Consider the following 144,179-nt stretch of genomic DNA (forward strand, 5'->3'; position numbering starts at 1 on the left):
CCGCCCTGGTGACTAAAGCACTAGATCTGGAGCCCCCTTACCCCCCAACCCCCCGCCCCGGTCCCTTCACTCAGGGCCTTTGCATTTATCTCTTCTGGCCGTGGCCAGGCTGCCACAGGTCTGTGCATGCAGCAGGTGCTGGGCCTGCCGCCTAGCCTGGGCCGGAGCTGCGACATCGCTGGCAGCCGATGAAACGGACACGAGCAGAGCAGGAGAGCCGACTGCCTGGTGCCTGTGTACTTACCCAACAGATACTTTTGAACTTCCGTCCTGTGCAGACATGGTGCAAAGTTCCCCTGGAGCGGTCAGGCATCCTCTACGCCGGAACTGGCTTGATCCTCCCCTTCGCAGTGATCCTGTTCCCCTCTGCACCTGCCGAACTTGCTCACCTTTCACCCTTTTCCCTATGGACCTGGGGTCTCATGAGTTTAACTTACTTGGATTCAATCTCGGTTCTTCCTAATAAACATCTGTGTCTGTCAGCTATAGCTGTGTATCAAAGTGCACCAAAACTTAGTGTTTTAAAGCAACACTCATTTTGTCACCGTGATTCTGTGGACGGGGAACTTGAGCAGGGCCAGGCCCTGCCGCATGGTGTCACCTGGCAGCTCTTGTAACACTGTCGAATGGCTGCCACAGTCCCTAAAACAAACACAAGCATGCTAACCCTGGCTGGGCTCTGTACCTGCACCAGCCGTCCTCTGTGTTTGGGGAAAGAAAAAAAAATGCTTAAGGAAATGCAAAGATATTGTCCATTCTACGATGAGGAGACTAAGGCTGGTCCAAAACATTTCCTTTCTTTAAGAAAGAAAAGAAAACGGTATTTTAGGTAGCCTCTAGATTGGACCACTAAGCTAGTCCCTTCTCTTGACCCTGTCCCCACCACACCCACCTGCTGCCTGGAGTTCTCATTCAGGCTGGGTCTTTGTAAAACCAAAGCATCAGCACAGATGTGGGTGCCACAACACAGAACCCAGTGTCAAAGGCTGCACAGCCCTCCCGGCTCAGCCCTGGCCCAGCAGGTTGTTTCAGGAGATGCCTGGAGCTCAGACAGGAGGTTCCTGTGTCGCTGGGGCTGCGAGGCGCAGCTCCGAGTTAGCCCTTCTCTGCTCGCTGTAGCCTGGCCTGCTCGCGGCCACAGTCCGGGTGTTGGTGGGATGATGCATGAGACAGTGCACAAAGCCCCTGGCGCCATCGCTGCACCTGGTAGGTGTTGGGGGCAGTCCCGCCTGCAGACAGCTGGCGTGTCCACTCACTGTATCCACCAGCGCGGAGCAAGGAACGAGGCCCAGGAGGCTGTCCCCACCCGGCACTGCCCCCTGCGAGGGCTGCTCCTCCTCCTGCCCGGGAGGCTGTGCAGCCAGGGGTCGGCCCTGTATGTACATCCCGGCCAAGTCCTCCCACAGGTGGGGGGTCGGCTGCAATGCGTTGTCCCATGTGATGTGTAGAAGCGACCCACGTGCCACACGGTGTGCCGTTCACTGCGGGGAGGCTCGAGGTAAACCTGTTTTACTTCTTTTTCACTTCGCGCTGCCTTGACCGAGCCAGGAGCCAGCTGTTCACGCGAACGAGCCTTCTGGACCAGACCCGGCCCCAGAGCCGAGCATCGGCTCCCGGGGAACCCAGCGCCCCGCCGCGGGCACGTGGCGCGCCGAGGGTGGTGCGGCGCTGGAGCTCCCCGCAGGCGTCCGCGGGCGGGAGGCGCCGGAGGAAGCCGCTGCCGACCGCCCTGCCGCTTCCCGGTGCCATTTCGCTACGTCGCTGGCTCCTAAAGCCTCAGAACAGATGCATCAGGACCCGCCCTTGGACGGCGCGGTGGGCGCTCCCAGCTGCCCGGGAGGGCCCGGCGTCCGCCCCCGCGACGGCTGAGCCTGAGCCCCGGCGACCCGAGGCTGCAGCCCGGGCTCTGTCTTCTGCAGTTTAGTCGCCAGCGTGACTGGCCGCTCCTCCCCGCGCGGCCTGGTCGGGGTGCTGGTGGGAAGCTGATTGGGGTGCTGGTCGGGTGTTGGTCGGGGTGCTGGTCGGGGTGCTTATCGGGGGGCTGGTCGGGGTGCTGGTCTGGGGGCTGGTTGGGGTGCTGGTCGGGTGTTGGTCGGGGTGCTGGTCGGGTGTTGGTCGGGGTGCTGGTCGGGGTGCTGGTCGGGGGGCTGGTCGGGGTGCTTATCGGGGGGCTGGTCGGGGTGCTGATCGGGGTGCTGGTCGGGTGTTGTTCGGGGTGCTGGTCGGGGTGCTGGTCGGGGTGCTGGTCGGGGTGCTTATCGGGGGGCTGGTCGGGTGTTGGTCGGGGTGCTGATCGGGGTGCTGGTCTGGGGGTTGGTCGGGGTGCTGGTCGGGGTGCTGGTCGGGTGTTGGTCGGGGTGCTGATCGGGGTGCTGGTCGGGTGTTGTTCGGGGTGCTGGTCGGGGTGCTGGTCGGGGGGCTGGTCGGGTGTTGGTCGGGGTGCTGATCGGGGTGCTGGTCGGGGTGCTGGTCGGGGTGCGTGCAGGAGCAGCCAGTCCCTGCGTTGCTGTCTCTCTCCCACGCTCCCTCAGAACCTATGGGAAATGCCCTCCCGTGAGGATAAAAAGTCAAAAGCTTTACAGTGAAGCGGTTTAGTGAACAATAATGATCCCCTCGGCCTCCCCGCTGCCCTCGGGCCGGCCCCAGAGGCGCCCGCCAGCGCCCCGCCGCTCCTGGTTTTCCGGGAGCCTGTCTCGGGCTGCTCGGACCCGGTGCCCGCGAGGTGCCGATCCGCCCCGCGCGTCCCTGCTGGCGCCCTGCTCCCAACCGCGCTCTTCCTTAGAACTTCAAACGGCTTCTTCCTCGCTGTACGAAGTCAGTATTTTAGAAACTGGTTTAAATAAAAATAAAAAGTTATTTTAAACCACTTCCATCAAACCTGAGCGAGGCCGCCTCCTGCCCTCAGCCCAGCCTGGGCGGGGCGGGCGGCGGGAGGACGGGCGGACGCTCCCAGCTGCCGGCGACCCTCCCCGGCGGCCGGCGGGCCCTGCTGCGCGGGAGTCAGACAGACCCGGCTCTCCCGGGTTCCTTGCGGGGCGGGGCGGGGAGTGGAGCTGGGAGCGGGGCGGGGCGGGGGGGCGGGGCGGGGCGGGGAGTGGAGCTGGGGGCGGGGCGGGGCGGGGGGGCGGGGCGGGGCGGGGAGTGGAGCTGGGGGCGGGGCGCGGGGGGCGGGGCGGGGCGGGGAGTGGAGCGGGGGGCGGGGCGGGGCGGGGCGGGGAGTGGAGCTGGGGGCGGGGCGCGGGGGGCGGGGCGGGGAGTGGAGCTGGGGGCGGGGGGGCGGGGCGGGGAGTGGAGCTGGGGGCGGGGCGCGGGGGGCGGGGCGGGGCGGGGCGGGGAGTGGAGCTGGGGGCGGGGCGGGGAGGGGCGGGGAGTGGAGCTGGGGGCGGGGAGGGGCGCGGGGGGGCGGGGCGGGGGGGGCGTGGAGCGGCGCCGGGGGGCAGGGAGGGGCGGGGCGGGGCGTGGAGCGGGGGCCGGGGCGGGGCGTGGAGCGGGGGGGGGGGGGGGGAGGGCGCGGAGGGGCGGGGCGGGGCGTGGAGCGGGGGCCGGGGCGGGGCGTGGAGCGGGGGGGGGGGGGGGGGGCGCGGAGGGGGGGGGCGGGGGCGCGGCGGGACGGGACAGGGCGCATTGCTCAGGGAGAGGCAGGCATCCCTTCCTCCCTGACGCCGAGGCAGGGGAGCGGCGGGCGGACGACCTCGGCGGTGCCCTCCAGCCTCCGTGCAGTCACCCACCGCTTTCCAAATAGCACCCGAGGGCACCGACCTCAGCCTGTGCCAACATGAGTTTCATGCTGCAATCATCCTCCCAAAAAGCATGATGCATTTTTTGGAACTGTTACAGTTTTGTAACAAGGGGAGTAAAAAGCGATTTTTCTGGAAAGTCATAATTTCATTCAGCTCATGCCCATTTCAGAGCTCAACTCGTTTCCCATGTCAGAATTCTTTGCAGGGGTTGTGAGAGACCCCCCTCCCGCCCCCCAGTGAAAATTCGGGTGCTTCAGTTCTCAGAAAAGTACACACTTCCAACTGCCATCACAGTATCACTGAAGAGCTAAAGGGGCAGTTTTAAACGCTCCGGCCTGGCCTCGTCCCCGCTGGCCTAGCTCCGCCCTCGCTGACCTGGCCCTGCCCCCGCTGGCCTAGCTCCGCCCTCTCTGACCTGGCTCCGCCCCCGCTGGCCTAGCTCCGCCCTCGCTGACCTGGCCCTGCCCCCGCTGGCCTAGCTCCGCCCTCGCTGACCTGGCTCTGCCCCCGCTGGCCTAGCTCCGCCCTCGCTGACCTGGCCCTGCCCCCGCTGGCCTAGCTCCGCCCTCGCTGACCAGGCCCCGTCCCCGCTGGCCTGGCCCCGCCCTCTCTGACCTGGCCCCGCCCCCGCTGGCCTAGCTCCGCCCTCGCTGACCTGGCCCCGCCCCCGCTGGCCTAGCTCCGCCCTCGCTGACCAGGCCCCGTCCCCGCTGGCCTGGCCCCGCCCTCGCTGACCTGGCCCTGCCCCCGCTGGCCTAGCTCCGCCCTCGCTGACCTGGCCCTGCCCCCGCTGGCCTAGCTCCGCCCTCGCTGACCTGGCCCTGCCCCCGCTGGCCTAGCTCCGCCCTCGCTGACCTGGCCCTGCCCCCGCTGGCCTAGCTCCGCCCTCGCTGACCTGGCCCTGCCCCCGCTGGCCTAGCTCCGCCCTCGCTGACCTGGCCCTGCCCCCGCTGGCCTAGCTCCGCCCTCTCTGACCTGGCCCTGCCCCCGCTGGCCTGGCCCCGCCCTCTCTGATCTGGCCCTGCCCCCGCTGGCCTAGCTCCGCCCTCTCTGACCTGGCCCTGCCCCCGCTGGCCTAGCTCCGCCCTCGCTGACCTGGCCCTGCCCCCGCTGGCCTAGCTCCGCCCTCGCTGACCTGGCCCTGCCCCCGCTGGCCTCGCTCCGCCCTCGCTGACCTGGCCCTGCCCCCGCTGGCCTAGCTCCGCCCTCTCTGACCTGGCCCTGCCCCCGCTGGCCTAGCTCCGCCCTCGCTGACCAGGCCCTGCCCCCGCTGGCCTGGCCCCGCCCCTGTTGGCCTAACTCCGCCCTCGATAGCCTGGCTCCGCCTTCGCTGCCTCGGTCAGAGACCGGGCTCCTGCTTCCCCCAAGGCCATACTGTTGATCCGCAAATGGTGGCCAAGTTCTCATCGCAGCTTTGCTCAGAGTTACTTTGAGTTATAACCTGTTCCTTAAACTTTGGAAATTGACCCTATTCTCAATAGTATTGACTCTTTCCCAGCGTAGTTTGAGGATCAAGGTATTCAGTAAAAATTCTAAGAACCACTTCCAGCTTTGCATTGGTCTATTCCTATGATGCTTGGTGAAATGCACATACCTGTTAACCCCTCAAGAACTCTGTTTTTTCCTCACCTGAGGGTATGTTTATTGATTGATTGATTGATGGAGAGAGAGAGAGAGAAATCTAAGTATGTACCCTGACTGGAAATCAACCCGCAGCTTTTGTTGTTGTTGTTAATCCTCACCTGAGGGTATTTTTCCATTGATTTTTAGAGAGTGGTACAGAGGGGGAGAGACAGAGAGAGAGAGACATTGAGTGAGAGAGACAAATTGATTGGTTGCCTCCTGCATGTGAAAGGCGCGCAGCCCGCCTCTCCGGGCGGTGCGGGAGGAGGAGTCTGGCTGCTGGGCTCTGGGATCCCTCCGCGGCCGCTGGCCTCCCCGGAGCGGGTCCGAGTGTCCGGGCCGGCTGCGTGGTGGCCGGCGGCGGGCCGTGGGGTGGGGCCGGGCGGCGACCGACCGCGGGGGAGGTCATGGGAGCGGAAGGCCTCACCGCCTGGCTCTTCCCTCCCTTCCCCCGTGGTCGGCTCCCTGCTTGCCTGCGCTGGGGCCGGGGGTCCATGCGGCCCTTGGGGCCCGGTCGGGGGGACCGGGGCCTGCGTGGGCCAGCCGCCGGGCCCCATGGGGGGGGGCATTGGCTCCCCGGCCCACGGCGGGAGCCCGGCATGGGCAGCCGCCCGTCCGCTGCCCCCCGGACCGGGCCCAGTGCAGCAGCGGCGGCAGCGGAGTGGGGCGCGTGCCCTAGCTCGGGGAGGCCGCCATGCTGCAGTGCACCGGCCCCATGGCCAGGCCTGCTCCGAGCGGATGCCGCTCCTCCAGAGCTGGGCCGCTCCACCGGCCGCACCCCGTTTGCTGGGCCTGTGCCGCCCAGACGCGCTGGAGTCCCAGTCTGCCCACAGGCCAGCTGCGGGGGCTGTGCGGGGGGCCATCCTGCCTTGTGGCGAGTTCGAGCGGCAGCGGCAGGAGCCGGGCAGGGACTGCGCCCTCCATCTTGCCTTGGGTCCTCCATCTTGGGACAGAGCCATGCGCGCCCTCCATCTTGCCTTGGGTCCTCCATCTTGGGACGGTGCCATGTGCTTCCTCACGGGAAGAAGCCGCTGCTAGCCACACCCAGGATTTCTCTGGACTAACCAATAATAATCAAGGGAAGTGCACGCCATCACTATGACCACATCCTGTACCGACTCGCGCCTGGCCAGTCGGCGGGACCCACAGTCCCCTCTCCTGCCCTCACTCCACCCCCCTTTAAAACCCCCTGTCCCATCAGGCCTCGCTCTCTCTCTCGGCCACTGGAGCTTACCGTTGCATCGGTGAGTGTGGCAGGGGAGCCAAACCTAGGTTTGAAATAAATGACTCTTTGCTTTTGCATCGGACTGACTGGCTCCCTGGGGGTCTTGGGAACTTTGAAATCTGGGCACAACACATGCGCCCTGATTGGGGCGGGGTGGGGGCCTGCAACGGAGGCATTGAACCCGGGACCCTTCACTCGGAGGGCCCACGCCCTGTCCACTGAGGGAAGCTGGGCAGGGAGGACACTCCACCTAACAGCCACCCTGCAGGGCGAGACTCATATTACAGGTGACATGCTAACTACATTCACGCCCGCCTCTGTCAGTAAATACTGACAATCTGCTCCCAGAGAGGCCGTTGGTTTCCACTGAGCCGGTAAGAGGTTGTCACAGCTAAGTGGGGTTTGCTGCAACATCGTTGGCTGTACCCAGGTCAGCATCAGGCACAGCTACCCTGTGCAGGCAGCTGCTAAGTAGAAATGCTAATAGCACCAACTTTTGTCTATTCATTTGATTTTCTGACCTTTTAAATTTTTTAATACATATGAACGGAATAAATGTATTCTCACTTAAGTGAAATCCAAATCAATACAGACTAAACAAAGTTCACCTTAACATCTCCCTTTGTCTTGCCCCACTAATCACTGTTATGAGTTTAATAGGGAGCCTTCAAGAGCTTTCCCGTCTGTGCACTGACAAGTACATGTATGTAACATAAATATGCACTCTAGCTGAGTATGACACACTGTGCAAGTTACTACACATCTGAATCGCCCTCCACGCACAGCTCTGCAGAATGTTCATACTCACACTTGTACAGTGCACGTGTTTTCCTACAAGTTGATGTCTAGGCATAAAATTTCTGGGTCAAGAGACACCATTAAGTTGATGTCTAATAAGGCTGTAACAATTTACACTCACACCCACAATGTACCCTGGCCCCACATCCTTACACATTGCTATCAACCTTTTAAGCTTTCGTGCTGTATGAAAAATTACTGTGGGTCATTAATTGTAATAATACTGATTGGTGCCTACTGTGTGTCAGGTGATGTTCCGTTACTACAGAAACTTACTGTAATGAGAGAGAGGGTCCTGCCTTCATGGGGTGTCATGCTAGTCAGGGAAAGATGAGACACAGATAAATAATCCTATATAATAAAGAGCTAATATGCTAATTAGACCTGACAGCAGAACAACCTTCTGGAATGACCAGTGGGTGGGGGGTGGGGCCGGGAGGCAGCCGGGGCCACCACCTCTGCGGGGTGATCGAGGGGGCGGGGTCCACCTGGAGACGGTGGTGGCAGCCGGGGCTCCTGGGGCCGAGCCCCTGGCACAAATTTCATGCATTGGGCCTCTAGTAAAAATATAATATCTGGTAAGGAGGTGGCGAGAAGGAATTGGATGGGGATGATGGATGAACTCAATGCAAAGAGCATGGGGAGGGTCACAATCATTCCAAGTTTGGAGCTCAGTGAAAGCCAATGAGCTACGAGAGCCTGATGGGTAAGTACAGGCTGTGGTGGCAGGGACCCAGGGCTCCCTGTAGACATGTCGAGTTGGAGAGGCCTGTTAGACATGGGGAGTGAGGGTGGGGGAACAGGGGTAGGCACCTGGATTGCACACAGATGACACTCAAAGCCATGCATGCATTTGGAAGACCACTTTGGAGTGAGGGAGCCTGAGGCGGGCCACGCCCTAGACGAGGCCTCGGGGAGCTTTGCGCATGGACCGGAGTGGTTTTTGTCCTAATGTGTGTTTCACTTGGTTGTGCGGTATTCACATTTTTATATATTGCTAGAGTCAACTCACTATTTTATTTACTATTTCACATCTAAATCACAAAAGATTGGGTTATAATTTTCTTTTTTATAATGTCCTTACCAGGTTTCAATATGATGTACAAACTGATCCCACAAAATGGTTTGGCTGGGAAGTGGTTCCCTTTCTCTGTCCCCTTAAAGAGTTTGTGTAGGACTGTTTTTATTGCTCTTAAAATGGAAAAGTCACCAGTAAAGGTAAATGGGACTAGTATTTTCTTTATAGGAAGGTTTATTATTATTATTATTATTGTTTTAAACATATTTTTATTGATTTCAGAGAGTAAAGGAGAGAGAGATAGAAACATCAATGATGAGAGAGAATCATTGATCAGCTGCCTCCTGCACGCCCCCTACTTGGGATCAAGCCTGCAACCCGGGCTTGTGCCCTTGACCAGAATCGAACCTGGGGCCCTTCATTCTGCAGGCCAACACTCTATCCACTGAGCCAAACTGGCAAGGGCGGGGGCGGTTTATTATTTTTAACAGATTTATGGAGGTATAATTGATATGCAATAAATTACATATATTTAAATGTTCAGTTTTATGTTTTGACATGGGTATAACAAATGAAACATCACCACAAGCGAGTATATTTTACCCCCAAAAGTTTTCTCATGACCCTTTGAATCCCTCCTTCCTGCAGTTCCCACCCACTACAAATCCACATAACCATTATGTGTATTGCATTTGTTTTGGTGAAGTGTCTGTTGAAATCTTTTGCCCATTTGTTATAGAGTTGTTTATTTCCTTATTATTGAGCTTTGAGAGTTCTTTATATATTCTGGATACAAGTACTTTTCCTGATAGACTTGCACATATTTCCTCCTAGTCTGTGGTTTGTGTGTTCATTCTTTGAGCAGTGTCTTTCTAAGAACAGAAGTTCTTAATTTTGATATAGTCCTGTTTATCAATATATTTATCATTAGAATTCTGGAAATTATATTGCTTTAAATATTTGAGGTCATATTATTAGATGAAAACAATGTTTTAGTATTTTTATCTTCCTGGTGAATTGACCATTTTATCATTAGGAAATGAAAGCGTAATGTTTATGCCCGGCCGGTGTGGCTCAGTGGTTGAGCATTGACCGATGAACCAGGAGGTCACAGTTCGATTCCTGGTCAGGGCACATGCCCGGGTTGTGGGCTTGATGCAGGAGGCAGCTGGTCAATGATTCTCTCTCATCATTGATGTTTCTATCTCTCACCCTCTCCTTCTCTCTCTGAATCAATAAAAAAATATATATTTTTAAAAAGAAAGTAAAATATTTATGATTCATAATACTTTTTGCCTCTAAGTTTCTCTGTTATTTTTTTCAGGACAGAAGTGGTTGTGAGAGGCCGGCTCTTCCTTTTCACCTCAGTTAGGCCAAATAAATGCCTCATCCTGAGAGTTCTTTTTTTTTTAATGCTTTTTTAAAAGTTTTTTTCAGCATTTTAATTATTTTCAGCAGGATAGTAGGTCTGCTTTTTTTTTGCTGGTTCTTTGTTTTTTGATGTTTGTTAACCTGCCTTTTGATTTGTAACAAATTCTCTATGGTTTTGTTTGGATTTTCTTTGTAGACCATTAGTTTCAGGCGTTCCTTAGTCCTTCCCAGCTTTTATGTCTGTAATTGTCTTGTTTCATCATGCTACTAGAGCCTGATGTTAACTAGAAGGACTAATATTGGGAAATCTTGTTTTGTCCCCAACTTTAACTCAAACGCTTCTAGGAATTTTACTATTAAGAATAATTTCTGGCCCTAACTGGTTTGGCTCAGTGGGTAGAGCGTCGGCCTGTGGACTGAAGGGTCCCAGGTTCAATTCTGGTCAAGGGCACGTACCTTGGTTGTGGGCGCATCCCCGGGGGGGTGTGCAGGAGGCAGCTGATCGATGCTTCTCTCTCATCAATGTTTCTAACTCTTTATCCCTCTCCCTTCCTCTTTGTAAAAAAAAAAAAGATCAATAAACTATATTTTTTTTTAAAAAGAATTTCTGGCCCAGCTGATGTGCTCAGTGGTTGAGCATTGACCTATGAACCAAGAGGTTTACTGGTTGATTCCAGGTCAGGGCACATGCCCTGGCTGCAGGCTCAATCCCCAGTAGGGGGCATGTAGGAGGCAACTGGTCGATTCTCTCATCATTGATGTTTCTATCTCTCACTCCCTCTCCCTTCTTCTCTCTCTAAAATAAAAATTAAAAAAAAAAGTAATTTCTGTAGATTTTTACTAGATACCTTTAGCTGTTTCAAGGAAGTTCCTATCCATTTCTACCTTGCTGAAAGGCATTTTTCTTTAATATTGTTGAATTTGTTTTACTAGTATTAATGTCAAATATTCAAATAAAAGATCTCAGCTAATATTTTTAATATTTCAATATTATTTGAATTGAATGCGTTTTGTGCATCCATTGAGGAGATACCATGTTTTCTTCCTAGAATAAAGGAATAATTAATAGAATAAATTGTGTGGTGAGTTACTAGTAGTTACTGATTTTTAAAAATGTTTTTATTTCAAAGAGAGAGACATTGATGTGAGAGAGTAACATTGATACGTTGCTTCCCATACTCACTGAGACCCAGGATGGAACCCAAAAGCTGGGCACATGACTGACCAGGAATCAACTGGTGGTGACCTTTTGGTGCACAGGTCAATGCTCACCCACCAGCCACACCAGCCAGGGCTAGTTACTGATTTTTCTCATGTTAATTTACCATTGCATTCCCATGATACATCCCATTTGGACATCTTGTATTCTCTTTTTATAAATTGCTGCACCCAATTCGCTGACATTTTAAAGGAATTTAGTGCCTGTGTGTGAGTGGAATAACCCTGCAATTTTCTTTTTCCTGTTATCCTTGTCTCAGTTTGTAGCCATTGTATACAGACTTCAGACATGAGACACACGTCTCCCTCTTTTTCAGTGCTCTAGAAGAGTTTATATGATTGGAATTATTTCTTGAAAATTTAGTGGAAGTAACTTTCAAAACCATTAACTTTGTGTTATATGTTAGAGAAATTTTTTCAATACAGATTGTTTTCCATTTCATTTTGTTTCAGTCTTTAATCCACTTTATTTTTCCAGTAAATTCATTTATCAAATTCATTAGCATGTATTTATTCAGGTATTCAGCTAATGTCTTTTGAGCTGTCGCCACACTTACATATTCTTAATTTTAAAAATTGTACTTTATTCCCTCCTTCTTAGTCAGTGCCCCCAAAGTTAGATTATCTTGACCAAAGAATCTATTTTTTGCCAAATTATTTTGTTTACCTTTTTTCTACTTATCAAAGGTTTATTCTGTAACTATTGATCTACCTTTAAAATGGAGTTTGTATTTTAGAATTTTGTCACTTTGGTATTCAAATATAAACATTTAAGGTTAAACATTTCTCCTTAGGTATTTTGCTATATCCCATGATTTTTGACACATTTTACTTTTATCGTTTAGTTGTAATTCTTTAAAAAATTCCATTATAATTTATATATATATATTTCAGAGAGGGAGAGAGCTAGATAGAAACATCAATGATGAGAGAGAACCATCGATTGGCTGCCTCCTGCACGTTCCCTACTGGGGGGGAGGGGGGAATTGAGCCCGCAACCTGGGCACGTGCCCTTGGCCAGAATCAAACCTGGGACTCTTTAGTCCGCAGGCCGATGCTCTATCCACTGAACAAAACTGGCTAGGGCCCATTATAATTCCTTTAACCCATGAATTACCAAGAGATGTGTTTTAAAATTTCTAAACATAATGGAATTTTTCATCTAACTTTTGTTATTGTCTTTTAATTGTTGTGGTGGTTTTTCTCAGTGGATAGAGCATCAGCCCACAATACACAGGGTCCCAGGCTTGATTCCAAGGGCATGTACCTCATTTGCAGGCTCAATCCCGGCCCTGGCTGGGGCTCGAACAAGAGGCAGCCAATCATCGACGTGTCTCATGTCCATTTCTCTCGCTCACTCCTACTCCCCTCCCTCCCACTCTCTAAAAATCAATGGGAGAAAAATATATCTCACTCTTCTTGTGAGAATAAAAACAGAATGCATAAATTGTAACCATTTTCACCTTTGACTAGTTTTGCCTGTTCTACAGTTTTTATCAGCTGATTCATGTTGTGAGTTTTTACTTGGCTTCTTCCACTCAGCATTGAGATCCGTCCACACTGCTGAGAGCCCATTCCAGTTCCTGCAAAGTAGTCGTCTACTGCATAAATGTGTCACAATTTGTTTAGCCATTGCCTGTTGGGGGATACTTGGGTTGTTTCCAGTGTCTGGCTGCTGTTAATGGCTATAAATAATTTTTCACAAGTTTTTCTGTTGAATGTTTTAGTTTCTCCTAGGTAAAATGGAAATGTAAACTAAACTCAACGAACTCAGCCATATGAAAGGCATTCTTCCAAGGGTCCAAAATAGCCACAGTAGTCTGTTGTTTAGAACATTTAAAATACCCAAGGGAGTGAAAACAGAACTGTTTGCTAAAAGCTACCATTTACCATTCTAAGTCGGGAACCCCATGCTAATGCCTCACAGGCAGTTTTACTTGACCTTCACAACCCAAGGTCACACCACATACTATTTCCATTGTCTAGTGAGTAAACAGGGTAACAGTTCAGGAATTTGCTCGGTCAATAGGATAAACAGTACTAATACTTGAAGTGTATGTATGTGAGTTAGGTCTTTCTATACTCATAGCTTGCACCCTTAAACATGGCTCTACACTGTTAACATAAGAGGGGAGCAGACAGGAACTCCCAGGAGAGGCCCTCCAACCCAGGTTTGAGGTTAAAGAGGCGAGCAGAGGTTGAGGACTCGACTTGTAAAAATGCAGGAAACTAAGGGCTGACAACTAAGAGACTGAAAAAAACTAAAAAGCAGTTTTAAAAACTCAAAAGAAAAGTGATAGATCCTCCCTTCCCCCAATTGGTGGGCGGAGTATGACGTAACCTGCAGCCCAGAAATACCTGAGTGACTAACCAGGTACCTTATATGGACTATACATTGGACCACCAATCCACACCTGCCAAATACCCTAAGCCTTGTCCTATATGGGCCATGCAGTAAGCCACCAATCAGCGTGCGCCGAGTACACTAAGCCCCCACCCCTTCCCATTCCGCCCCTCAAAAGGCGTGCCCACCCCTGCACGTGCTGCTGTCCTCCCCTTGCCAGACAGCCCGGCAGGTCCTTCTCCTCTGATAAAGCCTGTAGTCCTGGTTTTCGGCCTCTGTCTGATTTTTCAAAAAGAAGTATTGGGTCATATTCAGAGGCAAAAAGACTAAAGCAACTTAATAAGCACACTTACCCAACTACACAATCAGAAAACGACTGTACCAAATGCAGCCGAGTTGCTGAGAGTTAGCGTTATATCCAGGTGAATATTATTATTAAAAGCAGGGAGGGGTACATAATGCTTAGCAAACACTGGTTGTACAATTTTTATGTGTAAGTTGAAAATGTGGAATTCAAGTGAGACATTAGGCAGCAACATCAAGTCCGTGAGACTTCTTCCTCCAAAACAGTTCAATAGATTTATGTTAAAGACAACGTGTGTATTGAAAGTAGCAATTTTATTTGAGTTAAAATTATTTACAAAAAACCCAAAGACATACTTCATGAAACTGGTACAAACTATTTTTTTCCTGCCGTTGGCTTTTGCTCCAAAGATCACAGCTGAGAAATACTGTATAAAATAAGATTGGATTCAGAAAAGTACTCTACTGTTCTAATTTCCAACTGGTAGTATTTACAGAGATATTTACAATGGAAAAAAAGGTTACTTTAAAACTTTAATTTGTAAGTCAGCCTCAAGTACCCTAAAATGCAGAGTTCTCTGAGGGTTAAACACACAAATGCGCTGCAGCTGGTGAGGTGATGTCTCCCTCACCCCCCACCAAAATCTGCATCTATCAGTGCTTGACAACTAGTTATTATTTAAATAACAAAACAAAAAACTGTTAAACACCGAGGTAAATCAATTCTCAAATGATTACCAGTGTAACAGAAAAATGTAGTTCGCCCTGATTGTTCTCATCCCAATGTTTTGTATTTCTTACCACCTGCCAGTCAGCTTTTACCAAAAATCTGTTCCTTTTCCTAAATCAATGATTCATAAATATCAATGTATTTTAAAATAATTAAACAAAATATATCTAATTCCATTTTCTGGGTATCATTTCCTGATATGCCTTTACAATAGTTTGCTAAGCTAGCTTCTGTACTCAGGGCAAGTACAACCTGTCTTTCCCAAGTTACACTGGCATACTATGCTCTCCAAAGGTGATGGGTGGGGTCGGGGGAGGTAGGAGGGAGAAAACAATTTGCCCGGAACCAGTTACTTCCTTATAGATTTCCCAACAATCTGCATTATCAAAAATAGGAAGACATTAGAAGGCAGCCACTGCATTAAAAACATTACAGCTGGCACTGATACAAGAGCCCCGATTTGTCACTTTATACAAGGAAATAACAAAGTCTAAATGAGTAAATATTAGACTTTTAGCTATTTTCCCCAGTACACACCAAACTAATATTTTTATGGCTTCAAGTTTTACAAATCCAATGAAGAAACATGATATGATTACCTGAAAGGTATTTAAAAATATGAATGAAATAGATCTCTAAAAGCCTGAATTCAGGCCTGATCAATTAAAGAAAAAATGTATAACCGGTGGTCTGAACAATAATACAAGAAAAATTTGCAGTGTTGTGAAATTAAATGTGTGTTTTGTGTGTTCCATGACTGTTTTCCAAACAACACACTGCTCTGTGAAGTAAGAATCTAAATGGAAAAAAGGGTCTTTTCTACACCAGCAATTTAAGGCTTTGCGTTTATGCATTTGATCCTGTCACTCTATAGAAGAATATACACGTTATCTGGAAACATGAATTCCACATTGGTGTTTTAGCTTCTTATATTTACTGTACTGAGCATTAGAAAATATATTTAGAGAGTCCTCCCTCAAACCTTAATGTTTCAGGAGCCTCCCCAAACATGAAGCGTAAACTGCCCTGGGTTGTCAATTTTGCTTCAGCCTTTAACAGGGCGCATCATCTTAGATAACAGTCCCTTCAACTGTTAACTTGTTTTCTTGCGTCTATAGTTATGACTCACTATAGTATCATAATGAACATGGTCACGGTCTGAAAAGTGAAAAATAGTTTGACAACCTAAATCAAATCAAGAATAAAAAGTATGCTATTCATCCCTTGTGTCTTTGGATTCCATCTAATTTTAAATATAGACAGTAGTTCAGGGAACAACAAGAAAAATTTCACAAAATTATTAAAAGCTTTATTTACGATTGGAATCATTCAACAAAAAAAGCAAAAGCAAATGAGCCTGAAAAAGGAACTACGCTGTTGTCTAGAATGTCCTCAGAACATTCGATGCCTCAGTAGCTAAGCTGCCTCTGCACCTGGCTGGCATGACAACAGTGGCTCAACATACACAGCAGTTGCACTAACAGCAGCACAAATTTCCCCCTAAATCTTGCCCAGAGTGAAGCAAGAGAACGAGGGGAGAGTATAAACTCTGCCAAAGTAAGTGTACTTAAATACTGCATGGAATTAACAGCCTGAACCTTTTCCCTCATTTTTGATAGTTGCAGATTGATGTAGTAACTGTCATTTAGCAAATGCAGAATGCATGACGAAGAAATCAGGAGGCCTTAGAAATCCAAACGTGAATGATACTGATGAATGTTCTTGGTATTCTTCAAGGACGTCTTTCGTGACTTCTCTAAGACCAGCTCCAGCATGGCCGAGCACCCGCAGCAGAGGTAAGCAGCTAGCAATGTTCCAAGTACTCAATCACTCTAGAGATAGACTTCTGGCCTGTGGTTCCAACAGCACACTGAAGGGGGGGCGGTGGGATGGGGAGAGAGGAAGCAATAGTTAATAGTTCACAAATTTGAGAAGTATTAGATTAAAGCATAAATTCTTTAGCTTTACTAACCTGAACACTGTGAATCAAAACACACTGAGACTACATTATGGCTTTGATAATATAGTTATCAATATATTTGGCCATTATAACAATTATCTTCAATAGAGCACACTTATTAAAAGAAGATCCCTTTTGCCCTGGTTGGGTTGCCCAGTTGGTTGGAGCATTGTCCCATATACCAAAAGGTTTGATTCCAGTCAGGGCACACACCCAGGATGCGGGCCTGACCCCAGTCGGGGGCCTGCAGGAGGCAGACCCTCCATCTTTCTCATCTCATCGATGTTTCTCTCTCCCTATCCCTCTCCTAAATCAATAAAAACAGCAAAAAATAATAAAGAAGATCCAGTTTTCTTTCCATTCACTATGGCCACAGAATTTTTAGTTCTACTGTCATTAATGTATCATATACATATATTTAAAACCACAAAAGCTGCACTGGAAGCTACTTACAGTAAGATTCATGAAGTTCAGGAATTTTTTGAGCATCTCTGTCATTATTGAAAAGTCCCCTTCAGGCAGATACTCCCGCACAGTGGTCACATTGATCTGAGGAAACAGCAGAGAAACACTGGTCAGCCCTGGTCAGTGTGGCTCAATTGGTTGAGCATCATCCCACGCACTGTAACACTGCCAGTTCGATCCCAGTCAAGGTGCGTATGGAGGCAACTGATTAGTTTCTCTCTCACATCAATGTTTCTCTCTCCCCCACCCCCACTCTCTGAAATCAGTAAAAACATATTAAAACCTATATATACTAGCATATATGTATGTGTGTGTGTATGTACGTCAGGTGGTAGAAAACACGAGCTTGCACCTTGCACTGTGTTGATGGTTATGGGGCACACTGTGTTCCAAACCTTTACAGTTCAAGGGTCCTTGAACTCCTTGGTTAATATGCCATTTCCTCTCTTTCCTCGCTCAACAGTGCTTGCATGTGTGTGTTCCCATTCCCTATCCCATCCTAGCCACAGAAAGAAAGGAAAAAGGCAAAGCTGGCAAAGGCTACAAAAGAACTTTATGTGCGCATATTTACTTTCGTAACTGCACAGAAAAATGCTTAAAACAACTGAACGTGCTGCTGATTGTGCTTGCTTGTGTGTGTGTTGAGGGGGTGGGGAGAGTGCCAGGAGAGGAGGAAGGAGTGCAGATTTAAAATGTTCCACTTCATGAACACCGACAATAAATAGGGTGGTGAAGGCTTGGGGCGGGAGACAGGGGCAGCCTAGAAGAGATCAATGGGGAGAAAGAGGGGACATATGTAATACTTTTAACAATAAAGATTAAAAAACAATGTTACACTTCAGAATGTACTCAGAGCTGCTTATGGAATAAAAATAAGATCAAAGAAAATTCCTCGCTCTAGCTGGTTTGGCTCAGTGGATAGAGCATCAGCCTGCGGATCGAAGGGTCCCAGGTTTGATTCTGGTCAAGGGCACATGCCAGAGTTGTGGGATCGATCCCCAGTGTGGGGCATGCAGGAAGCAGCCAATCAATGATTTTCTCTCATCATTTATGTTTCTATCTATCTACCCCTCTCCCTTCCGCTCTGAAATCAATAATAATAATATATTAAAAAGAAAAAAAAATTCCTCATGTTCCACAGCTGAATTCAACTAATTATGTAGGCTAAGAATTAAGTAGATCTTCCAAAAAGGCAACTAGCATTAATCTATGCAAAGGAGCATGTCAGAAGCCAGGGAAGATTAAGGCATCTCCTCCCTTTATTGTTAGCAAGAGAGAGTCCAACTACTTATAAACCAATCTGTTAGGGAACATGTACGACCTGCTTTACAAACTGTTGTCTTTCACCTTTGGCGCTCTGGGCAGCACCACGGTGGCTGCATGAACAAGCGCCTCAGGAAAGGCAGCAAAAAAACGAGCCGAGAAGGAAGTGCCCAATCTACTCCCTAAGACGGGCCAGTGTGGCCGGACAGCACCAGTTCTGGTCAATGTAAGAGATACTGGGAAACACTAGTCACGAGAACTCAAGGAACCAAAAACTGCATCTGATGTCTCAAGGGCCGTGGTTTTGAAGGAAGCCTAGCTGATCTGCAGGAGGACGAAGTTGCATTTAGAAAATCCGAGCGAATTACTGAAGATGTTCTGGGCAAAAACTGCCTAACTTCCATGGCGTGCATCTGACCCAAGACAAAATGGGCTCCATGGTCAAAAAAACATGGCAGACCATGATTGAAGCTCATGTTGAAGTCAACATGCCGATGGTTGTTAGCTTGTCTATTCTGTGGTTTTACTAAAAGTGCAACCACCAGATTCAGAAGACCTCTTAGGCTCAGCATCAGCGGGTCCGCCAAACCCAGAAGGTGATGGAAATCATGACCCGAGAGATGCAGACAAATGACTTGAAAGAAGTGGTCAGTAAACTGATTCCAGACCCCATTGGAAAACACACGGAAAAGGCTTGCCAAGCGATTCACCCGCTCCACGATGTCTTTGTTAGAAAAGTCAAATGCTGGAGAAGCCCACCTTTGAAGTGGGACAACTCATGGAGATTCATGGTGAAGGTCTCAGTTCTAGAAAAGCTACAGGTGCTAAAGGTGAACAAGCTGATGGATTTGAGTCCCCAGTCCAAGAACCTGTTTAAAATTCAGACTTTTAAGGACTACAAATAAAACATTTTATTTGTGGGGAAAAAACTGTTCTATTTCAATATGTCTTTGAAATGCTTTAGATGTTCGTAAAGAACAAAAGGAAATGCTCTTCTTAAATGGTTCACCTGTAACAAAAACACACAAAAGACACGCTGTCCTGAGGATGGGGATGGGAGGGGGGGGGAGGCCAGTGCAGGGCAGGAGCGCTTCTGGTTTGAGTTTTGTGATGGGACAAGGAAGGAGAACTACAGTTACTTTCTTTTAGGAAATGTGTCACCAGTCCCCTCTCCCTTTTTTAAAATTCTTCCGTCCAGGTACTTTTGAAATTATTAAGCAGCAAAATAATGGCACTAAAACAGTTTCAGAAAAGATCTAAAATAATGTTGCTAAAACAGCTGTATGCTAAGGTATGCATATCAATTGCCGTATTCTCTGTGAACCTCCCACCAAAAGCCACCATAGGTCCCCAGCACTAAGCTAAAGCACTTGAGATTTTACAAAACATAAAATATACTGAAGTTGAAAGCATAAGGGTTGGGGCTACAGTAAAGCTGGATTTAAAAATGTCTCCAACCCATTTCTAGGCCAGAGGCATGACAGCAAAGCAGTGGGAAGAGCCAGGCAGCAGTTACAGAAAGGAAAGGTGTGAGCAGCAAGGCCTCTCTGGGAAACTTACAAAGTACCCAAGGGTATGACGTCTGGGGTCTTGTCGCAGTAAAGAGAGTCATCATTCCTTACATGATGTGAGCCAAGGAAGATTGGTAAGAGGAGTTATGTGATCAAATATGCTCTTAAGGAAGTGAGCTATGGTGGCAGTGTGCAAGATTTCAGGCACGGAGAGTCCAGAGAGCAGCAGGACACTGACCACTGCGTGCGCTGGGTGTCTGGTGGGCAATGGACAGTGACACCAAGTCTCCTGGGCTTCCTCTGCATGAGGCCCTTCATAAACCAGCATCTACTATTTGCAACTACCTGCCTTCTTGTCTCTCTCCCACCTACACATGGGGCAGCCAACCAATTTCCTTCACATCTGAGCTAGCTTTTTCGGTTAATCATAATGATCCCCTAGGCAACATCTGTCTCTATGAATTCATAAAATTCCCCATAATGCAGACACTCTTTAGAGATGAGAGAGAAAACAAATAGGAAAGATGTTTCAAGATAAACCACACAGGGTAATAAGTTAATGTCAAGAACCATTATTTAAGAAAGAACATGACTAAAACTAGGGTGTTTTAATAGAACAGCCTAAAATTTACAGAGTATGTTCCCCTGCTTTTTTGAGATCCGCCTCCCCTTTGTTGGAAGGGCTGAGCTGAAGAGTCACAGAAAGGGAATAAAGATCTGGCAGGGTCTCCAGAGCCATGATGAGCCATTTGCTCTTGATCCTAAAAGCAGATGTGCCAGTAAGGGCCATGAATGACGGCGTGGGCTGGTGTGCTTTAGATCAGGGCTGGGCTGCAATATAAACATGGAGCGACAGACAAGAAAGATTCAGAAAAATACACAGGACTTAAGACACATGGCCATGGTGGGGGTGGGGGATGGAAGGCAATACAGAAAGCTCGATAGCAAAGATGACAAAGTGACGCCAAAACCGGTTTGGCTCAGTGGATAGAGCGTCGGCCTGCGGACTGAGGGGTCCCAGGTTCGATTCCGGTCAAGGGCATGTACCTGGGTTGCGGGCACATCCCCAGTGGGAGATGTGCTGGAGGCAGCTGATCGATGTTTCTCTCTCATCGATGTTTCTAACTCTCTATCTCTCTCCCTTCCTCTCTGTAAAAAATCAATAAAATATATTAAAAAAAAAAAAAAAAAAAAAAGATGACAAAGTGTCTGTGGGTGGACAGACCCACAGCATGAATGCCTCTCCTAATTAAGCCCTTCACACGATCACTGACAGTCTAACCTTCCCGTCTCAGAAAAGAGACGCTAACCTTCCCACTACACCACAGACCTCTGCTCTTTCTTGGCTCCTGATCACCCTTTCATTTGAAAACTGGGCTCTTCTGCTGGTCCCTATCCTTAAAAAAAACCAAACAAAAACAAACAAACAGCCCGGCTGGTGTGGCTCGGTGACTGGTCACGGCACATGCCCAGGTTGTGGCATCCCCAGTAGGAGGCGTGCAGGAGGCAGCTGATCAAAGATTCGCTCTCATCATTGATGTCTCTCTCTCTCTCCCTTTCCCTTCCTCTCTGAAATCAATAAAAATATATTTAAAAAACAACAACCTCCATGTGTCCTCCATCTAAAAGCAGACTGTCCCAAAGGCCAGAACCACCCACTTCTGTGCTCTCTCAGCACAGAACTGTCTGGACATTCATACTTCTTATAGTTAGATTACAATGATCTAAATCTCACACAGTAGCCCCATTTACCTGGCCAATGAGTAGTTCAAACAAAAGCATGTGGGCCAATATTGGCCAAGATGAGGGGAAGTCTACTTGGTGTAGTGGGTGTGAAGGGGTTCTAGAGGGGAAAAAAGCATTGCTCTTAAAAGAAGAAATATACAGGAAGAGGCCACCTTTACCTGCTCGGTACAGCTAGAGTCGGCACAGGGCCATGAGGGGAGCTGGCAAAAGAACGACAACATACAGAGGACAGTAGAGTCTAAAGACAGAAATTAGCCAAGTCCTTGGTATCACTGAGGCCAGGCTCTTCCACCTTGAGCCAGCTAAACACGGGTTTTATATTACGCTCTCTTTGACTTCAACCAGTTATGTGAATCGATTCACCATCCATTAGTCAAGAATGTTCTCATTTATCAATGTACTATTACTTGGAATCTACCTTTAAAAATTCATCAAATATTCAAAATAGTCACAGGAATGTAAAGTACAGAATAGGGCCCTAGCCAGTTTGGCTCAGTGGATAAAGCCTCATCGGCCTGTGACTGAAGCATCCCAGGTTCAATTCCGGTCAAGGGCACGTATCCCCGACCCCAGTCAGGTTGCATGTAGGAGGCAACCAATCAATGTATCTCTCTCACATAGATGTTTCTCCTTCTCTGTCTCTCCCCCTCCCTTCTACTCTCTCTCTTTCTCTCTCTCAAAAAAAAAGGAAAAATATCCTCGCATGAGGATTAACTAAAAATAAAAAATAAAGTATAGAAGAGGGAATGCGGTCAATAATATTGAATAACTCTGTACAGTGGCAGCTAGCCACTGGAAATATTAGAACACTGAGTCAAGTACATGATCATTTAACCATGCTCTGCACCTGAACCAATCTATATATATAAAAGCCTAAGCAACTGAACGACCAGTAGACCAGTCACTATGACATGCACTGACCACCAGGGGACAGATGCTCAATGCACAGGATCGGGCTCCCTCCTGTCTGAATTGGGCCTGCGGGAATCAGGCTGAAACTGGCTATCCGACATCCCCTGAGGGGGTCCTGGATTTCGAGACCCCATCAGTGCACAAATCCGTGCATTGGGCCCCTGGTACAATATAATTGCAAAATAACATTTTTTAAAAGTTCACCACATATTTGAAAGTTTTAACATGGGGGGGAAAATAGAGTAACATATAAGTTAATTAAATAATGGTATGAAGCTGCCACAATGGAATCTTTTCAATACACATAAAACAGTGAACTCTTACTTACGGGACTCTCCTGGCAGAGACAACCAAGAAGCAGTGCTGTGTACGAGGCCACAATGCAATCTTCCATGTGTTTGCCAGCATGCTGAAGGGCTACGAATAAACAAAACACTGTAACAGTATATCAAAAAATAAAACCCCACGAATCCAACAACTCTGTTAGTTATCTTTTCTTCAAAACTATTAAACATTGATAAATGATGCTAGAAAAATGGGATATCCACAATTAACAAAAAATAGTAACTCAAATGGAAGATAATATAAGAGCTAAAGCCATAAAACTCTTAAAAGAAAACAGACTAGTCCTGACCAATATGGGCCAGTGGTTGCAGTGTCGTCCAATACACTGAAAGGTCACAGGTTCGATTCCTGGTTAGGGCACATACCCAGTTTGAGGATTCCATCCTCGGACAGGGTGCATACAGGAGGCAACCAATAGCTGTCTCTCTCTCTCCCTAAAAATCAATTAAAAACATATCTTCAGGTAAGGATTAAACTCAAACAAACAAAAACCACAGACTAAATCTTTGTGACATTAGGTTAGGAAATGGTTTCTTCAACACTAAAACCACAAATGATAAAATAAAAAAATAGGTACTTTTGTATTTCAAGTTACCATATACCATCAAGAAAGTGAAAAGACAACCCTCAGAATATATCTGCAGGGTCAGGTATCCAGAATAAATAAAGAATGTGTGCAGCAAAAAGACAAACTGATTTAAAACATGGGCATTTGGCCCTAGCCGGTTTGGCTCAGTGGATAGAGCATCAGCCTGCGGAATGAAAAGTCCCAGGTTTTCCGGTCAAGGGCACATGTCTGAGTTGCAGGCTCAATCCCCAGTGGGGAGGCAATCCCCAGTGGGGAGGGGTGGGGGGGGGGCGACAACGACTTATGCAGGAGGCAGCCAATTAATGATTCTCTCTCATCATTGATGTTTCTCTCTCCTTCCCTTCCCTTCCTCTCTGAAATCAATAAAAATGTATTTAAAACAAAACAAAAAAACAAGAACACAGGCATTTGGATAGATATTTCCCCAAAGATATGTAAATAACCATTAAGCATGTGAAAAGATGCTCAATACCATTTCTTAACTAGGGAAGTGCAAATCAAGTGACATACACCTTCACTCCCACTCGAATTGCTAAAATAAGAGACACATAACTCTAAGAAACTGAAACCCTTACATGCTGCTGGTAGGAAATTAAAATGGTGCAGTCACTTTGGAAAACCATTTGGCAGTTCCTTAAAATGTTAAACATAGAATTAACAAATAATCTAGCAATTCCACACTTGGGTACATACCCCCAAAAATTGAAAATATATATGTTCACACAAAAACTTGTACATGAATGTTAGTAGCAGCATTATTTGTAACAACCAAAGATAGACACAAACCCAACTGTCCATCAACTGACAACTAGATAGACAGAACCTGGCTGGAGATCCTGGATAGAACTTGGCTGGAGAACCTGGAGAAAACCTCGCTATGCTGATCAACTGAATGCTCTCTCCATGTCATTCCTTCTTCGCCGACTCCGACCACACCTTTGGGAACCCCTGGACCTGCTGGGGTTGGACCCCATCAAATGGCGCCCGAACAGGTACCCCTTAGGTAAGCCCCCCCCACACTCGGGATGGATAGGACTCCACCGTAGGAAAAGAGTGGACAGTCTTCGCCAACTCCGTCCACACCTTTGGGAACCCCTGGAACAGGATTCCCCTAGGTAAGCCCCCCCATTGAGAACCCCACACTCGGGACGGATAGGACTCCACCAGGGTGCTGCAAACCCCCCTATAGAGGATAAGCAGGGTAAGAAGGTGGATAGTACAGAACTTAGACTGAGATGATGTGCCATACTGAGTCCAAAGAAAGAAGACTCTGTATTGATCTTTTAACACATATGCTTGCTAGCAGAGGAGTTAAGGTTACTCCCAGTCAGACAGAACGTTTTATACAAGAAGTATGTCCATGCTTTTCTGAGGAAGGAAAGGTCAATGTAAAGGCATGGGAGGAGGTAGGACCAAGGAGCCTTATCCTTAACCCCACTGCAGCCTTTCCACCCCGGGAAAGTGCAGGATTGGCAAGCTCTCCCTGGGGTGATAGATCAGGACTCAGGTAATAGCGGAAAGCGCCAATCCTATTCTTAAAGTGGATACAAGAGAGCATTTGGGGTTTTTCTTTTTAATGCCTGTTTTGGATTGAGTAAATGCATTTTACTTAGTTTTAACACATCAAAGTTAGCCCTTGACACAAAAAGAAAAACTGACAATTGCATCAATATAAACCTTTTCTATAAAAACAAAAAAGGAAGAGAAGAATGTTATATGTTAAATATTTTTAAAAAATACAATGCAGAGGGTTGTACAGCAGCCAAAAGGCATCGGGCCTCCTGTACAATATAGCCTCTGCCGACTCAGTCTGGTAGGAGGGTGCACAAACCAGACAGGCATTTTACCAGATCTGGTGATGATGTGGGAAAGAGGTTGTGTTTTGTATCTTTCCAGAAGAAGCAGCCTCTGCCTCCCTCCTGGGGACCGTCACCCCTGGGAGGCCGAGTTAGCACACCTGACCAGTGCCCATCTGCAGCAGAAGTGCAGCCCTGAGTTGGAACCACCTGTCCATTGGGAAAATCACATGTACCTCCTTTTTGTCTGTCCATATGTCCCAGCTTTGCCCCATATCTCCTTTCCTTTTCCTTTTTTTTTTTTTTTTTAAATCTGACTACTTGTTTGCTGGTTCTTTGGCCTTTCTCCTTCTCTCCTGAACACAGCCTTTTCTAGAATGTCCCTACCCTACTGTTCCAGGAAGGGCACCTCCCTTTTCTGCCGTGACTGGGGGTGTCTGGTATATGCCCCATATGTGGCATTGTCTTGTGCCAAGAGCCTGACATCCTGGGCTGAGAAAGCCCTGTCCTGGACTACATGCTGACAGGCCGTTCCTCCCTTGTCCTGTACTGGCCCCTCTTGCCCTTTTGTCAAGAGGGACCCTCTTCTTACAGTCCATTTGCAGGCGAGGAGAGCCCAAGGCAGGTGCTGGGCGTGGAGGCCACGGGGGCAAAGGCTACCAAGGAGACAGAACTGAACCTCTTGCAGGGGGGCGCTGCCCCTCCCTCATTCACACACATCACATCACTCTGCTTGGCCCTGGAGGATGGCTGGTTAGCCAGAGACAGGTAAGATTCCTCAGGGAAGGAACAACCTAAGACAGGCACAGTCGGAGAGGGGCCATCAGGAGACAACTTGGGGGTCAACAGGGGTGGGGCACAGACCCTCACCCCCCAACTTTGCAGAGGCCTGAACCCTCACCCCTTCTGAGGGAGGTCTCCTGCCCCCATGGCTGCTTCACTTCCCACGCCCAGCTCAGATTGGGACCCAGGTAAAGACAGAGACTGGCTGACAGCAGCTGCCCTCTCACTAAAACAGGACTTGTTTCCCATTTCTACCTTGGACCACAGGGAAAGGGGCAGCTGAAGGAAAGGGCTGTGTCAGGATGCTGCCTTCTTACCGTTCTTCTCCCTCTTTTTTCTAAACACTTCCATGCTTTGTAGTTCTTTTGCTTTCTCTTCTTTTTCTCTCTACTACCCTCCATCTCCGCCTCATCCTCCTCCTCCTCCCCAGTATCTTCCATATCGGCTGACCCAGAGGGCACAGCTGACTCCTCCCCGGACGCCCACACCACCATCAAGCGCAGCCCTGATGGACCCTTTGATCCAGCCGTTCAACACGCTGACACTTCGGGAAGCCCATCACCAATGACGCCGCCTGCTAGGCAGATCAACAAGTACAACCAAACCCCTGACTTGAGGACAGCTGAAATCCCTTGAGTGAAGAACCCAGCAACCTTCTACAGGAACAAGGCTCCTTGTGTACTCCATCCACTATGTTTATAGGTATGCTCGCTATCATTGCTTGTCAGTCTTCTTCCGAGTCTTAAACAACCCAATCCGAGAGGTGGCCGCTGATTTACACGCGCTATCATTTAAAAAATAAAAAAGGGGGAATTTGCCGGAAGCCGGTCCATCCTTGCTGCTTTGACACAGTAGCTGCAGGGAAGAAACATCTGCACAGCATATGTTTCAAGGGACCTGGCATATATGGCATACTGTTCTTAATATGTTTGCTCCCCTTCTTGGCGCTATGTGTTTTAATCAAGGTCACCTCTCCGAGAAAGGTTGTTTCCCCAAGTAGGGATTTTTCCATTAAGTTAGGAAGGGAATAAAACCCCTTAACTAAGTGCCAGGTGGGTAGTTAATCACTTTAACTAGAACAATCACACTTAAGCTACATAATCTTTACGCCCTGGAATGGAGATAAGAAACGCCCCAACCTTTGGAATAGAAATTGATAGGATTAAAATCAACTGGTATAAATACAGATGTAACAAGTCAATAACACACAGAACCTGGCTGGAGATCCTGTATAGAACTTGGCTGGAGAACCTGGAGAGAACCTCGCTATGCTGATCAACTGAACGTTCTCTCCGTGTCATTCCTTCTTCGCCGACTCCGTCCATACCTTTGGGAACCCCTGGACCTGCTGGGGCTGGACCCCAGCAATAAATGTGTATAAATATTCTAATAAAATGCAATTCTCTATTTATTTTTACAAAAAGTTAATAAAACTAAAGAATATTCAGAGAAAAAAAAACCTGACAACTAGATAAACAAAATGTGGTATATACATACAATGAAATATTATTTGTCTATAAAAATGAATTAGGGCCCTAGCAGGTTTGGCTCAGTGAATGCAGTGTCAGCCGGGGGACTGAAAGGTCTCAGGTTCAATTCCGGTCAAGGGCACATATCTAGGTTGCAGGCTCAATTGCTGGCCCTGGTCAAGGTGCATGTGGGAGAGGCAACCAATCGCTGTCTCTCTCTCACATCAATTTTCTCTCTCTCTGTCCTTCCCATCCCTTCCACTCTCTCTAAAAATCAATGGAAAAATATGCTCAGGTGAGGGATGAATGAATGAATACAAAAATAAAAATGAATTAAGTACTGGCACATGCAATGACATGGATGACCACTAAAACATGCTAAGTGGAAGAAACCAGTAACAAAGGGCCATATTGTATGATTCCATTCATATGAAATGTCCAGAATAGGCAAATCCAGAGACAAAAACAGATTAATAATTTCCAGTGGCTATGGAGTGGAGAGTAAGGGGTAATTGCTGTTTGTAAGTATGGGATTTCTTGGCGGGGGTGGGGAGGTGATGAAAATGTTCTGAAGTTAGACCATGATGATGCCTACACAACCTTGTGAATATATTGAAAGCTAACCAATTGTTTACTTTAAAAGGTTGAATTTACCTTGTTATGGGGCTAACTTATATCCCCCTCCCTATTTATATGTTGACCTCGGGATATGACTGCACTTGGAAATAGGGTGTTTAGTTTAAACGTAGCTAATTTAAATGAGGTCATTAGGGTGGGCCCATCTAATATGACTACTGTCCACATAAGGAGAAATAAGAACAAAGCATACACAGAGGGAAGATCAGAAAGACATAGGGAGACATTGATCATCTAAAAACCAGAAAAGAGGGGCCTCAGAAGGCACCTTGATCTTGGGCTTCAGCCTTCAGAACTGTGAGGAAATAAATCCTGTTGTTTAAGCCACCGAGTTTATGTTACTTTGTTATGGCAGCCCTCACAAGCAAGTATTTATCCCAAATAAATCAATTATTTAAAAAGACTGCCAAGTGCCTATCTGGTTTGGCTCAGTGGACAGTGTCGGTCTGCGGACTGAAGGGTCCCGGGTTCAATTCCGGTCAAGGGCACATGCCCGGGCTATGGGCTCGATCCCCAATCAATGATTCTCTTTCATCTCTGATGTTTCTATCTCCATCTCCCTTCCTCTCTGAAATCAATAAAAAAATATTAAAAAAAAAAAGAAATAAATAAAAAGACTGCTAAGCAATAAAAAATGTTATGCCAAAGGAAACATCAAAATTAGTAAATGAGAAAATAAAACAGATTTCTTACAATATCAGAACTAACAACATTAGATTTGGAGAGCATGGGCACAAGAGAGAGAGTAGACTCAGAACCAAACACTGCTGGTGCTTGCTTCCTAGCTGGGTGAAGATGAACATATTACTTAAATTTTGTAACTTGAGTGACATGAAATAACAAGTGGCTATTTTGCAGAATTTGCATGAATCACGTATCACAGTTCCTGACAACATTAGATAATGTTTGATTAGTGAAGCCATTACCTTCAGTATATTCCTTACTGTGTTTGCCACCAACTACGTATACCATTTGAGAATGATAACTGTAATTTATGACAACAGACCTCAGTACCTAAAGGGAGAATGATAAAAGAATCTCAAAGTTTCAAAACTAAAAACTTTTAGGGGCCACATTGTTCAGCTGCTTCTCTTTACAGAGAAGTAAGGCTGGCCCCGGAAGGAAAGGCAACTTTCCTCACTGCCAGCGTGCCAACCAACTCCTGTGAGCACTGAGACAGCAAAGCTGTGTGCACTGAACCAGAGAGGCCACGAAGTAGATTAAATAAAAGATCATGACAACACATGAATTAAAAGTATGTTCTGGAGAAAAAATAAGCCATCATTGAATTTTCCATGTGAATACACTCAAAATAAATGTACCTTTATTGAGGTCAAGTTCTTCCTCTTCCTCCTCCTTCTTATGTCTCTCTTCTGCACCATCGGTCTTTTCTGTTGATACCCATTGTATTTCTCCACTTGTTTCTTGCCACTCTCCACTCTTATCATGTTGAGTGGTGGGAGTATCTTTGATCAATTCATCTGTTTTACTTTCTGCCAACTGGGCTGCTCGCTCTCTCTCAAGGAATAGCTGACAAAAATTATTTTTGAAGAGATTAAAAAAGAGACCACCAACCGACATGTATGTAGCCAAATATAAAGTTCTATTTGTTTTTTAACATCACTAATCCTGAGAAGCAAGTTGTATGATAAAAAGGTTAAGTATCAATAAAAGCCTTTGTTTGGTTATCCTTGCTCTACATCTTATGAAGGCCAAACTGAAAGTATAAATGATGTTGGTATTCAATCAAGTGTCTACTAATGATGCAGGCAGGCATTCTGTTTGTAAGAATGAAAATCTCAGTACTTCCTTTAATTTGGATAATACTGACAAAAAAATTAAAGTAAAAATGCTATAACTTGAATAATTAAAACAAAACAGTCCTAGCCGGTTTGGCTCAGTGGATAGAGAGTCAGCCTATGAACTGGAAGGGTCCCAGGTTCAATTCTGGTCAAGGGCACATGCCCAGATGGTGGGCTCCATCCCCAGTAGGGGGCATGCAGGAGGCAGCTGATCAATGATTCTCATCATTGATGTTTCTCTCTCTTCCTCCCTCCGTCCCTCTTCCTTCCTCTCTGAACTCAATAAAAATGTTTAAAAAACAATATAAAACAAAACCCCAAGCAGAATGGATGAATTAACTGAAAAGAAGAACACTAAATAAAACTACATAATACTAGGTAAAAGCACCATGGCTTCTTTAAAAGAATACAAAAACCAGTAAAAAGTAAAACGTTTCAGAGAAAAGCTCAGAGCTGGAACTCAACTAATCATATTAAAAATGAAATGCAATTGTCAATGGGAGTGCACAGTGAAAACTCTAAGTCAAAAAGAGAATAATACCCTGAACCTCCTTGCCCTCACTTACTTGATCTTCCCTGTGTGGGTACAGTGCTGAACATGCAGAGAGCACTGAACATACTGGCATGATTTGGGAAAAACCCAAAGTTACTAAAGACAACTACCTGATAATCAAATGCCAAGTAGACCTCAGAGATTTGCTTAGTGTACAAAGAGTGGTCTATAAAATTTAATGCCTTAAAAAATAAAATTCAGGTTTTATATAAAGCAGCATTTCTTAAAACTGGTTCAAGGATCCCTAAGGCCCTTTCAGGGAGTCCATGAGGTCAATGACATTAAGAGGTCAAGTGACTTCTCTCATTCTCTCTGAGTATACAGTAGAGTTTTACAGAATGCACAGGTCCTGTACTTATATTGCTGCTCTAGTGCCTAATGGGATGGGTGCCCATGTTTCACAATTTTCTTAGTTTTGATTTCTAAATCAGTAAGTTTGGAAAGATAGAGCACATATAAACAAAATATCTTTAATTTTTAAGAGTATAAAGATCAAAATGTTTGAGATGAGAATGATGGGCTCCTAACTGCAATTCAGGAAAAGATCAAGTTGTTGTGGATTACTTTTGAGGACACAGTTCAAACATTATTAGTTTCAGATAGGCCAAAAGAATTAACAGGTTAGCAAAGCCTTCAGAAACAAGAAAAGGATGGTTTATTATCACTTCTGCATATATGCAAACTATCATTTAAGGAAATGACAAAGGCAGCTAGGAATTTATGAGACTGGAAAAAAATTAAAATTGTAATGTCCACCGTGGTCAAGAAACGAGAACTCATACAGATTTTTTGGGGGGAGATATAAATGGAAGGGAGAGGGAGTGTGTGTTTTGAGTGGGGTGAGTTGGAGATATCAATTTTAAATATTCATATTTTAACACAATTCCTACACCAGGAAATCACTCCACAGACATGCTCGGAAGAGCATGACCCGATATTTAGGTACATACAGTCCTGGGGCAGATCAGGAAGTACTGGAGGACTGACACTGGATGAGGTGGGGCTGAAGGCTGATTCCTAATTTGTGATTAATAATCTATTTTTGACTCATAAACAAATATGCCTTGCTTATGCTTTTCACTGACAATCCTTAAGGAGTGCTGACAACTGCTGAAGACAGTCAGCAGAGTAAGAGTCAGTGAGGGTATTCATTCTGACACAGTGGACCTCTCACTGAACTGGTGAGAATGAGAGAGAAGTGGGAGGGTGGAGAGGAAAAGGAAAGGAGGGGAGGGGAGACAAGACAGAGAGAAGTGCAACTGATAAGGAAATTGGACAGATGCAACCGACTGAAGGTGTTTAAGTTGTTGCTTACCTGCACTAAAGCCTGAACGGCATGAACTTGTCCAGCTATCCTTAAACTATCATCTCCTTCTCCACTGCAGAAGGAAGAATCGAAAGAACACGACGTTTCCATGTTGACAAGACAGTGCCGATTCCGAGCACTATATTCTACTAAATTTATCAGTAGACCTAGGCCCTACAAAAATCAAAACATGCATATTACCACAGGTGAGAATTAAAAGCAAATGAACACAATATACGTAACTTTTCCTGGTAACTAGAAACCTAATCCGTGTCCTACCATCTACGAAATAGTTAAAAACTAATATGTAAGATAATGGTCTTCCCCAAAAATGATTTCACCACTTTAAAAAAAAAAAAATCCTCACCTGAGGATGTTTTTCCATTTATTTTAAAGTTGAAGGGAGGGAGAGAGAAACATGGATATGAGAGACACATGGACTGTTTGCCTCACACACACGCCCCAACTGGGGCTGAAGATTAAACCTGCAACCCAGGTAAGTGCACTTGACCAGGAATCGAACCCCCGAGCCTTTGGTGTGGGGGCAGACACTCTAACCACTGACCCACATCGGCCAGGGCTGATTTCACTTTTTAAAAATCTCCACTTTTAATTCTTATATTTATTATTTGTACATAGGGCCCTTCACAGCTCTTTTGTACAGTAAGATCATGTTTATAAGGAATCTATTGAAACCCGCAATATCTATATACATATAAAAGCCTAAGCAACTGGTCACTATGATGCACACTGACCACCAGGAGGCAGACGCTCACCGCAGGAGCTGCGCCCTGTGGTCAGCGTGCTCTCGCCTCTGTGGCAGTGCTACTGAGTGGCAGCAGCAGGCCCAGTGGTGCTGGATGAACAGGAGCGGTGCCCGGGCTTGGGCTCCTCCCCAGCTGCCTGCCACTTCCTGCAGTGCTACATCCCCCGAGAGGTCCCAGATGGCAAGGGTGCAGGCCAGGCTGAGGGATCCCACTGGTGCACGAATCCGTGCATTGAGCCCCTAGTATCAAATAATTGGTTCTAACTACAAAACTAAGATGAAGTTTTCATTATCAACCAAGCACATAATCAACCAACTACTCATTTCTGAAATAGTTGCTTCGACTCACCAGCACTCTAATATCAAATCTCTGCTCCTGAGGTAGGTACTTTGGAACCTGAAGCACACAGTTCATCGCTGTGCCGATCAAGCCATCTTGTTCTCCTGTTTTGGTGCTGCCCCACTCTAAAACAGAAAACAGAGTGTGAAAGTGTTACTGGTTCTTCTTTATGATACCAAGAACCAATATACATTAACAAGGATATTAAGTTAGAAATGTATAGCTATTTCTTTTTTGAAACACATTAACTGTAATATTCCCAAGCCAAGATTCCAGGCTGGTTCTAAAATGATCAACTCCTAAAAGCAGTTAAATTTACTAGTATATATGAATAAGTGAATTACATGATGGCAATTTTAAAAAAATCACTATATCAAGAAAAGAAGAAACAAGGGAGTAACTTATTTTTACATGTAAATAAACAACCTTTTAGTGAGAATCTATGTAACACACGTTACTCACCATTGTCGTTAGTTAAATTGAGCAGCACCCCAATAATGGCCCGCATGCAGTCTTCCACTGCTTTGCCCACATGGTTAGTGACATTCTGCTGAGGCAGAGGCTTGGTATCAGGCAAGCATATACTGTTCTCAGCACGGTTATACTGCTGAATCAATTCTTCACAATGTTGCAATGCTCTTGAGAGAAAACAAAATGTAGACTATTATTCTAAACAAAAATAGTTAAATTAAAAACTTCTTACTTGGGCCTTAATGTTTCAAAATCTGTCATACATGCTGCCATATTAACTTACTTTTCTATTCCCTAAGTTAACTATTCAATTATGTACCAAGTATGTCTGGTATCACAATAGCTGCTACATTTGATTTATTTTGGGAAAATTTGATAATTTAAATTTTTCTAGGCAAAGTTAAATCATAAACTATACAGAATTTTTTATCTCTATTACTTAACAGTTGTCCCCCATTTTACCATTCTAACACAAATGACTACAACCCTTCTCTAAACAAGCTAAAGTTTTAAGAGTTAACACTAGACACTTCTGAATTTCACTTAGATGTTTTTTTAATGCATGCTCTTAGGTAGAGAATATTATTTATATTAATACTGCACAATAAAATGACCTTATATAGATGGGTATTAACTAATAAATATTAGAGCAAATGACAGGTCATTTAATTGATGTGTCTCCTGACAGAATCAAGGTATCAGCTGTAGCCAAGGATTCTCAAGATGCTACCCAAAACAACAAGTGCATGTAATGCTTACGAAGGTATAATATTTTGAGTGCTCTCTTTAAATCACCAAGTACATTAAAAAAAAGTCTATGATGAGAGATGATGTAAGCTGCCAGCTGATATTCCATGCATCATATATCACACAAAACCCTTGAAGAAAACTACTGTATCTGTTCCCCCACAGCTGCCCTTTGGGTAGGAAGGTGTTCCTCACGCCTCATCTAAAATAATGTCTTATGTGGATGTTTAGGGATGTTCGCCAGAACTGCTATCCAGTGGTTCTCAACGTTCTGGCCCTTTAAATACAGTTCCTCATGTTGTGACCCAACCATAAAATTATTTTCGTTGCTACTTCTTAACTGTAATGTTGCTACTGTTATGAATCGTAATGTAAATATCTGATATGCAGGATGGTGTTAGGCGACCCCTGTGAAAGGGTCGTTGACCACCAAAGGGGTCGTGACCCACAGGTTGAGAACCACTGTGCTATGCTGTTACTGTTCACTCAACTGCCTTAAGTAGTACTGAGCTAAATCACAGTTTAAACTGAGAGTTGGGTGGAGCAAAGTAGGGTAAATTATTTAATCTTTCAATATGTTATCCCTACATTTATCAGGGTTTTACAGAAGAGTTTAAAAAGCCAGATGAATGATCTTTCACAAATATCCAACTCTGACCTCTACCTCTACTTCTAAGACATTTGACACAAAGTTCCTAATTACAACAAAAGAGCTAAAACCTGTCCTTGTCAGGAGTCATGAAACATACAAGAGACATTTTAAAAATAACAGATTTAACTTGGAAGAAGACTCCCTTGTAAGGGAGGGTATAACAGAGTAAAAAAAACTAGAAGACATGCCTTAATGGTATGAAGTGTGATACAAAATTTACAAAATACAAGAGAGATGGAGAAGAAATTTACAGATTAAGAAAATGGATTAGAAACTAGACACTACGAGAAATTTGAGAATACTGGAAATTAAGTATTGACTGGACATATAATACTAGGCAGTTAATAATTTATAGGGTCTGAAAATAATGTGGCTGTATTTTAAAGAGTCCTTTTGTATATATTTAAAGTATTTATGAATGAAATGATAAATTTGTACTTTGCTTCAAGATAATCTAAGGGAGAATGAGAGGGTTACACATGGAAACAAGACTGGCCAGGACTGATGATGACTCAATCTGAATGATATGTACATCAAGGTTTATTATACTATTTTGTCTCCTTTTGTCAAGTATGAAATTCTCCCGAATAAGAGGTTAAAAACAGATAAACTTGAGTCAGGTAGTAAATGGGCCTTTGATACTATACTAAGGACTTTGAATATACATGCAAAACCAGTAAGGAACCACAGAGATTTGCAGTTTGGGATTATTTTTACAAAGCAGATTATATATATATATATATATATATATATATATATATATATATATATATATATATATTTAAATATATTTTTATTGATTTCAGAGAGGATGGGAGAGGGAGAGGGAGATAGAAACATCAATGATAAGAGAGAATCATTGATCAGTAGCCTCCTGCACACCTCCTACTAGGGATCAACCCTGCAACCCAGGAAGGTGCCCTTGACTGGAATCGAACCCAAGACCCTTCAATCCGCAGGCTGATGCTCTGTCCACTGAACTAAACCAGCCAGGGCCAAAGCAGAGATCTGAGGATGTTAACCCCCTGTGGTGTTGTATTAGACAGGCTAGGATATCAAGAGTTAGGACAGAGAGCAGGAAGAGGCTGCTGCACTGGGGTGATAGAATTAGACTAATGCAGTGATGGCAAACCTTTTGAGCTCGGCGTGTCAGCATTTTGAAAAACCCTAACTTAACTCTGGTGTTGTGTCACATATAGAAATTTTTTGATATTTGCAACCATAGTAAAACAAAGACTTATATTTTAGATATTTATTTTATATATTTAAATGCCACTTAACAAAGAAAAATCAACCAAAAAAATGAGTTTGCGTGTCAGAAGTGGCATAGGTTCGCCATCACTGGCCTAATGTCATGAATTCGGGCTGAGAGTGTGTGGAATGGGGGAAGGAGCTACATACAGATCTGGGGGGAAGGTAAAAACAAAAGGGAAGAGGAGGGATAGTGATGTTTATTCATAATAAAAATAAGGCTAAGCCGTAACCGGTTTGGCTCAGTGGATAGAGTGTTGGCCTGCAGACTGAAAGGTCCCGGGTTCGATTCTGGTCAGGGGCATGTGCCTTGGTTGTGGGCACATCCCCAGTGGGAGGTGTGCAGGAGGCGGCTGATCGATGTTTCTCTCTCGTCGATGGTTCTAGCTCTCTATTTCTCTCCCTTCCTCTCTGTAAAAAATCAATGGAATATGTTTAAAAAAAAAAATAAGACTAATATTTAGTGTTTACTATATGCCAAGCATTGTTCTAGGCTTTATGCATCTATATTAACTTTTTAAAAATTAATATTATTGTTGAAAGTATTACAGATACCCCCTTTTTTCCTCTATTGACTCCCCTTCTTCCTCTCCTCTATATTAACTCTTTTAATATATATTGATCATAATATATATGAAATACAAGAGACATTTAAAAATCATTTTTAAAATTTAGAAATATATTTTATACATATTAATATACATTTTAAATGTTATAATTTAACATACATCGTGTATGTTATTTTTTTATTATAACAACAACCTCAAGTAGATACAATTATTAGCTCCCCTCTGAAGAACTTGTAGTAAGTAAAAAGCTGGGATCCACATTCCAGTCACTCTGGCTCCAGAATCTGCACTCCTAACTTTTACTATACTGTACTGCTTCTGGTACACAGAATTTGACAGACAAAGTGTTTTATGGACGAAGATGATACAACAGTATTTTCTTTAAGTAAATCTAAATGCTTTAAATAAAAAGTATGATATTTCAGAAAAACTTACTTAGCTGATGAAACAATGAGTTGTGAATCTTTATATGCTATCAAGTAGCTTTGATTCTCTGGATTATGCACTGTTACCTAAAAGGAAAAAATCTGAAATGATTGTGGCCATCCATAACTTCAGTCATTCACACACAACACACTTACAACTAGTGCTCTAACAGACAAAGATGAGAAAATTCAGCCCTTGTCATGTAAGGGAATAACAACCTACACGTTCCTGCTTTAAATAATAAAACTATCACTTTATCACAAAATTAAAACATTACTGTTACACTGCTTGCTCATAATTAATGTGTTCTGTGCTATGCATTCACTGTAATGAATTACCAAGCACGTTGAATGTCAGAAAAGAGCAGTCTCTAACTTATACACAAACTAACCAAGTTCTTAAATGGATTCATTTAGAATAAAAGCAAAATATACAGGAGTGGACAAAAGTAGGATTATAGTTGTGAGTACACAAAATAGTTTATTCTTATATTATTATTTATTAGTTGTATTATTTCCATACAAACTGTAAACCTAGTTTTGCCCATCTCTGTATATATGTTTATCAAATGTACTTGAAGTACTCTAGAACAGAGAAGGAACAATTTCAACTATGCCAAAATTTTTTTTAAAGATTTTATTTATTGACTAGAGGCCCAGTGCACAGATTTATGCACCAGTGGGGTCCCTCGGCCTGGCCTGTGGGGATCAGTGGACCTCCGTGCTGCCGCAGCCCAGCCTTACCTGCCAGCTCATTGGGCTCCAGCCCACTGTCCACCTCGATCCCGCACATCACAAAGTAGTGCGTGAAGTGGCAGGTGGCCAGGGAGGAGCCTGAGCCCAGGCTGGGCACTGTGCCACCCCTGCTCATCCCGTACTCGTTGCATGCCTCTACTGCCACAGCTCGGGCGTGCAGGGGGAGTGTCTGTGGGAGAGGCTCGCGCCGCTGCAACTGCGCTCGCCAGCAGTGAGCACAGGAGTTTGGTGCCCATCAGTCAGCGGAGCGGCGCTCCCACTGTGGGAGTACACTGATCACCAGGGGGCAACTCCTGCATTGAGCGTCTGCCCCCCTGGTGGTCAGTGCATGTCATAGCAACCATTGTTTAGGCTTTTATATATATAGATGGGGGGGGGGAGAAACATTGATTTGTTATTCCACTTATTTATGCACTCATTGGTCATTCTTGTATGTGCCTTGACCAGAGATCAAACCTAAAACCTTCGTGTATCAGGATGGTGCTCCAACAACTGAACTATCTGGTCAGGGTCAAAAAGTTTTAACTACACTAGATTATTTATTTCCCCACATATGGTTCAAAAAGCACCTGGCTACTCCAATCTGATTAATACACAATCTATGCATCCTAAACTTCACTGGCAGCATAATATCTCTGAACTGGGTTAAGTTATTCATTAAAGGCAAAGAACAAATATACTTATTATGGCACACAGTTCAATAGTACCATTTTTCAACACCAAATATTAAGAAAATCCTTATTAATTAAAACAAACAAACACCTGACTGCTTTTTACTATCATTTTCCCTAAACAAGTTAACATAAAGGATGTCCCAAAACAATGTGTACACACTAATAGCTGATAGTTCAACTTTGAAAATGAAATGCATTTTAACAAACACTGCCTTTATAATTATTCAAAGTGTGTGAATACAGTTTTTTGGACACCCTATATGTAAGTAGAATTCCACATTAAGGAAAGAACAATAACATTTGGCAATATAAACAAAACTGACATGCAAGGTTTTGTATGGAGCAGCAATATACATATTCTTAAAGACTAAACTGATCATTTAACTTGTTCATTAACATTGGTTGCTCAAAGAATGCATCACAATTACAATTTGGACTTTTTAAAAAGTGAAACTCTAGAGACACATAATATATATTACTTGGCAGTCTCATACAGTCACAATTAAGATCAAATAATTTTATCCCAACAGTTGTCTATACTTACACTTTCTAGAACTCGTAAACATCTCTCTGCTCCCCATAATGAGGCTACTAGTTTCTCTTCATCCTCATCTCTACTGAGATGATCCACACATTCTTTCACTAGGAAAAAAGACATGGATGTGTACCAATTAGCACATCTCAGCACCTCAGTACCTGCCCCCTTGACGAACATTAAAAGCCAACTGTGCACATGCTGTGGATATGCTGGAACCTCTCTGACATTAATTATTCTAAGTTTTATACTATGAGATGTTGAAATGTATGAGACTCTAATTTACTGTAATTATTTCCTTTCCATTACTTCCCAATTACTTTCCATTACTTTGAAAGCATTAATGGCATTTCCTATGAGATTTACAAAATCTACTAAAAGAACAGATCTTTTCAAGTGATTAAAATTATTTTCGAAATATGTAAATATTTTTTCATGCTTTTAAATATATAAAAATGCTACGTGTGTATGTATCATACCTTTATCTACAATATGATCCAGACCACCCAAAAGCCGGAGTTCTTCTTTAAACCAGTCTCCTGCTCGTTTAGAAGTAAGGGATAGTAACGTCTCCATAGCTAAATGCCCAGTCTAAAAATCAGAAGTACCATTAATGAATCTTTACTCTTAACAATGATTCTGTGGCAACACTTTCAGAGGTTTCCTTTAGAAAAGTTCACTGCATGCCACCAGCCCATAAAGTTCACTGTATTCTTCTTCTTTTTTAAAAATTTTTTATTGATGGGAGAAAGAGAAAGGGAGGAGAGAAAGAAACATCTATCCTTTATCTCCCACATGCAACAGACCAGGGACCAAACCACAACTTGGCCGTGTGCCCTGACAGGGAATGGAACCAGGGTCCTTTCAATGTATGGACGATGCTCGACCACTGAGTCAGATTGGCCAGGGCCATAGTATTAGTGCTTTTATAAGTAAAACTGAAGTGATTTTAATTTTTATCTAAATAGTCTATCAGTTGAAGAAATGGTTATAATCATTGGTTTCCTTTCATGGAAGTATAGTCTCATTTATCAGTTTAATGAAATAGATACTGGGGTTATTTCCAAGGTATAGATGCTCAACAGTGGGAGTGTTGAATTAAAGGGTGCCTGTACTTTAACTGCCAATCAATATATGTCAGGTTAATTTACCACAAAGGCTAAAACAAGTAACACTCTAGGACAGTGATGGCGAACCTATGACACACGTGTCAGAGGTGACACGCGAACTCATTTTTTTGGTTGATTTTTGTTAAATGGCATTTAAATATATAAAATAAATATCAAAAATATAAGTTTTTGTTTTACTATGGTTGCAAATATCGAAAAATTTCTATATGTGACACGGCACCAGAGTTAAGTTAGGGTTTTTCAAAATGCTGACACGCCGAGCTCAAAAGGTTCACCATCACTGATGTAGGAGCAAAGTGTGGGCTTGTCAGTTGTTCTGAATCCTCAAAAGCTTATCACTTTAAATTTTTTTCCTGAGGGTAAAAAACTGTATCTTATTGCTTTGGTTTATATTGTTCTAATTACAGTAAACGTCAGCATCTTTTCTCCTGTCAGTTCTTTCCTTATTTACCTGCTCGGTTGCTTATCTTTTGCTTACTGCTATATATATTTTCTTATTTATTAGTGTTTCAGATTTACCAGACTTAAACTTTATACTGCAGGGTTAGCAGCTTGGATACATATTGTGTGGCTACATGACAAAACTATATATGGGACCACCACTAAAGGAAGCACAGAACAGCAAGTCATATTTACAACAAGACAAGTTTTTCTTTATCTTTATTTGCCTTTAATTATTATTTTTCTTTTCTATTATATTTCATTCTAAAAGCATATAGTTATCCCCCCACCAAAGAGCAGTCTGATTCTTGTTGCAATAGGAACTTCAGCATAACAAAAGAAATGGTTTAATTAGCAAAGCTAGAAAGATCTGGTTTTCTTCCCAAACCTTCCTTCCTTTGTAATTTGCAAGTTTACAGTAAATCCTCCTGACCAATTTGGAACCGAATATAAATTGGGTATTTAAAAATGCAAAAAACACATCTTACCATCAAATCTCAGTATTACAGATTTAGAAGAGATCTAGAACATTTTAATCTAATTTCTAACAAAGCTAATGTCAAGGTGAAAATATAGAACTGAATTCAATGCTACAAAAACAGACCCATTCCCCCCCCCCCCCCCCCCAGTCTAAGTCCTTGAAAGAATAATTTAATGAGATTGGTTCCGGTATATTAGGCTCATGAGTCACATAGTGAATCTGGAGCCTAATGAGACTTTCTTTTTTAGGAAGAAAGGGGACAGTAATTTGATGTTAATATGGCAAAAGCTGGTAAGTTTTTATGCTAAAAAGGGACTTTATCATTTACTTCTATTGGCATAAAAAGGATTGTGGATATTTTAAGCTATTTTCAATATATTATATGCTAGCATTTTAACACAGCCTACACAATCCAAACATTTACTTGAAAACTGAAATAGTCCCCATAAGTTAAAGCACAGCCAAATCATTAATCAGAATATTATATTCAGCTACTGTTAGCTCTGTTATTTAAATTATACCTGAAAACACTATAATATTAATATTTTAAATTATCTTTCCAGGGCACATCAGGAGTGGCAGTATATGTTGAGGAAGAAATTAAGCAATTAATAAAACAAAACTTATGCATAGGGGGACAGTCAATGTACAAACAACGTCTACTTAAGATTTAAAACGAACAGATATTAAGAGAGAAACAAAGACATTCTAAAATTAGCAGCTCTGTTCAGATTTTAATCATGTGAGTAAACTACTTAACACAATATAAAAAAATTATTATGCTGGTATTTACTACCCTAATAAATTCAACAAACCATGGAGGAAATTCAATAAACAAGTTTATCATGTTATTTAATACCAAATACCTGGAAAGAATTTAATATTGAACAATATGGGAGCTATAACAAACACATAAAGGTATGCAGCAAATAAAAATTATAAGCTCAAATTTATTCTTTATATAATTAAAAGTTTGTATATATTATAAAATATGAAAAAATAAATAAAAATTACGAATACATTTTACAAGTTGTATAAAAATAGTTTGGAGAGGTAGAGGGATTGTTTATCCACTACTGAGCATAAAACAATTTTTTGTCTAACTTTAATACATGAAAGTACTATTTAGTAGTACATGTCAATTTTGTATCCTGCCTTTTAATGTTAATTTGCTTTCCCTTCTCAACCCCACTTTATTCAAATTCCATACTCTACTTTCACCAAATAGAGCAATATCCCTAAGTCACAGCTGGCTAGCTCAACAATTTTTGAGGCCATTGCTGCAGTCTTCAGTTTAGTAAACAGTTGGAAAAAAACACTGTCTATGTAGATTTGATGTTGGAAATGCCTGAAAGCCAAGTTACATATAAACAAATAACTTTATTTTTTCAAAATGACAAGGCAAATCATTTTCTACTGACCTGGTAATCTGGAGGAGTATTATTGATTATACAAGTGAAAAAGACAGATTTAAAAAAAAGAACTGGAATTAACCAAAAAGAACAGTCATTTTAAACTTGGAGAATCGTGTTGAGCATAAGGGTAGCAGTTAATGGGACACCCTGACACACTCTAGAACGAGTGAATGCTCATTGAAAATGACCTTGCAGCCCTAGCCCGTTTGGCTCAGCGTCGGCCTGGGGACCAAAGGGTCCTGGGTTTGATTCCAGTCAAGGGCACGTACCTTGGCTGCAAGCTCCGGGACTCCCCGGCACAGGCCCTAGTGAGGGCTTGTGTAGGAGGCAACCAAGCGATGTGTTTCTCTTACATTGATGTTTCTCTTTCATCATTCCCTCTCTCTTCACTCTCCCTAAAAATCAATGAAAAAATATCCTCGGGTGAGAATTAACAACAAAAAATAATAATAAAAAAAATAAAGGAAAACATTAAAAAAAGAAAAGAAAAAAGAAAGTGACCTTGCAAAAGTCTCTTAATTCTTATTGCCAAAACCCAAAGAGAATAAGAATTCAAATTCCTAATAGCTTAAAAGTAACTTCTTTATTTTTATTTATTTTTTTTAATTAAATCTTTATTGTTCAGAGAAGTAACTTCTACATTAAAAAAAATAAAATCAAGAGAAAAGAATGAATGTGCTGGGGGGCAGGAGTGGGCGGGGAGAGGTCAATGGGGAAAAAAGGAGACAACATATGTAAAACTTTTAACAATAAAGAATTTTTAAAAAGAGAGAGAAAAGAATTAGGCAAAATGCAATAAAAATTTTACCGGCCAAAAAAACTAAATATAGATGGGATAGCTTAGGAATTTCAGGCAGGGAACAGAATTATGCTCAGAACTAAACCTTCGGAAACTCTGCTGTCTTATAAACCAGGAGGCTAAATGATTTGTCCAAAGTCACACACTTGCTGTGACTAAAAACTTTCTGGAAGTAATTTTCATTTTATAATGAAAAGAAGGAAGGAACCCACCGTTATATTTTCTAGATCAAGATGCTTGTTGTGTACAGTTTCACACAGCCTTCGAATCTTTTCCTTGATTTTGTTCATGTCTTTTTCATTCAGTAGCTTAGCTGAAGAAGCATCTTGTTCCAGTTCTAGAAGTCGAATCATTAGGTCTAGACTAGCTCTATCAAGATCCATGTTCAAACGATCTCTACTCAATATGTACATGAGGGCAGCTGTACAAAGGGACAGATTCTTCAATGGACAAAAAATAAAAAAAATTATGTAATCAATTAGTGGCAATTTCAGGAAATAAGACTATTTTGACATTTATTCACATGGTGGAAATCTTGAAAATGTTTTACTCATTGAAAACCCCACCCCTTAAAATATTCTATAGAAATGTAAATTAAATAAAGTACTGTTGCATGAAGTTGTGCTTTCTGAAGACCTCCCTATATGAATGCTCCAAAACAAGAATAAGTGAAAATACATATTTCTTTGGCTATTCCATGTTCAATAAGAAGTTTACAGTACATTTTTTTCAGCTCTATGTAATACTATTTTACAGTACACTTCACTATCATTCTTTAAGATTAAGTAGATAAAGTCAAATTTCAAGAAACAAATTTCAATAAATAAAATCAATAATCTGTGCCCAGTGGCTCAGTGGTTGAGCATAAACCCATGAACCAAAGAGGTCACCAGTTCAATTCCCGTCAGGGCACATGCCTGGGGTTTTGAGCTCAATCCTCAGTTGGGGGCCTGTAGGAGGAAGTAATCGATGTTTCTCTCTCATCAGTGTTTCTATTTACTTCTCACCCTTCCCCTCTCTCTAAAAGTCAATAAAAACATTTCTTAAAGTCAATGTGTTTTAAAATCTGTACCAGAAACTTAGCTATGTTTTTCTGTAAAATAAACACAACCGCATTTGTGTCAATATATAAAACTAAAATGCCCAAATAAACACATTTAGACTCAATTTCTTTAAAATAAACCAATTAGGTCTGGCTGAACCAAGTATTTAAAAATAAAATTATGTGTTCTCAAAATCATTCAAATCAGGTAGCTGGCACACTTCGCTTATAATAGGTACTAAAACCTATAAGTAATGAAAGGGATATAGTTTAGGTCAGCATTATTTCAACATATAAGATATAATGTATTACACTTATTTCAATGCATAGAAGCACAATTAACTATGTAAACATTTAAACTTTAAATCCCCCAAAGTAAAGAGATTTCAGACTAAGTGACTAATTAAATGCTTACACAGAAAATTAATTTTGGAAATTAGGATGACACAGTATAGGCTTTGGGAGTCCAATGCCCCCAAGAACACATATTAATGGCTTGGTCCTCTTATCTATATCTATATCTATATCTATATCTAAAACCTTAATATGCAAATAGATCAAATGGCAGAACAACCGGCTGCTATGACATGCACTGACCACGAGGCGGCGCGCGCGGAGCATGGCAGGCATTGGCCGCGGCAGGATGGTGGAGCAGGTGAGCAGGGGCGCCAGACCAAAGCAGGGCGCCGGTCGCTGTCATCAGAGTGAGCCTCTGGTGGTTACTGAAAATTCTTTGCTCCTGTGCATCAGGGTCCCACCTGGCGCTTGCACCTGCTGCTGGCGCTGGCCCCGCTTGCATCAGCGGTGGCCCCACTTGCTCCAGCTGCCGGCACCACTGGCACTGGCGTCAGCAGGTGCAAGCGGTGGCTGTCGGCCCTGATCGCCCCTGAGGACTTCTCCATCTCCCCTACTCCTGAGGGGGGATTGGGGCAGCAGTCACTGCTTGTACCGGCTGCTGGCGCCAGCCCCAATAGCTCTGCGCTGTCAGTGGGTGTGAGCGGGGTCGGCGCTGTCAGTGTGTGGGAGCAGTGGTGGCAGGAGCCGGGCTGCTGGCAGACAGGGGACCAGGGACTGCGGCGGGAGGGGCCAGGCGGGGGTGCAGAGAATGGGCCGAGACCCGCCCCAGTGCCCACTGCAACCTAGAGGCCCACAGTTCCTTTCAAGGTGCACAAATTCGTGCACAGGGCCCCTAGTAACTGCATAATAAAACAAATTAACAGTCTCTTCTCTTCTCCCTCATTCTAAATCTGCTACAACTTGGTAATGAAGTTTTCCTCACAGAGGGATAAGTACAATGCTTTCAGTTTCGGAAGACTCAGAGTATCTCCCCTATTCTGCATTTAAAACATAATTTCCCTGAACAAAAAATATAATAAAGTCATCTCAAAATACCACTATAATAATTAGCAATGACTATTTTTTAACTTCAAAAATGTTAAACCTGACTTTTATCACATATTTTTAAGAGGAAACGTCAAAGTCAAAATGAAAATGAGAAATTCTTTTTCACAATGAGCTATGTTCCAATTCAGCATCCAGACAAAATGCTCTTTAAAAAAGTTCAAATCCTTTTTTGTCATGCTACTGATATCAAAGATTAGTAAAAGATTTTTTTTCTAGTACTTTCTGGTTAGAGGAAATCAATGCTTATAGAATTAAATACAGTGGAACCTTGGTTTTCAAACTTAATTCGTACCAGAAGGCTGTTTGAAAAGAGATTTGTTTGAAAACCAAATCATTTTTTTATTAGAAATAATGTAAATTGCCGAAACCGGTTTGGCTCAGTGGATAGAGCGTAGGCCTGCGGACTGAAAGGTCCCAGGTTCGATTCCGGTTTAAAAAAAAAAAAAAAGAAATAATGTAAATTGAATTAATCCATTCCAGACCCCCAAATGATTCCCTGCTTTAACCTTTCTTATATACAGTGCATGTCTAATGTACTGTTTAATTTATAAACACATCTTTTTTTTTAATCCTCAGACCTGAGGATAATTTTCCATTGATTTTTAGAGAGAGTGGAAGAGAGAGGGAAAGACAGAAAGAAATATCGGTGTGAGAGAAGCACATCAATTGGTTTCCTCCTGTACAAGCCCCAGCAGTACTTGCTCTTGACCGGAATCGAACCTGGGACCCTTCAGTCTGCACTGAGCAAAACTGGCTAGGGCAACACTTCTTTTCTTAAATTTATCGAACCACCTTAAATGAATCACTTTTAGCATTTGGTCCAGGGATGTCTTTCAGGTTTGCATGAATCTTTGCTTGTTTATATATCACTGCCAAAATGGTTATCACTGGCTAACTGCTTTACATTTATCTAAATCAACAAGTTTTTTTACTTAAATTGTCTGTGATCATTGTTTCTTTTGCACCTTTAGTAATATCAGGAATCTTGATGGTCTCTTTATGTTTTAAAATTGTGCTGATCACTGGTTTGATTTTGCCAGCAACAAAAGTGTCTCTTTGTTGCCTGAGAGACGCTTTTTGTCACGCTGCAGTAGCAGCCTGAAAGGATTATCAGGTGGAAAACCAAAGTTTGGTTGACAACTGAGACATTTTTTCTGTAAACAACTTGGCGGAGAACTGAATTGTTTGACATGGGGTATCCAGTATGCTATAACTGAATAATGTTATGTTTTTGTTAATCCTCACGTGAGGATATTTTCCCCCATTAATTCTTAGAGAGAGTGGAAGGGGGGCGGGGGGGGGGGGGGGGGAGGGAGGGAGGGAGGGAGGGAGAGAGAGAGAGAGAGAGAGAGAGAGAGAGAGAGAGAAACATCAATGTGAGAGAGACATCCATTGGTAGCCTCCCACATGAATCTGGGGCTCAGGATGCAACCAAGGTACATGCCCTTGACCAGAATCGAGTCTGCGACCTTCCAGTGTTGGTGGGCCAACACTCTACCCACTGAGAAAAGCAGGCGAGGGCCTGAATAATGTGTAAACAATATAAACTGAGCAGAAGAAAAAATGTCCTGAGAAAATAATCTTAAATGATTAAGCAGAAACTTCTAGCATGAAGCTCTATATTTAGCAAATAAAACTCAATCCACATATAGGAAATACTTATATCTGAATATACATAAAGATATTTGTCAATAACCAAACAGACTAGAATTTTTAAATAATGCTTCTCAAACCCAGAAACTTAAAAATACCTGATGGTGCTGGGAATCATCCAAGGTTTTAAAGACCATTGCTACCATTCCGTGTGCTCTCAGGTGCATTCGAAAACTGGGCATGGCGCATTTAGTAGCCAAGCTAATAACACTAGAAGAAAACAGACTAGTTAGGGAGATAAAAACAGCTAGTGCATTAGTGTTTTGTTCGTACAGTACCAAAACAAGGGCATGGGGTAGGATGTCAAAGCTTTGCCTGTACAGATCACAATATAAAAAGCATGAGCAAACCAGATTATTAAAAATTTACTAATATATATGTGATTAGGTATGTTATATTAAACGATATAAATAACAAATGATCATCTTTAGTTTATTTCTTATAGTGCTTACTACCATGAAAAGCAAAAAGTCTCAGTTCCTCTTCATAATGCCTCTAATACATGTATTTTATATTTGATTGAATATATTCTGATTGACTGAATAATTCAATCAAATCAAGATATTCAATCCTATATAATAAAAGTGTAGTACATAAATTGTCCCCTCGACCAGGAGTTGTCCAAGAGTTTGACCAGGGGGCAGGGCTGGCCGGGGGAAGGGAGGGAGGCCCCAGTGGTGGCAGGCGGCTGGGGGAAGGAAGGGAATATCTGGCTGGTGGCTGGCAGCCAACAGCGGCTAGGGACCCTACCAGCGCACAAATTTTGTGCACTGGGCCTCTAGTCTATACTAATAAAAGGGTAGTATGCTAATTAGACTGGATAGACCAGATGTCTCCTGGACATCCTTCCTGACAAAGCTGGGATCTGGGTGAAGCCGCTCAGGGTCCTGGGCACCTGGCCCGGGCGAAGCCACCCGGAGGTCCCAGCGCTGCAGCCCCTTCCACAGAGGTGGCGGGAGAGGAGGCTGCGCGGTCCTGCCCCTTCCGCAGAGGCAGCCACAGAGGCAGCAGCACTGACCTGGTCCCACGCCTCTGCAGAGGTGGGGGGTACAGGGAGCAGCACGATCCCAGAGCCTCCACAGAGGCTGGATGGGGTGTGGCCATGGTGCCTCAACCTCCCACACCCCCTCCCCCAGACGGCCTGGCCCCAGATTGCCCTCCCCAACCAGTGGGCAGGACCAGCGCTAAGAAGCAGCGAGCCCGGTTTCTGGTTGAGCCACACTCTCCGCCATCCCCGCCCGTGCTCAGCCAGAAGCCAGGCTCACAGCTGGTGAGCACAGTGGAGGTGGCATGAGCCTCTCCCGCCTCCGCAGCAGGTGGGCAGTAAGGAGCAAGGGGTCCTGGACTGCGAGAGCCCCAGACTGCGAGAGGGATGTCTGAGTTCCAACTGAGGCCCGATCCCTGGGGGGTCCTGGACTGTGAGGGCACAGGCCGGGCTAAACGCCCCCCACCCTGCACGAATTTCATGCACCAGGCCTCTAGTCTGTCTATATAAAAGCCTAAGTGACCATCGCAACCCAATGGACAACCAAACAGGCTGCATGGGGCGACCAGGCTGGCAGGGGGGTTAGTGAGAGGCGACCAAACGACTCAGCAGCAGGCTGCGTGGGGCAACCAGGCCAGCGGGGGGGTGGGGGGGGGTGAGGGAGGAGGGGAAGTGAGTGGCGATCAGGCCAGCAGGCAGAGGCGGTTAGGGGTGATCAGGCTGGCAAGGGGGGCAGTTAGGGGCGATTAGGCAGGCAGGCAGGTGAGCGGTTAGGAGCCATTGGTCCAGGACTGTGAGAGGGATGTCCGATTGCCGGTTGCCAAACTGACAGTTGGACATCCCCTGAGGGGTCCCGGATTGGAGAGGGTGCAGGCTGGGCTGAGGGCCCCCCCAACCATGCATGAATTTCGTGCACCGGGCGTCTAGTATATATAAAAAAGCTGAAGTGACTGCTCCGGTCGCTATGACACGCACTGACCACCAGGGGCAGACACAACGCAGGAGCTGTCCCCTGGTGGTCAATGTGCTCACACAGCGGGAGCGCCACTCAGCTGACTGATAGGTGCCAGACACAGGGCTCATTGTTGGCAAGCGCAGCTGCGGTGGCACGTGCCTCTCGCGCCTCCACGGCAGTGCTACCAAGAGGTGGCAGGTGCAGCAGGAGCGGTGTGGCGCTTGGCCCAGGTTCAGGGCTCCGCCCTGGCTGCCTGCCACTTCTCGTAATACTACATCCCCCGAGGGGTCCTGGGTTGTGAGAGGGCGCAGGCGAGGTTGAGGGACCCCCACCGGTGCATGAATCCATACGCTGGGCCTCTAGTATAATATGTAGAAGATTATCCAAATTAAAACATGCTTAATTTATCAAATTTACTACTTGCATGTTTAAAATATTGGTCTGTAGAAGAACCCAGGGATTCCTTAGCATAACACTTCTTTCAAGAATCTGGAAACTGAAGCCTAGATTATGCTAAAAGGATATAAACATCCAACTTTCCTTCCTCCATAGAATAAAATCCCTTATAAGAAATCAATCACATTTTAACATATTATAACTGACTATTAACTATATCCATGGTAACAAAATCACAAATGTTTAGCTCTATCCATTTGAAAAACTTTAATGAGCTATATAGCACGCATATAATTATCAAATGTAAAAATAAGAGCTTACCTAAGGCAACGTGTGTTTAGAGGCTGAGTGCTCTTTAAGCCACTTAACAAATACTCAATGTCATCAGTGAACTCTTGATTTTCACCAAATTCCACCACATCATTGAAGTGCTTCACGTGTTGAACAACAGTATATAACTGCCAAGAAAGTAAGTCCATCTCTTTTAAAACTATGAACTGGTATATGTAGTTAAATCTATAGGCTTGCTGTACTGTACTTCAAAGTGTATAAAATAATTTATTACATGGCCACTGAAAGTTGCTTTTAAAACACTGGTAGCACTAGGACCAGATAAGTTTGTGACTCAAAGCTGTAGCTATCAGTGCACTGTATTTGTTCAAGACACTGAAATGCTCAATGTTAAACACAACAACTATCCATGCATAGAAAAACTATATGACTGCTTACTTCTTTGTCTTCTTTTCTGCATTTTAGTGCGGTAACTATATCTTGGTAGGGCTGAGTAGGTATTGTCACAGTTTTTATCACTTTGGGTGGTGGTGCAGGAGCCTTAAAAACTCCATCATCTTTTTGATTTGTTTCCTTTGAAGACAGCCTCACCTATTAAAAAGGGTATTAAGTTAGTTATTCTAAAAAAATATATACATACAAATAGTAACATGTCCTCTACCTAGCAAATTTAGTTTAAGAAAAAAAAGATGGGTGATAAGGGACATGAAAGGTCATAAGGTACATTTAAAAATCCCATTTACGCCCTGACCTGTTTGGCTCAGTGGATAGAGCGTCGGCCTGCGGACTCAAGGGTCCTGGGTTCGATTCCGGTCAAGGGCATGTACCTTGGTTGCAGGCACATACCCAGTGGGGAGTGTGCAGGAGGCAGCTCATCAATGTTTCTCTCTCATCGATGTTTCTAACTCTCTATCCCTCTCCCTTCCTCTCTGTAAAAAACCAATAAAATATATTTTTAAAAAAATTCCATTTACTTCTAGGTAAAATTAATATATGTTTTACTTAGAAAAGAACCACTCAGGAATTCCTGCTGTTCTTCCTTAAACTTACATTTCACACAATCTGCTATTTGTCTCTAGGACTATTAGAAGGAATAAAGAACCAAAATTCCATATATAAATAGCATTGATAAGAAGCTAGGGATGGAACAGAAAAACTACAACAGATAAAAGAATTTTTAAAGTACAGAAAGCTGTACTTTAGGGTAAAATAGCCAAAATAAGAGCACAGCATATAATTACTAATATGTACAATGATGATTTTATACTAGTAAAAGAAGTTTAATGTGTTCAACTTAAGAAGAGAGGGAACTAATTATGTATATAATAAGAGCCTAAGCGGCCGTTAAGGCAGAACAACCAGTCGCTATGATGCGCACTAACCACCAGGGGGCAGATGCTCAGTGCAGGAGCTGCCCCCTGGTGGTCAGTGTGCTCCTACAGGGAGAGCGTCGTTCAGCCAGAAGCCGGGCTCATGGCTGGCGAGCGCAGCTGCCATGGCAGGAGCCTCTCCCGACTCCGTGGCAGCAGGGACTCCGTGGCAGCAGGAGCAGCGGGCTGGAGATGAGTGTGAACAGTGTGGCGCCCAGCTCTGATTTGGGCTCCTCCCTGGCCGCCTGCCACTGGCACACTATTACATCCCCGAGAGGTCCCGGACTGCAAGAGGGCTCAAGGCCAGGCTGAGGAACTGCCCCCCCGCCTCGCCAGTGCACAAATTTCGTGCACTGGGCCTCTAGTACATATTTTAGAAAGATCTCTATGGCTAATTTTTGTTGTTACAAAGAACTCATTCCTTAAAAACAAAAAAGAACTCACTAATTCAGTGGTTCTCAACCTTCTGGCCCTTTAATACAGTTCCTCATGTTGTGACCCAACCATAAAATTATTTTTGTTGCTACTTCATAACTGTACTGTTGCTACTGTTATGAATCGTAATGTAAATATCTGATATGCAGGATGGTCTTAGGCGACCCCTGTGAAAGGGTCGCTCGACCGCCAAAGGGGTTGCGACCCACAGGTTGAGAACCACTGCACTAATTGATAGCTCCAGATGACTGAGGAGTTACCATTATCTAGAACAGCCATGCCTCACCTGAGCATCTCTAACATCCTGATGCCCCCCCTGTGACATATAATTCTTATTATTCAAAAAGTGAACTCCTATTCTCATGGAGAAAGCCTAAAAGGCTATTAACTTGGTCAAAACAAGCTTCCAAAGAACATAGCATCCACGAAAGAGAAAAATAAAAGAACGAAAGGATAGTTGAAGTACTGAGGAAGATATCACAAAGAAATTGTTAAAATAATAATAATATGAAGTGATATGAAAAAAATAGCAAGTTTCAAAACATATAATAGAGAACTGAAATACATAAATATGTCACAATATATATTTATATACTGTATATGAGGCCCCTAGAACCATAAGAAATGTGAAAAATTCACTGTTAATAACTCATTCTCGAATTGCCCCCCTTAAAAATCAAATTGCCCCTCTGTTGGGAATCACTGATCTAGAAATATTGTTTTTCAAATGCGTTCTGAATTGAATTACTGGAATGCAGGAAAAAGTTCTCTAAAAAGTGAATTAACCACTCAAAGCCACTTTATCATCTATGTAGGATGTAATTTATAACACAAGTCTAAATACAAACTTCAAATACAGACTAATTTGCCCTTTAAAACTGAACACTATCCTATCTTATCCAATAAAAGCCTAATATGCAAATTGTCCCCTTGACTGAAAGTTTGACCAGGAGTTTGACCGCTTCCTATGATGTATGCTGACCACCAGGGGGCAGCACAAAACATGGCAGGCATAGGCAACATGGCAGTGGTAGTGGGTAGCAGTGGAGGCACTGCCAGCCCTGATGGGCCTCGATGAGAGCAGGACTGTGGCAGGATGGTGGAGCAGGTAAGTGGGCGGAGCCAGGCCAATTGCCCTACTGATCACCCCGCAGACAGTGACCAGTGGCGACAGGGCCGCTGCCCAGCTCCCAGGCGCTGAGGGAGCAGGGCAGGGGCCCAATGACTCAGGCAGAGGGGGGCGCGCAGGGGCCGGGGGGCCCAGGTACTGCCCAGTGCCCAGAGGTCAGCTGGGACCTGCCCTTCCACACCCGACACTCGCGCTTTGATCACCGGCCAGGCCTAGGGACCATACCCGTGCACGAATTTCGTGCACTAGGCCTCTAGTAATTCCAGAAAATGTGGGTCAGGAGTAAAAAAAAATTTTAAGGCTTTTTATTTATAACCTAGTACAGTGATGGCGAACCTATGACACGTGTGTCAGAGGTGACACGTGAACTCATTTTTTTGGTTGATTTTTCTTTGTTAAATGGCATTTAAATATATAAAATAAATATCTAAAATGTAAGTCTTTGTTTTACTATGGTTGCAAATATCAAAAAATTTCTATATGTGACACGGCACCAGAGTTAAGTTAGGGTTTTTCAAAATGCTGACACGCTGAGCTCAAAAGGTTTGCCATCACTGACTTAGTAGGACCAGAATTTCTGTAATCCCATCCACAATCCTCACTTTTCCAATGAATTAAACCAAGTTTTTATTAGGAAGCCACTAAATTTTAGTTAAGAAGTCCAAAATAAACTGGTAAAGAGGAAAGTCAGAGACATCCAAATTATGAATAAAGATAGCAAAACAAACATGAAACTAAAAAGTACAGTTCACTTACTGTAACACTCTGAGGTTTTACTACTGGTGGCCCAGGTAGTTCTTCGGAGTCTGGATGGTTCCAATGTCTGGCATTATACACAGCTTTTGTAGGAGACTACAGAAATGAGAAAAAGGTCAACTGTTTCCATATTTTGCATCCTTATGAAATTGTCTCATTTCATAAAATAAAAATCATACTAAGTAATTTAAATGCATAAACATATACCCTAAACCAGTGGTCGGCAAACTCATTAGTCAACAGAGCCAAATATCAACAAACGATTGAAATTTCTTTTGAGAGCCAAATTTTTTAAACTTAAACTATATAGGTAGGTACATTGTTATTAATTTAATTAGGGTGCTCCTAAGCTGGCCTTTGCTAAAAACGTCCTCAATCTGATTGAGGTACATTCGCTGAGGTCGACCCCTTCCAACTCTCCCATCGACACTCGTCTTGTATACTTGTTTTGTCTATCTCCTTTCGTTCATCCTCTCTATATGTCCAAACCATCTCAACATACCTTTCTCAATCCTCAATACTACTTCTTCTTTCACTCCACAATGTTCCCTATATGTGTGCGCCCACACGTGGTATTTTGTGGAAGAGCCACACTCAAGGGGCCAAAGAGCCGCATGTGGCTCGCGAGCCACGGTTTGCTGACCACTGCCCTAGACAGAGCAGATAAACAGTATCTAGCTCATATTCCCACTATGTAGCCATGTCCATGGCAGACACAGAGTCACTGGGACATTCTCTATGAAATTGATAATCAGTGCTCTAGTCTAGAGGACAACTATTAACAACCAGGAGAAGAAAGTAAACCTCTTGCCAGGCCTGTACTAACTTACTAATCAATATAATTAATTCAGTATGTTCTTTATTCCTCATGCTACTGATCCATGCCCCACATTCTTCCAACCATGGAAATCGGGCAGCACAAGTGATAAAGGGCCATATTCATTTAAGTGAAACTGTCAGGGTCAGATCAGTACCATCATTCAAAAGTTTTCAAATGTTATAAAGGTAAATATTGTACATATGCCTCATGTTACAAAACATAGTGGGGTCTAAAGCAATAGTATTTGTAATAACATCCATGATTTCTGCAGCAAAATGTATACATATTTACATTAAGTAGGATACTGCCCCAACTCAATTTAGGGTAGTTTACTGGCAAATCAATTTACTGTAAAAAATGAAAAAAAAACTTTCAGTTTAACACTCTTTATTTCAGAATTGAGAATAAAGAATTGTGAACCTGTATAATCAAATCCATAGGATAAAACCTGTACAAAATGAACGTAGCAATTCTTCTAAAGGAGACTGATTACACAAAGACCAATGTTTTATCTGTCCTTTACAAATGATGTTAAATTTTGTTCTTTAACCTTCAAAAAATGGCTTTAATCTCATTAGAGATTCTAAGTGTGATAATTTACGTATTTTCAGTACTAATACAAAAAAAATAAGAGTACAAGAGGAGAAACATACTTCAAGATTGGCCAAAAATCTACATAAAAAAATTACCCATTTTCCCTTACAAGCTGCAATGAACTAACATAATTGGAATTAAGCATCATACAAAGTTATCTTTTTATACAAATACTAGTGGCCTGGTGCACAAAATTCATGCAGGGGGGAGGGTGTGTTCCTCAGCCTGGCCTGCACCCTCTCCAATTTGGGAACCCTCGAAGGATGTCCTACTGCCAATTTACAGGGATCGGGCCTAAACCAGCGGTCGGACATCCCTCTCGCAATCCGGGACTGCTGGCTCCTAATGCTCACCTGCCTGCCTGCCTGATTGCCTCTAACCACTCTGCCTGCCGGCCTGCTCGCCCCCAACTGCCCCCCCACCCCCCGCTGCCAGCCTGCTTGCCTCCCAATGACCCCCCGCCAGCCTGATCACCCCAAACTGCCCCCCCCTGCTGGCCTGCTTGCCCCTACCTTCCCTCCCCACTGGCCTGCTCATCCCCAACTGTCCCCCTGCTGGCCTGCTCACTCCAAACTGCCCCCCTGCTGTCCTGATCACCTCTAACTGGCCCCCACTGATGGCCTGCTTGCTCCCAACAGGCCCCCCTGCTGGTCTGCTTACCCCCAACGGCCCCACCCTCCACCAGCCTGATCACCCACAACTGCCCTCCCCTCTTGGCCTCTAACCCCCTCTACCTCGGCCCCACCACCATGGCTTTGTCAGAACAACTGGAAGGTCTCCTGGAAGGTCTCTCAGTCTAATTAGCATATTACTCTTTTATTAGTATAGATACATTTGTCTGTAAATATGATTATGATTGCAGATATGAGTAGGACCAGTTAAAATTTTATAGAATGGGCCTTTTATTACAGATGGTTTGCCATGTATGCATTTTTTCTAAAGAAGTAAAAATTACTTTAAAAAAATGTTTCAGGAAGACTTTGAGAAATTTACAGTATCTGCTTTTTTTCCAAGAAAGTTGTCACTTTTATGCCAGAGTGAGAATTATTTGTATGCTTTGTACGTCAGCATTGGGCCACTGTGACTGGGGGGCACTTAGCTTGACTTGAGAGTAATTATCTTGCTCACTGGCTGGGAGGGAGGGTGTGTGGCAGAGGAGATAAATACTCGGTTCTGGATTTTTCATAGATTGCTGACTTTCTGGATTGATTACTCCTTTTATTGATGTCCACCTTCTATTGACGGACATCTACCCTGGGAGAGAAATGAGATGAAACTCTCTTTCTTTTCACTGTAAAAAGCATTTGAATTCCTAAGGTGTGATAAGGCCACCCAGCCATCCACAGTCAAGGTACACATTTTCATGGAGGATGTTCCCACTCTTCAATAAATTTTTTTTCTTTTAATTTAAACTTTCTTCTATAACTGTTTTCTTGTTACTTAAAAGCTAGTTTTTTTGAAACTACTTCCAAAGCTTTTTAAGCTGTGTATGTCCTTGGAATGAATCCTATCTAATAATAGAGAAACATGGTAATTAACCGTAACTTCACTACCCTTCCCATTGGCTAATCAGCGAGATATGCAAATTAACTGCCAACCAAGATGGCGGCCGACAGCCAGGCAGCTGAAGCGAACAGGAGGCTTGCTTGCTCCAGTGATGGAGGAAGCCAACGTTCCCTGCCTGCCTCTGCCAGCCTCTGAGCTTGCACTCTAAGAAACAATGTTGCAATTATAGAAGCTAAACAAACCCCAGAAACCTGCTTTCAGCCGTCAGAGCTGGAGCGAGCAGGACTGCAACAGTGTTACATTTATAGAACCCAAAAAAACCCAGATACCTGCTTTCAGCAGCCGAGGTCTCAGAGCTGGAGCCAAGCCTCAGAGCTAAAGCCGGCTCTCAGCTCCAGTGACAGCCATAGAAGGTAAATAAATCCCAGAATAAAAAAAAAAAAGAAAAAAAGGAGAGGTTGGGAGCTTGTCACCCACCAGCCTGAAAACAGCCCTCAGCCCCTCACCCAGACTGGCCAGGCACCCCAGTGGGGACGCCCACCCTGAAGGGGGTGTGACCCGCTGCAAACAGCCATCATCCCCTCATCCAGGCTGGCCAGGCACCCCAGTGGGGACGCCCACCCTGAAGGGGGTGTGACCAGGTGCAAACAGCCATCTTCCCCTCATCCAGGCTGGCCAGGTACCCAAGTGGGACCCCCACCCTGAAGGGGGTGTGACCAGCTGCAAACAGCCATTATCCCCTCACCCAGGCTGGCCAGGCACCCAAGCAGGACCCCCACCCTGATCCGGGACACCCTTCAGGGCAAACCAGCCAGCCCCTACCTGTGCACCAGGCCTCTATCCTATATAGTAAAAGGGTAATATGCAAACTGACCCTAACAGCAGAAAGACTGGGAATGACTGGTCACTATGACACACACTGACCACCAGGGGGCAGACTCTCAATGCAGGAGCTGCCCTCTGGTGGTCAGGTCGCTCTCACATGGGAGGAGCTCTGCTCTGCCGCAAGCCAGGCTGGTGGCTGCCAGTACAGCGGTGGTGGTGGGAGCCTCTCCTGCCTCCTCAGCAGCACTAAGGATGTCCGACTGCAGTTTAGGCCTGCTCCCCGCTGGCAAGTGGACATGCCCCGAGAGCTGCCGGGCTGCCAGAGGGATGTCTGCCATCTTAGGCCCAATCCCCTGAGGAGTGGGCCTAAGCCAGCAGGTGGTCATCCCCTGAGGGGTCCAGACTGCGAGAGGGCACAGGCCGGGCTAAGGGACCTCCCCCTTCCCCTCCCCCCAGTGCACAAATTTTTGTGCACCGGACCTCTAGTTTATAAATAAGAATTGAGCCCTGCCGGTGTGATTCAGTGGTTTAGCATCGACCTATGAACCAGGAAGTCACAGTTTGATTCCAGGTCAGGCCATATGCCCGGGTTGTGGGCTTGATCCCCAGTACGGGGCATGTAGGAGGCAGCCGATCAATGATTCTCTCTCATCATTGATGTTTCTATCTCTCTCCCTCTCCCTTCCTCTCTGAATCAGTAAGAATATATTTTAAAGAGAGAGAGAGAGAGAGAGAGAGAGAGAGAGGGAGGGAGGGAGAGAGGAGTATATATGTTTGTAAATAAGAAAACATGTATTTGATGCTCTTAGAAAGTCTTATTTTCTTTCATTAAAACTTGTGCAGTATAGGGAACTCCATAGCTTCTCTTAATTTGAAGAAAGTTAGAGGGAAAGGTATTAATTCTGAGTTCCTTGGGAAAATGTGTCACTTATATATTTTTTTATGTTTATTTTTTTTTAAATCAAAAACTGAAATATTTTCTATTTAGAAAATATATTTGGATCTAAATATCTTCTATAATTTTAAGCCTAAAATATCAATGTAAATATTTTAAAAATGGTTGGGATGTTTGTTTTTTTAAATAAGTTAGGTTACTGGAGTTCTACATGTTACTGGATCACCTGGGGTTATTTTCTGATTGGAAAATTAAGAATTATAGTCAGAGGGGAGGACATGAGAATTTTTAAAGAACATATTCAATTTACTTTAGAAGCCGAACCTCTCTTATCATGAGACTTGTTTTGTATGTTTGTTAAACTATATTATCACATAAGCATTGCTGCTATTGAGACAAACAGTGACAGTTGATTCGGGTCATTTGAATGTCCACTGTCTGTTTTAATTTGTATGTTCGTTTTGACACTGTCATATGCTCAATCTTCAGTGGAAGTCATGAGAACCTATTATTTTTGCCTGCTCCCTCCTTTACGTTGGAAATACTCTCTTTTACTCAGAGGCACCTTAACTTTGATGTAAGGGATTGTTTCTATTACCAACTGTTTTCTTCCTTGCCAGGTAAGGGAGTTGTTGTGAACTCTTCAGTGATGCCTTCCCCAGAATATTTGCAGATGTGGTTGGGAAAAGTCATTTCATCCCCGACCTTTGCATGTCAGGTGCTGGGGTGCCGGGGTGCTGCCTTGCCTGCGCCCGGCTCTCCAATCCCAATGCGGTTCTATCTCCCTCCTATCGCCATGCGATCACGGGGCTGCAAGCAAGGCAGCACCTCCGTGGCTCTTGCCTGCTGCCTGGGTTTCCCATCACTGTTCTTCCGTCCTTCCCCTTTCGCCTCCCATCATTGTGCCTACGTATGCAAATTAACCGCCATCTTTGTTGGCGGTTAATCGCCATCTTTGTTGGCAGTTAATTTGCATATCACCCTAATTAGCCAATGGGAAGCGTAGAGGAGGTACAGTTAATTACCCTTTTTGTCTTTTATTAGGATCTTCAAAATAATCATGTTATAACATCAAGATTGCAGTGTAAATTCCACAAGAACTGTTTGCTTTTTAAGTGATTTTTTTTTTGAGAGAGAGAGAAAGAGGAAAGGAGAGGATCGTCTGCTGCCTCCTACATGTCCCCTATGGAGAACTGAGCCTGTAATCTGGATGCGTACCATGACTGGGAAGCAAGTCGGCAACCTTTCAGTGCACAGGACAATGCCCAACCAACTGAGCCACACCAGCCAGGGCAAGAACTGGTTTTAAAAGATAAAGTTTAAATTGATTCATATATTAAATGTATTAGAAAATCTTAATGCTAAAAGAAATTCTACTGTGAAACTTACATGAAGTAGAAAGTCTCTCATTTATAAACAGACCTGTTATTCTTACATAACACATTTGTATAAAGTGATGATGCATTAGTAACCTAAAGCAGTTTATGTACTCACACAATGACTTAATTAGGCCTCTTGAGGCACAACAACATAGGCACTCAAGCATCCACCATATAATCTATATGCTACTAGTTGATAGATCCCTCATTTAAACAACCTCTAATACACAAAACACTGACCTGTGGAAAGAATAGGTACCTCAAGGCTCAAGAACTTTATTTCTTTTTAAAACTCATTGATTTCAGCCGGGCCAGGTGGCTCAGTTAGTATGAGTGCCATCCTGAGCACCAAAAAGGTTGCAGGCTCAATCACTGGTTGGGGCACATATGGAAGGCAACTGATCGATGTTCCCCTCACATTGATGTTTCTCTTTCTCTCTCCCTTCCGCTCTCTCTAAAAATCAATAAAAATATATTTTTTAAATGAATGAATGAAATGAATGAATGAGTGAAAGGTTATCTGGTTTCAGAGGTAACAAAATAGCAGGTCAGGTCAAAATTCTAAATTAAATTGACACCCTCCTAGTTAAGTGTAAGTGGCAACACACTGAACAGTTAACAAAGTAGACTTAGGAACCATATGGTCTGGATTAAAAGCCAGATAAATAGTAAGCTCTACTACTACTTATCACTCAACATTTTTCTCATCTCTAAAATGTGGTTAATAATAGTACCTACTGCAATGAGTTGTTGTGAAGATTAAATAAATATATGTAAGATACTCAGAAGAGTGCCTGAAACAATATGTGTTATATAGGTATTAATTACTATTGATAATAATAATGATAGTTATTCAAAACAGTACTGTACATACTAGTAAAAGCAATTGGATAAGAAAAAGAAATAAAAGGCATCCAAAATAGAAAGAAATAAAAGGTTCTCTATTCACAGATGACATGATCTTATATGTAGAAAACTCTAAAGATTACACATATAAAAAAATAACTTTTAGAACTAATAAATGTATTCAGTAAAGTTGTATAATACAAAGTCAAGATACAAAAATCAGGTGCATTTCTAATACAACTAACAAAAAACAATCGAAAAGATAAAATGAAATAAATCCCACTATAATAGCATCAAAAATAAAAAATATGTAGGAATAAATTTAACCAAACAAGGCCAAAGATCTGTATACTGACACCTACAAAATACTGTTGAAAAGAAACTAAAGACACAAATAAAAGGAAAGATATCCCAGATTGGAAGACAATATTGTTCAAATGTCCATACTACCCAAAGTAATCTACAGATTCTATGTATTCCTACCAATGGTATTTTTTTACAGTAATAAGAAAAACAAATTTAAAATTCATATGGAACCACAAGCAACCTTAAATAGCCAAAACAGTCTTGAGAAAACAAAAAACTTGGAGGACTCACATTTCCTGATTTCAAAATGTATCACAAAGCTACAATAATCAAAATAGTAGGGTACTGAGAGAAAGATAGATATAAAGACTAATGAAACAGGATGGAGAGCCCAGAATCTACAGGTATATGGTCAAAAGATCTTCATCAAGGGAGCCAAAACAACACACTGGGGACAGTCCCTTCAACAAATGGTGCTGGGAAACTGGATTTTATAAAAATCAACTCAAAATGGATTAAAGATTTACACATAAGATCTAAAACTGTAAAACTCCTAGAGAAAACGCAAGAAAAGATACAGAACACTGGTTCTGGCAATAACTTCCTAGACATGACACCAAAAGCCAAGCAACATAAGCAAACATAGAAAAGTAGGACTACATCAAACTAAAAGGGTTCTTCTGCACAGCAAAGAAAACAATTAAAAGTGTGAAGAGGCATCCCAGCCAGTGTGGCTCAATGGTTGAGCATCAACCCAGGAACCAAGATTCCTGGTCAGAGTACACACCGGGTTTGCGGGCTTGATCCCCAGTGGGGGGCATGCAGGAGGCAGCTAATTGATGATGTTTCTCTCATCAGTGTTTCTATCCCTTTCCCTTCCTCTCACTCTAACAATCAATAAAACATTTTTTTAAGAGGCAACCTACAGAATAGGAGAAAATACTTGAAGGTGATAATATCTGCTAAGTGTTTACTATTGAAAATAGTTGACCCTAAGGGGACATCTATAATACTCTCAACAATAAAGATAAAATTTTTAAAAACATGTTTTTATTGATTTCAGAGAGAAAGGGAGAGGGAATGAGACAGAAACATCAATGATGAGAGAGAATCATCAACTGGCTGCCTCCGGCATGCCCTCCAATGGAGCTTGAGCCCGCAACCTGGGCATGTGCCCTGACTGGGAATCGAACTGTGACCTCCTGATTACAGGTCAATGCTGAATCACTGAGTTATGCCAGTTGGGCATAAAGATAAATTTTTTAAGCCCTAGCCAGTGTGGCTTAGCGAACAGAGCCTCAGACTGCAGACTGAAGAGTCCTGGATTCAATTCTGGTCAAGGGCACATGCCCAGGTTGTGGACTCAATCCCCAGTAGGGGGCAGGCAGGAGGTAGCGAATCAATGATTCTCTCTCATCACTGATGTTTCTCTCTCTCTCTCCCTTCCTCTCTGAAATCAATGAAAATATATTTAAAGATAAACTTTTAAAAAAGAAAACATAGTTGACCCTTAAACCATGTGGGTTTGAACTGCACAGATGTTAATACATGATGTTTTCCAATAAACACAGTTTGCCCTTCATATCTGAGGGTACTGCATTTGCAGATCCAGCCAATACCAGATTCAACCTATGGTGGATAAAAAAACCCAGTATTTTTGGATTCCCACCTGCAGATCAAAATACTGTCTTCAATTCGCAGTTAGCTGAATCCACAGATGCAAAGTACTGACTGTAGTTTTTTTGGAATTAAAAGTTACACACGGATTTCTGACTGGGGGATAAAGGGGTGCAGTCAGCACTCCGAACTCCCACATTGATCAAGGGTCAACTATAAAAGGAACTCTTACAATTCAACAGCAAAACAAACAAACAAGAAATGGGCAACGAACTTAAATTTCTCCAAAGAAGACATACAAAGGGCCAGTAAGGAATATGAAAAGATGCTCAACATCATTGGTCATTAAGAAAAATGCAAATCTGAATCACAATGAGTTATCACATCACACCCATTAAGATAGCCACTGTCAAAAGAACAGAAAAAAAAGTGGTGGCAGACAAATTGGAACCGTTTCCTTAAACAGTGTTAGTGGGAATTTATTTTTTATTTTTTTTTATGGATGAATGACATTCTATTATCCACTTGGACTTTGGATTATCAGAGCTGTTCCTGGCTCCTATCTTGAACCCACACTTTTTAAAAATATATATATATTTTTATTGATTTCAAGAGAGAAAGGGAGAGGGAGAGAGAGAGACAGAAACATCAATGATGAGAGAGAATCATTGATAGGCTGTCTCCTGCATGCCCCCCACCCCACGGGGAATTGAACCCGCAACCCGGGCATGTGCCCTTCACCGGAATCAAAGCTGGGATCCCTCAGTCCGCAGACAGACACTCTATCCACTGAACCAAACAGGGTAGGACTGTTAGTGGGAATATAAGGTGTAGCATTTTGGAACACAGTATAGAGACACCAAAAAATTTAAAAACAGAACTACCACATGATCCTGCAATCCCACTTTGGGGTATTTAGACAAAAGAATTGAAATCAGGATCTTCAAGAAATACATGCACTCCCATGTTCAATGCAGCATTTAATCACAATAGCCAAGAAGCGGAAACAACCTAACTGGCCATCAAAAGATGAATGAATAAAGAAAATGTTAGATACATCCATACACCAGAATATTATTCAACCATGAAATAGAAGGAAATACTATCACATGCAACAATATGTATGAGCCCTGTGAACCCGGGGGAGGGAAGGGTGTGTGGGAGAACACCTATGGCTAACTGGGCTCAAATAAAAAATCAGAAGCTGCCCTAGCCAGTTTGGCTCAGCAGATAGTGTCAGCCTGTGGACCAAAGGGTCCCAAGTTCTGGTCAAAGGTTGCAGGCTCCTCCCCGGGCCAGGCCCTGGTCCAGGCGCTTGCAGGAAGCAACCAATCAATGTTTTTCTCTCTCATTGATGTTTCCCCTCTCTCTTACACTCTCCCTAAAAGACAATGGAAAAAATATCCTCGGGTGAGGATTAAAAAATAAATAAATAAATAAATACATTAGGAGGCTAAACAGCCCATTTCTGCACAAGGGCCTTGCATGCAAATTGCACTTTGTGGGGAAGCCTCTGTGCTAACCTGCCTGCCCCTACACTGAACTGCCTGCAGTTTCTGTCATCTGAGCCAGTCCTTAAATGGTTTTCTGCAATCCTATTTCAACCAATAGGATTGGGGCTTTCCTCATTCAATCAGCTGCATAGCTCTGACCAATCAGCGTGGCTCTATTGGACCAATCAAACTGTAACTTTATTTGCTGAGGGTGGACCAGCCAGGAACCAGGGGTGGGAACTTCGGTCCATATAAGCCAACTCTCTTCCGGCTGGGGAAGCATATTCTCCACTGAAGACTGAAGGCTATAAGACACTAAAAATGAAAACCTCTCTCACTGGAGCATGGTCACAGAGCAGAGCAGCCTAGCTGAAAAAGGGCCTGGCACCAGGACTGCCTGGCCAGGGAGCAACCTCATAGCCATGCTGTTTTCACAGCAGCTCTGCATCACAACTGAGCTGTTCCACAGCAGTGCTATATCACTGTTTGCACTGAATACAGTTTCCTTCACCTCCCCCCAAATTGGGGATTCCTGCTGGCACTGAATTGGTGCCAACTACCATCATTTAACACCCTTAGGATGTTGTGCTAATTAAGCCAGTCTCAGAGGGACTAATACTGCATGTTTCCATTTATGTAAACTATCTAAAGTTGTCGAATTCATTAAAACAGAAAGAATGGTGGTTGGCAAAGGCTGGTGGGAGGAAGAAATGGGGTGTTGCTGTTCAGTGGGTATAGAGTTTGTTATGCAAGATGAAAAAGTTCTAGAGGTCTGTTGTACAACATTGCGCTCACAGCTAATAATACTTGTATGGTATATTATAAGTTTCTTAAGAGGGCAGATCTCATGTTATGGTTTTAACCACAATGAAAAATTTTTCAAAAAGTCCTTGAAAACTAACTATGTAAAGAATAACAGAAAGTTATATTAAAAGGACACATTCACCCCCTGGTGTGGCACAGTTGTTGAGCGTTGACCTGTGAACCAGGAGGTCACATGCCCAGGTTTCAGGTTCAATTCTCAGTATGGGGCGTACAGAAGGCATCAGATTGATGATTCTCAATCATCACTGATGTCTCTATCTCTCTCTCTCCCTTCCTCTCTAAAATCAATAAAAAGATTTTTTTTTTTTTTTTAAAAAAGGGCTTATTATAGGGTTTACTATAGGAAGGGGGACGAGATGGATACATCCTACTTTCTAAAAATTAGTGAGATAAACAACATCTGAATGTGGTTATTACGCACTGGGGGAGAGGAACCAAAGTGCATGACAATGACTGACTTTGAGCTCTTCACATGATTCCAAAATGATATGATAATTCACATGCACTGAAATGATTTGTATCTGAAAATTACACACTGTATCACATGCAAATGACACTCAGTAAAAGTGACTGTGTACAGTATCTGCAAAAAAAATAGCAACCAACTTTTCATGGAAAATGAAAGTCATCCTTACCATACCATTTAGCAACCTAGCTAAGTTTTATCTGGATCATTCTGATTGCACCACCAGGCTCATCTTTAATCTTGTTAATTTTATTCTGGCTTGTGAAGCAGACATGTCATATTAACCAGATTCCTTAACTTTTCTCTGTTAAAATATTTGTGAACTGTTTATTCTGCAATCTATATGAGAAGAATATTTAGAATAAATTAAGTAGAAAGCTCTTTAGGAATACTCTAAGATTGAAATCATTTTAATGCAGTTCAGTTCTAGTCATCTTAAACATACTATTCTTTACTATTCAATCATCCAGGGCATGACAAATTAAGAGAACCTCAAATGTAACACACTATTACAGTGAAAGCAAAAATATGCCAAAGACAGACCTATGAAGGAATCATATATTCATGAGTGAGAATCCAGTTTTTATCAAGGTAATGGATAAAAATCTGTTCTTACAATTATAATGCCAAGGTTATGGTTAAACAGAATGGTGTGTTGAATCATAATTTTAAAGCAGAGGAAAGAAAAATTCCTTCATGAAAAGCTAAGAAGAAATGACAATATTATGCTATCCTTCATTAAACTGGTTCCCAAAAGGGGAAAAATTAGAATAACTGCTTTTAAGTCATATGAACTTTTTAAATAGTACCAAATAGATTTCTGAGTTTTCAAAGAATACTATGTATTAAATGAGGAAAAATACAGTAAGCTGATCAGAATTTATCCAGCCTAGTCTGGCTGGATGGTTCAGCTGGTTGGAACATTGTCTGCACACCAAAAAGTTGCAGGTTTAATGGGAGGCAGCCGATAAATGTTTCTCTCTCATACTGATATTTCTCTCTCTCCTTTCCCACCTCCCCTCCCTCTCTCTCAAATCAGTAAACATATGCTCCAGTGAAGATTAAAAAAAAAATTCATCCAGCTGTTCCCACTCAAGAATATCAGAACAGAACCACACCCTCACCAGTAATCTAATCAGTACGCTCTAAACCAGCCGTGGGCAAACTACGGTCCGTGGGCCAGATCCGGCCCGTTTGAAATGAATAAAACTATTGAAAAAAAAGACCGTACCCTTTTATGTAATGATGTTTACTTTGAATTTATATTAGTTCACACAAACACTCCATCCATGCTTTTGTTCCGGCCCTCCGGTCCAGTTTAAGAACCCATTGTGGCCCTCGAGTCAAAAGTTTGCCCACCCCTGCCTAAACTAAGTAAGTTCTGCCAAAACTAAGAGATGCAATGCACAAGTGTGTATAGTGTGTGAGTGTGTGGATGTGTGGGGCAGAGGGGTACTTTGATGGCAATTCAAACAGGAAAATCTGGATTTGGCCTTTTAAGAAATTGTTAAGTGTATATACATTTTTAAAGATGAGTATTAGAAGCTGAGGAAATTTGAGGGAGAAAGGTTTATAAAGATTAGGATACCTTTTAGCTCTTTAGAACTTTTAAGCATAACATATAATCTCAAATTGTTCTAAACTATGATAAACTTAAAATAAAATTTCGTAATTTGTTCAGTATTCAGAGGATTAAATTGTTTGAGGGAAAACTGCAGATATCTCTAAAGTAAAACCAAGAATGACTGCACTGCTTTACAATTAGACATTTAGAGTATGTTAATACAGAGCATTATTGAACAGAATATAAATACACAGGTACAAAGGAGTAGAGCTGAAAAATGTCTTTCCTGCCTGATTCACTTAAGTTCCACAGATAAACTGTTTAAAGATACAGCTGCTGTTTTTATGAGAAAACTGTCAACTCATACATGCCTGAAGAACAACACATATTACTACTCAGTTGTGAGTACAACTTCAAAAATGTAATTGGTAGTGAAAGTTTTATAAAAGCAAGCCATTGTCACATCAGAGTATCACCTTGAAATAGAATCCTATCTAATAAAAGACAAAAAGGGTAATTAACACATTGTATGCGGGAAACGTATTTATATGTTTTATGTTGACTGATAGTAGAGCACGGGACACGTATTTTATAGACGCGGGATACGTTTTTTATGGACTAGCAGTAGAATGCGGTTAACGTATAAATACGTAAACTAAAGTTATCGTAATTTTACTGAACGTTGCCATTTGCGCAAAAAATTAGCAAAAATGGCCCACGCCACCTGTTAGTGCGCGATAAAAACTACCCGCCAACAATGTGTTAACTGTACCTCCGCTACGCTTCCGACTGGCTAATCAGTGAGATATGCAAATTAACTGCCAACAAAGATGGCGGCCGGCAGCCACGCAGCTGAAGCGAGCAGGAGGTTTGCTTGCTCCAGTGGTGGAGGAAGCCAAGGTTCCCCGCCTGCCGTGGCCCAGCTCTGAGCTCTGAAAGCAACAGCTCCAAAAGCAACAAAGTTTCAATTATAGAAGCTAAACAAACCCCAGATACCTGCTTTCAGCCAGCCGAGGCCTCAGAGCTGGAAGCGCCAGTGACGGCAACAGAGTTTCAATTATAGAAGGTAAATAAATCCCAGAATAAAAAAAAAGAAAAAAAGGAGAGGCTGGGAGCTTCAGTTGTGGGCCAGCCTGAAAACAGCCCTCAGCCCTTCATCCAGACTGGCCCGGCACCCCAGTGGGGACCCCCACCCTGAAGGGGGTGTGACCAGCTGCAAACAGCCATTATCCCCTCACCCAGGCTGGCCAGGCACCCAAGCAGGACCCCCACCCTAATCCAGGACACCCTTCAGGGCAAACCAGCCAGCCCCCACCCGTGCACCAGGCCTCTATCCTATATAGTAAAGGGTAATATGCAAACTGACCCTATCAGCAGAAAGACTGGGAATGACTGGTCACTATGACACACACTGACCACCAGGGGGCAGACTCTCAATGCAGGAGCTGCCCTCTGGTGGTCAGGTTGCTCTCACATGGGAGGAGCTCTGCTCAGCCGCAAGACAAGCTTATGGCTGCCAGTACAGGAGTGGTGGTGGGAGCCTCTCCCGCCTCCTCAGCAGTGCTAAGGATGTCCGAATGCAGCTTAGGTCTGCTCCCTGCTGGCAAGTGGACATCCCCAGAGGGCTGCCGGGCTGCCAGATTGCCATCTTAGGCCCAATCCCCCGGGGAGCAGGCCTAAGCCAGCAGGGGGCCATCCCCCGAGGGGTCCCAGACTGCGAGGGGGCACAGGCCGGGCTGAGGGGGACCACCCCCCCCCCCCAGTGCACAAATTTTTGTGCACCGGGCCTCTAGTATAAACATAAACACTTAACTTCCAGGTAACAAAAAAATTTACTTTGTGAAATACAACTTAGCTTTTAATTCAACTAGAGGCCCAGTGCACGGATTCATGCACCGGTAGGGTCCCTCGGCCATGCCTGCAGGGATTGGGCCAAAACCTGTAGTCCGACATCCCACGAGGGGTCCCAGATCGCAAGAGGGTGCAGGCCAGGCCGAGGGGCCCCACCAGTGCACAAATCTGTGCATCGGGACTCTAGTATGCATAGAAGACCTTTGGTTAATCTCTTCCAGCCGCCCTACCCCCCTGTTCCTTCTGAGATTCATCAGTCTGCTCCATGTTTCCATGCTGTGCGTTAAGCATCTGCCCCCTGGTGGTCAGTGTGCATCATAGCTACTGGTAGAATGGTCACTTAGGCTTTTATATAGAGAGATTATAAAAGATATTAGAATAAGCCATGATGAAAATTATCAGCTGAAAAGGGTGTCAACATTTTACAATTAAAAATACCACTAAATACTAGCATATAATGAACCAGTTATATTGGGAAGATGACTAACATACTTAGAAATATGAAAAGAGAAACTGTAAACACATTGAGACACCTGTGGTTAAAGAATATTCATTTTCTTTTAAGAATATTTAACTGGACACATGCTTGTCCCAATTTTCCAACATCTCTTGCTGTTTGGGTACATGTCTAAGTTCTAGTCAATGATGTATGAACAGAAGTGAAGTAACCTTCTGGTTCCTGGCCTTCTAGATTGCCTCCCCCTTTTCATTCCTTTTATGTTTATAAATACTCTGGAAATGGTAGAACACCACACAGAGGAAGCTGGTTCCCAACAATACATACCTTGCAAACAGTCCAGAGATAAACACCTAAAAACTGGTTAAGCCAGAGAAAAACGACCTATTTAAAAACTAATTTGAAATTTCTTTTACAGCAACTGAACCAAATCTTAACCATCTTAAAACAATCTCCCATTGAAATTAGGACCAAATAATAGGGATGTGCTGACTATACAAAATTCTGCCAACACTGAATTTGTATACAGCAGATCCTCTATTAACATCAACATTATAACATTGATAATATGTCTATATCAATTAACCTATGGTAAAATTGGTTGTTATACATCTTTTCACTTAAAGTGGAAGAATCTATTAATGATGTTAAGTGAAGACTTAGTGTACATAACCTATACACATATAATCTTAAGGAGAAACAATTTAAAGGATATAACAACATGCAAGAGAATGGAGAAACTAAGGGAAAAAAAAATAGTCTAAGCCAGTGATGGCGAACCTTTTGAGCTCGGTGTGTCAGCATTTTGAAAAACCCTAACTTAACTCTGGTGCCGTGTCACATAGAGAAATTTTTTGATATTTGCAACAATAGCAAAACAAAGACTTATATTTTTGATATTTATTTTATATATTTAAATGCCATTTAACAAAGAAAAATTAAAAAAATGAGTTCACATGTCACCTCTGACATGCGTGTCATAGGTTTGCCATCACTGGTCTAAGCCAACTTTTTAAAAAACTGTAAATATATATACTCTAATAAGACCAAAGAGAGTGATTTCCAAGAGTTATTACTTAAGAGTGCAAAAGAGCATGAGGGAAAATGAGAACATTCATACTAATTTTTATAAAAAGAAACAAAAAGGATAAAGCAGAAAACAATGAAGTTGATTTAGGGGTGGATGATGAACTGGAATATATCTTAGTGAAATGACCCTTCACTGAATGTACCTTTTTGTAAAGTATTGACTTTTGGAAGCATGTTAATGTTGTACATATTAAAAAAAATAAATCAATTAAGAATGGAAGGGGGGGAACTAAAGCTGAAAGCAACCAGAACAAATAAATGTACTCATAATTCAAATGAGTAATAAACACAATGAAGGGAAGACAAAAAAAGACAAACCAAGAGGCAGGCAGATAACTAAGTAACTATGAACACAGTATGTGACTTTGGAGCCTCAGTCAGGGGCATGTGCAGGATTGCAATAAAATCTTGAATACATTAAATGTATTTATTGTAGAGAAACAGACCAAGAAGTTCTGTAACTATTTTAAATGTATGATAGGTTTGAGTAAATGTGTTCATGTTGCTGGGAGTCAGGGTTAAGAGAGAAGGCAAGAAAGAACCCTGTGGTGATGGATTAATATTGGAGATGGTGTGAATTCATGATTTCTGGAACAAAGATGTACATAAGCAGGAATCTATATGCATACGTGACTGTATGTGAATGCATATGTTTCCGATCGCCATCTGCTAAATGGGCCAAGGAACAATGAGTACATCTAAAGCCCAGAACTTGATCTCTACTACCATATCCCACTAAATGGAACCAAGACTTCTCAGAGAATAGGCCTGATTCCAAGGTTGGAGCATAACAGGTATAAGATGAACCTGGAACATTGTATTATGCCCGAAAAAGTAATTAAATGGTCATATAATAATGAAGGCATATCACAGGGATGAAGCAACCAGTTTGAACAGGCCCCACTAGCAAAACAAAGAAAAATTTAACTCCAAAATAACTAATGAATTATGAACCTTAAAAAACATAACAGCCGAGACCAGTTTGGCTCGGTGGATGGAGCGTCGGCCTGCGGACTGAGGGGTCCCGGGTTCGATTCTGGTCGGGGGCATGTGCCTGGGTTGCGGGCACATCCCCGGTGGGAGATGTGCAGGAGGCAGCTGATCGATGTTTCTCTCTCATCGATGTTTCTAACTCTCTATCTCTCTCCCTTCCTCTCTGTGGAAAATCAATAAAATATATATTTAAAAAAAAAAAAAAAACAAACAAACAAAAAAACATAACAAAACAGGGATTCATGAGTTCATATTAATAGAAAAAATAATAAATAAATGGGTGAAGGGCGGTGGGCTCATGAGTATAGCAGTGCTGAGAATTGATGAATATAGAAGGAAAGTGAGAGATGGAAAATAATTATTTTGCATGCAGGATAGTGAACAATAGAACAGGAAATATATACTAAATCCACAGCCCCAAAACAGAAGGGTTGTGGATTCAATTCCCCAGTCATATAACTAGGTTGCAGGTTCAATTCCTGCCCCAGTCAGGGCACTTTTGGGAGGCAACCAATTGATGTGTCTCTCACATTGATGTTTTTCTGTGTCTCTCTCTTTCTCCCTCCCACCTACTCTCTCTAAAAATCAATGGGAAAAGTATCCTCAGGTGAGGATTAACAAGAGAGAGAGACAGGTTAACAGCTAAATGGAACACCTCACTTTAGACTGAATCCTGTATCAGAGAAAAGAAATGCTAAAGGACATGTTAAGTTTACTGAAGTTAATTACTATGATGGGAACATGTAATTGGACTAGAAAATACACAGTGTATTTAGAGTTAAAGGATTATGATATTTATAACTTACCAGTAAATATTCAGAAAAAAATACAAAGCACAAAAACACAGAGAAAAATAACATGAAAAAGCAAATGTTAAGATAATCAGGGTAAGAGACAACAAATAACAAGTGCTGGCAGGAACCCTCATATAGTTAGTGGGATTATAACCTAGTGCTGCCATTATGAAGATTCCTCAAAATAGTATGAAGATTCCTCAAAAATTAAACAGAAAACTAATGGCCCTGGCCGGTGTGGCTCAATTGGTTGAGTGTCTTCCCATGCACCAAGAGGTCACCAGTTCCATTCCTGGTCGGGTACATGCCTGGGTTGCCGGCTTGAGCTCTGGTAGGGAGTATGTAAGAGGCAGTTGATCAATGTTTCTCTCACATTAATGTTTTATTCTTTTTGCTCCCTCTCCCTTCCTCTCTAAAAATCAATAAAAACATATTTTTAAAAATAAAGAAAACACAGTGCTGAGGCTGATGGCAAATGTCTGTTAAATAAAAACCGAACAGCCGTACAATCCAGAAATTTCACTTCTAGGTATAATTTAAACTATAACTTAAAAAGATATATGCCCTCTGCCCTGGCTGGTTTGGCTCAGCAGATGGAGCGCTGGCCTACGGACTGAAGGGTCCCGGGTTTGATTCCCGTCAAGGGTACATGTCCAGGTTGCAGGCTCGATCCCCAGCGGGGTGTGTGCAGGAGGCGTTGATCAATGATTCTCTCATCACTGATATTTCTCTCTTCTCTCCCTCTCTGAAATCAATAAAAATACATATATTTTTAAAAATATGTGTTATATATATGTAAAATGTGTGTGAATGTGTATATATAATAGAATATTATTCAACAATAAAAAAGAATGAAATCTTGCCGTTTGTGATAACATGGATGGAGCTAGAGAGTATTACATTAAGTGAAATAAGTGAGACAAGAGGAAGAGAACAACCAGATTTATATGTGAAATCTAAAATACAAAACAAATGAACAAAATGAAACAGAAATAAGCTCATAGATACAGAGAACAAACTGATGGTTAGGGGAGAAGATGGGCAGAAGAGGGAAAGAGGATTAAGTACAAACTTCCAGTTATAAGTCACAGGGATGTAATGTACTGCATAAGGAATAGTTATTAACTTCGAAATAACTATATATGGTGGCAAATGGTTACTAGACTTACTACGGTGATCACTTCACAAGGTATGTAAATGTTTAATCACTATGTTGTAGACCTGAAACTAACATAATATTGTATGTCAACTGTAATTAAAAATAAAATTAAAAAAATAATCAGTATAAGAAGTGTTCTTCGTACTATTTTATTTTTGGAACTCTTCTATAATTTTGATATATTTCAAAAATAACTTTTTTAACATTTTAAATCATTTCCAAATAAAAAATCTTTTTAAAAATTTAAGTTCTCTCAAAAAGACTTATAAAAGAGTATAAGTCATTTATTATTCTATCAGTTAATATAGTTTTAATTTCCATGAAGCAACTAGATCAAATGCAGACAAGAGTAAAAGGAAGTAAGAAATCAAAAAGTAATAAAAGATGAATATAACCTTTATACAGGCAAATTTACAAAGTGGGAAGGGATAAAGATATCCTTTCATTTATATTCTGACATTAAATATTGTTAATTAAATAACCCATCAATAACAAATTAATTTTTAATAGCAATACTTCCTTTTTTGAGGTATAGAAAAACATTGAAATACAACCCATACTTAGCCCAAGGATAGTAACAAGTTTTGTGTGTTTTTTTGTTAATCCTCATGGGAGGATTTTTTTCCCATTGATTTTGAGGAGTGGAAGAGAAGGGGGGAGAGAGAGAGAAATATCGATGTGAAAGAGACGCATTGATTGGTTGCCTCCTGTACATGTCCAACTGGGGCCTGTGGATCGAGAATGCAGCCCAGGTATATGCCCTTGACCAGGAATCAAACCCAAGATCCTTCAGTGCACAAGCCAACACTCTAACCATTGAATTCACTGGCCAGGGCAAGAGTTTTCTATTTTTAACTAGTGACCTGACCCGGTGCACGAATTCATGCACATTGAAAGTAAGTTAATTAGAAGAATTATTTTAATATCACTATTCGCCCTTTCTCTATAATAGAAGTGTCAATCAAATTCACGATCAACAATGACAGATAGAAACACACGTGTGCGATTGGCGCCAGCAAGAGCTTTATATGTATCATGAATGCATGGGTCAACTTAGCCTTTTACAGAATATATAGAATAACCTATATATAGAATAAACTTGCTTAATTAGACCTGCTTTCTGATTTAGCTAAACTTCTTCCAGCCCAGTGAAGCACCCCAACATCTCTTTCAGGTAATTGTTAGCAACACAGCAGTATATATCAACATGAAGCAGATTATTATTATAGATCACGCATGGAAAATAAAGGGTAAAATATTTAACTGCAGGAGCGTTTGACTATATTCTGCACAGTGAGAAAACCTGAAGTCATTTTCAAGGTCCACCATTTCTTACTTCTTTTCAGTCGGGTTAAGTTTCTAAGCTTTCTAAAGCTCAGTTTTCCAGCTAATTAAAAGAAAATAGGATTCCACCGAGTCTCCTATCTACCTACTCCAGGACTCCTATGAGGATCACATGAGATGAGGCATGGGAAAATGCTTCACAGACATTTGGCTAAAGTGTAAAATGTTTCCACCTGGCAATAAAGCAAGTGGTGTTCCTGGGCTGAAGAAACTCCAAAGAGGCTAGTCGCTAGGGAGAGGAAGCTGGGTGTTGCTATGTGACGTCATTACCTGGCGCCCACAGCCACTGTTTCTAGGCTGGGCTGTGGGCTACATTTTGCGCCATGGGGTCTTGGCAGGATTGGCTGTGATTTGGTGGGGCTTATGTCCAAGGTGGTGGCGGGGCTTAAGTCCCATTTGGGGGAAGCCAAATGTTGCTTTGTAGGCTCCAGGTCCACGGTGCTGTTTTTCTGTAAATGGCCAGTGCGCATCATGGCAGCTCCTGCGTTGAGCACCTGCCCCCTGGTGGTCAGTGCGTGTCATAGCGACCAGTCAGACACTTAGCATATTAGCCTTTTATAATATATAGAGGCCCAGTGCACAAAAATTTGTGCACTCGGGGGGGGGGGGGGGTCCCCTCAGCCCGGCCTGTGCCCTCTCGCAGTCTGGGACCCCTCAGGAGATAACAACCTGCTGGCTTAGGCCTGCTCCCGGGTGGCAGAGGGCAGACCCAATCCCTAGGTGCAGCCCTTGGTCGGGCTCAGAGCAGGGCCAATTGGGGAGTTGGGGCGCCGCTCCCTGTCATGCACAGAGCAGGGCGGATCGGGAGGTTGCGATGCCACCCTCAGTCACACTCAGGGTAGGGCCGATTGGGAGGTTGGGGCACCGCCCCCTGTCACACTCAAGGCAGGGTCGATGGGGAGGTTGCAGCGCCACCCCCAGTCACGCACAGAGCAGGGCCCATCAGGGGGGTTGGGGCTCCGTACCCTGTCACGCACAGAGCAGGGTCAATCAGGGGGTTGGGGCGCTGCCCCCTGTCACGCCCAGAGCAGGGCCGATCAGGGGGTTGAGGAGCTCCCCCGTCACAGAGTAGGGCCGATAGGGGAGTTGGGGCACTGCCCCGTCACACACAGAGCAGGGCGAATCGGGTTGGGGCACCGCCACTGTCACACTCAGGGCAGGGCCGATGGGGAGGTTATGGCTCTACCCCATCACACACAGAGCAGGGCCCGTGGAGGGGGGGTTGGGGCGCCGCCCTCTATCACCCACAGAGCAGGGCTGATCAGGGGGTTGGGGCGCTGCCACTCTCACATTCAGGGCAGGGCCGATGGGGAGGTTATGGCTCTACCCCGTCACACACAGAGCAGGGCCCATGGGGTGGGGGGGTTGAGGCACCACACCCTGTCACGAACAGAGCAGGGCAGTTAGGGAGGTTGTGGCCCCGCCCCCTTTCACACACAGAGCTGCAGGGCGATCAGGGGCTTTGGGCGCTGCCCCCTGCCATGCTGATCCCTGTGCCGGGAGGCCTCGTGGCTCCGCTGATCCCGGTGCTGGGAGGCATATTACCCTTTTACTATATAGGATAGAGGCCTGGTGCATGGGTGGGGCCGGCTGGTTTGCCCTGAAGGGTGTCCTGGATCAGGGTGGGGGTCCCCACTGGGGTGCCTGGCCAGTCTGGGTGAGGGGCTAAAGGCTGTTTTCAGGCTGGGACTGAAGCTCCCAACTGCTCCTTTTTTTCTTTTTTTATTCTGGACCAGCTTTAGCTCTGAGGCTCCAGCTCTTAGGCATCCACTGCTGAAAGTAGGTACCTGGTTTGTTTCGGTTCTATAATCAAAACTCTGTATCAATTCCAGCTCTGAGATCCCGGCTCACTGAAAGCAGGTTTCTGGGGTTTTGTTTAGCTTCTATATTTGTTACAATGTTTTTTAAACTGCAGGCTCAGAGGCCGGCAAGGCAGGTGGGGAACGTTGGTTTCCTCCGTCACTGAAGCAAGCAAGCCTCATGTTAGTTTCAAGCTGCCTGGCTGCCGGCCGCCATCTTGGCTGGCAGTTAATTTGCATATCATGCCGATTAGCCAATGGGAAGGGTAGCGGTTGTACACCAATTGCCATGTTTCTCTTTTATTAGATAGGATTCTTCTTTGACTACTACTACTGCTTGCTTACTCACAGTGCAACTGTTTACTAAAACCATAAGCTGTCAGAAACTTTGCTGTTACAAATCACATCTGTAAGATTAAAATACCCACTTTAGAATCTAACGCACTTTTGATGGATGCAGAGCTTCAAATAAAGGGTTTCTGGACACAACATCCCACAATTACTTTAACATTATAGTTCCCAAGTAAACAGGACCCCTGGGCCCACTTTGCAGCCCTGACCTGATTGGAGTCCGTCACAGATAGCACCGCTTTGCTCTGAGTCTCTCAAACAATATCACTTCAATTTCATCTAAAACCCTAGTTACCCCCAAATCCTACAAAAGCTTTTTTTCTTTGATAAGATTCCCTGAGGTTCCTCTGGTATGTAGAATCCTTTATTGCAATAAGTAGCCTGATTTAATCAGACTACAGATTTTGCCTGTTAATCATGAGCTGACGGAGAGGTAGGACAAGTGCAAACTGGAATTTCCAAAGGGAGACAGACAAAAAAATGTTTGAAGAATATTGCTTGAAATCTTTCAAAATTTGATAGGCTTACCAATTTTCAAATCTATCTACAACAATAAAAGAGAAACATGCAAACTGACCATCACTCCGCAACGCCCACCAGCCAGAGTGATATGCAAATTAACCCAACAAAGATGGTGGTTAATTTGTATACACAGGCATGGAGCGAAGACTGAAGACAGTGTAGAAGGAAGCCAGCGCTACAGAAGGGAGCATAGCAGTGGAGAAGGGAACAGAGCCGAGGTCGCGGAGACAGGAGAGAGCTAAGTGGCAGAGAAGAGAGGGAGCGAGGCAGCAGAGACAGGAGGAAGTGAGGCAGTGGAGAAGGGAGGGAGCTGAGGTAGCAGAGAAGTGAGGGAGCAACGCGGCGGACACGGGAGGAAACTGAGGCAGCGGACATGGGAGGGAGCGAGGCAGCGGAGAAGGGAGGGAGCCGAGTTAGCGGAGAAGGGAAGGAGTGAAGCAGCGGACACGGGAGGGAGCGAAGTGGCGGAGATGGGAGGGAGCGAGGCAGTGGACACGGGAGGGAGCGAAGTGGCGGAGATGGGAGGGAGCGAAGCAGCGGACACGGGAGGGAGCAAAGTGGCGGAGATGGGAGGGAGCGAGGCAGTGGACACAGGAGGGAGCGAAGTGGCGGAGATGGGAGGGAGCGAGGCAGTGGACACGGGAGGGAGCAAGGCAGCAGACACGGGAGGAAGCGAGGCAGCGGAGAAGGGAAGGAGTGAAGCAGCGGACAGGGGAGGGAGCGAAGTGGCGGAGATGGGAGGGAGCGAGGCAGCGGACACGGGAGGGAGCGAAGTGGCGGAGATGGGAGGGAGCGAGGCAGCGGACACGGGAGGGAGCGAAGTGGCGGAGATGGGAGGGAGCGAGGCAGTGGAGAAGGGAGGGAGCGAAGCGGTGGACATGGAGGGAGTTGAGGCAGCAGAGAAGGGAAGGAGTGAAGCAGCGGACACAAGAGGCAGCGGACACGGGAGGAAGTGAGGCCACGGAGACAGAAGATAGCTAAGTGGCAGAGATGGGAGGGAGCGAGGCAGTGGACACAGGAGGGAGCGAAGTGGCGGAGATGGGAGGGAGCAAGGCAGTAGAGAAGGAAGTGAAGCCTGCCTCGGCAGGCTTTGTTCCCTTCTCTGCTTCGCTCTGGCCTCAGGAAGCCCTATTCTTGCAGGAATCTTCCTGCAATGGGCTTCTAGTGTGTGTGTGTGTATTGTGCAAATTAGCCGGGACGCCGTAACAGTCATGACCAGCTCAGGAGAAAGGGCTGGGGCGGCCCGGAACGGAGACACAACATTCAGTGGGGCCTGTCCCCAGTGCCAAAGGCTGCAGTGCACTAGCAGTCCTGCCTCTGAGCGGGAGCTACAGAGGAAACACCTTTTCTGACTGCTCATTGGCTAAGCTCCCTGTATGCCACTCACGGTGTTCTTGGTAACTTGGGTAATAAGAATCCAAGAAGGTGAACTAGGGTTTTCCCACCTCACTCCTGGAGGAAAAAACAAAGGTCCGCTACTGGAGAGGCTAAGAAATGTCATATCCTGCCCTAGCCAGTTTAGCTCAGTAGACAGAGCCTCAGCCTGCAGGCCACAGGGTCTGGGTTCGATTCTGATCAAGGGAATGTACCTAGATTGCAGGCTCCTCCCTGGCTGGGACCCAGGTCAGGGCTCAAGGAGAAAACCAATCGAAGTGTGCCTCTCACAATGATGTTTCTCTCTGTCTTTCCCTCTCTCTTCCACGCTCTCTAAAAGTCAGTGGAAAAATATCCTCAGGTGAGGATAAAAAAGAAAAAGAAAAAAAAGAAATGTCATATCCTATAAAAGAGACATCTTGAAAATGCCTAAAGAAAGTTGTCATTTTTTCATGGTGAAGGGATTTGGAGTTGTGTTGATAAAAACACCTTGGCGGCTGCGGCAGCCGGCAGTGGCAGCAGCAGTGGGGTGATGGGGGTGGCGCCTTCCCCTGATCTGCTGGTTGGCCCCTGCAGAAGGCCTAAGGGGGAGTGGGCCTAAGCCATCAGTAGGACATCCCCTGAGGGCTCCTGGACTGTGAGAGGGGCAGGCTGGGCTGGGGACACCACCCCCACCCCCGCCAGTGCACAAATTTTGTGCACCGGGCCTCTAGTACACATATAAAATAATATTTAGTACTAAATGACAACTCTTAGCTGAAAGATACTTCCAAAAATCTCAGAAATGAACATTTATGAACTCCTTGTATATCTCAGACACTGAGAATTTAAAGGTGAAAAAAATACAGTCACCATCCTCAAAACTGCCAGTATTATACATCTTATGTTAATTTGTGGTCATCATTAGCAAGAAGTCATCAGAGTACCAGTAACAGTTGAGCAACGAGTTTTCAGAATGTTTGAATCCCGATGAACCATAAATATTACTAACTGGAAAAACAAATTTCAAACTATAAACACTCTAATACACACATGTACATACACACTCTTTGGCTAAGTGTCAAATGTATGTCAAAGTTCTCAGGCTCTTGATTAACATAGGGCTAGATTTTCTCATTTCAAACTTCATTTTCTGAAAAATAAATTATAGTGGAATATTTTGAACTTTCAAACTTTAAAAGGACTTGAACTAAAGGAAATAAAAACATTACTAGTACTTTTATTCCACATTAAAATCCTTCCAGAATAAAATATTACAGGAAAAAACCCCCACAAGATTTAGACTATATAGAATGAATAATATACATTTTCCTAAGTCTCTATGCAATACAGATCAATGATTTAAGTACCTGGCTTAATACTTAAGTTAAATGCTACGTATATAGATGTTTCTGCTTTGGAACAAACACACTGAGGAAATACTAAGACTACTCAAACATTTTCATAGAGGAAAAACATTCTACCTCACCAGACACCCTTTTAAAGACAATTATCTATTCCTTTTTGTATCCCCAGCACCTGGTACAGTGAAAGGCATGTAGTATATGTTAAATAAAAACAACGACAAAAAACAACCAACTAAAATGAACCCTCTTGCCCTAGCTGGTTTGGCTCAGTGGATAGAGCATCAGCCTGCGGACTGAAGGGTCCCAGGTTCGATTCCGGCCAAGGGCACATGCCTGGGTTGAGAGCTCAATCCCCAGTAGGGGGCATGCAGGAGGCAGCTGATCAATAATTCTCATCATTGATGTTTCTATCTCTCTATCCCTCTACCTTCATCTCTAAAATCAATACAAATGTATCTGAAAAGTAAATAAATAAATAAATTAAATAAAATGAACCCCCTTTCTACCCCGACTCTGCCAGAACATGCTCAGTTCCAACAACTCTTTGGATCACCCAACTAGGAGCTATAAATGGGGAGCTGTGGCTTTTTCCTTTCACACTTTGGCCAGTATTCTCATCAGCAAACCAATGGCTAGAGTCTGTTTTCCTCAGACTTCACGTCCATGTCTTAGGTTTCTATCTAGTATGTGAGAATACAGTGAATCTCACACTGCCGTCTTGATGACTAGATCCCAGATGGTCAATAAATCCCCAGATACAGAACAAAGAAACTATAAGTAGAACCATTTTTTTTTAAGTTTTACTTTTTTATTGATTTCAGAGAGGATGGGAGAGGGGAGAGAGAGAAAAACATTAATTCTGAGAGATAATCATTGATCGGCTGCCTCCTGCACACCCACACTGGGGATCAAGCCCACAACCTGGGCATGTGCCCTTAACTGGAATTGAACCCCGAACCGCTCAGTCCACAGGCCAACACTCTATCCACTAAGCCAAGCCAGCTAGGGCAGTAGGACAATTTGACAGAAAAATTAGGTGCTTCATGAGTGTGAATCCTAACTGCTAGAGAAGGATACTAAGAGGGAGCATCTGTTCTTGGTTGAGAAGTGGGACGACTTACCCTTTAAAATCTCTTCAACTGTAAGATTCTGTTTTTAAGTTGCCAATCTCTATAAACTCATTTTATAAAACAAAAAAATGAGTTTATAAACTATAAAGCTACACTTAAAGCTGCAGCTTTGTGCAATTTTTTAATACAACTAAATCTGTAATTGTTATATTAATAATCAAATTTTAATTATCCAGGAACACACTACACTATCCAGTGTCATATTGAATGACAGAAGGTTAGAAAAAAATAAAGTCCAGAATGTTCCTTTGAAGAGTCAAACAAAAGATAGTGCCAGACAGGCCCAGCATTAAACCACAGGGAAATGATAAAAGCGAAGATACAATATATTTGAGAATTGAAACTAAGATTGACATTATGGTTAGTTTCATCAATGACCCAGCAGCAGTCTTAACTGGCAAAATAAGATGGCCAAAGTCCCATATAAAATATAACCCTCCTTCAAACAGTAAAGATTAGTTAGGATGATTATACAAGTAATACCTTATAAAGAGGGCAGATACAGCAGCTGAACGAAAAGCTAGAAATTAAACAAAAAACAGGGCAGGCAGAAGAAATGATCTAAGTCAGTGATGGCGAACCTATGACATGTGTGTCAGAGGTGACACGCGAACTCATTTTTGTGGTTGATTTTTCTTTGTTAAATGGCATTTAAATATATAAAATAAATATCAAAAATATAAGTTTTTGTTTTACTATGGTTGCAAATATAAAAAAATTTCTATATGGAACACGGCACCAGAGTTAAGTTAGGGTTTTTCAAATTGCTGACATGCTGAGCTCAAAAGTTTCGCCATCACTGATCTAAGTAGATCAGCACATATATGACAACTGCAAATAACAGAATGCAGGGAAATAGTAGCCAGTGATCAGAGATAACGGTATTTTTTAAAGCATTAAAAATGCCAAGTTATCAATACAACTGTATATAGAAACATGTAATTATATCCAGGTATGGCCCAGCCTAATCTCTCAAACTCTATCTTTACTTTTCTCCTTGGCAAGTGACAACTTTTCTGAGTAATCATTTCAACTGTGTTCTTATCAGAAGTTTTCTTCACCCTCATCTTTCTGCCTCATGTGTTCCTAGCCAGCCCTCAATACTGTAATGAACAACCCTCCCTGGTGAAGTGTTGGAGAAAATCCTCACACCGAGCATGCTTAGAAAGTTAGTGTTTTCTAACATGAGGAGGTGGGAGGGGAAGAGGGAACTCTTGGCTAGTGGCACTAAAGCTGAGGAGATGGCCTATGTGGTCAGGAAATTGGTTATATATGTGAGGATTGAGCAAATACGTAAATATGGTGAGCATAATGGGAACCAGATTTCTCACTGTTGGCAAAGCAAAGTAAAATGTGGAACGTGGGAAGGTTAGAATAAAATATGTGCGGTTGAACTAGAAATGGATTGAACTTATGGTTCTAAACATACATAGAAACAAAGTAAGTGTGTGTGTGAGAGAGACAGAGAATATGCACGTAATTTTCCTACCTCTATCAACTCATAAATAGGCTCAGAAGCAATGACACCCCATAAAAAATGACCACACCTCGTGACCAGATCTTCTAAATAACATTCTCCCACTAAAAGAAGATAGGGGTCCTTGGAGAAATGGCTGAATACGGGGCATGTATATGACAAGTTTTGAACATCTCAGTATGTCAATAAGAAAATGCAAAATAGTGGAGCATATTCTAAGTCAGTTTAAAGAAACATCCACAAGCCAAATCATAAAAAATATCTTAATATCAAAATATTTTTAGTACTATCAGTTAAATTACAGTAACAAATGATTGAATAAAACAGAAATCTATGTTCACGCTGACATAAAGGCATAGATATATGAATATATAATGTTTACATATCGTGTAACAAATACATAAATACATGCATTCTTACAGACATGGAGGGAAGGGAAACACCTACCTCAGAGCAGAATGCTAATATTAACAACTGTAGAAAGAATGAAAACAACCTTCATAATAAAAACTGATTCAGACAAAAATCAGTGTTAAAACTAGTGGTGAAAGTCTGATGAGGAAAGCTGAGGAACCAGATAGATACCAACAAGGGATCACATCAATAGTAATGGTACAGCCGAAACCGGGTTGGAGCGTCGGCCTGCGGACTGAAGGGTCCCGGGTTCGATTCCGGTCAAGGGCACATACCTTGGTTGCGGGCACATCCCCAGTAGGAGATGTGCAGGAGGCGGCTAATGGATGTTTCTCTCTCATCGATGTTTCTAACTATCTCTCTCCCTTCCTCTCTGTAAAAAATCAATAAAATATATTTTAAAAAAATAGTAATGGCACAAATTGACTTTGTGCCACCTGATGTGATGCTGTGAGAACACAGCATCTCTTCTGTGGTATTCCTGACAAATACACATAACCTAAATCTAATCATGAGGAACCATTAGAAGAACACAAACTGAGGGATACTCCACAACTAACTGATCTAACTCTTCAAAGATGTCAAAGACATGAAAAGAGCAGGAAAGATACAGTTGTTCCAGATTGAAGGAGAGTAGGGACTTGTGACAACTAAATACACGATTCTGGACTGGATCCTGGCTCTTTAGGATATTATTTTGCTATAAAGGTCATTATTGAGATAGTTGGTGAAATTTGACACATGTGGATTAGACTGTATTACCGTATCAATGTCATTAACTTCCTGATTCTGATGGGCATACTGAGATACTGTGTTTACAAAGTACAAACTACCGTACAGTATTTAGGAGAAATGGGCATCAAGTCTGCAACTTACTCTCAAATCATTCCTAACCCCCAGATGGGAGGGGCTTCCATTTTGACCCCTGGAAGACATTTCTGGTTGAAACAAAAAAGCGGGGGAGGGGTGTTGCTACTAGCATTTAGTGGGTAAAGGCCAGGGCCACACGCCACAACATCTCGTGTTGAGGGTAAGCCTGTAGGTAGGGAAGGAAACTTCTGCCACTATAAGAATGGGCTACCTCTTTACCACTAAAAAATGAAGTCACTGGTGTCTTGAAGACCCAGATATTCATTCCCACTGACCTATCAGCTACCTGATGGTGTTTCTACTGTAATAGAGAACTGAACTGCTGAGAATATTTTCTACACCCACTTACCTAGCACCCCTCCCCACCAACTTTCTTTTTCTCTGGAGATTTGGGAGGTAGCCTACATAAAAATTCCTTGGGAAATTGAGCTTAGTTTTGCACAGAAAACATGAATCCTAATTTCTTATATATAAAACAAATCTATCATTTCCACTATGTTAATTTATGCCATCTAACTTAATGTTTAAGACTTAGATCCCATTTATTTCCTCTATTCCTTTACACTCATCAAAAGTCAAAAGGGCCCAGCCATGGAACTTAGTGGTTGAGCACAGACCCAGGAATCACACAGTTGATTCCCAGTCAGGGCACATGCTGGGGTTGCGGGCGTGATCCCCAGAGTAGGGGGCATGCAAGAGGCAGCCAATTGATGATGTTCCTCTCTCATGGATGTTTCTATCTCTCTATCCCTCTCTCTAAAAATCAATTTAAAAAATTTTTTTAAGTCAGAAGGTACAATTTCCCCTTATTTCTGTTTCTCAATGTTCTCTTCTTTTTAACACCTTTAGTCTTTTAATGTCTTGAAGGCAAATGGAGGACCTATTTCTTACAAGCATTAGGGATTTTACATTGCACTGTTCCTGAAGTAGGCTTTTACATTCCTTGCCTACATACTTCCATAAAGATACATAACTTCCTGGGGTCTAAAATATTTTTAATTCCTTCTTATTAAAGAACTACAACACTAAGGATCAAAGTTTCATTTTTAAAGCTTACTGGTCCATCTAAAATTTAAAATTTGGATATAATTCCACTTAAAATTAAAAGGGTCTTGAAAAAACATTTCAGTTGGAGGTTTAAAAGGAAATTAAAACATTTACTAAAGCAAGCCTCTTCAGAGAATAAAATGTTGTTTGCACTATTGTTTTAAGACAGGGCTTTACCCACATTACATCTTTCAATGAGTTAAATCCCATAGCTCTTTTGGTTTTATAAATAAGCACTATTTCTTCTGACATTATCTATCAACAATAAATCGGTCTTCTGCTTACTAGGTTGCATGACCTGATTTACTTGAGGTCAGAGAGAGTCCTTCAAAATCGGGTCAAGTACATGTACACTGCTGCCTTCTATGCCATTTAATAGCAAAAAAATAAAAATAAAAATAGACTCCAATATAAACTTAAAACAAAGTTAAAAAACTGAAGATAAATAAGTACAAATGAACTCAACTGATTATTGAATTAACTTAAGTATACACAATAAAATTAGTTCAAATCTTTTTAACAAACACATCACTATTACTTCATCCTTAAGTGAAATAATAGAAAGACAAAAAGAACTGGAAAGAAATTTTTATTCTTCAAAGTAATACTGGTATTATAATAATCTTAGCTTATTTTTCAACATATTCCATAGTTCTGTTCAATAAAAGAGCCTATAAGCAATGAATACACCCAGCACTCAGATGCGGTGTCTAAGTACTAATCCACATAAAAAACACAAGGGCCCTAACCGGTTTGGCTTGGTGGATAGAGCATCGGCCTGTGGACTGAAAAGTCCCAGGTTTGATTCCGGTCAAGGGCATGTACCTTGGTCGCGGGTACATCCCCAGTGGGGGGTGTGCAGGAGGCAGCTGATCGATGTTTCTCTCTCATCGATGTTTCTAATTCTCTATCCTTCTCCCTTCCTCTATGTAAAAAATCAATAAAATATGTATTTAAAAAACAAAAAAAACAAAAACAAAACACAAGGATCCTTGATTAAATGGATGATTCCATGATTGAAACAGGTAAAGTACAAGATGAATCTGGGTAATCTTATGTGCAGAAAGCAAGGGATGATGGGGTTATATCAAAAGGACACAAGAGATATCTGGAAATGGTTTATACTACCTATATCTATTGTAAACATGTTTATTAAGTAAAAATAATTGAGTCTATAGTGATTGAGAGGGTGGGGGGAAGGGAGAGAATTCTTCTTTATAGAATTTGAGCTGTTGAATGTGGAATAAATAGCAATTAGAAAACTCCATTCTGCAACTGTCAGTGTAATAAATGATGCAGGCAAAAATCAACAATGGCTGCTAAAATGAAGGGGTAAAACAACAGTGGGAGAAGGATATTCACATGGTAGCAGAGCAGCACCCAGAAGCTTACTGACAAATTAAATTGTAAAAGGAAAAATGTACCTGTATGTTGGAGAAAGCTGGTGGATCACACCCTTTACTAGGTGGTCAAGGCAATAATAAGAGTAGCTTCTGATGTGAAGCAACATATACAATAACACTTTGAAGTATTCTTGTCAAAATATGTTTAGCCTGAACCTGATCAAGCTTATCAAACTTAGCTTCTAGTGTTCTCTGACACTGTACTACTTTAATATAGTGGTGTAACAGCTTACATGACATCATCAGGAAACCAGAGGCCCATGAAATTCGTGCACTGTGGGGGGGCGGGGGGGGGTTGTCCCTCAGCTCGGCCTGCGCCCTCTCACAGTTCCAGACCTCTTGCTTATTACCTCCCGCTTGCTCGCTGCTCCTTACTACTGCCACGGAGGCGGGAGAGGCTCCTGCCACCACCGCTGCACTCACCAACCATGAGCCCGGCTTCTGGGAGCATACTGACCACCAGGGGGCAGCTCCTGCGTTGAACGTCTGCCCCCTTGTGGTCAGTGCGCATCATAGCGGCCAGTCATTCCATTTTTCGGTCAATTTGCATATTAGGCTTTTATTATATAGGATAATCACATCAATTCTGAATATGAAACATTCTACAAAACAAATATCCTGGGCTCTTAAAAAAATCAGTTCCATGGGAAATAAGTACTATAATCATGTCACCAGTTAGGTATGAAACTGCCCTTTTTCTTAAGAAATGTATACTATCATACACACACACACACACACACACACACACACACACGGAGAGAGAGGAGTCATATGTGTGCAATTATGTAAAAATGTTAACTAAAAATCAATCTAGACAGAGAGGTATGAGTATTCATTGTACTGATCTTTCACACTTTCTATATATTTTAACTCATTCATAATAAAAGGTTGACAGTGAGGAAAATAAAGTAAAATGTTATTAATCAGCAGGATCTACAAAACTTTCAGAGTGTCTACAAAACCAAAAACATTTCACAATAATAATAATATTTGCCTTTTTCACAATGTTGACATTTGTACAGACAGTAAAAGCAATGGTGGGCAAAGCTGGTGCCTTACCACACACCAGGGTAGGGACTCCAAAGGGTATTAAGTAGTCATATTCTTCACTGCCACATACTTCACAGTTAAAAAATGAGTTTCACATTAGAAAAAGCCCTTGATGAAAGATTAAAAATTATTAATTTTATCATATCACAACCCTTGAAGGCTCTAATATGCTGTGTGACAACATAAGTATGATTAAACACTTCTACTGTGTACGAAGTATCTGTTTTGTTAAAGAGAAAACATTACTGCTCAAGTTGCCAGATAAACTAGCCACTTTTTTTTCTGGAACACTACTCCTTACTTGAAAGACTGACAAACTATGCTTACAAAGACTTGAGTATTAGGCAGACCACTTTTTCAAAAATGAACAAAGTGGGCCACTCACTGTTAGTCATTTTCCTTGAAGTAATTTCTACCAACGAAAATTTTCAACTTTTAAGCAAAAACTAAAATCCTGGAGAACTTTATCTACCACTGTGAACTTGACAGCTTCCCAATACCAAAAGGCTTTTCTGATGAGTTTGGCAGTGATATTATTGTGATATTTTGATACTATGTAATGAGGTGTGAGCCCATTTGCATGAATCAGTATAACTAGAATTTTCCAAATGACAAATGTATGATGTTACAAAGCAGGTGTGTGTAAAAGGTCCATTCAAAGTGTAAAACAAACTAATAGATTTTAATGTAACAGCATGGAAAGTTCATTAGAATGGTGTTAGATTTCAAGCTGCAACTAATCTATATATATAAAAGCCTAAGCGACCATATATATAAAAGCCTAAGTGGAACGACTGGAACAACCGGTCGCTATGATGTGCACTGACCACCAGGGGGCAGACGTTCATTGCAGAAGTTGCTCCCTGGTGGTCAATGTGCTCCCACAGTGGGAACGGCTTCAGCCAGAAGCCGGGCTCACAGCTGGTGAGCACAGCTGCCACGGTGGGAGCCTCTCCCGACTCTATGGCAGCACTACCAAGTGGCAACAGCAGGCGCAACGGGCCAGGATGAGCGTGAGCAGCGCGGTGCCCAGCCCCAATTCGGGCTCTTCCCTGGTCGCCTGCCTTACTGTTACATCCCCCAAGGGGTCCCAGATTGTGAGAGGGATGTCGACTGAGGGATGTCTACTGCCGGCTTAGGCCTGATCCCAGTGCCATTCTCTGTAAAAGGCAGTCAGTCTGAACAACTCAGTGACTCAGGGAAGCGCAGGGAACTCAGGGTGAGCCTGCCTTCGTGCTTGACTCACCCACTCGATGGTGTTCACAGGACAGATTGTGGTGGCTCAGCCCATGCACGTGCAGCAGCTGCTGAAGTTCAAGCAGCAGGCTGTGCAGCAGCAGAAGGCCATCCAGCCACAAGCCGGCATTCAGACATCCCCTGAGGGGTCCTGGACTGCAAGAGGGTGCAGGCCAGGCTGAGGAACCCCCTCTCCCAGTGCACGACTTTCGTGCACCGGGCCTCTAGTCTTTAAAAAACTCCCATTTGTTGACTTTAGTGTAGTATCAAAGAAAGTTTACAATTATGTGAAAAATCTATTGAAAATACCACATAGCTGTATAAGGCTGAATTTCTTCATATATTTCAACCAAAACAACATAATGAAATATACTGAATTCAGGGGATATGAGAATGCAGCTATCTTTTATTAAGCCAAACTATTAATTTATTTTTCTTTCTTATTTTTTGTTTTTAGAGAAAGGAAAGGAGAGGGAGGGAACATCAATTTGTTGTTCCACTTATTTATGAATTCTTTGGTTGATTCTTGTATGTGCCCTGACCGGAATCAACCCTGAAAACTTGGCATATCGGGACGATACTCTAACTAAGCTACCTGGCTAGGGCCTATTAAGCCAAACTTTAAAGAAAGTAGCAAAAAATGGAAAACAATGTTATTCTACTCACTATTTTTTAAAGAACATTTATTTCATAAAAATATTGTTAACATGTAATAGGTTATTGTTATTTTTAATTTTAGAGAGGGTGAGAAAGGGAGAGGGGTGGAGGGTGGAGGAGGGGGAGGAGGGAGAAGGGAGAGGGAGAGGGAGAAGGAGAGGGAGAGAAACACTGCTGTGGGCAACAAACATAGATTGGTTGCCTCCCAAATGAACCCCGATTGGGGACCGTATCCGTAACCTGGGCACATGCCTTGACTGGGAATTGAACCAGAGACCTTTCTGTGCATGGGACAATGCTCAACCAACTGAGCCACACCATCCAGGGCAGATTTTTGTTACTTTAAAGTGAAATACTAGTAAGTATTTTTGAAATGTTTCACTTCTCTAATTTCATAAATATCGATATACATATACTCAAAAGCTCTTTGGAATTCTCAATAATTTTTTTAAGATTGTAAAGTAGTCCTAAAACCAAAAAAATGATTTAACTGTTGCTCTGGAAATCAATACATGCCATACACATTTTTCAATAATCCAAAAACTTCACCTAAGCATTAATGACTACAGTCTTTACACTACACTACCCTGGCTCCTGGCAAGATAGCTCTGTTGAAATTAAGTTTAAGCACCTTTTTATTTCTTGTGGGAGTTGGGCACCTGGAGTATAGCACAATTACTTTGACAAGATTCCCAATTGGCTCTTTACAGAGGTAAAAGAACAAAAATAAAATGAAACCATAAAAAAAAACAGACACATTCATTCTTAGTTGCTTAAAATTGGCTCAATCTACAAAAAGATTAGACAATTACAAACTGATTTTCAATAACAAATATATTTACCACTCTAACAAGCTATTTAAGTAAAGAAACCTATATATATATAAAAGCCTAAGCGATCATTACAATCCGTCAACTGATCGCTATGACGCGCGCTCCCTTCAGCCAACCTCCTGCGGCCAACCAACCTCCCGTGGTCCCTCCCCGCCGGCTGGCCGGGTGGTCAGTGCACTCCCACAGCCAACCTCCCTCAGTCCCTCCCCGGATGGCCGGCCAGCCCTGATCAGCCCCAATTGCCAGCCAGGCCGAGGAACCCCACCCGTGCACGAATTTGTGCACTGAGCCTCTAGTTTTTAATAAAAAGGCAAAGCCAAGCAAATTATTCTCAAAATTTATGCTGAACTATATTAAAATGATTTACATAATGCATTAAGAATGAAGTTGGACCCTTAACTTACACTGTATACACAAATTAACTCAAAATGAATCAAAGACTTAAATGTAAAATTTAAAATTATAAAACTCTTAGAACAGTTGAAAAGCTACATGACATTCAATTTGGCAATGATTTCTTGGATATGACACTAAAAGCACAGATAAAAAAATAAACTGGAGTTTGCTGAAATAAAAACTTTTGTACATTTAAGCACACTATTAAGTGAGTAAAGAGACAATTCACAGGATGGGGGAATCTATGTGAAAATTATATATCTAATAAGGGGTTAATATCGAGAATATATAAAGAACACCTGTAACTCAACAACGAAAACAAACAAACTCAATTCAAAATGATCAAAGTACCTGAATAGACATTTCTCCAAACCAGATAAAGGGCCATTAAGTACATGAAAAGAGGCTCCACATCACTAGTTAGCAAAACAAACCACAAGCAGATACCATTTCACAGCCATTAGAATAGTTATTATAAAAACAAAAACCTCAGGCCCGGCTGGTGTTGACAGTGGCTGAGCATCAATCCATGCACCAAAATGTCATCCAGTTTTGACTCCTGGTCAGGGCACATGTCCAGTTTTCAGACTGGATTGCCAGTAGGGGGCATGCAGGAGCCAACCAATTGCTGTTTCTCTCACTGATGTTTCTCTCTCCTTCCCTCTCTCTCAAATCAATAAAAATGTATTTTAAAAAAATTCAGAAAATGTGTGCTGGTGATGATGTGAAGAAATTAGAACCCTTGTGCATTGATGTTAGGAGTGTAAATGGTACAGCCAAGTTGGAAAACAGTTGGACATTTCAACAAAGATCTACCATATGTCCCCAAAATTCTACTCCTAGGGACAAATCCAAAAGAATCGAAAACAGGGACTCAAATAGCCAAAAGGTAAAAACAACCCAAGTGTTCACCAACAGATGAATGGCTAAACAATGGGATGTTATTCAGCCATAAAAAGAAATGGAATTTTGATATAGGCTACAACATGGATGGACCTTGACAAGATTATACATAATGAAATAACCCACTTACAAGAGGTACCTACAACAGGCAAGTTCATAGAAACAGAAAGTAAAACAGCGGTTACTAGGACTGGAAGGAGTAAAGGGAGAGTCATGAATTATTGTTTAACGGGTACAGAGTTTTTGTTGGAGATGATTAAAATGTTTTGGGTATAGATAATGGTGATGGTTACACAACACTGTGAATGTATTTAATGTCACTAAATTGTATATTTGTATATAATAAATATATTTTACCACATTTTGAAAAAATGGTTACTTTTTTTAAAAAATGACTTACATTTATTCTTTGCAAGAAAATTTAATTGCCTTAATGTTTGTTAGTATTTTTCAAATAAAAATATTAAGAGTTGAGCCCTCCAATAAAAATAATACGAGTCACTGATAATGCTTTACTTACCCGTTTGGGGCCACTAAAAATCTTTCTGGTATTTTCCTTTGATTTATCTCCTTGTTTACTTGGGGGCTTCTTCACACTTTCAGGAACACCAGGCAAGTCCTCTGTAAAATCCAAGTTTTCTGAAATGGTAATCAAAACTATCTAGCTTTCTAAGATTTCAAATTATCTACCAAACAATCTATGGACATTTGGTGGGGAGGGAAGAGGGTAAAAAACAAAAAAGGAATAAAAGCACCACAGTTGATAAAATACTGCCAAAAGTATTATCTCATTCTCCCATTCTCACCCTACTTGTCCCACCCCCACCATCAAGAAAAAAAATCAGAAACCTAGTTGCTCTAGTTTTATTTTGTATAAATGGTAAAATCAATTCTTTTACACAATAACTGCTGGATATATATGAACACTGACATTGGTATGATCTATTTAAAGACACACACAATACCAAGTGGTATCTATCTTTAACATTTTCCTAGAATTTAAGGACACAATCAGGTTGGGCTTCAAAGAAGGCCCACTTACATCTATAAAGACTACATTTAAAAATAAAATTTTTAAAGGATTACTATCTTTGGCAAAAGACACAAAATGACCAAATACAATGTAGTTAAATGATTTAGGGGATATTCACACAAAACTAACCAAAAAAGATCAGATTAATTCCTAGATAGCTATAAATGTTTATTTTCAAGCTTAAAAAAGAACACAAAAATAGAAACTTTCTCCAGGCCAAAATTTTAAAGTGTTTGCTATTCCTATATGAAGACTCAAATTTCACTCAAATGGTCTCTAATTTAAAATTGTCTCTAATTTAATTTTTGATATCAACCTGAAGTTTTTGAAAGGGAGACTGATTTCACATTTTAAAGTTTAAAAAATTACATATCCCAAGATGTAAACTTCAGCCACAGATGTTCAATTGCAGATTAAGATAATTTGCTATCAAGGTTAGCATACATTACTTATCACCCTCCCAGAGAACAACTTTAAAGCTTATTGCTCAGTCAGAGCTCAGAAATTAGCAAGGTTCCTGCAATCATCAGTTCTCCAGAAGAGATTCAAGACAACATTAATAATTCTGACAATACCTTTATTCTATTTTATTTTATTGCAGTGGGGGAGTCAGAAGTGAGCCCTTAGCGACTACTCCTGTATAATTCTAGGTTTAAAGATAAGAGTGATTCAAATCTAGCAAAACTATTTTTAGGCCAAATAAAGCAAAAAGATGGGCAGTCTCAAGTACGACTATGAGAAAACCATGTGGGAGAATACAATTAGAATTCTAATTTACCATGATACTTTCTCTATAACCCTAACAGGACAAAAGCTTCATTTAACAAGTGAACAGATACAGAAAAACTATATTTGGTCAAATACAAATAAATATAGCTCCTGTAACCCAGAGAGGCTTTCACATATTTCCTCACTCAGCAGTCAATCCACTTCACAAAACCCTTGCCAGGTAATGACTTAATTATAGCAAAGCTAGCCTATTTCTTTTGTTTGTCTCTCACAGTGGAGGCTATCAACTCCTTGAGGACCTCTAATCATTACTGGTCCTGCTATCTTAAAAGACAAATTAAATTTTCACCATTAAGAATGAATAAGTACTTAACTATCACTTCTTAATTTTATTAAATCAATTTAAGAGGTAATTTTTTACAAAAATTTTATAAAGTTTTTTTTTTTTTAATGTTTTTATTACTGATTTTAGAGAGCAAGAAAGGAAGAGGAAAAGAGAAACATCAATGTGACAGGGTAATAACATCGATTGGCTGCCTCTACACGCCCTCTATTGGGGATCCAGCTCACAACCCAGGCATGTGCCCTGACAGGGAGTCAAACCTGTAGCATTTTGGTGCCCGGGACAAACTCAACCAACTGAGCCACACCAGCCAGGGCTAAGAGGATAATTGTTAAGATTAAGATTTAATCTTAATTTTAAATTTAATATTTCTTTAGATTGTCTGAAACATTTATTAGTTGATTAGTTTTGAGCCAAATGCAAAGGCTTTTTATCAATTGTAATTTTCTAATATTTCCCTCATTACAACCATCCACTACAAGCATGTCAAACTCAAAGGCTAACATGGGCCAAATAAATAAGGTTTAAGTTTATGTGGGCCGCAAAAAAACAAAAGCTTCAATTTTTATAGAAATGTAGGTTTATTTCAACAGAGACATGCTGAATATAAAGGGCTGAAATAAACAAGTAATCATTAACATAAAATAATAGAACATTTTAATAAAAATTTTTTCTTGAATATTAACTTACCAGACACTGAATAACTGCACAAATTAATAAGCGTAACGCAAATAAACCTATTTTTCTTGTTCTCCAAAAGTGAAATATTTCCTGTTGCACATACCCAACAAGTCAGCCCAAGACTAATGACATGGCAATCAGCTGCTAAAATATTCGCTGCTAGTATTAGTGGAGAGAAATGGTGCGCCTGCGCGTAAGGCGCGTAAGGGAAATGAATGCCACATGATTATAGTGATATCATTAGCAAACACTGTAGTTCATTATCAATAATTATGTATAACAGGATACTGTAAAAATAAAGTTACGAAATTTTTATTAAAACGTTTCTTACATACCTTCATTTGCTGGGCCACAAAAATATTTGTTGTGGGCCACATGGGGCCCATCGGCCGCGAGTTTGACATGCTTGATTTACTATCAGTGTAATTCTAAATGTCCAAAATCTATCCTTATGTCTCAACTGGATTTGAATTTTTGAAACTGAAACATCAAGATGTATGCTAATCCCGAACACACACACACACACACACACACACACACACACACACTCTCTCTCTCTCTCTCTCTCTCTCTCTCTCTCTCTTTAAAATTCTCAAGTGCTAATAATAGAATTAAAAAACAAATATGGCGCTGGCCAGTGTGGCTCAGTTGATTGGGCATCCTCCCGTGCACCAAAAAGGGTGCGGGTTCAATTCCCTGTCAGGTCATAAGCCCAGGTTGCAACTCAATCCCCAATATGGGGTGTGCAAGAGGCAGCTGATTGATGTTCCAGATGTTTCACTCTCACATAGATGTTTCTCTCTCTCCCTCTCAAAATCAATCAATAAAATAAATAATAATGAAAAGATTCCACAATCTACATACAAATTGGCTCCTTACAATGTGGAACTTATTAACATTTAAAATGTTATACCTTGAATAAGCTAATTTGTAGTTCTAAATAGTACTATTAAAATTCAACATAAGTTAAAACTGAGTATCTAGGAGGAAACTAAGTAGCTGCTGATTTAAGACTGAAAAGCACTTTAACACGAAAAAAAATTTTTTAAAGTCTTACCTGTGTTATTAGTATTAGACTGACTGTCCTGGGAATTATCATTGCTTTCTGGAGCAGGATGCAAGGAAGATGGAGCTGTTTTAGTTCTTTTTTTGCTTGTCTTTCTTTCCACTTGACAGTCATCATCTTCATCATCTTCACTTTCACTAAGATCATCAAAGCCAAAATACTTAATTTTGTAATTAGAACTCCCTGAACCTCCTTCATCACCTCCTGTCTCATCATGAGCTTCAAAACCAAAAAATTCAAGTTTAACATCCTTTTTGGATTTAGTATTACTAGGTCGAAATCTAGTAGTGGTCTTAGAAGTTGCAATATCTGCCTTTTTTCTTAGGCGGCCAGCTTCTCCCAAATCGGCAGGAGTTGATGCAGTGAACTCATCCATGCTGCGTTCCATAGTATCCTGTATGGTAACATTACAAACTGACAAGCAAGATGGATGTAAAACAGTGTAATCTCTAGTCCGTCCAACTGTCCCTCTAAAACTGGTCCCACAACTTACACTGCCTTTCTTTGCCTGATTCAGGCCATCTTTACTTGACTCACTATTTGCTTTGGCTAAGGCCTGACTGGTGCCGTCTAATAGCTTATCAAAATTGGATGTTCCTTGTGAAGACTTTGCTTTATTGACCCTACAGTACGTCCTACAATTGCTTGGCCTAAGAACACTTTGCATGATGTCTTCTTCCTCAATGGCTTCGTTTAGATTTTCCAACCGATTTTTTAAATCCTCATCCTTCATTTCCAAAAGAGGATCACTATCCAAATTTAAGATACAATCTTCTGATCTGACATCTTCGAAATCATTATCCCACTCATACAAACCAGTTCTTACAGATCCCTTAATCAAAGATACTTCTGATGGAGACTCTGACCTTTTTCCAAGTTGGGAGTTCCATGTATCATTTGTTTCCTTGATTTCATCAGCTTTGTATCCAGAAGCCACTATAATTTCTGCATTGGGTTTCTTAGTACTGTCTTCAGCATTTTTGTAAATATGGTGACTATCCCTTTCATATTCGTCACTAAAATTCTCCACTTTATCTATAAAAATTAAAAATAAATCAAGGATTAAAAGTGAGTGACATCGAAGTAAAAGTTAACAAGTAACAGTATATGTGGCTAATTAATAGCACAGAATCAATTAATCTTGAAATGACTGCAATTTTAAATTGAGACATTAATGTTTACATAGTTGACATTTCTCCTTACACCTTGTATATATATCATGTCTTCTAGTGACCTCTTCCTAGGAAACCAAGTCCCTTAAAATTATTACCCTAAATTCATGAGATTTCAGTTGCTAAGCAACTGGATCAATTCAAAATGACACTTAAATGACTCAGCCAAACCTCAGAGGTATAAAGGGTTTTTCAAATAAAAAAAATGCTTAAATTAAAATATATTTAGAATAAAAATAGAATAGCACAATAAATGAAGACATTCCAGTGTGTCTGTATTTCTCTGGGGTAAGATTACCCATAGACTGACCAGCTCTGTCTAGAAACTTGTCCCAGGATCAGGTGTTGCCTTTAGTTTTTATCATCAGGGACATTTTTGTTAACCTTTCTAAATGAGACAGAAGTATGATTCAAACTGGTAATATGATTAATTCTCCCAAGACTCATTGGTAGAAAAACCCTGGCAAATATCTGTGCCAAAAAATAAAACTCGTCCTGGCTTGTGGGTTAGATTCCTGGTCAAGGACATGTACCTAGGTTGCAGGTTAGATCTTCAGCCCCCATCAGGATGTGTGTAGTAAGCAACCAATCAATGTGTCTCTTTTATACTGACGTTTCTCTCTCTCACCCCCTTCCCTCCCTTCCTTCCATACTCTCTCTAAAAATCAACGGAAAAAATATCCTCAGGTGAGGATTAGCAACAAAAACATGTACCTACAATTGTTAATGCTATCCAATGGGTTTAAACATAATTTAAGATTTGTATTTACTTACCTTTAGAAGGCATCTAATTTATAGGTATATCTGTTTTATTCTTAGATATTTCCCAGCTGAAGGCAAGGAACTACAGTTTTCATAATCTCAGAAGTACCAATCACTTAAGTATAAAATACTAAAAACCAAAAATTAAAAGCTGATTATAATATCTCTTACTTTTAAAAGGCATGAAAGCAAAACTAAGTCAAAAAATCAAACCTAAAACAATAACTGCTTTTATAGCAAGTGGAAAGAGCACTGATAGCTGAGACTGGAAACTAGTATTGCCCTGGTTACACTAGTTCTTTAGAGTTCAGGCAATACCCTTAACTTTGGAAGTTTTCCTAACGGCTCCAACTTTCTCACCTGTTCAAAAAGGAAGCCACTGACCCAAACTACCTTCAACTGTTACTGAATTATTTATAAACAAATGCCTATGGGAATGCTTAGTATTTAGCTTTACAAGGCCTATGAGATGTCACTGAATTCCATACTACATCATATTTGTAACTACATAGCATCTCATTGTATAAATGTCACAAATTTATTTAGGCTGCTTATGATTATTTTATGTAATAAACACCTTCTGACTTAAAGAATTTAAGTGGATAATAAACTTTATCCATGTTTTTAAAAATTACTACTCCAAGCTGTACTTACTACTCCCATTTCCCTTAAAATCAGAAAGAAGAATCCATATTATATTTTAACAGTAACTACTCTCATAACCAGGCTACCCTACATACAAGTATTGTGAGCCTATCTTATAAATTTGTTTTAAATGCAAAGAATAATAAAGAGCCCTATAAAAAGATATATAATTAAGTTGTATTAGTAAGTATAATTCAATTATATAGCATAAACAGTTCTACAAATGAAATACTGAAGTACATTACAAATTTAAACTTCTGAAATACATAGATAAAAGCCAATTTAATCAACAAAAGTTCTGCATAAGAAAAGCTGTCCAAGTTCTTCACAAGAGTATTCCAACATAAAAATAAATGCTTTCTAGAGTCCTTGATCCTTTAGCTCTCCAGTATTGGTAATTATACCTTCAGAAGATAAGGCAAGGCTATCTTACCCTAAAATGCAGACCAACAATTACTTTCAACTGCCCTCCTCCCATAAACATGCCAGCTTCTCGGTCAGATAAACCCATTTAACATAAACATCAAGTATTTTAAAAAGAGGTAAATAAAGATGATTTTTTAAAAGGGAGGCTAAGTATTACTCTTTTTAAATCTAAACTATATATATATATACATATATATATATAAATACAACACATATATGTTTATAAACAAAATGCACTTCTAGCTGCAATAACATTTTAGAAATTAAGTGGATGAGTGTCAGCTCTACCATTTACTGGCAAAAACGAGGTCTTAAGTTCAAACAGTTCCTTCACCTAAAAAAAACAACTAATAAAATCCATCTCAGGGCAGGTTGAACAGATAAAAGAATGTAAAAACCCTGGCCAGTGTTCCCAGTGGTTAGAGCATGAATCTGGAGGTCACGGTTCAACTCCTGGTTCTATTCCAGTTCAGGGCACATGCCCAGGTTTCAGGCTCCGTCCTCAGTAGGGTGCGTGTGGGAGGCAGCCAAACAATGATTCGCTCTCATCATTGATGTTTTTTCTCTCTCCCTTCCTCTCTGAACTCAATATATATAAAAAGAGGTTTTTCTTTAAAAAAATTAAAAAAACAAAAAAGAATGTAACACTAGAGCATTACACAAATGCACATTATCATAGCTATTACAACTTTGCCAGAATACAGAATATATTTTTAATAATCTATTAATAAGACTTAGTGGTATTTAACCTGTAAGTTCATCAATATTCCCTTATGTCCTATATCTATCAGTTTCATGCAAGGAATCCAAAACCACACTCTAAGGCCTAATGTTTTCCCTCAAGCTAGAGGATGAAGACTGGATGTATAGAAAGCTCAGTACAAAACTTAGCCAAGCACCATCTGCAATCAGATACTTAATGCCTTTTAACACCACTACATTTTAGCATCACTAGATAGTTACTCAATCTATATATATAAAAGCCTAAGCAACCAGACGACCACCAGGAGACAGACACCCAACACAGGAGCTGGCCCCTGGTGGTCAGTGTGCTCCCACACAGCCCAGCTGACAGATTGACATGAGACGCAGTGCTCACGGCTGGTGAGCACAGCTGGTGGCATGAACTTCACCCACGGACACTCCCCCTGCACATCTCAAGTGGCAGCTGCAGCAGGCACAGTGGGGCCGGGATGAGCGGGAGTGGCACCCAGCTTGGGCTCGCCCCCCCCCCCCTTCACGCACTACTTCGTGCTCTGCGGGACTGATGCGGACATAGGGCAGGAGCCCAACGAGCTGGCGGGTAAGGCCGGGCTACAGCTGCATGGAGGTCCACTGATCCCTGCAGGCCAGGTTGGGGAACCCCACTGGTGCACAGATCCATGCACCAGGCCTCTAGTATTTAATATATTAGGTAACACATAGGGAGGGAATTGATCTTAATGAATTTGTGCACTCGGGGGAGTCCCTCAGCACAGCCTGTGCCCTCTCACAGTCCAGGACCCCTAAGCCACAGTCGGACATCCTTAGCACTGCCGCGGATGTGGGAAAGACTCCCGCCACCACCGCTGTGCTCGCAGCCATCAGTACCGGCTTGTGGCCGGGTGGAGCTCCCCCTGTGGGAGTGCACTGACCACCAGGGGGCAGCTCCTGCATTAAGCATCTGCCCCTGGTGGTCAGTGCACATCATAGTGACTGGTCATTACTGGTCATTCTGCCATTAGGGTCAATTTGCATATTACCCTTTTATTATATAGGATAGATTATATCTCAACTAGAGGTCTGGTGCATGAAATGGATGCACAGGGGGTGGGGGGACCCCTCAGCCCAGCCTGTACCCTCTCTAATCCGGGACCCCTTGGGGGATGTCAGACTGCCAGTTTAGGCCCGATCCTGGGCAGTCGGACATCCCTCTCACAATCCTAGACTGCTGGCTCCTAATCGCTCACCTGCCTGCCTGCCTGGTCGCCCCTAACTGCCCCCCACTGCCGGCCTGATCGCCCCTAACTGACCACCTGCTGGCTTGGTCGACCCTAACTGCCCCAACACTGCCGGCCTGGTCACCCCCAACTGCCCCCCCTGCCAGCCTGTCAGCCCTCACAGTCCCCTCACCAGCCTGGTTGCCCCACACAGCCTGCTTGTTCAGTCATTTGGTCGTCCCTCACTAACTGCCAACCTGGTCGCCCCACGCAGCCTGCCTGCTCAGTCGTTTGGTCATCCCTCACTAACCCCCCTACCAGCCTGGTTGTAGGCAGCCATCTTGTGAGGGCGTGAGGGTTAATTTGCATATGAACACTTTATTATATAGGAGGATAAAGCTGCTGGAAAAAACAAAGTAAAACAAAGTTGGACTATATTTATATTTACTAAATCCCCAGCATGTGCAACTGTTCTAAATACTTTCCATCTATTAATTCATTTGATCTCAGCACCACCTGAGAAAGGTACTATTACAAAATGCATAAGCTTTTATCCAACATCCAAAAAGTTCTGAAAACTAAGTTTTCTCATAAACATTCTAAAGCAAAACCTGACCTCACCTAAGTGAGGCTATTGATAGTATTTATTCTAAAATTTTAGAGAGAAAGGAAGAGAGAAACATCGATTGATTGCCTCCCATACGTGTTCTGACCTGGGATTGAACCCAAAACCTAGGTATGTGCCCAGACCAAGAATCGAACCTGTAACCTTTTGGTGTTTGGGATGACACTCGAATCATCTGATCCACCAAGCCAGACAGGGTGGTATTTTTTTTTTAATGAAGAAACACTGTCTTTGAGTGCCAACTAAAGACCCTGATTATAAATATAAAATATATACACTGTCTATATTCCAAAATAATCCTAAATTCCAAGACAAGTCTGGCCCCAAAGGTTTGAGATAAGGAAATGTGAAACTGTCCCATTCTGCAGATGAGGAACAATAGACCTAAGTTACGCGTTGACAGTCAAAAGTGGTGTTTTTCTGGAAAAAATAAATCAACTTAAAAATAAAACATTAGAAGCAACTCAAAAGTCTGACATCAACAAGGACCTGGTTAAGGAATTTATGGCACATACAGAAACTGACATACCATGCTGCAGTATTTTAAGTAAAAAAGGAGGAAAGGTCAGAAAAAAAATTTAGAATTATCCCTTAAGATACATTAAGTGAAAGAGCAAGATGTAAAACAGTATGTTATCATTTTGTGAATTTAAACACACACACACACAAGTGTAATTGCTTGTATGTGCACAGCATATATCAGAAAAGCTGAAACAAATAACAAACAGTCACTCCAGGGGTGACTGGGACAAAGGGCTGGGAAGCTACAAACAAAAATTTTAAGTTAAACAAAAATAAATATCTACATATCCTAAAATTTTTAAAAAATTAAACCCCCCCAAATAAACGTTTTTCTACCTTGCAGTTGGCAAAGTCCAGTCTGATAGGAGGAGAATGCAAAAAAAAACCAAAAAGTTGCACTGGTATTGGGAAATTTGGCAATATCAATTGAAAATTTAAATGAATGCCCTTTCAATTCCACTTCTAGAAATATCTCTTACACTGAGACATGATGCTCAAAAACATAAGTAGAAAGATGATCAATGTAGCATTTATATGTAATAGGAAAGGAGGAAAAGCAGCCAAAATATCCCTAGGAGACTAAAGTAATGTATATCCATAAAATGAAAAACCACGAAGCTGCTAAAAAAAAGAACAAGATAAATCTAAAAATATAGGTAAGTGCACATCTTAAATATCTTTCCTTAAGTGTTTGTAAAGGCACAATACTATATATACATATATATACACAAAATACGTATCACACACACAATCATGCTCCCATTTCTGTGATGTGTGTAAGTTTTTAAGACAAAGATGTGCCTGGCCAGCGTGACTAAGAGGTTAAGCATCAACCTATGAACCAGGAGGTCATGGTTCGATTCCCAGTCAGGACACATGCCCAGGTTGCAGGCTCCATCCCCCAGTGTGAGTGTGCAGGAGGCAATCAATGATTCTCTCTCATCATTGATGTTTATGTCTCACTCTCACTCTCCCTTCCTCTCTGAAATCAATAATAAAAATGTATTTTAAAAAAAGACAAAACAAAACAAAAACACATATTTTTTTAAAGTTTCCTTACTCTGCCCTGGCTGGGTGGCTCAGCTGGTTGGAGTGTCATCCCATAAAGATTGCAGGTTCAATTCCTGGTAAGGGAACATACCTAGGTTGTGGGTTCGATTCCCAGTAAGGGTGCATACAGGAGGGCAACCCATCAATGTTTCTCTCTCTCTCTCTCTCTCTCTCTCTCATCAATTTAAAAAACAAACAAAACACACACACACACACAATATCTTTGGGTGAGGATTACTGAAAAGAAAAAAAAAATTTTCTGATGCTTTCCCTCCTGGGAGCACATCTGTGCCTTTCCCTTTCCCTTTCCCCTCTCTACCCGACAAGCACATTACCATTAGCTTCCACACTCCCAAGCTCCAAGGGCCCTTCCCTTACCTCTATATCTTGTTTCCTAGGCCCATTTCTTTTAGAAATTACTTTTTCTACCTCTGTAATTTACCCAATAAATGTTCTCTTACAAAAAGAAAAAAAACAAAGTTTCCTTCCTCTCAGGCTTCCACTGGGTTCAATCCATGAGGAGCCCAGCAGGATAAGGGAAGGAGTCTCCGGTGCCTTCCTTATGAAGCCCTTCAACAGAAGGTAGCTTCCCCTATATGGCTCAGATAATCCTTTTGTCCCTGTGAAAATGGGTAATAGCTTCACTGTAGCTAACCTGGCCAGGGCACCATCCCTTCGGCTTTCCCTAACATTCTTCCCACATCTTTGTAAATAACCCGTATATAAATAAACCTTACTAATATTAGATTAATTGGGGCATAACTTCTGTTTCCTGTGGGACCGTGACTGACAAATCAAAATGAAAACTTTAAAAATTTATTGGGAAAGGGGGAGAAATGTTTGAAGTGGGATCAGTTTTCAAAAACTGTTCAGATGATTTATGAGCCAAGGTTTGAAAACTGCTCTAGGAAAATTTGGTTCTAGAACCACCATGCCTCTCTCATCATTTCTCTGGGTCTTAATCCAAAATGTAAACACATCTTGTCATCCACCTACTCTTATACTCTAATACTCAAAATGTATCTGTACTTTTCAATCTCATAATCCAACCTACCACCACCACCACCACCACCACCCACCCCATAAGTCCAGAGTATCCAGCCCTGAGTCATCAGCATACTCACATATACATGGGAGTTCATTCCCACTCCCATTTCCTGTCCTAGCTGAAAACTTAAGAACGCTCCCCCCACTCCCCAGCCACACACACACACACACACACACACACACACACACACACACGAAGCCCTAGCCAGTTTTGCTCAGTGAGAGCATCGGCCTATGGACTGAAGGGTCTCCGGTTCGATTTCAGTCAAGGGCACATACCTTGGCTGCAAGCTGCAGGCTGGAGCCCTTTCCCTAGTCAGGGCGCGTGTGGGAAGCAATTAATAGATATGTTCTCTCACATCGATGTTTCTCTCTCTGTCTCTCCCCCTCCCTTCCACTCTCTCTAAAAATGAATGGAAAAATATCCTTGGGTGAGGATTAACAACAATAACAAATAAAAATGTCTACTGAGTATCTCAGAGTGGGATGGTTTTGGGGTCACTGATATGCTGCCTCTCCAGAGCCTCTTTATAAAACTATTACTCCACTATCCTTATAAAAGCCAATTCTTTCGAGTCTTGTGCCACCTAGCTAGTTACCCTCCAATCTTCCCCATACCTGTCATCTAACAACCTTTAATTCATTTGAGAATTTTACACAAGATTTATAATCTACCTCTTCATGCCAGTTTTGCTATCATCCTGAATTCCACCAAATCCAAACTCCCCTAACCTCCCAGTTCTTTAACTTCCTATCAACAGTCTTCTATATTCCATCTCAGCCACCAGTTCTCACAATTTCATCAGGACCTTCTGTCCTAAAAGGCTTCACTTCTTAAGTATTAAATCAAAGAACCCACTTTTAAATTCAACCTACCTACTACCCAACTTGACTGTTCCAGTAATCCCATTCTTGTTTTTATTTAATAAGACTCTCAATATACTGACCCCTCTTCTCTCCTTCCTCTTATCCACCAGGCTTGTTCAGTTACTCAACATTTTAAATCCCACGGTCCATCACTTCAGTCACTTTCTGGGCAATATCTTAAATTCTCTTTCTTCTGTATCTGTTCATTCCACATCTTGTCAGATAAAAATGCCAATTTGGGATAATTCTAATTATCCTATCCAATATTCTATATTCTGTGTAGGTTCTAACTAATAGGACCTACTGAGGGGGTGGGAGGGAAAGGGGAATACATTCACTCATACAATAGGTAGATTAGTGACTATGAATTTTTAGTTGGCAAACTTCAACTAAGACCCCAATAATGTCCACAGGTCCTCTCTGTGGGCAGCTTCTTCTCCCACTTTCTGCAATGTTTGAACTCTTTGCCTTTCTCCTCCAGCTCCCACATTACCCCTGCCCTACCTTCTCCCTTTCCGAAATAACTTCTTCTGTCCTTGTATGGGAGAAAAAGAAAATGCTTCTGTCCATATACCACCTTTTCTTCCATCCTCTAAGCTCACATTTTCACCCATCTTTCCTCCTGTCCAGGAAATGCAGCATCCCTTCTCCCAAGACCACTTTCCACCATGTGCTTCAAGGGTCTTTCATACAATCAAATCTTCCAGAAGCCCTCATATATCTCTAGCTGCCCTTTTGTTGTTGTTAATCCTCACCAGAGGATATTTTCCTTTTTTTTTTTTTTTTTTTTTTTTAGAGAGAGTGGGAGAGAGGGATAGAGAGAAAGAGAGAGGGGAGAAACATCGATTGGTTGCCTCCTGCACTTGCCTGTTGGGCAGGGGAATCAAACCTGCAACCCAGGCACATGGCCTTGAGCAGGAATCAAACCCTCGACTATTCAGTCCAGTCCATGGGCCGATGCTCCAATCATTGAGCCATGCGCACCAGGACTTCAGCTGCCCTTTTAATTCTCCCCTCTAAGCATCTTTAACAACTGCATATACTTGTTACCCCCATTTCCTCACTGTGCCCTCACTACACAGACAACTTCAATCAGTATCCACACTCCCATGCCTACTTTGCAGTCTCTGTATTCACTGACTTTGCAGCAGCATTCCAATTCAGCTGATCCTCCATGAAACAACTGTCTGTTGGCCTCTATAAAATATCACTTGCTTGATTTTCCTTCAAGTGCTCTAGCTGCTCCTATTCAATTTCTTGATAGTTATTCTTCCTCTTCTCTCCATCCATTAACTATTACAAGTTCTTCACAACTCAGTTGTTTTTCCTCTCACATTCTCCTTAATGACTAGATCTAATCCTATACTTTCAAGTAACATTTATATGCTTAACCTCAAATTTATCATCTCCAACCAAGATTTCTTATGAGTTCCACATCAGCAGATCCTAGTAAGAAAATCTTCTACAAGAAATTAAAGTTCTACTTTAAAACAAAATAAATTTAAATTACAGCACCTCCTTCAAAATTTACATGTTGTTGAATTTTTGTTTGTATACAGCACAAAAAATTAGAAAAGATACTTATTACCTGTAAAAATAAGGTCAGTTATATTATAAGTAGTTTGAACATCATTCTTATTTTTAAGAATAACTTAGAGGCAAGACAGATCTATAATTTGTTGTCAAAATAAAGTTATTTCCAACATCAAGATAAAACTGATCATATGCTGACAGTCTGTTAGTTGAAATATAAGGCTTTAAATATTATAAAATTAAGATTATTCACATCAGAATACAGCATCACTTTGCATGTTTCTCAGATCTTGCACTTAAGAGTCCCAGTTATTTAGCCTCTCTGAACTGTACTTTAATGGGAGTAAAGCCTGTCTTACATAGTTGTGATTAAGGATCAATCCTATATAATAAAAGCCTAATATGCAAATCGACCAAACGGTGGAACAACCGGTTGCTATGACACACACTGACCACCAGAGGGCAGATGCTCAACGCAGGAGCTTCCCCCAGCCCACAGGCCCAGGCCAGCCAAGGCGGGTGCCAGCGGAGGCCCTCCGATCTCCCTGCTGGTCGCCCTGCAGAGGGAGTTGACCAGTGGCAGTGGCGGGGGGTTGGGGGGGAGAGGGGTCAGGGAGGCAGGGCTGGCAAGCGGGCGGCACCAGGCCAGCCAGGGTGGGTGCCAGCAGGGAGCCCCCAATCACCCTGCCGGTCGTCCCACAGATCGGCCCTGATTGCTGGCCAGGCCTAGGGACCCTACCCATGCACGAATTTCGTGCATCGGGCCTCTAGTTGATATATAAAGGGCTCAGCACAAAATAGGAACTTAATAAGTAATAGGAATCTTACCCACTTCTTTTTAAACTTTTTTATTAATAGTTTACATTCCCAATATCATTTTGTATTAGTTTCAGGTATATGGCACACTGGTCAAACAATCATAAACTTCACAGTGCTCCCCCCAATATTTCCAATACTCACCTGGCACCATATATTGACTATATTCCCTATTTTACATCCCTCTGACTATTTGTAACTACCAACTGGTACTTCTTTTTTTTTAAATATACTTTTTTATTGATTTCAGAGAGGAAGGGAGAGGGAGAGAAACATCAATGATGAGAGAGAATCACTGATTGGGTGCCTCTTGCACGCCTCCTACTGGGGACCGAACCCGCAACTCAGGCATGTGCCCTTGACCAGAATCGAACCCAGGATCCTTCAGTCCGCAGGCCTATGCTCTATCCACTGAGCCAAGCCAGCTAGGGTCAACTGGTACTTCTTAATGCCTTCACCTTTCACCCAGCCCCTCAACCTCCCTCCCCTGTGGGAACCATTAGTCAGTCTGTATCTATGAGTCTATTTCAATTTTGTTTGTTCATTTATTTTGTTCTATTCTACAGATAAGTGAAATCATATGGCATTTGTCTTTCTCTAACTGAAGTATTCCATTTAGCATAATACCCTCTAGGAGGTCTATCCATGCTGTTGAAAGGGTAAGACTTCTTTTTTCTTTTTTTATGGCTGAGACTTAGGCACTTCCCTTAAAAGAACTTGATTTTAGTTATGACTTAAGTATAGTTTATTCAACAAATACATTCAAAATCTAAATTTAGGCAAGTAACTCTTGCTGATACTATACTTTCAGAATCCTATATAATAAAAGGCTAATATGCAAATTGTCCCCTTGGGAGTTCAACCAACTGGGAGCTCAACCACTCGCTGTGACATGCACTGACCACCAGTGGGCGGCGCAGAACAAAGGAAGGCCCCGGCTGGCAGCCAGCAGCAACAGCCAGGGGAAGGAAGGCCCCGATGGGTCCTGATCACCAGCCAGGCTTAGGGACTCTACCTGTGCACGAAATTCGTGCACCAGGCCTCTAGTTCTTTAATAATTGTCATTAATCACTTGTACTTTATCCAATGAGATGACAATCTTATCCCAAGTCACAAGTTCCTGGCCTACTTTAAGCTTTCAGAATAGATCACTGCCCTTTCTAAAAATCATCCTTAGTTCTAAATCAAAGTTAACTTCCTGACAGTAACATCCCTCTAACTTACACATATTTTCAGTACAGCTTTAAGCAAATGGAAGAAATCTTACTGGCTACAAAACCAGTCATGCAAATTAGAAGTCTATGCAGTAGTTATCTCAATATTTGGCAGGATGTGTAGACTGAATCCCAGCTGGCTGGCAAGTAAAGTGTGCCAAGCAGAAATATAAGTCTTTGCATACTTTATTCTAGACACCAGATTAAAAACCCAGAGCAGAAAGCACAGGTGGAAAATGGAAGTAACCATAAAAGGCAAGAGAAGCTTTCTTTCACCCTTAATGCACACAGCCCTGGATTCTACACTAAAGAATATTCCAAGATCTCTTAAAAGGGCAAACCTTTAAGTCCTGTTAAGTCATTTTTAAGTGGCACACTTGTTTGAGAACTCACTGGTTTTAATAGCAACTACAACTAAGTATTTGCAAATGAAACAGAAAATCCTAAATCTGCCTTGAAATAATGCAGGGTAGAGGATAAAAGGTGGAAATAGTAGTTTGTAAAATAGATGAAACAAGATTTGCCATGCACTGGTAAGTTTTTAGTTTAGTTTTTTTAAATCAAGAATTAGGACATTTTACCAACTGAATGGTTTTTTGCAGTTCTCATTCAGTTTGTAATCTTCTTGTTCCCTTACCCATCAAGCATCTATTAGGAAAATGGCAACCATTATGTTTTACCATGACCTCATTCTGAGTTACCTCTTCAAATAAGCCACAATTTTTAATATACTATCCAGTATAAAATATTTAAAATGAATTTTAATAGCACCTAAAAATTAACCACAAACTCCCCTAAAGAGCAAGAGATCACTAATGTCAAGAGAAATGATATAATAAGTTTGAGTTTAGATAAGCCCTTTACACTGATATGATGTACAACAGTCCCCCCACCCTTATATGCAGTTTCGTTTGCCAGTTTTAATATTCCACAGTTCACCAGAATCTGAAATTATTAAATGGAAAACTACACAAATAAACAATTCATTAAGTTTTATATTGTGCACCATTCTGAGTAGTGTGATGAAATATCTCGCCATCCCGCTCCAACCTGCCAGGACATAAATTATCCCTTTGTCCAGCATATCCACACTGTATATGCTACCCATCTATTAGTCACTTAGTAGCTTTTTTGGTTATCAGATGACTGTCATGGTATCACAGTGCTTGTTTCAAGTAAACCTTACTTTACTTAATGACCCCAAAGCAATTCACATAACTTTTATTACAGTATACTGTAATAATTGTCCTATTTTATTATTGTTGTTGTTACTCTCTATGACTAATTTACAAATTAACCTTTACCATAGGTATGCATGTATAGGATAAAAACAATATATAGGGTTCAGTACTATCTATGATTTAAGGCATCCACTGGAGGTCTGAGAGTGTATCCCCTAATTATTTAGTGAAAAATGATCTGAATGAACAGAAACATTTTACTGGAAGGATGCTATGTAACTTAACTTATACACTCTAAATATGCTTGATCATAAAATTTCTCAAAATTTCTTGAATAAAACACCTGAAGCTTATGTCTTTAACATGACCTGCAAAGGATTTCAGAGATTCCTGAGACCTAAGTAGGTGTACAAACACTTTTATCTGAAATCCAAAATTTTATTCTCAAAAGGATCTCCAATTCAAAAAAGTTAGGATCCACTTTAGATTTATGGATTCCTTTTATCAAAAACTTAGGTTTGGCCCTGGCTGGCGTGGCTCAGTGGTAGAGCGTGCGTTTACATACTTGAGGGTCTCAGGTCTCGGGTTCGATTCTTGGTCAAGGGCACATACCTGGTTTGCAGATTAGATCCAGTCCCAGTGGGGGTACATGCAGGAGGCAACCAATTGATATGTCTTTCTCACATCTATGTTCCCTCCCCTCCCTCTTCCTTTTCACTCTCTCTAAATATCAATGGAAAAAATATCCTCGGATGTGGACTAATAAAAAACAAAAAAGAAAAAACCTTAGGTTTGAGTTTCTAAACTTCTATAAAATAAGAAGGCTTTCTGAATGAGAATAAAGGCAATGACAACCTGACAGGCATAATACAAGAAAAGAGTTTAGATACATGGGGGATAAAAAAAAAAATTGATACATGGGGAATCCAAATTTTACAGGGGAGAGGCAAAGGAAAAAAAGGTCATAACATGTAACAATATTCCCAGAACTATAACCAACTTGTAAACATATGAACTTATAAATCTTTTATATAAGAACAACTTAGGAGACTTAAAAGCACTCCCTCAAAGTTCCCCTCTTATCCTACAGGGGGTTGCCAGTGTTGCTGCAGCTCTGGATGGCCAAAGGAGAGGAGGAAAAAAAAAGAAATATTCACAGTATCATACCCTATAAGGGTGCCTTGAAAAGGAAGAAAGAAGATGGACAAGATGTTCTTGAACATTTATTCATGTGTACTTTAGTATACATGTTCTTTTCACAAACCCATTCTACAGGAGTTTGGATTCCCAGTCAGGCCACACAGTGTCAACACCAAAACTACAATTCAGCTACATGAGCCTAGGAAGCTAATATCTCACTTTTACAGAAAACTGTTTCTAGTCCCCACCAAACAACTTCACATGGCAGTTTGGACGTATATATAATATAGATGTAACACGAGCAAAGCTATATATGCAGTTGCTGCCTTTGAATATTTAACTTTCAGTTCCCATTCTGCCTCTACATAGGGGTGGAGAATCTTTTCTCTGCCAACAACCATTTGAATATTTATAACATCATTTCGTTTAATATAATTCACTTAATATAAATATATGTCGCTATGAAAAAGCTCCTAGATTTATTGAATTTCGAGTCCCACCTGCATTTGCCTTGGCAGGGCCAGACCAATGATTTTGAGGGCCTTATACAGCCCGCCGCAGGCTGGACATTCCCTAGTCCTGCTCCATATAAACATTCATCCTCTTGCTACCCCTCTGCCTGCCAGTGATGCGCTACTCTTCAAAAGACAGCACGTGGAGAAAGAAGCCTATGTCTGCCTTCCATGACCAGTTTTACCACTTCCCCAGCCTCATCTTCCTTCCTCCAGACTATCTGCCCCATGTGGGTCGACCATCAGAGGACAGAAAGATATGACTGTTAAAACACTGTACACCTCAAGTGAAACAGCATTCCCAGAGCCTTAGCACAGTGCAGGACACACAGTAGCTGCTCAACATATTGAAAATGAATAAATTAATCTCATCCCAATTCTGCCACTAGCTGATCCTAGATCTCTTCATCTTGGCTCAATTATAATACACTAGAGGCCTGTTGCACGAAAAGATTCGCTGGCTGCCGGCACTGGTTTTCCTCCGGCACCCGGGACCCAGGCCTTCGCTCTAGCCGAGCTGCCTTCAAGCCTTCGCAGCTCCAGCCAGGGCCGCCTTCAGTCTTCACTCCACCGCTTCGCACCTACATATGCAAATTAACCGCCATCTTTGTTGGCGGTTAATTTGCATATCTCGCTGATTAGCCAATGGGAGGCGTATCGAAGGTATGGTCAATTACCATGTTTGTCTATTATTAGATAGGATTTTTAGGAGCTGATCTGGGAAACAGTTTTTATGCTCTGCCTTTTTCTGAAAAGTTATGAACAATGCTTCAGGGAAAATGTGAGCAAAGCATAAAGACAGCCAAATGAGAATTAACCAGGAGGATCAAGGGAATGACAATAACAGCTGGCTCATCCTCTAATCCAGCGGTCACCAACCTTTCAGACCTCACAGGCCACCGGTTGGCGACCACTGCTCTAATCCAAGGGTGAGAAAAAGAGTGAAAAAGGTTCAGCATTGTTACTAAAACTATTCAAGGCAAAGACTTTTATCATATTGTTTGAGACCCCCCCCCCCGATATTAAAAGCCTCAAAAACAAATTCTTCTCAAGAACTGAATACTAAGAAAATTTTATCTTTAACTTTTCAAAATATGAGATCTACATAACCTTTCATATTACATTACTAAACTTTGCCAATAAGTCACAACTAAGGTTGGCTTTCAACTAGTGCCATCTTGTCCTATTGCTGATAAGGTGCATGCTGTCTCCCCTGCCACCTCCAATCTTAGCTCTTCAGCCTTTTGTTTTTTAATCCTCACCAGAGGACAAGGAAGGAAGGAAGGAAGGAAGGAAGGAAGGAGGGAGGGAGGGAGGGAGGGAGGGAGGGAGGGAGGGAGGGAGGGAAGGAAGGAAGGGAGGAAAGGAAGGAAACGAAGGAAACGAAGGAAACGAAGGAAACGAACGAACATCGATGGGGTTATTTCCCTGACCAGGGATCTAACCTGCAACCCAGGTATGTGCCCTGACCAGGAATCGAACTAGCAACCTTTCAGTGCACAGGATGACACACTCAACCAACTGAGCTACTCTGACCAGGCAGCTCTTCAATCTTTTAGTTAACTGCACTTTTATCATTTAAGTCTCAATTCCTTTACAAAAGGAGTAGGTGTACACAACTGATAAAACATACAGTGGGGCCTTGACTTACGAGTGTCCTGACTAACAAGTTTTTTGAGATACCAGCCGTCTCTCAGCCGATATTTTGCTTTGAGTTGCGAGCTAAAATTCGGGTTACGAGCCAGCTTCAGATACCCCACTGCTAGTTGGCGTAGCGAACGTCACAGTGAACGCCACAACATCAGCCCAGCATCATGTGTCTCACTCGTTCACTTTATGATTTGACATATGAGTAATGTGAGTTACGAGCTCCGTCACGGAACGAATTAAACTCGTAAGTCAAGGCCCCACTGTATTGTTTTAGGAATGAACACTAGATGCCAGATTTACAAGTTAACATTTTAAAAACACATCTGATTTTGTGGATTAATCGAAGTTGCTACCTGTGCCAGACTACAAGCTAGTCTCAATTTGCAATGAAGTTTAATTCTTCAATGTCTGTACTCAGTACCTCCTTAATCTTTCTACTAGTAAACTAATTTAGAAAGAAAGCCTAACACTCCTAAACCTAATCCTCATTGTAAATGCTCATCTCATTTTCATTATCAGTAACCATCCAAATCCTCCACAGTAATAAAAATTAGATATTGTATAATCCTAACCCAACAAAAAGAGATGTTTCTGCCCAGCTGGTGTGGTTCAGTGGTTGGGCATCGACCTATGAACCAGGAGGTCATGGTTCAATTCCTGGTCAGGCCACATGCCCAGGTTGCAGGCTCAATCCCCAGTGTGGGGTGTGCAGGAGGCAGCCAATCAATGATTCTTTCTCATTATTGATGTTTCTATCTCTCTCTCCCTCTACTTTCCTCTCTGAAATCAACAAAAAATATATATGTGTAAAAGATGACATGAGTATAATCATGTAATTTGAAACAAACAAACCAAAAGTGATGTTTCTTATTGGAATTGGAGTTAGGGATTTATGAAAGACTGTTCCCAAAATGAGTAAGTCTGGAAACATTATCCAAGTTGTTTAAGTAAAATTTCAACCCCCAATTGGTTTTTTTTAAAGTTTTTAAATCTCTTCTACAAAATTATTTTAGTCCCCATTAATCATAAAAGTAGAAAGAAAACCAAAGTATAGTTAAAGAATTTAAATCCTTTAACTAAATGATTTACATAAAGCTCTTTAGCTCATAAAGAAAATCAAAACTTACCTAAAGTCATTAATTTAGCACAACTACTTTTGCTTGCATCGTCTTCTAAGATTCGGTTTGTGCTCTTTTCTTTCTCAAGCAAAGAATCCTCCAAATGTAAGCATTTATCAGATACAACACTGTCTTCATCCACCACATGACTAATTTTGCTATTAGCTTCAAGTACAGAAGTGACGTCTTCCAACTGAGCAGCTTCACTAGTTTCTGAATGAGAGGAACCCTTACCCTGGGCTAAATTCTTTGAAGAAACTGGTAGAGATTCATCATCGCTATCAAATCCAAAAGGATCACCAGTATTTTCTTCTTCCACCTTAGGTTTCTTCGGAATTTCTTGGATATCTGATTTGAAATTGGGCCTCTTCTGCCCTAATTTAGCCATAAACGTGGTCTCTCCCCATTTTGTGCTAAGGGTGGTCCGTTTGTTGGAAAAGACTTCATCGAATTTTGAATTGCCATTTCCGCCTTTCCTACTGTATGTTTTCCCAAATCTGGATGTCATTTTGACACCTGTTTCATATTCTCTGTGAGAAAAAATAAAAAAGAATATATATAATCACCAAATACTTAAGTATTAACATTGAAAATAAAATTAAGAACCCAGGGATTCTCCCCATGTGGCTTTTCAACATTCAAGATACAAATCTTGCCCTAGCCTAGCCGGTTTGGTTCTGTGGATACAGCAGCGGCCTGTGAACTGAAAGGTCCCAGATTTGGTTCTGGTCAAGGGCACATGCCCAGGTTGTGGGCTCAGTCCCCAGTGGAGGGTGGTCAGGAGGCAGCTGATAAATGATTCTCTCATTGTTGATGTTTCTGTGTCTCTCCCTTCCTCTCTGAAATCAATAAAAAACATTAAAAAAAAGACACAAATCTTTACAAATTGTTAAGTACGGGGTGGGGGTGTAAAGAGAGAGGCAAATTTTTTACTCTATTGACTTCCGTGTCAAAATTTTTTTTAAAAATCTTCACCCAAGGATATTTTTCCATTGATTTTAGAAAGAGTGGGAGAAAGACAGAGAAAAATATCGATGTGAGAGAAGCACATCAATTGGTTGCCTTCTGCATGTGCCCTGACCAGGGCGAGGGCTGGGGAGGAGCCTGCAATGGAGGTACATGCCCTAGACCAGAATCGAACCCTTCAGTCCACAGGCCGACGCTCTATCCACTGAACCAAACTGGCTAGGGCCCATGTCAAATTTTTATATTCATATGCTGCTTACAAAGTAAGATTATCCATCTTATAATACAGCATACACAAAACCAACTTCTAGTGGAACATCAATTTTATTTTGTTTCAAATGAATCTATTAACAACATCCCTTTTACCTTTAAAAGGTAATCTTAAGGGTGATTTTCCCTAATATATAATCTTAAGCACAAAATATTTACATTTTCACCCAGCTGGCCTAGCTCAGTGGTTGAGTGTCCAGTGGCTCAAGGGGTGAGCACCAACCTATAAATCAGGAGGTCATGGTTCCCAGTCAGGGCACATGCCCGGTTTGTGGGCTTGATCCCTAGTGTGGGGCATGCAGGAAGCAGCCAATCCATGATTCTCTCTCATCATTGATGTTTCTGTTCCTCCCCTCCCCTCCCCTCCCCCCCCCCCTCTCTCCCCCCTCCCTTCCCCTCTGCAATCAATAAAAATATATTAAATATATGTATTTACATTTTTCAGAAACATTAAATAACTGACTAAATTTAGTTCTTTGAAATTTCAGAAGACTTATTAACATGAGGGAGAAAATTGGGGAAATTGGGAGAAAATCGGGAAAATTGTGCAATTTTCTCATATATTAAAACATGCAGTTTTTAACCCAACCTCAAATTCTAATTCTTGGTCTAATGTAATTTTGAAGTGTGACTTGAAAAATACTCATTAGCCCTGGCCAGTGTAACTCAGTGGTTAGAGTACCATACAGAAGGGTCTCAAGGGTTCAATTCCTAGTCAAGGGCAAGTACCTGGCTTACAGGTTCCATTCCCAGCCCTAGTCAGGGTGAGTGCGGAAGGCAGTCAATCAATGTGACATGGATGTTTTTCTCTCTCTCCCCCCTCCTTCTTCTCTCCCTTCCACTTTCTCTAAAAATCAATGGAAACAATATCCTCTGGTGAGGAATAACTATATATATATATATATATATATATATATATATATATATATATATACATACACACACACACACACACACACACATATATTTATTATTTAGTTGGTCATCTCCCTAAGCACAAGCAACCATACTTATTCTCTCATCCTTAACCCTATAGGCCTGTGATCACTGCTTAGTTACTTTTTTTGGAGCTGGTCAACTCCAGCATATTACAATGCTCCTTGGATTATTAAACGAAACAACAGAAACATGTAACTTTATTTTCCTATTCGCTTTATAAAAAATAAATGGTTTCATCTGAATTATCTACATTTTAATAACAAATCTAGGAAAAAATTTCAGGACAGTAAATCAGAAGAGTCAAACATTGTTAAAAACAAGTTACCATACAAGTACTCTTTAAACACTACCAACTCTTTTCCGTTTCTTTGACATTCTTAAGTTTAATATTTAAATATAACTAGCAAAAAATGAACAATTGCCTAGGAGCTTGAAAAAAATCTTCATCCTTACAACTGGAATGATATCCGACATATATTTTTGTTTTGATTTTTCTTTTCTGACATATTGTTAAATATACTTGATCTATCCTTTAAATGTTTTCCCTGTATTAACTTAATAACTATAAACTTAGTTTTCTCTATATTCAGTAGAGAATTTCCCCCTCTGGTGTTTGGTTAGAGGCCAATTCTAATTTGACAAAATAATAATTTAATCATCATACACACCTGAATTAAGATTAAGAGTCCATAAATTGTTTGAAAACCTTTTAACATATCACAGAACTTTTTTCCCTTCTACTGGAGATTTACACTAAAGAATCTTATTGCCTTTTTTAAATACTGCCTAAACAAAATTAAGTATATTTGGCAGTTACAAGAATTACAAACTGAAGGGATTTTGCTTTATTTTCATTCCTCCAAGAATGTAAAGCCTTGATCTACAAACCGACATTTACACACAGATCCCAACAAAACTGGAATGTTCTGGACACACTTACACAGTAATGACCTAAAAATGTTGACTGAAGGCCAAACCAAAAACCTAGACTTGAGCTCCTTTAGACCCACACCAGAAAAACTCACTGCAAAATGGTCCTGGAATCAGCTGCAAGCTGAAAGTCTGAAGGTAAATATTTAATGTTAAGGAGTTAAAGAAAAATCATGCTTATATCTTTAAAAAGAATTTGTCTTTTACAAAGAAATACTAAAATACTGAAGAAATGATGTCAAGGATTCTCTCACTTCAAGGGGTGTGGAAGGTAAAGTGTGTAAATGAGAAAATTTCAGTAGAGTTAATAACTTAAATCTGAGAGATGAGTACATGAGAGTTCATTATATAATATCCCCTACTTTTCATTTCCTTCACAGTTTTCCATGTGTTTTTAAAAAGACACTAGACAGCCCTGGCCGGTTTGGCTCAGTGGATAGAGTGTCTGCCTGCAGACTGAAGAGTCCCAGGTTCGATTCCAGTCGAGGGCACAGGCCTGGGTTGTGGGCTCGGTCCCCGGTGGGGGGTTGTGCAGGAGGCAGCCAATCAGTGATTCTCTCTCATCATTAATGTTTCTATCTCCCTCTCCCTTCCTCTTTGAAGTCAATAAAAATAATATTTTTTTAAAAGTCATTAGGCAGATTATTGTGATGGCATTATGTAAGCCTACAGTGTGAAGTGTGTATACATTAAGAAATAAGAATGCGGACATACTTGACACTATGTTAAGTCTATTTCAAGTACACAGGTATGTTGCTCAGGCTGCCACTTCCAAAGAAGGGATGATTCAAAACTAAGTATTTTCGGCCGCTGGGCCTTTTCCTTCCTTAGCCAAAGTCAATTTTCAGGGAAGTACGCTAAGTCCTCAAACTTGCCCCCGTCCAAATCCAGAGTCTTTCGGCTCCCCGAGGTTTTAGGGGAGTCCCTTCGGCAATGAAGCCGGAAGGGGCAAAGCTAGCCCCCCAGAAACCGTCACCTGCGGCTGCCAGCGCGCAGGGGGCAGCGCGAGCGGCGGCCCCGCTCCGGCCGGAGCTCACGCAACTTTCCTGCTCCCCGCCCCCACCGCCCAGGAAGGGACGTCGCTCCCGACGCCCCGGAAGCCTGGGCCACCGAATCCCGGGCCGCCCAGGCCTCGGAGGCGCCGGGCGGAGGGCGCGGGCTAGGACTCCGGGCTGAGCCGGCACACTCGGCGCGGCTGGGGCGGGAAGTAGATCAGCAGCCGCCCGGAAAGAACTCAGAAAAGGGACAAATAATAGAGAGTTCGGGTGTCCCTGCCCAACTTCCTCCGACCCGGGCGGGGAGACAGCCAGCCTCCTGTCCCCCGCCGGCTCGCTCCGGCCCAGGCAGCCGCCCAGACCGCACTCACCCTCGGCGCCTGGCGGGTGCTGTAGCCTCGGGCCGCCTCCGCCTCTCCCGCCCCAACGGCCCACGGGCGGGCGCTGGCGTCCCGCGCGGAAGGACGGGGCCCGCTGGTGCGCGGAGAGCGGCGAGTGCTCCGCCGCCGTCAGACCCCGCGACTCCGCTCGCGGTAAATAGGAAACCGGTGAAGGGGGGAGGAGCGGCGGCACCGCAACTTCCCTCCCGGCCTCGAGCGCCCCAGCCGGGCCTGGGCAGGGCCTCCCGGGCCGCCGAGCCCGCTACGTGCCGCCGCTGGGCCGCCGCCGCCTCCTGCGCCGCCGCTTCCGCCGGTGAATGGTCAGCGCAGGAGTTTGAACAGGGCCCTGAACCATCTCAACGCCATTTGCGCTCCGGCCCCCACCTCCTTCCTCCAACAGCCGCTCGCTCCGTCACTCGCTTCCCACAGGCCCCGCGCGGCGTCCGACCCCGCAGCCAATCGCGCGGCCGCTTACTCAAACCGCCGCGCAGGCGCCGCGCCGCGCCCCGCACGCGCCCGCGCCCGCCATTGGCCCGGCCGCGGGGCCCGACGGGAGTTGTAGTCCCGGTCCGCGAGGTGGCGGGTGCTGAGAGCCCCGCGCGGTTGCGGGAGCGGGATCGGGCGGCGGGTGGAGCAGCTCCCGCGGTCGCGGCCCGCCCGGCTCCGGAGCCAGGTCCAGCCCCGGCCCGTCAGAGACGCACGTGGTGCGGGAGGGCCGGGCGCGGTGCAGGCAGCTGTGTCAATCGTTTCCCCTCCGGGGACCGCCGGTGTCTGGGGACGGTGGGTTGTGCAGCTGCGCCGGGCCTGCTGCGGCCGCGGCTCGGGGCGGGGAGGCGGGGCGGGGGGAGCGCGCGTCTCAGCTGCCTCGCGGCCCGGTGGGCGCTGGCCCCGCGCAGGTAACGACCGCGGGGCGGGGAGGCCGGGTGCTGGGCGCCGCCGGCCCGCTTCTTACTGCGCGGCCCTGGCCTCCGCAGGCCTCCGCCTGCCCGCGCCGTTAGAGCGAATGAGAATATTGGGCGGTATTAGGAATTCTCGTTAACCTTGTTGGGTGTGATAACGATGATGTGGTTGTGTTTTTTTAAAAAACGTACTGAAGTGTTGACGGATAAGGTGATATGGTGCTGGTGCCCAGAGTGCACTTTACAATAATTCCTATAAAAACGGGGGAGGCCCGCCGGCGGCTGGGGCAGAGCGCGGACCTCGGAACCAGGGGGTCGCGGTTGGATTCCTGGTCAGGGCACAGCCCCCGGTTGCGGGCTGGGTCCCCGGTGTGGGGCGTGCAGGAAGCAGCCGATCCATGATTCTCTCCTTCCTTCCTCTCTGAAATTAACAAAAAAGCAAAACGGAGAGAGGAAGAATAAACTAAACCTGCGGGATGTTTCTCATTGTGGCTGCTGCGTGATGTGTACACACGAGCTCATTTCGGTCTCTCTACAGGCATATCTGTAACTTTCCATAATAAAAAGGTTAAAGAAACGACCTAGTGATTGCTGGGAAGACAGGGAGGTGGGGGGAATGAGAGGATAAAGTATTATTTTTCGCTGTTTAATCTTTTGTGCCATCTAAGGTTTTTTCTGGTCAATATATTGCGTATTCAGGAAAGCAGAGAGTGTGTGCTGAGGAGAGCCCAGTTTCTCCTGAGGGCATGACTCATCTGCTGCACCCCTGGTCTGGAGGGTCTGGTGGGGTGGTTAATGGAGATCCTCCTGGGAAATTAGAAACCTGCCTATTGCCTTCAGTGAAAAGCTGCCTCCTCGTCCACAAATAGATCGTTTGCTTTGAGGGCACCCAGAAGATACCAGGTTCCTCCGATATATCCGATACATTCAGAAAACGCTAAAGAAGAAATAGTTCAGAAATCCTGCAGGCCTTCCCAAGAGGAGTTTAAGGTGGACCCTCGCGTGGTTGGAATGTTCTACTTTCCCGCCGCTGCTTACAAAGTGATGTTCTGACATCCCCATTTCCCAAAGGCGATGTGGGTACTTCCTTTGGTTCAAAATAAATCAATTCGGGTAGCCCATGTGAATGAATGGCAGTTACAACAAGTCTGTACATTCCACTATGGTCGGTGTATACATAACTTTTTTATTTGGGTCAGTTTTGTCTTTTTAAAAAATAAGCATAGAATCTTGTATTGTCAATTTGTTTGAAGCTGCCCTTTATAATTATTTAAATGACAAGTGGCGGGTGCTAATTAAGGGGTAATTATCAGAAGCAAAGGCTAAGATCAAAAAACCCAGAAGTGGTGACGACAGTTTGAAGATCTTCCTGTGAACCCTCCAGGGCGCAGGTCGGGCCTGGCTGGTGCTGGGAGCTTGGCTGGGTCAGTGGCTGCACTAAGCTGAAGTGGAGAGTTAACTTTTGTAAAGAAGTAGACAATCTGTGGGGCCCTTTTGAGGGCTTTTTGTGGTTATGTTAAGTAATGGAACTAGTGATGTTAAATTCCTGTTACTCAAAGAATGGTCCCAGTCAGCCGCATGACCTGGTAGCTTGTTGGCAGCACAGCATTCCTGTCCCCGCCAAACTCCACTGAGCCAGAAGCTGCCCTTCAGCGGGGCTCCACAGGGGACTGGTCCACACAGTAAAGGTTGATAAGCACTGGTTTAACGGGTGCCCATAGCATCTGGCACCAGCCTAGACTTTCCATTTGGATGGGGAAGGGAGAAGGAGAGCATTAATCTACTAGGCATCAGGTATGATGCCCGCTCCTCCGGAAAGCCTCATTCGCATCCCTTCCTGACGTTACCCCTATTTTATAGGTGAGGAAGTGGAGAGCTTGGCATTTACTCAAGGTATTGCAGCTACTGGGAGAATCAAACTTTTCCTTAAACATTTTATTTCCGTTATTGTAGACATCCTTGAATCTGGTAGAAAATGATACATGATTTGAAAAGTAAAAAATTGTGTGTGTTTAAGTATATGGAAGCTTAGTATATGAATTCCAAGCAGAGCTGTGCTAGGTCTCTCCACCATTAGAGACAGGTGGGGAGCCTGTCCTCTCTAGGGCTCCTCCTGGAGGAAGTCCAGGCTCCAGACCTGCAGGCTGAACCACCACCTTTACCATTTACCTCCTTGGTTCCAAAGTAGCAAGCAAATGCCCTGAAGGCCCCACCCCCTTCCCTGGACTTGGCCCTGAGTTCCACACCAGAGTGAGTGAACTGGACTCCAGTGTGGATAACACCTAGGCAAACAGATTTTTTATTTTTATTTTGCTTTTGTTTTCTTAGTTCCCTCAGTTTATAATCCACCACCTAAATTGGTTCTCTTAACCTCTTCAAATCTGCCTCACACACAAAGCAGATAGCCAGTAGGTGCTTCCTTCTTTGCTAGAATGGCTCTATGTAAACTCTCAAATATCTGATTTTTCCCCTATTAAATGTCATATTTATGCCATAAGCAAGTTCTGGATCTGAACCAAGCTTGTATGATACAGCAGACTTCCCTTCGGTGTGCTGCATGGAGGAGGGCAGAATCCCCATGACCTTGAGTTCCACTCAGGTGGATTCATACTTCGCTTTAGCTAAAAAAAGAAAATCCTGCAAAGATAACTAATAGGAGAATCTGTTTGCCATTATTGTGCCTTTGTTCCAGCCCAGACATGGGGATTGTCAGAACTCAAGCTGCTAAATAGAGTTGTGTAGTCTTTTTCTGACAATGTTAGTAAAATATATTACATCTTAAAAACTCAGTTCAGAGAACTAGAAGTCAGAAATTACCACGTTTGTTACAGAAATTCTTCCTTGTCATAGACAGTGGAATAAAACTATAAATCGTACACTTGGACGTTGTAGTCCTTATGTTGCAAGACCCTCCAGGAGGTGGGCCAGACACGGCCCTTTCTCTAACACACCCCTCCCCCCATCCCTCTGCTCTGCCCACAGTGGGCAGATGTGACTTTTTAATTAATTTCATCCTGACCAGCCTATTTTAAATTGTAACACACACACGCACACGCACACACACACACTCACTCCCAAATGCTCACTATTCCTACTTTATTTCTCTCCAGGGCATTTATGTTCTCGTGTTACATATCACATATTTTGTGTGTTTGTCTTCCGTATTTATCTCCCCTGTGAGGGCAGGAATCTGCCTGTCTTTTCTGCTCTATCCCAGCACCTGGAAGGGTGTGTGGCACATGGTGGGTGCTCAACAAGTATGTGTTGATAAATGCCCCCATTTGTTTTCTTTTTCATGTAAAATTATATCTTGCAAGGAAAGTGACTTGAAACAGTAGTTTCTTACGTAATCTGTGGCTCCATAAGTTGTTGATGGTCTTCCCCATGGACAGGGAAGTGCTTTCTGGAGTTACCTTTTGTTTTGTTCTTGCTTTGGATAGGTTTTCGTTCTGAGAATTGAGAAAAGGAATACTACTAGAATCCCAATTACCTTGTTTTTCAGGATAACTGGAATGTGTTCTCTGGAGATGGTGATTTCCTTTGGGAAATGAACTGTAGGAGGTAGTTGAAAGACCAAGCTAGAGAAATTCCCTGGGGACCTGTTGCCTGACAAGGTTTGGTACCCACAGATCTCTAAAGCTCCCAATACCTGACTCTTATCTTGGAACAGCTCCCATTTCCCCAGGGTTTTCACCCTTCTACCCTCCCCTGCAAACAAAGCCCTCCATCACCAAGAGGAAAATCCGAAGTCCTTAGCATAGTCTACAAGGTCCTACATGATCTGGCCCCTGACTACTCCTATCCCTCCCCACAGTGCCAAGCCTGCCCCTTTCTACTTCCAGAACCTGCCAAACCAGCTCCTGTCAAGGCCATTGTACTTGCTGTTCCCTCCACTCAGCCTGGAGATAGGCACATGACTCCTCACCTCTTTCAGGTGTTCACTCCTGTCTGCACAGCAGTGCCTACCTGACCGTGCTCCTTACCTTGCATCCCAGTACTTCAGATCTCCTTTACCTGTTGTTTTTCTTCAGAGGAGTCATGTTTGTTTTGCATGTTAACTTGTTTATTTTTTGTTTTCTTCCACTAGAATGTAAACCATGAGAACAGAGATGGTTGGTTTTTTTCATTGCTATATGCCCAGCAGATCTAGAATAGTGTGCCTTAAGTATTTGTTGACCGAAAACCTCATAAGTTGTGATAACTTCTGTATCTGTGCGGGTGTTTTTGTGTGCTTGATCTATCAATAATTGCAAGATAGGTTGAAACCTCCCACTATAAGAATCATTTTGTCAATTTCTCCCTGTAGTTCTATCTTTATATTTTGAGGACAATATAATGGCACATATATTAGTAGTGTAAAATTGTTACAACTTCCTGGTGAAATTGAAGGCTTTTTAAGTAGTGAGGGAAATAAATTGCAAAAAATGCCTGAATTTCCCATCCCTCCCTGTATGCACAGCTTTTGCAATGTGACTTTGCAGCTCCTCTGAGGATCTGGGCTACCTTGTAGCTTGTGTTGGCCAAAAGAATGTGGCAGAAATTATATAGTTCTGAGCCTGAGCCTTAAGAATCCTTGAACGCTTCCACATTCTCTCTTGGATCCCTGCCTCCAGCATGGGTTAGCCTGCTGGAGGGTGAGGAGCCACATGGAAAAGAGCTGAGGTCATCCAACACCAAGCAACAGCCAGCAGACCCCAAACATGCCAGCCTCACCAGGATCAGCATAGCCGCCTGTCTGACCTGCAGCCGCCCACAGATGCATGTGTGAGTGAGTCCATCTGGGACCAGAAGAACTGCCCGGCTGACCTACAGACTCGAGCAGTAGTAACTAGTCATTATGTTAAGCCTCTGAATTTTGAAATGGTTTGTTCTACAGCATTATTGTGGCAATAGATAATTGATGGTTAATGCCTCCTCATTTGGATTTCAGCCTTGCAAACGCTTTCCCGACTGCCCAGGCAACCTAAATCAGCTTCCCAGTCTCTGTATAATTTGGGTGCATTACTTTCTCAATAATACTTACCCTCTCTGAAATGACTGTACTATTTTATTATCTGTCTCCCACCCTGGACTGTAAACTGTGAGGGCAGAGAGGATATCCACTCTGGCCCCTCTCTGGCCCCCGAGCTGCAGTGCCCACTGAGTGCTGGAAATGCGGCCAGTCCAGCTTGAGCTGAGCTAAAAATGCAACATACCAACTGGGCTTCGAAGACTCAGTACAAAAAACACACAAAGTACCTCAATGTTTATACTGATTAAGTGTTGAAATATTTTCAATATATTAAGTAGAATATGTTATTAAAATTTCATCTCTTTTTACCTTTTTTATGCAGTTACTAGAAAAAGTAAATCTGTGACTTACATTATATCTCTATGGGAGAGTACTATACTGATATAGAAGTTCAGTCAATATTTATTGAAGAAAAGTATAAAATAGACTTACTGAAATAAATGAGCTATCAAGCCAGGGGTTCACAGGGAGGAAGAGGAGTAATGAGTGGGCGAAGTGCCCAGAATGCTTAGGGTGGTGACACTGTAATGGTGGGTGCATAATAATATGCATTTTCAAAACCCAGAGAACTGTACAACACAGAAAGTGAACCCTCATGTAAACTATGGACTTTAGTTAATAATGTACCCATATTGGCTCATTAATTATAACAAATCACCACAGGCATTTGGGAGCCCTCCATACTATGATACGCTCAACTTTTCTGTGAACTTACAACTTTTTAAAAAGTCTGTTTTAAAAAATGAATCCACTTTTGCAAGCCACTAGAATTGTATTTCTAAACATAAATTTAATAAACCACTTCCCACTTTTAAAAAGCTTTGGTGGCTCCCCACTGTCTCCCAGAAGTAAGTGCGTATCCATTGGTATTTGCATTGGCATAGCCTTTTGCCACCCTACTACACCCCTGGTTCCCGCCACCCCTCCCCAGCTCTAACAAGACTACTCCGCCCAGGGTCTCAAGCCTCCGTGGCTGGACGCCCGCAATCCCCTCTGCCTGGGTCGTCCTTGTTCTCCACTTGGACCTTATCATATCATACACGCTCCCATACAAGTCAATCATGCTGTCTTAGTTCCATGGGTTCTAAATTAAACGTAGATACAGAGCCCTAGCCAGTTGGGCTCAGTGGATAGAGCGTTGGCCTGCGGACTGATGAGTGGCAGGTTTGATTCCGGTCAAGAGCACATGCCTGGATTGCGGGCTCGATCCCCCATGGGGGGGTGTGCAGGAGGCAGCTGATCAAGATTCTTTCTCATTGATGTTTCTATCTCCCTTCCCTTCTGAAGTCAATAAAAGTATATATTTTTTTTAAAAAGTAGATACAGAAAACCAGGAATATGGCATTTTGTGTCACTTTTTAAGTTTGGAAAATGAATAATATGAGTTTGTATATTAATCTTGGAAATGTTAGAAAAGATAACCATGGGCGGGCCAGGTGCTAATATTCTTAAGAAGGGAACAGTGGAAGCAGAACAAGGTATTGAATGTCAGTGAAGACCTGCTTGGGCTCAGCTCCTGTGCAGGAGGCAGTGGGATCCCTGCTGGAAGCAAGATCGGTCTTAGCAGTGAGGTGGTGTTGGCTGACTGCCTCCTGGCCACGAAGAAAGAGAGGCCTCTGGGCTGTCACCTGCTCTGAAAGCCAATCTGCCTCTGACTGCCGCTCCCCCAAACCAGGACGCCAGGGTGATTCGGTTTCAGGTATTTCACTTCCAGGGCTGATGACGGTGTGCAGTGACATTACCCTCACTCTCTCCCATCTTAACAGTGGGGCTGCAGGAGAGCTTGCAGTAACAGGTGAGCAGGCTGCCAGGTGCTGAGTTTACAGTGCAGATTTCTCTACATCTTTCAGGATGTTGTAATATCCTACCACTTTGCTGATGGGAAACTTAAGGAATACTGAACAAAGATAAATGACTTGCTCGAGGTTACCCAGCCACTTTCCAAGGGTTGTGGCATGAAGCATGTGCCATCCTTGGCCCTAAATATGCCAGGTACAGGAAACCATCCTCTGCTGTCCTTTCAAGCAGGAGATACAGACCTGTCCCGAGGGGTGAGGATCCAGTGGAGACCTAAAGGGTATTAGAGGAAAATGGCCTCTTTTTCCTCTAAAAGAGGAGTCAGGAATGGCCTGGAGCCTGCGGGGAGGTATAGCAGACCGGGGAGACGATGTAGAGGGGCAGACTAATGTGTACAAAGCTGGGCTGAGTCACCAATCCAGGCCACAGGGCTTGTCTTAACCAGGTCATGTATAGTGTCTTCCTACCGTGCCCACTGGGTTCTCTGACCGCACCCAGATGCCCTCACTAGGATGGAGGGGGCGGGCTCCTCCTCTACAAGCTGTTCTTCCTTCCGGGTCCCTCAGCTGGCCCACGGCACCCACAGCTGCCCTTGGCCCAGAGAAAAAGGAAGAATTGGATTTCTAAGAAATGCTTATGAATAACCTGGCTAGGGTTGCTTCGGGTGACCAACTCCAGCCTTTGGGTGTAGGAGGCTCTTCAGCGGCCCCCACCCCTCTGGATGCACCCCGCCTGGCCCATAGTTTGGGTGGTTTTTCAGCTCTGAAGAGTCCCCGGACTGAGGGGCTTCTCCCAGGAGAGCGGGAAAGAATCCGTCACTTGTGTGACTTGCTTCTAATGTATGAGTGGTTTGGGCTCTCAGAGTTGAAAAATGATCATTCCTCTCTCGGACTTTCCTACCTTGAGGCACAAGCTTTTGGAAGGCCAGCCAGCGCCTGCTTGGAGGAGGTAGCGGATTAAAGAACCTTGAAGCTGAGGAGTTGTGGGGGCCTGGCAGCGTCTTGGGACCACGATGGTGCCTGGGAGGGCCTCAACCCTTCCCAGCACACACAAATCTCGGGCCGGGAGCTATTCCTGCACAGCGGAACCCCATCAGCAACCAGGGGTCGCGCGCCCCACACTGTTCTCGCCCCATGAGAATGGATGAACAGGTGGTGTGCCCTTTCTGGAAAGAATCGAGTCAGTGACTGACGTCTGCTCACAGGTTAATCCACGGGAAGGGCTTCGAAAGTGCCTGGCTTAGTGCCTGCGCCCCCAGAGCGTTTGCGGGCCCGGCTGTTACCCAGCCGCCACGCCACTGGAGCGGCGGGCGCCCGCCCGGCCCGCGGGACCTGGCTAGGGCCTGGGCGTGGCTCCGCCCTCCGCCCTTGACCTGGTTTCCTCCGGGCGAGGCGGGGGCGGGGGCGGGGGCGGGGCCGCGCTGCCGGGGCCTCAGCCTGTGGGTGCAAACGAGGGTGGGTGCGTCCGCTGATGGGGAAAACTCCTCCAGCTCCTGGGCTCGGCGCACAGGGAGGCCGGGGAGAGTGGCCGCGCTGTGTAACCATCCACCGCGTTTGCCTACGTATCACCTGCCTCTCTTTTGAACCAACACGTTTATCCGGTTCCCACCCAGCCCAAACGCGGATTCGGTTTGTCTCCTAGTCCCAGAGCCGCTTTCAAATAGCGAGACCGGCCACGGGAAAGCCTCCTGCGTGGGCGCCCGCGCGGAGGGGGCTCCCGGTGCCCAGGACTCCCCTGTTCCCTGGGGGAAGCCTGCGATGATTTACCAGACGGAGGCGCCGCTGGGGGCTGCCTGTGCTGACGACCTTGCGGCCCCTTTCAGGCTGCGGGCTGAGCGCGGCCGCCCGGCGCTGAGTGCAGGCGGGTCTTGGGGCTCCCGCCGGCCCCGCCTTGGAGCTGCAGGGGACCGCCTGGCGGCTGCGAGACTGACCTGGCCACCGCCATCTGGGCTTCGATCTCGCCTTAGGCTTTTTAAGCCACATGCACTGACCAGCCTCGAAGAGGGGGACACCCGCACCTCGGTGCCGCCGCCACCGCATCCCACCGAGGGGCGGCCCGTGCAGCCGGAGGAAGTTCGCGTGGGCGCGGGCCCGCCACGAGGAGTGGGCTCCGGTCCCCCGAGGCTCTCAGCGGCGTGTCTCGGACTGCACTGCCCACCCTGCGCGGCTTTGCTGCGCTCTCCGCTCTCCGGCGCTCACGTCCGCATCGCTTCCTCCGTCCTGCTGAGGCTGATGGACACGGAACCTAAAAGCCTCCGGCCCGAGGCCTCCTCTCTGCCGCCAAACCCCTCGGCGAGCCCTGGGAGCACCCGACGAGGTTCCGTCCTGCTCTTAGCTAGCTGTGTGCGCCCCGGCTTCCCGGACCCGCCGCCCCTGGGGAGTGAGTGTTTTCACACCCAACTCCGCTGCACTCACTCTCTGGAGTCACACAGATACTTCCAAGAGTACCCTTGGGACTGTGGACAGGGAGCTGGGTGTCGGTTTTGATAAATGAGGACAATAATACCAGGCCTCTTCCCCTCCCCAGGGGTTTCGGAGGCACCAGGGAGGCAAGGGCCCTGCTGCTTCAGGCCGCGCTCAGCTACCATCGGGCGCAGGCAGCGTGGTTTGATCTCGCTCCGCCAGGAGCCGCAGCGGTGCCGGCAGTTACGGAGACTCCTGTAGTCTCGGCCACTGAGAGAGGATACCCACTCTCTTCAAACTCTGTGCCTTGAAAATGCACGTGGTCTCCTAATTTTGCACCCAGTTTCAGGCTCCAGCCAGGAAATCTGCCGAGGCCCAGCCGCAAGGACTCCGTTCCAGGACCTTCGCAGGCAGCACCCCCTGCTCGTCCTCCTTCCTCCTGCCGAGCCGGCCTGGACTCCGCCGCCACCTGGGCTGCGCAGCTGCAGTGTTTTGTTATCAGGGCGCTGCCTGGTGGAATGCCCCCCTGGAAGTGCTCTGCCTCACACGCCACTGCAGCCAGGGCTCGTCACTTCTCAAGTGCTACTGAGAAAGGTCTGTAGCCATAAGGACTATCAGAGGCAGCAAGGCCAACCCCAACGGATTTATGGCTTAGAATCCGCAGAGGAACAGCTCGATCCAATATGGCAACTAATTTCACCTCTTGGTGACCCCAGCCTCATTCTACGCTCATTGTAACACATTAGCACACCAGCCACACCCCCTGCCCCGCCACCATGATCCAGAAGGAAAGCCCATAAACCAGTGGTTCTCAACCTTCCTGATGCCGCGACCCTTTAATACAGTTCCTCATGTTGTGGTGACCCCCCAACCATAAAATTATTTTCGTTGCTATTTCATAACTAATTTTGCTACTGTTATGAATCATAATGTAAATGTCTGATATGCAGGATGTATTTTCATTGTTACAAATTGAACATAATTAAAGCATAGTGATTAATCACAAAAACAATATGTAATTATATGTGTTTTCCAATGGTCTTAGGCGACCCCTGTGAAAGGGTTGTTCGACCCCCAAAGGGGTCGCGACCCACAGGTTGAGAACCGCTGCCATAAACGGACACAAAATGGCCAAGAGGGCTCTTCTAAGTAGTCCCAATCCTTTCCCGGAAAAATTCTGAGTATTCCTCCCCTTTATAGAATGCCCTTCGCTTTGATTGAATAAACCTCAATACGAGAATTAAACCCACCAGGGAGGGGCTGCTCTGTCTGTGGAGTAGCCACTCTCTGTCACTTCACCAATGAGCTCTCGTCCACTTTAAACTCTACGCTGGCTGGCATTTGCATTCTTTCCTGCTCGAAGCCAAGAACCCACCGTGGGCCATGCACCCGAGGAGCCAGCCCCCTGGGCCGCCTGCACCACTGCAGCCTCTGGTTGAACTTTCTGTCAGGGAGCCTGCTGCCTCCTAGCCTGTGTCTTCATTGGATTCCTCTCATCCCTGTTACTGACATGCTTCTGGGACAGAGCTTTTACTTTGCTCTTCTCTGTCCCCTCCCCATGGTTAATCCAGGCATGAAGTGAGCCGCCTAGAAGCTGAGCCCCAGCCTCACCAGCACTGCGGAAGATTTCAGCCCTCAGCCAGAGGCTGCCTAGCTGTCACAGAGCAGCAACAAGCCGTTCCTGTTGTGCCATCTGAATTCCTGACCCACAGAAACCGTGAGGCAGTAAAAGATTATCGTTCTAACCCACTAAGTTTGGGGGTAATTTCTTATGCCACAGAGATAACTAACACATGTTGATTACCCCTCTCAGACCGTGACACCTCTCTGAGCAGCTCCTCTGGGTGCTGTCCTTGCCTTCTGGGGCTCTGACACCCCTTCAAGACCCGCGCCTGTGTTCACGCCCCCTCAGCCAGCTCAGGGTCTGCCTCCATGCGGGACAGCCCTCCTACACAGATGCTCTTCTTGCCCAATTCAGGTGCGATGCTCCGCTCTGGGCCTCCTTAGCTCCTTCCTTTTCAAGCACAAATGCCTTCCTTGCTTTGTTCTATCTAATGTCTTCAGGATTGGGTTTGTAAGGAAGGTCATGGAAAAGAAGAGAAGGGAAGAGTAAAAGTAAAGGGAAGCAGAAGAACAAGAACGTATGAGCTTGTGTTTCTCGATCTCTTTCCTCAAACTGTCCAGCTGAGTTCAAAGCAATGGAATCACACATAGTCCTTGAATTCCTCATTTCCTACATGATTGTTGGTGGCAGCCACTGGGTCCCCAAGAGCCTTGTTTCAATTTCATTATTGAAAAACCTAAGGAATAGTTAAATCACTAACTTCATCATCACATGCCATTACTTGAAAGTTCCCATCCCTAAATAATTACTGTGTTAGTTATCTATTGGTGCATAACAAATTACTCTACAGTTTAGGGACTTAATACAACACATACTTATTATCTCACAGTGTCTAGGCAGGAATCTAGGCACAGTTTATCTGTTCTCTTTATGTCAAGGTAGCAATCAAGGTATCAGTAAAGGCATGGCTGGTGAAGGACCCATATTCAAGCTCACTCATGTGGTAGTTGACAGGATTCAGTTCCGTAGAGCTATTGGTCAGAAATCACCCTCCATCCTTGTCATTTTGACCTCTCCAACGTGTCAGCTTACTTCACTAAAGTGTGTGAACATAGAAGGCAATAAAGCAAGATGGAAGTCATATCCTAGTCTTTTGTAACCTAATCAGGGAAGTGATATCTTTGTTAGAAGCAAGTCACTAGGTCCAGGTTACACAATAGCCTGAATAGCAGGAGGGGAAAACCTTTGTGAGCCATCTTATTTTTTTTTTTAAATATATTTTATTGATTTTTTTACAGAGAGGAAGGGAGAGGGATAGAGAGCTAGAAACATCGATGAAAGAGAGGCATCGATCAGCTGCCTCCTGCACACTCCCTACTGGGGATGTGCCCGCAACCAAGGTACATGCCCTTGACTGGAATCGAACCTGGGACCCTTCAGTCCGCAGGCTGACGCTCTATCCACTAAGCCAAACCTGTTAGGGCCATCTTATTTTTTTTTGTTAATCCTCACATGAGGATATATTTTTTCCATTGATTTTTAGAAAGAATGGAAGGGAGGGGAAGAGACAGACAGAGATAAACATTGATGTGAGAGAGACACATGAATTGATTGCCTCCCACATGCACCCCTACTGGGGCCGGGGATTGAGCCTGCAACCAAGGTATGTGTCCTTGACTGGAATTGAACCTTCGGTCCTAGGGGGGGCCAATGCTCTAACCAGTGAGCAATCGGCTAGGGCTGGGAGCCATCTTAAAGACTGCCTACCACAATTATCTTCAACTCTATCAAGGGACGATGACCAATCTCAGATTCTCTCCATTCCCATGAGACTATTGCTTACATCTCACACCTCATATGAACTGCTGTTCTATTCAGGGTTCTTCATTGCAAGATTAAATACCGATTTGGGTTACCTAGCCGGTGTGATTCAGTGATTGAGTGTCCACTCACGAACAAAGAAGTCACTGGTTCAATTCCAGATCAGGGTATGTGCCTGGGTTGCAGACTCGATCCCCAATAGGGGATGTGCAGGAAGGAGCCAATCGATGTATCTATCTCATCGATGTTTCGGTCTCTGTATTCCTGTATTCCTCTCCCTTTCTCTCTCTCTAAAATCAATGAAAACTTTTTTTAAAAAAAGTTATGTCTTTGACATATCTTACTTATCCATTAAAAGAAAATTGTCCAGCCCTAACCGGTTTGGCTCAGTGGACAGAGCGTCAGCCTGTGGACCGAAGGGTCCCAGGTTTGATTCCGGTCAAGGGCATGTACCTTGGTTGCAGGCACATCCCCAGTAGGAGGTGTACAGGAGGCAGCTGGTTGATGTTTCTCTCTCATCGATGCTTCTAACTCTCTATCCCTCTCCCTTCCTCTATGTAAAAAAAATAAAATATTTTTTAAAAAAGAAAGAAAGAAAGAAAATTGTCTAACTGGCATGGCTCAGTGGTTGAGCTTCAACCTATGAACCAGGAGGTCATGATTCAATTCCTGGTCAGGAAAAATGCCCTGGTTACAGGCTCAATCCCCAGTGGGGGGCTTGCAGGAGACAGCTGATCAATGATTCTCTCATTATTGATGTTTCTATCTCTCCCTCTCCCTTCCTCCCTGAAATAAATAAAAATATTTTTTAAAAACAACACACACACACCAACCAATTTGGGTTAACTTAAGCAAAAATTGTCCCTAGAAAATTAGGCTTAGAGTTTCAAAAGTTCTTAATATTCTCAAAAATGACCACTCAACATGTAGGGAACACTTTATGGTGTTTTGGATGAGCAAATGAGAAAATTAATGTAGAAATGAATGAATTAGCAATTTCTCTGGTAGTAGGTGGATGCTATCTGTGGCATATTCAGCTTGGGAAACTTTTTAAAATGTTTGTTCTTAGTTGTTACACTTACAAAATCTCACTTTTGACTGGATACAGACTTCGAGCAGATGCTCTAAGAGAGGATGGCTACGCCCCTTGGGCATTTGTCCCTGGCACGTTTCTTCAGCCCCTTCATTTTCTTAGCCCAAAGTTCAGCATATTCTGCGGCCTCTTCCTTATTTTTCTTTTTTTAAAACAAGCAACACTCATTTTTAAAATGTTTTTATTGATTTTTAGAGAGAGAGAAAGGGAGAGGAAGAGAGAGATAGAAACATCAATGATGAGGGAGAAACATCATCAATCGCTGCCTCCTGCACACCCCCTACTCAGAATTGAGCCCTTAACCCACGCATGTGCCCTGACCGGGAATCGAACTATGATCTCCAGGTTCATAGGTCAACGCTCAATCACTGAGCCATGTCAGCTGGGCAATTTTTAAAAACATTTTTAGAGAGCGAGAGAGAGAGAGAGAGAAAGGGGGGGGAGAGAAACATCAATATGAGAGCAATATATTGATCAGCTTCCTCCTGCATGCCCCCTACTGGGGATCCATCCCACAAGCCGGTATGTGCCCGGACCAGAATTGAACCTGTGGCCTTCTGTTGCTCGGGACAATGTCCAACCGAGCCACCGAGGCCAGGGCGTTTTGTTGTTGTTTTAAGCAGGATACCTATATTCACTCACTTGGAAAGCTGTCAACAATATATTACTTAGTGAAAAAAAAAAAAAAAAGCAAGTTCTAGCATATGGACTTTTTCTGAACAAGAATTCAGGTACATTTAATTCCAAGGAGCTAACTTTTAAAGTATCCAGGAGTAAAATCTAGGACAAGATCATGGTGGAGCTAAAACGGGAGAGTCGGGAGTCTGTGAGAATGAGAGAAGGGCGGTCTCCCAGGACATAGCTGACAGCCAAGGAGAACCCATGCTGGTGGCTCCCCTACAGCTCAGAGGGAGGTTCTCCACTTTCTATTGCCGTGTCACACACCTTGGCCGGAAGCTGTGACTTAAAATAATGGCGCTCATTTTGTTAGTATTATCGCTCTCTGTTCCTGGAGTTGACGGTTCAGCCAGGCCCTTCTCATGCAGTTGTGGGCAAACCATGGCTGGGGGTCCACGGCTTTCACAGCTCCAGCCCCAGGGGGTTCCGGCCGCAGCTCCCGCGCCCGCCGCGCCCTGCGCGGCTTTCCCGGGGCCCAGGTGTCTCGCCAGCCGCAGCCCAGTGGTCTACCGTTATGGCCTCGCCTCGGAAGTAAGGCCACATCACTTCCTCGGCATTTAATTGCTAGAGACAAATGACTGGGGTCAGCCATATTCGAGGGAAGGAGAATTAGATTCCACTCCTGAAGTGAAGAATCTCCAAGGATATTTGGACGTGTTTTAAAAACCATCCCAGGAACCATTGAAAGGAATGCTCTGGGCGCTGCGAGCAAGGCCTGCGGGACAAATGCAATGACAGCGGAGGAGGGGGCACGCCCGCACGGAGGGAGAGACCCACCGAGCAGAAAGGGCCCTGGGTGTGCGGGGGTGGGGGGGGAGGGGGGGAGGAGGGGGTGGGGGCGGGGCGGGCAGTGGGCGCGGCTTGGAGCCGGAGTCCACGCCCAGCGCTGGGCCTCCTCTCAGGTGCCTGACTTGCCCCCTCCCCAGGCAGGCTCCTTCCTGGGCAGTGCAGCCGGACTTGGCAAAGGATGCAAACAGACTGGTTTTCCCAGCCCAGTTACGCCACTTACTAACTCTTAAATTTGGGTGAGTTATTCCTTATCTCTTTAGGGATGATATGGGTCAGGGTCTTGGCAGAAAACTGGTGACTCCTCCCCGGGGTCAGGAGGACAAAACCTGGAGCCAGAGCGGCAGTGTGAGGGAGATTCTGCGGGGGAACGGGAGCCGGCACCGGAGGTGCTCCCTCCTCCGTGGGCCGTCTCCTGCTGGTGCTCCTCATTGGCCAAACCCAAGGGGAAGCCGGGACAGAGCTGGCTGACGCTATCTCAGCTGTCTCTGGGGCACACAATGGGAGGAGAAGGGTGGAAATCGGATATGGAACGGGAAACAGAAGACACCCAGTACAGAGATTAAACAGAAAAATGTATGAAACTGCCTGCCCCAGAGAAGGCCCTCCATCGACCTTATGTCAACGCCCTGCTTAAGATGTGGAAAAGGTGGGGTGTCCCATTCGCCGGCTTTATGTATTATAAAAATGCACATAAGCCCTGGCCAGTGTTTAGAGTGGTAGAGTGTCCGCCGGCACACCAAAGGGTCTGGGGCTTGACTCCCCATCAAGGGCATGTGCCTGGGTTGCAGGTTTGATCCCCAGCCGCATGAGGGAGACAACCAATTGATGTGTCTCACATTCAAGTTTCTCTCCCCCCCCCCCCACTTCCTTTCACTCTCTCAAAAAACTCAATGGAGAGGGGGAAAGGGAGGGACATCTGTAATAAGTTCATCAATAAAGATAAATTTTTAAAAATTAATGGGAGAAATATCCTCCAGTGAGGATTAACCAAAATAAATAAATTAAATAAACAAAATATATACAAGTACCCCCAACACAGACATTTATTTTTTTTTATATGTATTTCTTTATTGATTTCAGAGAGGAAGGGAGAAGGAGAGAAAGATAGAAACATCAATGATGAGAGAGAATCATTGATTGGCTGCCTCCTGCACACCCCCCACTGGGGATTGAGTCCACAACCCAGGCATGTGCCCTTGGCCGGAATCGAACCTGGGACCCTTCAGTCTGCAGGCTGATGCTCCATCCACTGAGCTAAGCCGGCCAGGGCCTAACACAGACTTTTAAATGAATGTTCCCATTTCCCCCCAGGAAGGAGGAAAGGCCCACAGTGCCTGGTGGGTGGCATATCACAGCCTATAGCAGCATCTAGAGGTTGTGTAATACATGGGGAAATTCGTGCACAGGTGGGGGGTGTCCCTCAGCCCAGCCTGCACCCTCCCCAATCTGGGACCCCTCAGGGGATGTCCGACTGCTGGTTTAGGCCCCCAACTGCCCTCCCCTGCTGGCCTGGTTGCCCCCAACTGCCCTCTCCTGCCGGTCTGATCTCACCCCCAACTGCCCTCTCCTGCCAGCCTGATCACCCCTAACCCCCTGCCAGCCTGATCTCGCCCCTCACTGCCTCTGCCTTGGCCCCTGCCACCATGGCTTTGTCCAGAAGGAAGTCAGACGTCCGGAAGATGGCCGGTTGACTGGCCTAATTAGCATATTACCCTTTTATTAGTATAGATAGATTATATAGGATAGGATTGCTTAAAAGGGGCGGGGGTGGAGAGGAGTCTTTTTCAGCAGGAGGAGATGCTTTTGGCAGACAAAAATACATAACCCTTTTATCTGGACTGATAGCCAGCCATATGCACTATACTGCCACACCGGTTATTGAAAAATTAAACCGCTTTCTTACACCTTACACCAAACAGCTGTTGCCCTTAAAACCCCTCCTTAGCCCTCGCCTTAGGTTCTGCCTTCACAGTTCACCCATATTTAGTTCTGATTGGTTGGTTTCTATGCCAGTCAGTGTCAAAAGCTCTTCCTCTTAGGCAGCCATTGGCTCTTCTGAGAAATTCAGAATGGCCCCGCTGACAGCTGTATCTCTCTCAGGGCCTATCTCTGGGCCTGATCCACAGCCTCCATGGCAACTGCTGATCAGGCCCTGCCTCTCTTGCCTGCGGTGCCCGCCTCGCCCCGCCCACCACCCTGCCCGCCCATAGGCTGCCAGCCTTGCTGTGATAGGAGCCTGTGGGCCGCGGGGGAGGGACCAAGAGGTGCTCCATGCACTTCCTGGTAACCGTTCATTTGGTTGTTTTGGTCATTATGGCCATTGGCCTTTTATTATATAATTATTAGTTGTTGTTAGTTGTCAACATAAGAAACATTCAAACCTGTGAAGAATTTCTGTGAGCTTATTTGAGCCAAAACTGTTGACAATTGTCAGGAAGCAAAATCTCAATGGATCGAGATGATGCTCCAGAGAATGGCAGTGTTGCACCTTGTTTTATACATTACAATCAAAGGAGATGTAAGTGGGTTACATGAAATCCATTGGTGATAGGTTAGGGAGGTGGGAGAACGCAAAGCAGGGAAACCTCTGGGATTGGATAAAAAGTAAAATGATAGACACATACTTATTTCACTTAGGTGGGTACAGGATTGTTAACAGTCAACAATTAACTCAATGATGATGAGGGGATTTGTAATCTCTGCAGGGGTGCCTGTGCTATGAGGGGTCTAGAAAAGGGAAAATTACTTTGACATTTCAATGATATGTTCTCCTGAATGCAAAAAGACAAAAGGCTCAGTTAAGGTAAAGATTGACCTTTGTCAGGGAAGATCCCGGCCTAGGACATGACTACCCACCATAAACAGCTTTTAGTTTCAGACCATCCTTTGTGGTTACTTTAGATCTCTGAGTTTGTAAGCAGCCATGCAGGCCTTCCTCAAGCTAATCACGTTAGCATGTGGCCCCTTTCCATCCACATAATCCTCACCCGAGGATATTTTTTCATTGCTTTTTAAAGTTTTTATTTATTTATTTATTTATTTATTTATTTATTTATTATATTTTTATTAATTTCAGAGAGGAAGGAAGAGGGAGAGAGAGGTAGAAACATCAACGATGAGAGAGAATCATTGATTGGCTGCCTCCTGCACACTCCTGGAAGAGTGTGCCCCTTCAGCATCGTGGTCTCTGTCAAATGGTCATTGTCAGCGCAGAGGGTAGTCAGTCATTGCAGCTGATCGCCCACCTGGTTTTGCTGCTGTTCTGGTCCTGGAGCTGAAATACAACTGAGGTCTAGATGTTATCACCAGGAAGGTGACCTTCTGTATGGGCTGTAAATTACTCAGTTTGTTCAGCTATCTATCTCCGTCTCCCCATTCCACTTGCCAAAGAATTTTCCTAGCTTCTTAGCATCCTGCTTCCCTCCCTCTTCCTCTCCCTCCCTCTCCTCCATGCGCTGTCTTTTAAGACTTGATAGGACGTCTGTACCCTCTTCTCTCTTTTCCACCAGAGGTACAGGCCTGGAGATCCCCACTAGGTTGTGGGTTCCCTTATTTGCTCTGATTTCCAGCTAGAGAACCCATGGCGCAGTCCAGATGCCTGGCTTGTTTTCTATAGAGTATACCACTTATGACTATACAATCATTTGTTTATCCATTTTCCTATTGATGGACATTTATATTGTTTCCATATTTTGACTCTTATAAACAAAGCTATTATGAATATTCACCTACAAGTCCTTGTGTAAGTACATAGTCTTTCTCTTGGAAGTGTAATTGCTGAATTTTATGGCAGGACTATGTTTAATTTAAATTTTTTTTAAACTGCCAAACTCCCAGCCAGTATGGCTCAGTTGTTTGAGCATCGTCCCATGTACCAGGAGGTCACTGGTTTGATTACTAGTCAGAGCACATGCCGATTGATGTTTCTCTCTCTCTCTCTCTCTCTCTCTCTCTCTCTCTCTCTCTCTCTCTCTCTCTCTCTCCTCTCCCTTTCTCTAAAATCAATAAAAACATATTTTAAACACACACACACACACACACACACACACACACACACACAATAAAACACTGCCAAACTGTTTTTCTAATTGGTTTTAACAACCAACACTAATACCAGAAATATATGAGTTCTGGTTTACCTCTATAATCATAAACAATTGTCAGTCTTTTTAATTTTAGTTGACCTAGCGGGGTGTGGCAGTATCTGCCATAGTGTTGATTTGCATGTCCCCGATGATAACAGGTGGTCATCTTTTCCTGTGTGCATCTTCTGTGGTGAGGTTTTTGTTCATATTTCATTGGGCTTTCCCCTTATTCCATTTTTCTTAAATCTGTCAGAGTTGTTTTCTGTTGCTGATAACTAGTAACCGTGAAAGTAGAATTTAGAATCCAAGAATAAACCCTTACATTTATGGTCAATTGATTTCAGCAACATGCCAAGACAATTCAATGGGAGAGAAAGTGTTTTCAACAAATGATGTTGGGACAGCTGAGTATCCACATGTAGAAAAATGATGTCAAATCTCCACCTCACACCATATGGAAAAATTAACTCAAAATGAATGGCAAACCTAACTGTGGGAGCAAAACCCATAAAACCTTAGAAGAAAACACAGAACAAAACCTTCATGACCTTCACTAGCTATGGCACCAAATGCACATGAAAACAGGGGGGATAAAGAAAACTGGACATCATCAAAATTAAAGACTTTGGGGATTCAAAGGACACCATTAAGAAAGTGAAAAGACAATCACAGAATGGCAAAGGGTAACTGGAAATTACATGTCTGATAAAGAACCAATTAGATCCTAAATATATAAAGAATTATTACAAATTAACAGTAAAACAATCTAATTTAAAAATGGGCAGCCCGGGCCAGGTAGCTCAGTTGATTAGAGCATCGTTCTGACACACCAAAGTTTTGGGTTTGATTCCGGGCAGGGCACAGACAAAAATCAACCAATGAATGCATAAGTAAGTGAACAAATTGAAGTTTCTCTTTCTGTCTCTCTCTCCCTCCCTTCTTCTCTCTCTCTCAAATAAATAAAAAATCAAATTTAAAAAGATGGCAGAAGGCTTGAATATACATTTCAGCAAAGGAGAAGATGTTCTTGAAGAAATGTGGGGAGGTCTAGATGTTATCACCAGGAAGGTGACCTTCTGTATGGGCTGAACCAGGCCTGGAAAATAGGCAGCTCTGAGGAAAGCTATGCAGCCAGAGTCACAGCAAAAACCATGCTGTAGCCCTAACCGGTTTGGCTCAGTGGATAGAGCGTCAGCCTGCAGACCGAAGGGTCCCAGGTTCGATTCCGGTCAAGGGCATGTACCTTGGTTGCAGGCACATCCTCAGTAGGGGTGTGTAGAAGGCAGCTGATCGATGTTTCTCTCTCATCGATGTTTCTAATTCTCCATCTCTCGCCCTTCCTCTCTGTAAAAAATAAAATATATTTTTTAAAATCCATGCTGTAAAATGAAACCAGGGGTGCAAAATGAGGCCACTGCTGCATCTACTCGATCTGTCAGCATGGATCTGAGACCTCGCCACTGGAAGCTCTGGACTCTTTGCTAACGCTGGTCCCAGGTCCCTTCACTCTTCCAGGACCTGGATGGACCTGGATGCCACTGATGACTCAGAAAGGGCTCCTCAGACCAGACTCCCATTTCAGGTTCTGAAGAGGACACAGCTGATGGGCTGAGCCTGTGTCGTGTGTGTCCGTACCCTATTTGCAAAGGAAGCTCGAAGAGGGAGTATCTGGACTTCGTGGTTTCCTTAGTGGAAAAGGATGGTCTCGGACTTCCACCAGGAGTCAGAGATAGGTCCTAGTGGTTGGCAGCCTTGAAAGTAAGTCACAGCTCTAGTTGATGGCCTAATTTTTCTCCTACTTATAGAGCACATGTTCTGGCTTGTTCAATGCTTAGTAAATTTGAATGGGTGCTGGACAATGATTTATACTGTTGAGTGCCTACATTTTGTTGTCTTTCTTTACTAGGTGTTGGGCTTTGTTCTCATATTCAATGAGGTTACCTGCAGTTCAATTTGATCCTTTGAGGCTTTTTAAAAAGTGTTAAAGCTGTGACTATAGAGACAGATGGATAATCTAGGTCTTTCACTGAGGCATGGCCCCTGAGGGCCTCTGCTGGATACCAGTTACAGATCTCCACTCTGGCTGTCAGAACTCCAATGAGTTTCAGTCATTTGTGAATTCGGGAACCATTCAGCTCTTCGCCTCCTGGCTGTTCTCTACCCAGCCTTGTGGAGTGTTATCCTATGTATTCCCACCTTAGTATTCAGCAAAGATTCATGGAGATTTCTGGAATTATTTTTCTGCATAATTCACTCCTCTAAACTCTGCCCGGCAATTTCCAGCCACCTTAGACCCCCTGGCCTCTGTCTGGCTCTCGGTCTCAGCAAGATGGTTGGGCTCTGTTTGCCTCCCCTTCCTTACTCCACAGTCTGACATACGCCTCCCGGCAGAAAGCACGATGATCATGGGGCCCAATTCCTGTGTTTCCTTTCTCTCAAATATCATAGTTGCGTGTTGCCTCTCAGTGTCTGAAAGCAACTGTTCCATATACTTTGTCCAGCCTTGATTTTTGGTGCGATGCTAAACCTGGTGCTTTTTATTCCATCATGGCCTGAAACGAAGGTCTGCCATTTGTCTTGACAATTGTTTCTCGAGTTTTTGTTTTGTTTTGGTTTTTTTTGCCATGCAGAAATGTCTGAATAGTATATAATCAATCGATGGACTTTTTATTCTGACTTCTCAAGTTCGGAGAACTTTGAAGTTAGAAATAACTTCTCCAATCCAAACTGAGGAAGGCCTCTGGGCCATGTCTCCATGCTGATTCTAACCCTGTTTGCCATGACAGTCCTGTAAGCTTGACTTGACCCTTCAAACCTCTGATCAAGGTTGTCTGCCCATCCCCAAGGCAGTGGAACTTTGATGTCCTATGTGTGAAGTGGAGTTAATTTGGCATTTTGTCTGCATTTTATCATATAAGGTATCTGCCCTGAGTTCTTTTGTGTTTTATTTTTGTCAATGTACTGTAGCCCTGGACAGTTTTGCTCAGTGGTTAGAGAGTTGACCTGCGCACTGAAGGGTTTCAGGATCGATTCCCAGTCAATGGCACATACCTGAGTTGTAGGTTCAATCCCCAGCCCCTGTGGGGCACGTGCAGAAGGCAGCCAATCGATGTGTCTCTCTCTCATCAATGTTTCACACACTCTCTCTCCCCCTTCTTCCCTTCCATTTTCTAAAAAAATCAATAGAAAATCAGGTGAGGATTAACAAACAAAAAAGAGCAGCCCAGCCAGCGTGGCGTGGTGCTTGAGTGTGGACCTAAGAACCAGGCGGTCATGATTTGATTCCGCTGTAGACTCGATCCCCAGTGGGGGCGTGCAGGAGGCAGCCACTCGATGATTCTCTCTCATCATTGATGTTTCTATCTCTCCCTTTCCCTTCCTCTCTCAGAAATCAACACAAACTAATTTACTGTATAACTTTCCAGATTTTGGATGTATATATAGATTTATATTTTTACATAGAAGAACTCATAAGGAACATACTATTTTTTTGTTGTTTGTTTTTTATCCTCACCTGAGGATACCCTTTCCACTGCTTTTCAGAGCATAGAAGAGAGGGAGGGAGGGAAGAGAGAGAAACATTGATTGGAGAGAGACACATCGACTGGCTGCCTCCAATATGCACCCAGACCTCCGGGGGCAGGGAGCAAACTGCAATCCAGGTACATACCCCTGACCAGGAATCAAACCCAAGATCTTTTGGTGCTCAGGCTGATGCTCTAACCACTTAGCCACACCAGCCAGGGAAGGAACATACTAGTTTTTAATCAGTTTTTTTGAGGACATATTGGCATATATCAAGAGGTATGGATCTTTCTTATTTTTAAAAAATAGCTATATGGTGTTCCATTGTATGGTTATACCATAGTTTAACTAACCTGTGCTTTATTTTAATTTGTTGGTTTTAGAGAGACAGAGGAAGGGGGGAAAGAGAGGGGAAGAGAGAGAGAGAGAAAGAGAGAGATCAACTTGTTGTTCCACTTGTTTATGCATTCATTGGTTGATTTTTGTATGTGCCGGGACCAGGGATCACACCCGCGGCTTTGGTGTATTGGGACAGTGCTCTAACCAACTGAGCTTCTCGGCCAGAGCTGACCAATCTCCTCTGGATGTACTATATAGTAAACTAGAGGCCCGGTGCATGAAATCCATGCCCGTGGGGAGGGGGAGAGGGTCCTCTCAGCCCAGCCTGCACCTTCTCCAATCCGGGACCCCTAGGGGTACTCATGTTTTCTTTGATTTACATGAGCTCTTTATGTATTAAAGATAACTCACAACCAAGGTACTGACAACGCCAACAGTAAACGCTGAGGGAAAGACCAGGCACAGCTCGCTGGCCCACGTTCACTTCTCAAATTCAAACAGGGAGCTCCGAGGCGGGAGGCTCTCCGCAGGGCAGGCAGGGTGAGTCCCCAGGTCCCCAGGCTTCTGCTGGGACATCAGCGGCAGACAGAAAGTGTGTGTGTTGGGGGAACCCCACGGCCCCTCCTCCAGGGCAGCCTGAGTGCGAAGGAGGCACCTCCCACCGGCCCCAGCCCACAGCTCCTTGTAGAGTTGAGAACGAAGTGACAGACAATCGGACTAGTGTGTGGACCTCAAAGCCTGAGCCAACTGTTTCTTGATTTACTGCTGGAGGCTCCTTAATCCGTACTTTAGAAAGCAACTGTTTAGGAGCAAATGGCACAGGCAGAGGGGCGCGAAGACCTCAAGAGTTGGCCGCCTTCCTCCGCGTCCGCCCCCGCGACACCCCCTCCCCTCCTATCTTGGGCGGTGGGATGTGCAAATACAAGCACCCGCTAAGGGAAGGCTGTGCGCGCCGCGCCGTGCTGGCTCGTCACCGGTGGGACCATCTCTAAGGGTGACCTGGGCACCGGGTGGGGGGGAAGCTGGCTCTGGGGCTGGGCGCGCGGGGGCGGGGGCGGAGGGGCCCCTCCCAGCGCGCGTCCCAGACAAAAGCCGGCGTGGGAGTCTCGGCTCGGAATGACGCTCGGCCGGCCGGCACCCCGCGCCCCGGCCCTCAGCTCCCGCGTCGGGTGGGGCATAAGCAGCGCCCCTTCCGGACGGTGAGGCCCCGGGAGGCCCGCGCCTTCGCCGCACGTGCAGCCGCCCCTCCCGGTGCTTTGGCCCGGGAAGCGGATTTCAGTTCAAGGGCAGGAGGGGATTCCATGCCACGATGGGTTACCTTCTGAAAGAACTTCGGCAAAGTCTTTGTTCTGCCTTTAAAATCTCAATTAACGCGTGTCTGTTAGGGGCAGAAACCGCCTACTGGGGACGAGCATCGTTAGAATAAACGCTCGTATAGGCTCCGACCCTGTCTGCTTGCCAGGCCCAGGTGGGTAACCTGGCGCCGGCCGGGCGGGCAGCGGCCGCCGGCCCATCTCCCGCTGCGAAGCGCGGCCGCCTGGATGCACAGGCCCCCGGAGAGGAACGGTTCCCCGAGGGCAGAGGCACGCCGTCCCCTGGGCCTGCCGGCCGGGCCGCGGAGGCTCCTCCGCTCGCCAGAGCCCGGAGCCCGCAGCCCGCAGCCCGCAGCCCCAGGCAGCGCAGGGCGGGCCGCTGCTGTCGGGTCACTCTGCCCGCCGGCCGCTGCCCGCCTGCTCGCTCTCACCGCATTTGCGCACAGGAAACCCCTTTCCAGAGGCGGCCACCCAGCCCGAGAGCTGCTGCGTCCGGCCAGGCCGTGCAGCCAGGAGCCAGAGCCTCCACCGCGGGCCGCCTGAGCCCGTGCTTCCTGGAGGCGGAGGCCCGGCCGGCCGCCCGCTCCGGCCCCGGGCGCCCTCACGGGGCTCTGCACGCCTCCTCCGCCCGCCGCGCAGGGCCCGTCGAGGGAGCGGACATCGAGGCTCAAATGCCTCCTCCTCCCCCGCGTCCCTCCGTTGGCGCCAGTTGTTGAAAGAATTCATCACGTTCATTATTGGAGCAATTAATTAGTTACCCGTGTGTCCACTTGACCCGCCGTGGGCGCCCGGAAGGTGGCAACTACTCCTCGTGCCTCTTTCCACGCTAAAGCCCGCGCGAACGGCTCGCGGGGCGCCCCCACTCCGCGCGGCCCTGAGCGCTGTTCCCTTTGTGCGGAGCCGCAGCGCCGCCCAGCGGCAGGCAGCGGTCCTGAGGCTCTCACCGCGGTCCTCCCGCCCTGCCCCCTGCTGGTGGCAGCCGCTCACTGCAGGAGTAGAAGGCGACCAACTTCACCCTTGGGCCTCAGCGCGCCACAGCCAAGGTCAGAATGGGGTAGAACAGCAGAGCCACGCCCAGTGCCTTTGGGATCCCTGGGCACAGAGACCTGGCTCCAAGGCGCTATATGGGCCTGAGGCTCAGTTCTCCTCCAGCCCTGCTGACCTTCCTCCCTTCCCAATCTGTCAGAACTCCCAAAGGTCAGCGCAGACACCGCCTCCTTCCGTCCTCCCTCCTATTTGCACACGCAGATCTCTAGCAGACGCAGCCTGATGCACATCCCAGCTTTGCTTGCTACCTGTTGTGAAGTTGCAGGCAAGTTACTTCACT

At 43.7% G+C, this 144,179-nt stretch overlaps 1 protein-coding gene and 1 long non-coding RNA gene across 10 annotated transcripts; both read right to left on the reverse strand.

Moving 5' to 3' along the window:
- Positions 1-2,575: 2,575 nt before the first annotated feature.
- LOC118679369 lies at positions 2,576-3,027 on the reverse strand. Its single transcript, XR_004975219.1, has 2 exons — positions 2,879-3,027; positions 2,576-2,805 (listed from the first exon to the last, which is right to left on the reverse strand). It is a non-coding gene; the product is annotated as an uncharacterized LOC118679369 (long non-coding RNA).
- A 10,909-nt stretch (positions 3,028-13,936) lies between these two features.
- Positions 13,937-113,626, reverse strand: WAPL (WAPL cohesin release factor). Of its 9 annotated transcripts, none has more exons than XM_036356058.1 (19): positions 113,066-113,186; positions 96,804-96,921; positions 94,849-95,892; positions 91,526-91,662; positions 53,375-53,470; positions 50,123-50,275; positions 49,715-49,851; positions 47,156-47,267; positions 43,171-43,398; positions 39,172-39,283; positions 38,702-38,799; positions 36,738-36,814; positions 33,075-33,250; positions 32,622-32,737; positions 31,516-31,680; positions 29,168-29,375; positions 22,556-22,644; positions 16,784-16,879; positions 13,937-16,240 (listed from the first exon to the last, which is right to left on the reverse strand). In XM_036356058.1, the coding sequence occupies exons 2-19, from the start codon at positions 96,814-96,816 to the stop codon at positions 16,175-16,177; spliced, it is 3,123 nt and encodes a 1,040-aa protein (XP_036211951.1). In that variant the 5' UTR covers positions 96,817-96,921; positions 113,066-113,186; the 3' UTR covers positions 13,937-16,174. The 9 variants fall into 9 exon arrangements, with proteins under 9 accessions (XP_036211951.1, XP_036211943.1, XP_036211947.1 ...); XM_036356059.1 differs by lacking the exon at positions 96,804-96,921 and having other exon boundaries at positions 15,658-16,240; positions 94,849-94,994; positions 95,724-95,892; positions 113,066-113,625; XM_036356050.1 differs by lacking the exon at positions 96,804-96,921 and having other exon boundaries at positions 113,066-113,626.
- Positions 113,627-144,179: the final 30,553 nt, after the last annotated feature.

Source organism: Myotis myotis, unplaced genomic scaffold (assembly GCF_014108235.1).
Source record: "Myotis myotis isolate mMyoMyo1 unplaced genomic scaffold, mMyoMyo1.p scaffold_m19_p_24, whole genome shotgun sequence".
Lineage (NCBI taxonomy): Eukaryota > Metazoa > Chordata > Mammalia > Chiroptera > Vespertilionidae > Myotis > Myotis myotis.

Bases quoted from the DNA above. Each gene is read 5' to 3' on its own strand.
- WAPL (XM_036356050.1), bottom strand. From the start codon at position 113,564: ATGACATCCAGATTTGGGAAAACATACAGTAGGAAAGGCGGAAATGGC. The intron at 91,663-94,848 runs GTAAGACTTTAA...AAAGCTAGATAG, and splicing joins GTCTAATACTAATAACACAG to TTTTGATTACCATTTCAGAA. The intron at 22,645-29,167 runs GTACATTTATTT...GTTTATTCGTAG, and splicing joins AGAACTTGACCTCAATAAAG to CCCTTCAGCATGCTGGCAAA.